The following is a 144,179-nucleotide window of genomic DNA, read 5'->3' on the forward strand; positions in this document are numbered from 1 at the left end:
CCACTGGTTCGTTCAACAAAACCAAACCGGATCCTGGTTCTCTCTGGTTCTTATAAGACAAATTCCTGGTTTTCACTGATTCTTAGCAGATCATGGATCTGGTTTCTGGAGGTCATTGGTTTCTTCTAGAACATTGCACTCTGAATGCTGGTTGTCACCGTTTTTCTATAAGTGCAAGATCCTGACTCATGGTTCTTAGTCAAAAAGTCATGCAAGTCACACAGGATAACCCACATGTTTTTGCTTCCGTAATAACTAAACGTCACACACCACAGGCAAATCGAACAAGCAGCGTGCCCTGATACTACCACTGCAACCAACAAAGCTTACCTGCTTTTTGAGCACCTTTGCCTACAGCGTAGAAGAAAGTACCTGGCAGTTACAACTTCCATACAAGATAACCCACATATTTCTGCTTTTATACCACATAAAAGTCACATAACACAGGCAAGCGAAACGTGATGTCCTAACATCACCACTGCAGCCAATAAAGCCTTATTGTTGGTTGAAAATCATTGCCTTCAGCCTAGAAGTAGATCCCCAACAGTTAAAACTATCACCTGGATGACCTACATATTTCCGCTCTAAAGAGCAGATAAAAGTCACGCCACATGCGTATCAAACAGTCAGCATATCCTGATACAACCACTACCACCAATGAAGCCTCACTGTTAGTTGAAGACCATCGCATAACATTTACAATTGATTACGTACCTAACAGCTGAAACTATGTGCTCACATTGTAGGATAGTGTGGGACATGGGCCTATCGTGAATCGTGCACTAAACAACCGTATTTGGATGTTGCAATAGCCCACTAGATTTCAGGGTAAGAGAAGAAGAATTGCTAGAATTTCAAGTACCCGACATCAAGGTCTCACTAAAATGCTGTCGGATTTCAAAGTTTGTTTAGTGTTCATATCCTTCTCGTTTGGCAAACTTAGAAGTCCTGTTAAAAGGTGCTCTTCTCGTTTACACGGAACACTATGTCTCCATGTGCGCATGCACGCTTGCATTTAAGAGACAGCGTATTCAACCATAGGGTCTCACCAAAATGTTGTCAGATTTCCAAGAGTTTATATTGTGTTCATGTCCTTTTTGCTCGTCAAACTTGCACATTCCTGACCAACTGTGCACTCTTTGTGGATATACAAACATTATGTCTCTATGTCCGCATGTTTGCATGCATTTTAGAGACATATACTTAAGTGCATTAGAAATAAAGGCCGTATCACAGATAGTATGCATGAGATACAGATCAGAAATCAGTCTCTGCCAGAACCAGAGTGGTGTCAAGTTAAAAATAGCATTGAACTACACCTTTTGTCATGTTATATCATCAAATTATATAATTATCCCATACCCCGAGATCTCCTTACAAAAACAGCAAAAGATGTGTTCTTGTCAAAACCCCTGTGATTTTAGATTTCATACACCTACACCTACAGTTTCCAATCATGCTTGGATGTGATAACAGTGATGCCCACACGGCAGGCACGTTCTTCATTTTACTACGAAATTTCCCAACGACGACAGAGATGAACTCGTAGCTCACAGTTTAGTGCCCAGAGAAATGCGATAAAACGGACCCTGGCGCGCGTCATTTTCCAAACATCCCGATGGCTCGTCGACCCCACGTAAATGCCTTCAGAAGTCAGAATCATCGCACTGTCTACACGGAGCAGGTGGAGAATTATGTGATAACTACGAGAAACATATACAAGCGGATGAGAGAATGAACGCATTCGAACAGGCAAGTACAGTGTGGCTATCCTAAGGCCTAGTTTTATTCTCGATTTCCAAAATTTGTCACACGCATCCACAATTTCAGTCTTTAGCCAAGCAGCCCCAGATCAATCCAGAATTGCAGCGTTTTTGGAACAGACGTTTGCTGGCGCTGCTTTAACGATTTATTTTGGTTTCCTATTGCCATGGAACGCATCCGGTAGAGAGAGGTGCCTTATGCATCGACAGCACCATGCTCTGCTAAGACAATGCAACAAAGCTTGATTCTTGAGAAGGCTTACAACGACTGGGTGCTTTAGCTGACACAACGCCCCACTGGGTATCATCAACAGTACTAGCACTTTTCAAAGCGCTCCAATTTCAGTCATTGTCAAGATCTTCAATTCCGGAATCTTTCCGTGCGTCTCTCTCAGTGATCTCCATAAGTTAGCTGAGCGATAGGGTCTGGACAGGGGAAACGCCACGCCATACTCTGCTCCATGCACCGACTTGTATTCTCCGTCTCGCAGCCAGTATCGTGCTCACCAAACCGACACTTAGCTGCAGTGTTTTATATTCTTTCATGGCGGGGAGGGGGGAAAGGCGGGAGGCTGAGCCTGACACAATGAAACTACGTACCACATACTCGCATTCCATGCGTCGATTACTCCTGGTCAAGGTGGTAGTGTGACTTTGAGCCAAGGCTTTTTCCAGTTCCAGCTCACATAGCGACAGCCGGTCTACGTTTCCAGATGATATGCATTTTTCACTTCAAACTGGCAACAGCTCAGCACGTTGCCGGAAATAGGTCGCGGGATAGACCACAGTTTTCCAGGTTGCCAGGCTGCCAATTCCTCAGCGCTGAAAGAGCAAATGTCCCGCTGACGTCACATGAAGTGGATCAAGTCCAAAATGACATTGGTGTTTGAAGATACGTAAGGTCACTCGTCATGAATGCTAAACGCTATCAGGCTGCCACACAGCCTATTTGCCAGTGTGACAGGCGCGGGCAGCTCTGTGACTGGCTATGCCGCGCGGAGCGCCAGCAGAGCTCCTCGCCGCCCATGCCCGGTACCGTATTCGCGCAGAGCGCCAGCAGAGCTCCTCGCCGCCCAAGCCCGGTACCGTATTCGCGCAGAGCGCCAGCAGAGCTCCTCGCCGCCCAAGCCCGGTACCGTATTCGCGCAGAGCGCCAGCAGAGCTCCTCGCCGCCCAAGCCCGGTACCGTATTCGCGCAGAGCGCCAGCAGAGCTCCTCGCCGCCCAAGCCCGGTACCGTATCCGCGCGATCGCATGACGCACACGTTCTAGCTACTGAGTCGCTCCAGTTTACCAAAGAGGAGAACGGACGCCGCATCCCCTGTGTTATCGCAAGTGACCTCTAACCAGGGACCTCTAACCAGTGACCTCTAGCCAGGGACCTTTAACCAGGGACTTCTAACCACACTATTCTGGAGGAGCTGGTTCCTTTCAGCGCGCCCGGGGCGGGACTGATTTCGTGTTGGCCCCACTTCCTGGTTATCCTTGTGCGAATCAATGCGTATCGATACGAAGAGTCACGGCAGGTCAGATGAGATGCACGTTTCGCATGCAGATCGGATGTGCCGATGACAAGTACTTCGCCATCATTGGGTCTTTACGGCGCGCTCAGCTGTTGAGGCTGCGTGACTTCGCCTACCTCTCACCCCGCCAGGAAGGGCGGGCACCACGGGGACATGCACCTCTGTCTAAGGAAGCAACGCCTCTGTTGACCTAAGCTGACTCACGTCCTGTCCCGTCCGGTCCATGAGAGACAAACTGCAACCTAGCATAAGATAAAATGAAATCAAAGCGCCGCCGAACTCGAGTCCGCATAACTAGTACTAAAATAACGAGACGTCCATTCCCATTGCCACGTTGCATGAAAATGGAAATGAGCCTGACCCTACCAATCATTGAATTGGAACTTAGTCATGGTGCAAACAGGCTTGCGGTGCTGTTGGCTAGAAAAATATGTTCTCCCCAGTGGCGTGATGGTCCGCCTGGCATTGGTTTTGTTTTCTTGCGGTGAATTTTGTTTGGGCTCTACGTGGAGGGCCAACTGTTTCCTTGCTATCACAAACACTGTCCAGCTGGCTATGTCGTTATGGGCACAAAGCGATCACCAAGGCAGTGTTAGCTATTTCTGTCACAAACGTTTTCAAGATGCTGTTGATGGCGCGTTCCCAAAAGGAAAAAGTGTGTCCAACAGGCTTAATAATGCCGTGCGGGTACTGACTGCAAGGAAAATCGCGTACAACATTTATACTATAATTGGATTGCCTGATTCCGCCTCTTTTAAGTTATGCTCGGCGAAACGTGGGTACTAGAAATGATGTCCAAACTTGAAGTCGGCACACCCATATCTGGTCACTAATCTTGACTGGCATCGCCCTTGTTCCCACCGATATATGCCACATAAATATCATTTTTGCTCATGTGCATGATATCAGCAGTAAAAAAATTAGTAGACTGTTACCATATCACTCGATCGCTGCGCACAAAGCGAACTTCCATCGCATCTACACGAAACTGCATCCACCATGAACAGCCCGTACTTAGTCCCAGCATGCCTCCGAAAAATGGTCTTTTGTTCGTCTCCATTTGACACAGGAAACTGAAATTTGGCCGCGGTCAGATGGAATTGCTTTTCCGAAAAAGCCGCCAAGGTTCAGAAAAAAGCTTCAGCATTCTGAAGTCGGTGCATGAAAACACTGAAGGGAGTAACAGCACCGCCACGAGAGAGGGCTTTACGCGAACAGAATCTGGCGCGCCCGTCACTCACACAGGGGCACCGCAGCGACCCGGCGCCCGCCAGTCCGTCTTCATTGCATCCCCGCGATGCTCGTCAGTGGTGCCTGAAGCACCGCTCGGCTCGATGCGGCGCCAGATGTGGACCTGTTGAGTCAGCGGCCGCTGGGGAGGAGGGTTCTCGCCGAGCCGTGCGGCCACCATCAGTCAGCTGGCGGCGCCGGTCGTTCTCAATGGTCCCCTAGAGTACACCGGCAGCGCAGCACTTCCATCACCAGCGCGGCTGGGAAGTGCTGAGGAAAGCTGGTGTGGTCAACCGTGCAGCGCAGTCGTCCTTCAATGCGATGCTAGAATTGTGCTGAATGCAATTAAAGTTGGTGTACCCGATGCCGTGCCTACCGCACCGCATCATCCACTCGTGACCAGCAGCCACCGTCCCTTGGAAACGGCGTCCTCCGTGGGAGATGGCAGCGTACTCGGTAGGAAGGAGCACCATCTTCTGCAGGAGACAGAGGTCACCTTTGCAGCGGGTAGCAGCCTCCTCTGCAGGGAAAACGGCCTTCCCTGCACAACGCAGCAATCTCCTCTGAAGGGGAAGCGGTCTCCTCTTCAGATGACGGCATCTTCCCCTGCAGGGAAGCAACAGTCCCTCTGTGAGGAGCAGTGGTGATGCATGGTACCGCCCACGTGCTCGCACGCCGCTAGAGAAACGCCCCCTGGAGGACAGGGTGGCGCTTTGCGTTATTAACGTTGGACAAATGTATGGCTCTTTAAACTACGAGTAGGCTATGCTGCCAGCAGTTACGGCCAGCTTTGATGACGTCAGTGAATATCATGACCATTTGCTGTCACAGTTTGCATAGCGACGGGCCATCTCACGTCGGCGAGATGGTGTGGGCGATGGGTTAACGTTTGCAAACGGCAACGGTTGGTCGCTCCAGCGAACGGCAGTGGCAGGCCACAAGTTGTGATGGTGACGACAGACCGCCACGGTCACTGTCGGTCGGTGGCAGCCGCGGTCGAGTTGCCGCAACGCTGAGCGTGGCGGTTGCCATACCATAAAGCAACGATTGATCCAGGATCATGTCTTTGAGACAATGCTCCTTCTGGGAATGTCTGTCTGGATGGCTCCAGCTAAACAGAAACTTGAAATTTACGGAACTATATGCAGAACTGTACAGCTATATACAACTATATATTCATGCAGCTATAAAGAACCTTTACAACGGCTGGAGGCGCTACAGCATCCTACAAAATCTATTTGGACCAGGCATGTGGCTCGGGCAAAACCAGGAGGGTTATTCACCAGGATTTCAGGGGCATTCTTAGCATTAACATGAAGTCTTTCAGAGGTACTTCAGAACGGCGTGCGTGGACTTTACTATGAGCAGGATTATCACTGCACAGCGCGGTGACGTCACTGGTGCCGAGACTTTAATGCGGTGCAGCTGCTCGTCGAAGACGTAACCCTGCGGGGCAACCGGAATATCAGAAATATTCCTACAAATGACGCACAAAGTGTTGCCGGGACGTGTGTATGACCAGCGAGCCAAACAGCTGATTTCAAGCTGATATGCCGGGAGGTTGAAATGAAATCAGCGTGAAAAGCGAAAACGTGCACGCTTGAACTGTCGGAGGTAAGCATCTTAAACATCGGGCGACTTTCTCGCCAGTGGCGAGCAGGTCATTAATGGTAGGTGCGTGTTGCCAAGAACAGATCAGATATAATTAGATGACAAGCACGATCATTTGCTTCGCGAGATTAACTTCAGAAAAGCCATTAAAATTCAACCGGTGAGGGAAGCGAATGTCTACGCAGGGGCGTGGGTACTGGGGGGAGGGGGGAATGAGCACCCTACTTCCCTAAAATTTGGCACTGGCTTCATGAGAGGTGACTGGAAAGAACTCCGTAAAATGGCTATCCCCAACTCGCGGGAACTCATGTTGCCACTGCGCTTATGGTTGGCCGGCTGGTATTCTACGCAGAGCGCTCAGCGTATTTTTAAGCAGAGACTAAGTAGCAGTGTTTCGGGGAGCTGTATCAAACAAGGGAAGGTCATCTTTTGTTACGAGGCATAAATGTGACGCGGGGTACTGAACGAGTGGCGATAGACGCCAAAACACAACCAGCCATGAAACGGGTTCACATGGGTTCAGGTGAGTTGGCACACATGAGTCTGTGGGAACACATCGTCGCGGCTTTTAAGTGACCGTGGCCAAAACTCTATGCTCAGGGGCGAAGGCACAGTTACTGGAACGCACAGCCACTCACATGAAAGGCACAAATATTCTCCAGTGCGTGCTTATGTACTGATGACGTACAGATGCGGCTATGAAATGTCGGCTATGTTTGGCTAACCCTAAGTCCACCCACTTGCCACTTCGGCATTAATAATAGCAACGCACATAAGCATCTCAAGAGCACAATATATGCGACTTGTCACTAACGGTGGCAAATGCCGATAGGCAGTAACCGAGCCCTGTCGGCCCCGCTCTCAGGTGCAGACTGATCGCGCCGGAATGCCAGCTGGTACGGACCGAGTGGTATGGACCAGGCGGAGTACACCTTCTGATAAATACACCCAGGTCAATTAAAAGCTCATCACATGATGCCACCTTGAGTTTAACAATGTGCGTGCAAACCCAATTGTGATTTCCCTGATTTTGATGGTAGAATTGCTAAGCCATTTTTGCTCTTCACTGAACAGGCGTTATGTTAATATGTTAAACCGTTTTCAGGTGACCTTAACTTCATTGAGGTATATGAAGCGGCACCCTTGATACCCCTCCCCCCCCCCTCTCGAAGGCAAACCCAAGACTACAGCATGGGGTTCACCATCCGGCTGTCCGAAGAATTCATGTCTATGCTTGTTGGAAATAGTCGGCTATCGCGTTTTCACACGCGCTCGAGGGATCAAATGGACCCCGAAGGTTTTTCCTGGAATGGTTTCCGAACGGTGCCGCATAGCCGCGCCGAATTTTGCATAGCTCTAGATAGGGGGTTGTCTGAAATCGAAAATTTAGATGTACCTCGTAAGGTCGCTGACCAATGGCAGGTCACAGTCAAACCATGGTTAAAGTGAAGCCAATTTCTAGGAAACCGTTAAATCTGATCCGACAACGGAGTGTCAGACGAAGCCATGCATCTCTGGGATACTTTTTCAGGCAACACAACGATCAAATGAACAAATTGCATTGACCTAGGGTCAGGTATGGAAGACAGACCAAGGTTCAAACCAATCTGTTTTATTACTTCAGCCGTTGCTGTATAGGGCACTTTCTGGTGTTCATCTCGAATTTGTAACAGGAACCGCATTATACACCTTCTATGGGCTCATGAAAGGTCAGAATAGGGCACTGACCTAAAATGTCCAGGTCAGTCTTGTTTTATTTAAATGAACTCTCTTATCGATTTCAAGCTGTACTCTGCCGGTGTGCAGGGTTCATCTCCTCAAGCATGCCTAGTATTTCGCTATATTTGAGTGCTGTCTATCCGACCGTCTTACATTGCTTTGGAAATGGGGAACGAATGACCTTAAAATGCAAGCTTGCTGAAAGGGAGTGTGTCTAGTCCGGTTTTCAGAAGACACCCCTGCGGCTATTTTGGCCAAGCTATCAATATTGGCGGGAATGGGAAGTCCATTTGAGACTTCTAACGGTGATAATCTAATAACATTTTTTTCTCATCCATTGTATCGATGGGTGCATGCGTTGTACCGGTGCGAACCCAGCGCTTTTAGGGGAAGACCTGTACCAATCAACGGGACGGAAGCAGCCAGCACCTGTGACAATCAATGGCGCATCCAAGACAAACCAAATCCACCAGAAAAATCATGTTTCCATAGCCTGATTAGCATAGGCCGTTGCTTTGGTGTCAATCTTATGCACTTCGCCGGCGGCAAACAACGTCACATAACATCACCGAAAATAAGGGCACGTATTCCCTTATTACAGAAAAGATGCGACTGCGTAAAATTTGTTATGAGCAAGGAAGGTTTTGAGCCCCGTGGTCGGAAGACTCCGAGCACGCTGGAAGTCAAAGTGCGGAAATCTTGAAAGAGTGTCGTTCGACATTACCGTGATCTGGGCAAGTCCTAAACCTATTATCCAATTTGTTTTAACTTGAGCGACTGGATGCCAGTTGAAAGATTAAAACAAGATATGTACCAGTAAGAAGCTAATGACATGGGAATAAGAAGAGATGTATTACTTGTGTAAGAATTGGACGCGTTCGAAATAATGAAATGTTGATGCTCACTACGTCTGTTTTTTACTTATCTCTGCAGGTGAAGAACTATTGGATGTGCAGCCGAGACAGTAAAATGCTGTAAATGTAACACTCCAGGTGTCAAGCTTCAAAGCATCAGTAGATCGCATTGTTGCCAACACATTGTATGCATGAATGTGCCACCATTCTAAGTTGATTGCACTCAATGATGCCTTAAATTAAAACCATGTATTTTTTACTTTAGCCCAGTTGAATGAACCAATACGAAATCAAATGTTGGGCAGTGAATAGTGATCATAGAACTTCTTGCATGCTCTCAGTATGCAAAGTATTTTCCACAAATTGCTTAGCTGCTTCCATATGTAGCATGTCTTTTACTCTTTAAAGCAATATAAATAATCGTCATTCCATTGGGCAAAGTAGTCAATAATCCTATGAATTACGCAGATTCCTCCTGCAAATCTTTGTTATGATGGCGTGATTTGTATAGATTTAGAATGGCATTGTTTCAAATGAAAATTGCACTTTAACCTGAAAATGTGCCTTGATTTGCACTAGAATGTGCATATACTCATACAACAAGCTTGCACTCAGTCCAAGATAGTTTGTGAACTTTCCACATTATGCAATAATGCCTAAGACTGGCAGTAAATGATTACCAGTGAACTTGAACTATATTTGTTTGTCAAATAATTGGACGCAAGATGGACGTATTGGACGTGGGTTAGAAATAATAGTATGCCAACGTTTCCTTGTGCCTGTTTTTATATCTAACTCTGCAGGTGAAGCACTAAGAATGTGCAGCCAAAACAACAAAATACTGTAAAAGCCTTCCAAGTGTGAATCTTCAAAACATCGTACGATCACATTTTTGCCGACACACGATGGACATGCATAAATACGTCAAAGCTGACTAGGTTTAATGCTCCATTGAATTAAACCATCTATTTTTTGGCTTTAGCTCAGTTTATGAACCTTTACAGAATGAAGCATTGGGTACCACCGGCAGTGACTAATGATCAAAGACATAGCGTGGTCTTCCAAGATGCAAAGCGTTGCCTACAAAAATGACTGAGCCTTTTCATATTTAAGATGCCTATTGTCGTGAATGAATATATGTTTGCCATTCCATGGCGAAAAACTTCATTATGCTATGAATTTTCCAGATTGCTGTCACGAATCTTCAGTTAATACCAAGGCTGATATCGATTCCAAATGGTATGGTTTTGAATAAAAGTTGCACATTACCATTAGAATATGCCTTGGTTTCAAGTTGAATATGCACCTACGTATATGACCACCTCTGTTGCACTCAATTCAAGACAGTTTGTGGACCTCCCACGTCATCCAATAACGCCTAAGACTGGCAGTAAATTATTAACAATGAACTTACACTGTATATTACCGTGCAAATTTTGAAAGGACAGGCTTCCATATGACTGACGTCCGTAGATTGCATTGTATTTTGTAAATTGAGATTTAAAATGTGAAGATTATTCCTCGAAGCATGTGGAACAACTGAAATATGCTACAAGCGTGCTGAAAAATATGACTTAAATACAGCCTTGTTATCTTTCAATGTAAAAAGTAAGCCATGTTACACACAGAGGATGTTGTTATCCTGACGACCATTGTTAATGCAGGTTCAGCAGCCTATACACCTTGCCCTTCACTCAGACATTGGCAACAACTGACATTAAACAATTATCAATAAAGCGGTATGCATGATGCAGAGGTCAGCAAGAATGACAGTGCTTTTCGGATGCACTCATTGATATCAATATAATGTTTTTTCCTTAATGTCTGCCTGGTGAAGCATGCTTTACCCCCGCGGGTGAAGAACTATGGACGCACAACTCACAATACAATGAAGCGAAATAGTGCTATAGGTTTGGAATATCAGCATCCAACATATGATTACTATATTTCAGAAAACTGGTAATAACATCAGTCATGGTATAGGAAAACATAACACGCGGTGTTACCATCTCCACATTGAGATTTGCACACAAACAACTCACCCTAGCTCCCATGACATGCAATTTTTCATAGAACATAATGCTCTAGCACTGATAATTGTGGACTATGCAAAATATTGAATATCCTGCAAATAACGAGCCTACGTCAACATTAATGCAGAATCATTTTGGTGCCGAAGCCAAGAAAAAAGCATCATAGCCGTGGATAATGGCGAGATAGACTAGCATCACCAGTAGTAATAAGTGGAATCACTGGCAACAAAGCTAGATTGTCTTAATTGCATTAGAACGTAGGCATTCGGTTTGGCATTCTTGCATGATTGATCTTGTCTGGAAACTCTGAAAAGAATATGGGGGTGAGCTGAGATGAATGCAGCTCCATTGAATTTAAAGTTCTTACGAGGCGTTCAAGTTTTTCTCACTGCCTCTCAAAAACATGAATTTCATTGGTATTACATAGTCAGGATGCCGCCATGCCATAGACATTACACAAGATGATATGGAGTCGTTCCAAGAAGGAGCAAAAAATAATGTTCCCGCTATGGAAGACAGAAAACTATGTTACTGGCAGCATGCCACAAATCAATGCATTTACTGACAAAAGGGAACACTTGGCCTAACTGTGTGATCTATATGATAAATAGACTCCACTCCACATGAATTCAAAAATTTGCCTGGAATATTGCCACCACGTTTTCAGGACAAAATGCGCACATGATTTAAAGGGGCAAGGGTTTTGAGGCACACGACATGAAACGTATTAAAAAATGACCTTCAGTAGCATTAAGCAGCTGGCAGGCAGCTGGCAGACACACAAAAAAGTGGTACTTGATTAAACTTTGAATGCACCAGGCATGGGCAATCCATATTGCTATGGTCATGCTTAGAGAAGTAAACTAAGGCACACTAATAACGAGAAAATAAAAAGTAGACAAAAACTAATGTCATCAAGTATCAAGCAAATCAAATCAAATTGTACTATCAGAATCAAATGTCTGATAGTCATAAGACGGATAAACGCATCCTGAAGGAAGTAGTAGCTGACAACGTCAAGCCAGTTAGCCAGGACGACAAGATAATGCTCACCACCCACTGCAAGAAAAAAGGTCACCCATTTCATGAGAAATAACCTCACCGCCAAATATGACTCCTTGAAAAAAGCTACGTAGTCTACCAGTTCCGTTGTGTCAAAGGAGGTTGCAGACTCCTAAAGCAATCAAACTATGTTGGTGTGACTATCACCACACTTTCAAGGCGGGTGACGATGCATTTGGCTGAAGATGCTCCAAAAGACCATCATCCGAAACGACCTCACTAGAATCACCAGCATCACAATATCATCAAACAGGAGGGAGCTCTATGTTCTGGGGCTATCACCACCAAAACATGGTCACCAGAACTGAACAAACCAAACCCTAAGTCACCCTTCATTTTAGTTAGGGACGATGACTACCACCAGTATAGATGGTATATCTCACGATTCAGCGCGTGTTTTGCCACTTGAATTATTATGCTCCCAAAAATGTCAACTACCTAGTTTAGGCTCTGTACAATTTGATGAAGAAACTTAACTTCGTTATACCTTGCCGATATACCTAACTGGTTACACTTAACTGCGACCTGTGATCATATATTCATCCTCGTATGCTGCATATGTGTGTACCTTTGAAAATGGAATGTGCGATTCCGAAGCGTCAGACCAACCAATAGATGCCAAACATTGGCGAGGTACTTTTTTGGCCTGAATGATAAACAGACAACCGTGAGAAGAAAACTAGAACAAGGGCAGACAAGGTTATAAAATGCACCTGCGTTAAAATCTTCAACAGTGCTTGATATACATATGAATATATAAATACGCATGCATATATATGCATATATACATATATATATTGCGTGCGTGCATAGGTGGTACCGGGCAGACAAACACTGGATTGGCATGACATGACATTCCAACAAGTTCGTGTTCCGGTATTTTCGTTCGTTGGTGCATTTCGAGACAGAATTGCACAGCCTAAAATCGACTGGTATTTTCCGCCATTGATTCCTAGCGGTGCATCCCATCTGCCTTTCTTTGTCAGATACCTGATGTAGTTCAAGTACTAGGGTAAAATTGTTGAATGTGATTGCTTCCGATACGCTAACGCACGATTTATATAGAGAACGGTACTGTAAGGTAACACGGTGTCGTTACCGCGCCACAAAATATTGCCGCCGACTGCCCGCGACACCCGTAACGCCCTATCCCGTAACGGCTTTCTATACCGCCTGCAGGTCGGCCACGTTGTGGCGTTCTGCGCGGCGCTCATCTGAAACCTGAGGCGGAAGAACGAGGGGATCGACGCCGATGGAGGGCGCAAGGGACCCGCGTACGGGAGGATTCTGGTGGTGATGGCAGACATTTGCTGTGCTTTTAAGTTAGGGGTCATCCGGAACACGGTAGGTGAGCAGGAAACCGACTCCCGTCTCAAAAGAGCTGTCTAAGCGTTGCGGGAGCGATGCTTATAGCATATTGCAGGACGAAAAGCGTGCTCGCGGTGGTAACCAGGTGCTGCTGAAAGCGATGTGGAGTGACTTCGAACGTATGCCACCAGTCAAGCCGCGTGTAGACCGGGATATCGGGCTTTTCATTGTCTGCCCCAAAGAGAGCGTGGTGGAATCAATGGGAAGCGTTCTCAAAGAGGCCTTCAGTCCTCACAGGCAAGCGAACCGCGGCAACCCTTCAAGGACTTGGTCGTTCGACGGAACTGACGAAATGCTAACGTAGCGCTCTAACAGGGGCGGTACAAATGAAGAATCAGTTACGCTTTGTGAGGCGCGCAATGAACGCGAAGCAGCCAGTGGTGGGCACCATAGTCCCACACCACAAAAGGAAGCGCTCCCGTCTAACAAGCATGTGCAAATAGGCTGCAAATTACCTGACAACCTCTGTATCTGTCAATGTGCTAAGGCAGCCTTTGTGTGCGTGACACTCACCAGCTTCCGTTTCCAGAAGCTCCGTTCCCCGGCCTGCAGTTCGTGGACGGGGCTTCCGGTGAATGGCGCCGATGCGATGCCCCGCCGCGTGCACAAGGCTTGATGAAAGGCGGCCATGATGGCCAGCTGAGCGGCGAGCGTTGGTTGATTTTGCGGTGCTGTGCTAAATGGCTGATTACGTGGAAAACTCGTAGGCGTCTATGTAGTCCTGTGTGCTTAAAGGGAATATTCCACATCTGAAGATATTGAGATGAGCATCAGATATGAAAGGAAAAGCTTACTTGTAACTATTGGTAAGCTTTCAAGGTTCAAAAACAACCCTAAGTAGCAAAATTTCCAAGGTTGAAAAATGCGCCCCATTACGTCATTGTTTGACGGCGTCATGAAATGGTTTTGTGACGACAGCAATACCTGGCAGCATCTCGTACCTACAGAATACCTCGAAACGCACGAAAGCTGACGCCAACCGGCGATTCTCATTGCGGGCGCTGTATTGGGTGGCTGAGTAGTGAATGGCTTGTTTGTGGAATTTTGTCCGTATTGGTCGTAAGAGAAGCTTTGGTGGGCTGTTTGACATATGTATTGTATTGTCGACTTATCCTTGCCCGCGGTGCTGAAGTCCTGACGTTGATATGTAATGTGCACGGTAGTTACTTAATTATTGGCAGCTGGAAATGCAGTTGCATACAAAAATCAATAAATCTGAAACGCTACTATGAATTTAAAGACAAAGCATTGTTAATGCCATGATAAAGATGGCAAGGTTGAGCTACCAATAATTTTTGTTTTCCTTAGGATTATTTATGCAATTTCTATTTAACCATAATATAGCCATTGTGGTGCAACGGCACTCTCGCTGGTGGTAAAATTTGGCGTTGTTAAATCTTGCTACCAGTCATTCATAAATTATAAGCTTTTATCTCATGGGCTTGACATAGAGTAGTCAACCAATGTGGTATGTTGTATTTTGGCGCCCGTCAGCAGTGCCATCGTGGCACTACCTCAGTGCTGTACTGTGGCATGCCATAATGAATAATTATATGGTATTTGTGTTGTAATACCCGCTGCTTGCATAATAAATTCCATCATGAAAAGGTGGGTCAGCCTTGCATTATTGCATTAACTGCGCAGCTGACATGACTGACCAAAAATACATGATGCAATATGCAAATCACGTTCAGCAAAGTAGACAACCAATAAGTGACACCACTTGCTCAGCCAGTTTTGGGAATCCACAAAAAATAGGTGACAAAGGCGCAAACACGTCTTTTGCTTCCGCAGCCATGCAACATGCTGCAGTCATCAGGCTGCTTCACTTAAAAGTGTTGCTCACACAAGTAATAACACATGTATAAAAAGAAACTATTAAATGTCGTGAAATGGCATCATGAACCTGCTGACTTTGCACAATGCTGGAGACATAACAAGTGCGTGCAGTTATGGTAAGATGGGCGAAATGTAAGGAAGTGATGAAGCCGCCTGTGTACACAAGGCACATGATAACGATATTAAATGCTATCCAAGAAACCAACAGCAATACTTCTCCACCTTTCCCAGCATCCAGCATCTCACACAAGTTGCAGTAGCTATGACAATGATGACTCACAAGCAATGCTTGCTTGCATACAAAATGTGTTGAAGCGGTAGTATGTTTCCATAATACAGCACTATATTTTCAGAATTCTTAAGGGAAAAGATTTTCAAAGCTGTTTCACACAAGCTTATATCAAGCATGTCCATTACTGAGCCATATTGATCTGTCCCTACTGCCTACATAAACTGGCAATATAACGGCGTGCAATGCATTAACTACATGCTAAAATACGTCAATAGCCTCAAAGTAATTGCAAGATCATGATAAAGTGGCAAATTGCCTTGGAACACCCCTTCAGCATGGGCGCTAATGTTTCTTTTAGTTTGACATTAATACCTTGTCATGTTCAAACGCAAACCTAAAGATAGAGGCAGGAATCAAATATAACATTTTAGTGGGAGTCATTAGGCTTAAAGAATACCAAAACAATGTTCTTTCAGAAGTAAAAGCCTTGCACGCACACTCCCCATCACATCAAGATCAATACAAGCCACTGACATGTACCACCAGTGATCACACCCATTTCAACCGCCTGCTTCAAACTCTAATGTTAGCACAACCCGCGAGACTATCAAATTGCAGGTTTTCATGCAATTTCCGCACAGGTTTTCGGTTACAACACCCCACTTCGCCGTGAACTCCCCTCAAAACAAAGCCCAAACAGGGGTTCATGGTAATACAACTCAAGATGTCGTACTTGAAGGACACAATTCTCTTGTTCAAAATTTAAACTTGCATTTCAATATGTGACAAATATTTAGTAAAATGTATATATAAAATGACTGCAATATTTCCCTAATTTTATAATGCCTTGCTAGCTATAAACTCGTGCAAGGCTCTTTGCTCCAGTGCACAAGGCGCTATCGGAGCGGTCTGTGAGAAATACGGCAGTAGAAGAAGAAAAAAAAACGCCAGTAGGAGAAAGGCGGATTTGCCGTCGCGTCCTCTTTTTTGTAACATTCGAGGAGTGTCGTTCTTTTTTCGGTGCTGTACTTTCTTTGCAGACAGTGCCTATCTCTTATTATAACATTGACCTATGGCCTGGAAATAAAGAAAATGCCCCGTTGGCGACGAGTGCCGCACGACCCGAAAGTGCTCACGCTTACGTTCGCGACACGCATTCAGCAGTGTAATCTTACTAACAACCAATCACCTTCCGCGGATTGTATCATACGTGCCGCATCATCGTCCTTGCGGATGTATCAGCGGCCATGCTGTTCTGACCATAAGCAGAAAACAGCTTGCAATATAACGGCAATCGTATAACGTTTTCGACGACATCGATGCCGAGGTGACTTCACCTTTTCGCACTTTTGCGGACGTATAACTCAGGAACCAGAGGGCTTTGGGTCTTAAAAGGGCATGGCCGTGAACTCATCAAAAGGCCCTCAAGATGGCTATTTCAGTTCAAAACCCCATGTAAAGGTGGAACATTCCCTTGAAGTGATTCTGTACAATATGAGCTGCGGCACGCGATATTTTTGTAGATATGAACAATAGTCATATTTATGAATAAAAGACAGTCCACCAGCATAGTGTAGTATACCAGCCAGTCTACCAATATGACTGAAATGCAGAAATACAGTCAGTATAGCTAATCTGCATTTGACTGTCACTGACAGCAAAGGTTGCAGCGACGAAATGCGTAGCGAGAGTTATAATCGACCCCTTCTTGCTGATGTTTAAAAAATTAATGGGATCTTGCAAGTCGATACAGGCAACTTTGGCCTCCGGAACGCGCGATTATGCTCAATGCTTTCAGAGTGGCCATTATTGAGTGGCCAGAGCGATACAGCAACAGTCTGCATCCTCACGCCTGAAGCTCAGACGAGGAGGTTTTAGGGCGTCGAATGCATGCGAATTTACAAATGGATAACGGGACATCTCAGACCGCTTCGCCTCTTTAACTGCAGCGTTGATACTTCAAGGAGACAGATCAGACGAGAGATCTTTTGTGGGTTACGGCAAAGGCCATTATTGACATCTGTTCACAGCCACGCCCGTCGTCAGACTGCAAACCCTCTTGTTTTTTAGCTTGGCGCACGCGAGCATGTACAGGTTTTTTGCGCAGCCTATTAAAAGGTCGCCCAGATATGCATGATGTCACCGAAACGTCACACGAATACCGCCACGTCAATGGCCATATAGTGCGGAAAGTCGACAATAATATAGTTATCGAACTATTCGTATACGGCGTACGTCAGTACGAGTGGTGACATCAACGGACATTAGTTGGCTTCCAGCCAAATTTAAGGAAGTGCTCCACACTTGTATGGGGTTTTGAACAGAAATAACTACCTTGAAGATTATTCCGTGCAATCTACAGTCCTGCACTTCTCAAGACCTAAACTCCTCTAGTTTCTGGGCCACACGACCATGAAGGCGTGCAGACTATTCCGGAGACTATTTGAAGGTCGCTCAGCATCCACGACGCCGTGATGTCCTTCACATCCTACCATTCCAACAGCCATACGGCGATCAAGGCCAGGGAAAATATCCTTGCTGATTCATTCATATCAGGCAGTCGTGGGCGCAATTTCTAGACATCACGACCGTCAATTGGCTCTCAATTAATGCTGTGCAAAGTTGACGACGTAATCAAACCATAGCGTATTGAGGAACACACATTTACTTAAAAGTGAAATTTTGATGCTTAGACCAGCCGCTTACAAAAAGCGGGCCAATAGTTACGAGTGAGCTCATTTCATCATATCTGATGTTTGCCTCAATGGCTTCAAACGTGGAGCATCTCTTCTTTTCGCTTCAGCGCACGCTAGCGGTCAAAATGTTCCGGGCCTACGTCATGACTTTTTCAGCTGCATGTCCCTCTACATTTCCAGAACGCATGGATATTGGCTACTTGGAATGTGCGATGTTGACGAGGAAAAACATCGAACCATCGAACGGACCAGAACATTCAACATGAACGCGCTCCCAGGGTTTTGCGGCGCAAACTCAAAAGGAGAGTTGTAGTTTCCTATTCATTTTGCGGAACTACTTCCCTGCCAAGGTGCGCAAAGGATCCTACGACACGCTACTGCGATACGTTTGGCACTTGCCGGAACTCTGCGAAATGGGCATGATGTCATCAGCAACTTAAGATCAGCAGACGTACATATGAGCAAAGACTTTGCGGGAGTTTCACCACAATATCTGTCAAGATTCAACTTCAGAATTTTGTTCCTTCCCTGAGGTGCCAAACTACGCAAGATCCCCACAGAAGGCACCAATGCTAAACACTCAGATTAGACCAGCGAGATATATACGTCAGGGCCAAAAAACAACATCTCATCGCCCGGTGGCGGCCAGCTGTTTCTGTTTCAGCTGCATCCCAACCGAAAGGACAGGATCATGATAGGTTCATTAGCGGATCTGAAGTGCTGGCACGGGAAGACCATCCAGGATCGCCGTGAGATGGACCGTTTTAGCAGGCGCACGGCTCGATGGACTAACCACAACTAGCAAGGACAACCCGCTGAGTGCGTCACAGTGCGCCTGTCTTGCGCCCGGTATCAGGACCCACCGCATCGCGCGAAGCGAAGTCATCAACGGAAGAAGCTCTGTCTCGCCAATCAGACCCGACGGTGGCTTATGACCTGTCCGCACCGAACACGGCCGGCCGGCCAGATCGTAATGGAAGTTTTTAAACCCTGCGACCGTTGCTAAGCCTTCTCTATTTGGATGGGAATAGCGGTCCTCAATTTCATTCAGCGGCCGCAAGTAGAAGGTCACCGACCGCTTCCCCTGTCTCGTCTGCTGGCTAAGAGCACAGCCCAGCCCGACTGGACTGGCGCCACAAACCAAAATCACTGGCTGTTTTAATCAAATCAAAATCACTTTTGAAAATGAGGCGGGATGAGAGCATTCTTGAGAAGACGTTTTGCGTCCTCATAGGTCTTCCTCTCTCCGGCCGTCCACTGTCCCGACTAATCTGTCCGGAGCAAGACGTCCAGCGACGAAAGCACGTTCTTCAACACGTGCAGAAGTTTGTCGTGATAGTTGATTAGCCCCAATCCTCATTGGAACTCCATGACACCTCACGGCTCGGAAGCACTTGTGATGGCCGCGACCTGACCACGTGAGGTCTTCACACCTGTCCCGCTGACTTTGTGACCCGAGCATGTCACACTTTCCATTTCAAAGAAGCATTTTACTCCGTTCTATTTGAGACCTGCATCGATAAGCGGCACAGAGCGTGATGCAGCACCACACTTTGGCCTTCAGGCGTAGCTGTATCCATATGGATTAGGCTGCGGAAGCCCTATCGATGTCTTCACTGTCAAGTACTCGCGCGTGTTTTCGTCCTAACCCATCTGTTATAGGCAGACTTTAAATCAATCTAAAAGAACACCGCACTACCAGGTAACAAGGACAGCAGCTCTTCGACACGCGGTAGCAGATGCTGCTCAACTTTGGCGACATTATTCGCTGTGACCTTAAAGAAGCCGCACAAACGAACCTTACCCTTGGCTTTTGGGACATCTAAAGCAGCCACCCGCTTAATGTGCTCGACGTGTGTGCCCGACGACGAATGTGCCGAAGCCCCCTCAAGATCTGTTTGTCCAGCTCAGCTTCCACCTGGTCGTGTTAGGCCAATGAGATGTTGTGGGCCTAGAAGAACCCCGTTGCTATGTCTGGGCTCATAGCGATGTTCACTTCTGCTGCCTGGTAACAGCCTTATCGCTGGTGACGGCACCATTGACAAATTCGGAAAACTCGCTCGAGGCTCTCTCGGTCTGACAGTAATTTATCACACCGCCTATGGACAGCTAATCTACCTTCAAATGTGACAGCCAGTTACATCTCAACTGAGACGGATCCTGGCCCTTGATCACAATCAGCGGCAGCTGTGTGCGCTGCTGCCCATAACAGACATCTACCACCATCTGACCGTACAGTGCTCCCCCATACGTTTAAACAATTTTTCACATGGCTATTGTTTGGTTCAAAATTACGCAAGTTGTTAAGTGCATTTGCAAAAAATATTATTCACATAGATAAGACAGTAGTAATAACCTCATTTCTGGGAGAAAAAAAGCAGAAGAACGGAGTTATAGATGCGTTGATATTTAGGCAACGTACCTTTATCGAAACAATGGCAGAAGTGATGCTCACTTCTGCTATTGTGATAAAGTGAACATCACTCCTGCAGAAGTGATGTTCACGACTGCTATTGTTTCGATAAAGGCATATTGCCGAAATATCAACGTATCTATTTCTCCACTCTCCTGGTTTTGTGCAAGGAATAAGGCTTTTACTACTGGCTTATCTGTGTTTTTCATATGGGTCCATATCGGGCTCTTTCACCGCCCATACACACTTCAGCTCCTGCTCAGAGCAAACGGACAGCGCTGTCCCCCTGTCCAACTCCACCTGTATGTACTGACCGTCAAATGCCACGTTAACAATCAAAGGCGGTTTACGATCCCACCCGCTTGGACTGGCGTGGTTTAACGACAGCAAACAGAGGAAACATCAATAAAACACCACAGGAATTGCATTAAAACAACAGGAAATACAACGGAGCGGACAGGTCGCCGAGATGTGCCGCCGACCCCGACAGCGGCCGCAGGCGTCCCGCGGCGGTGGCTCCCGCCGGGGCTCTCGCGCTCACCGGACCGGCGACCCTCGGCGGTCTGGTTCTGCTGCAGATCTCGTCGGCTGCAGTCAATCAGTGCCTGCTGATTGCAGGTCTTCAGTGTCCTCTCCGTCCCGCTCTCTTCACCCGCGTGATTATGTCAGCAGGCCCGGCCCGACCAATGCGCCCAGCGGCGCCGGCGGCTGCTGACTCATGGGCCTGGGCGATTTCCACGGCAATCCCCAGAGTCAACCGCGGCTCGCTCAGCAGCCGCGACTGCAGCCGCTCGTGCTGGATCCCGCTCACCAAGCGGTCACAGGGCATCCCGCCCAGCAAAGTCGGGTCAAACTGCAAGGCTTGACCAGCTTGCTCAATATTGGCAGGTACGGAGTGACGGATTCACCGGCATTGAACAGGAACGAATGAAACCGAGATCTCGACGCAACAGCTGACTGTTGTGGCCCAAAATAGTCGCACAAAATCCTAGCAATATACTCGTGCAGTTTCTCTCGTACCGCTGCAGCACTTTCAGGTCTTCCAGTGACCCGAATGTAGTGGCGCCAACCATGTTCAGAAGCATGGCCCGTCGTCTCGCAATGTTGTCCTCATTAGCGCCATTAGGCTCGACACACTGCTCGAGACGCCTGCCGCATGCACCGAACGAGTCCCACGGATCGCTGAGTCCCACTCCGACACTGCACCCACAGACGCCGCCACGCGCAGCTCACGAACCCGCCGCCGCTCAAGTAAACACACATGCGTCCCGTTCTGAACTGCGTTTGGTCCGGCGGCCAGCCAGACCTCACCTGTTACACTCCGCAGCAGGGACGGCTGGCCGGGGTCGGCTGGGCACGGGCGTTCCAGGCATCGCGCTATTGCACCTAATACAGTTTAGGAAATGTAATTTTGCCGTCAGTGAAGGACTACTGCATACCGTTTTACCAACAGCGTTCTCTTCCACTGTCCGCCTGGCGAGCCGCACAGGAAGCCCCAGCCACCTCAAAGTCGAGCAGACGCCAACCTGGCCTCGAACGGAGGTGATGAACTAGAGAAGGTGATAATGACCGGCAGTTTCAGCGTGATAAGCCTTAACCTAAATTGATGAGCAGTCCAAGGATTGATGGTAGTTCCAGCTTACCGCAGGATGACGGCGGCTCCATCACCACGAGCCCAGTAGACGGCCAAACAATGGGTAATGACTGAGGTAACATGATGCTAAATAATGGTGTTCATAGAGGATCGGCTGTTGCCCGCCGGGTACCATGCGCGCGGAGATATCAGCGTCAGCGACTAACGTGCTGGGTAAGGAGTGGCGGAGTTCTCGTTTACTCATGCAACTGGTCCACCGCGGCTTCGGTTCATTACAGGCAGAGCCTAATGTGGTGAGGCATGACTCAGATTCTTGTCATTGTATGAGTTGGAGATGATGACGACGACAGCGACGACGGCGATGACGACGATGATGATGATGCTGATGCTGATGATAGTGGTGATGATGATAATGATGATAATGATGATGATGTTGGATGATTGGGAAAATGTCAATGCCGAACCTCGGGTAGTTCGCGCCTGCTTAAGCTGGTTGGAGGGTAATGTTTTCTGTCTTTCATGGAGGTTGAGTGAATTGGCCTTCCGTAAGATTATCTCTGTTTTTCTGAGAACGATGAGATGTTTTTGACTGCAGAAGTAGCATTTTTATGACACCAAACGTCAAGCGCCAAAAATACTACCACTTTCACGCTCTGTCTTCCGTTGTTACATTATGAAGTAGCACGTTGCAACATGGGACATGTCGATTTAAAACCCACAATTAACTCAGCGAGATGGGCATTGCTGTATAAAATCCTACCCTCATATCGTGTTATGCACTGAATGGAAGTAGGATACAATTTGCGGTTACAAACTACAAAAACTTTAAAATGAGCTTTACGTTCGCCGCATTTTGATGTAGCAAATGTACGTATCGCCGTGGCAGCATTCATCCGCATTATTATAGCGAGTCGAGCATTTCTTGCCTAGGCTACAGAAGCAGTATCACTGTACATTTTTTCTTTACACTCACAACGGATGCGAACCACGACAAGTTATGATCAGCTGCGGGAGCCCAGTCAAAAGGAATGAAGGCATACAACAGCAATAGCCTAATTTGAGACACCTAATACCGATGTTGTCGGTTTGGTCGCATGCCGTTTCCTTATTCGCATAAACCGCTATTCTTTTAGGACCACGCAAACCACCACCCCGGCACTGCCTGGAGTATTTCGCCACGTGTGACGGCAGGTGGAAGGGGGACAAGTTTCCCTCGAATCGCATTGTAGCGAGTCAGCCACCAGATTAACGACGCACGAAATCATTGGAAATCGGTAGTCTAATTATTCAATTCAGAAATCGTTGAGGTCACATCTTATGTTTGGCCAATGGCGTTAAGCCCTCTAAATTACCTGCAATATCAGAGAAATCTTCGAACGACTTCAAGGCCATCTAGCATACCAATAATCATTGGGGTTTGCGTGCCCTCAAAACCAGTTGAAAAACTTGGACTGTGCGGTCAACGGCCTTGACCGAAACAATCCCACTTTCAACAATAAGCTGATTATATGATTTTGATTGATGCGCCTGTTTATTTATTTCATATAACGACTTTGACAATAGGATGTTACACCATTAATTCAATTTGCAGCCTGAGCAATAGGGAAGTCAACAAAACGTCCACGATTGCAGCGTCCGGTACTCATATCGTCCAGGATTGCAACATCCAGCGTTCATAACGTCAAGCATACGTTCTATTCCGTGCTCATTAGAGGCGTTATATAGTCAAATCGTCCAGCATCCCCGCCACTCAGGCTAGTTCGGATTCCTGCCGCTAGATGACCCGACAGGAGTATTTTTTACTCCTGCCGCTATTTCTCCCTTTTGTCAACAGATGGCCCAATCAACCTGGCATTCCACCGATGATCATGTGATGCGTACAGTAGAGCATGGTTACTATAAATTACCCAGACGCTTGGCGGCCGTATCCGGCCTGGACGCGGCCGCGCGCTGGGTGACACCGGAGGACTGGGTGCAGGCGCGCCGGGCTGAGCCGCGGCCGGGAGCGCGGCGGGCGGCGTGGACCCGGCGGTGACCGCTGCGCCTGCGGGCAGGCGGGCTCTCCCACCCGCCGCTGCCGCCGGGGCCCCATATGCCGGGGTACACTCGTTTGCTCAGAGGTTCTTCATATTGGTATCGGGTTCTTTCCACTTGCTTGGAGGACCCTGTGCTGTTGCTGGGCCCATATAAGGTAACGCACCGAGGCACTCGATGCTCAGAGTCCCTCTTCATTGATCTCTGGCTCTCTCCCTATCGATCTTATTTGCTGAACCCTTCACTTGTCAGAGCCCTCTCTGTATACCTGCCTGGGCACCCTTGGTCGCACATGGGCGTTAATTCATAGACACTGATCTTTGGTTATTCCCTTTGCTCAGAGGATACTGCGCTCTGGTCGGACCCTATATGTCAGCCTACCAGGTGCTCCTGATCACTCAGGGGTCCCACCATATTGGTGGCAGGTTCTTCTCGGCTGTTATGAGGACCCTTCACTATTGAAGCGAGCCTCTTAGTTGGCCTGTTGAGGCCGTTTCGATCGCTCAGGTGTCATCCTTTTTGGTTTCTGGTTTCCCCACATTATAGGAGAACCTAAGCCGCTGACGGGGAACTTGATCTCAACGACTTTGACTGGGGCTTTACGTCTCACCGACTGATGACTGAATTTGCGGCTGTGCCGATTACCCCGACGAATTTGTACTCGTGATTATCGAACACAATTTGACACGCCGCCGACGTCGCGCATATCATTTGCGTTGTTCATATAATTCATAACAGTTATTATGCTTGTATGTTGCGTTTTTATACATTTTGAACGATAGAATGTTTTGTACTCCCTTGCAATACACAAAGCAAAAACACTGCATTAGTTGTCAGCCATCAGTTGATCTCAACTACCCGACTAGCCGTACATAAGCTAAGCATTAAGTTTGCAATTGATACTGATGGTATCTAGCAGACAATTTAAGTGTATGTGGAGAAGTTTTCTCCAAAATACTTAGCCTCAAAATGACAGGATCCACCATGATTTGGAGAAAACGAGCAAACTCCATGTATTTGCATACGAAGCACGCCTAGTTTTCTAGGGCTGCGCACAGTAAGGTAGGTTCCCGTATACAAACTGCGTACATAATAATACTAAAACTCAATGGCCAAAATACGAGAATTTTTGGTGCTTGGAACTCTGAACTCTAGGTAGCTCACAAAGTAAGAGGCCTTCTCCAGTTTTCCAGCATTTTCGCGGTGTAGATGTGCGGAGATATAGTTGCCGTGGAGTTTACTGCTTCCGATCACTCCGATATGGTGTCTTGTCGTTTTTGACCGGTGCTTTTTCTCAAATGGCACAGCGCGCTTAATAATGGTGTATACATACATGGATATATATATATATATATATGTATATATGTGCTTTTTTGACGACAAACAGACGAATCTCGCAGCCCTTGCACGGTATATGACTGGTGACTGATTTCGATATATCTGGCTCTTCATTTCATTTCGGCACGTGTTATCAGAGCATAAAAAACGAGGATGCAAACAATAATGAACTTTTCATTGGACAGCGCTCACTGCCGTTTTGACTTGGCAACAACAGACCAGGGGGCCATCATCACAGCTTGAGAAATTGGTCGGGCGGGCGGCTCCTTAACGTTAGGTGGTGACGTCACAAAGTCGCACTGGCTTGAGCGGTGGCGTTGTATGGCAACGTCGACTGCGCTATGATGTCGCGGTTGGGAGATATTCGAAGTTGTGTGCGAGCGTTGGGCAAGAGTGAGCATCAAAGGCGGTTTTTTGGCAGCAAGATGCCATCCTGTGAGGCGGCATCTTGCAAGAATGTTAAACGGCGCAATGAAGGCACTTAAGTTTTTTACATTTTTAAAAAACGATCCAACTGTCCTGAAAACATGAGTGCACCGCTGCTCTCGAACTATAAATGTGGAGAGTGCGTCAAACTGATCTGATCATTTTCAAGACCATGACTGATCCTGGCCATCTGGTTAAGACCAGTCCCACACCCAATGTTAAACCATGCCTTCGACCAAGTGCAGTTCCTTCTATGCAACTGGACATCGCCGGCACGCCGAGGTGAGTGTGCGTGTGCCTAAAAGGAAAATTACGGTCTGTTTTATGCAGAAATCTTCAACCCGATTCATAGTCCAATGCACGCAAAATCTATGCCGCTCTGTGCAGTTACCCCATGACCGCTAATAGGCACAGTACCTAGCGCATCAAGAGCTTCCAATATTGGTCCGCCCTGGCGCATTAAACAGCTCTTTCAGCTGCGTGCCGTACATGTTTGCCCGCCCCGCCTATATGCGAGTCTTGTTACTAATGAACCACTTTTGGACTTTTCGTGTCACTGTCCATGCTAGTGTCTGAGATTTCAAGCAAAAGCTATTTGCCTGGTCACCAAAGTTCGGGGTTACATACAGTAATATCCTGGTAAAAAAACTGCTGCTGTGCCTAAGCCATAAATATTCAACCTCACTGGTAGAGACGAATGGGGGGGGGGGGGGGGCTCGGAGGGCCGCGCTGTTCTCGGGATTTTTGCGTCGGAAAGCAGTGGTGACGACACGCCCCCCCCCCCCCCCCCACTCCCCTGTGGCAGCCGATGTACTGAAATGGGACCATGAAACGGGACCATCCAGACAAAGCCGTGGTTATGGCCAGGAGCGGTAGATATCAGAATGGTGCACGCAGCGTAGTACTCGTCGGCCATTGACCGTCCCTCTTACCCGCTCGGATGATGTCAAGCTGAACCACAAAAAAATGTGGCTGTGTATAAGAACAAGCATGCGACAACGAAAGAAAGGGCATGTCCTTGTCCTACACGTTTTGCTGTCGCAACGAAAACAAAACTGGTGACTTGTAAAAGGGTTTGATTATTGCGCCTGTTAGGTACATGGAAATGACTGTTTCGTTGTGTCGCAGATCTAAGATCCAGCTGTGGTGGACATGGCAGGGCATGCGGACGACGTGGAGGCCACCTAACAGCAAACAGCCGCGAGGCGTCCAGTGCCCGTCCTGAACGAATCCGGCGAGGACGACGGGGTCAACGAGTCGGGCGAAGACAAGCTGCATGGCGGTGACGGCGAGAGGGCCAAAAATGGCCTCCACCGCGGCGACGAGATGGACGAAGTCAACACCGAGCACAGGGCGCTGACCCTCGTTGCCGGCTTCGTGGCGTCCAAGTGCAAACACCTCGATCTAAGTATGGGGCTGTCGACCCGAGAAGCACCACCCAGCCGTGTGCCAGACAGCGGGATACACGCGATTAGCCAAGGTGGTCTGATGGTACCGTTGCCGGCCTGGACGAGCGTTGTCGAGGCTTTCGAGATCGTGTTCCAGCTAGTGATGGGCCGAGGCATGGACCGAGACATTGGTATCGTCGACCGCCTCACAAAGCTCCTGCTGAGAAAGTTCCGCGCTGGACCAGCGGATCGCTCGGAGGCTGGTGACAACGCGCATCCATCTGCGCCTCGGATGACTTAATCAGGCTGGGGCTGAGCGGGCTGCTGCCAGGCGCGCAGTCAAAGAGGTGCGACATCAGGTGGACAGCGTTAAGTGAACATCGTTGTGCTTATGTGAGCATACGTAAGTGACCTTAAGTGAGCATCCTCATGCCTTCTTTGTCTTCCATGCTTGTGTGTCTATCTGAGGCATAGACGGTTCCTTCGCAGATAAACGTTTGGGTTGTTTCAGACTGGTTATCATGTCACATAACTCTATATTTAAGCTGAAAATATATACTTGTGTTCTCCGCCCCCCCCCCCCTCCCCCCCGTCCTGTTTGCCTTGTGTCCCGCCAAATGTGCACAATGAGCTGTATGCTGGGCGCAAGAATCGTTTTAGAAAAATACGGTGAATTATGAGTCATACGTGGTTCGGTGAACTGGCTGCATGGCGTGACGGATATTTTCTTGATTAACGCCACGCTCCTCGACCTTCGAAGGCTTCGTGTCATAGCTGGTGCAATGTGCAATGTCCACAATGTCCTATGTTCTACTAGGCAGCACGCCACTTCTGTCGTCCCAAACTGCCTCCATCACACACCAGTGCAGCCCGGCGCGTCATGATGTAAAGTATTGAGGTTCAGCGCGACAGTTCGGATGATGATACTGGTGCCAGCCAGTTCCCCCCTTGGCAGTGGCTGGACCTTGGGCAGGCTCGCCAGCCTGCATTTAAGCAGCTGTAGGCTGGCCAAATTCAATACATCGCCATAGACTCAATATTTGGCATCCTCAGCAAGCGGGAGTGCCATGGCACACAGGCTCCCGGTTCCCAGGCATATGTTCGCTGTTATACACCCAGCGTGGCAAAAAAAAATTCCCCTTTCTTATTTCCTCAGAGTACTTCTTGAAGCGCCCTGTGGCAATCAGCAGATGCATTTGTTAGTAGGTGCACCGGTGTAGCGGACGCGAAGATAATGCAGGCGGAGAAGTGATGCCAGGCTACGACCTTGTGACGTCACTGTAATAGTGAAAGGAAGGTGCCGGAAAAATCCCCGGATGATCATACCTTATTACATGGCCTTGCAACAGACCATTATTCAGCCGTGCACGAGACATCATTACCACCACACGCCATAAAAACCCCATAAACACAGCATACCACAACACTGCATGCCAATCACCCAATACCTGCGCCATTCATCAGTATCCTGTTTCTTGTCTAAGTGATTCATTTGTGGTGCTGCTGAAAAGAGACAATTCGATTGGTTGATTCACTTTTTGCTTATAGGTCACTTATGGCTATGAATGAGCGATGCATCCAGAATGTTGAATTTTCTTGTTTCATGTGTAGATGATAGAATTCCAGTTTTTGTTTGCGTAAGCGCTTGGCGCGTGAGAGAAACGTTGTTATCGGGCTGTATGTGATTCCTTGGTGCCCCCTCCGTGAGGTGCTTTGTGAGATGTCGGAACAAAAATGTTATAGTCACACTATTGTAGGATACGGAATCCTGCTGCAATACCTGGCAGCGGTCAACAGACGGGTGGAAATGACCAAACATCGGAAATCGATACTTTCCGACGCTTTATGAAATCATTTGGTTAATGAGTAAAAGCGCGAGTGTCCCGGGCCGGATGTTCCACTAGTGCAATTTTAAGGTTGGTAGTCGGGACGGATTACGGGAGAGCCCAATGGGAAGGCACAGTGGCGTAATTTCTCTTGCTCGTAATGCTGCAAGTGCTAATTCCGTTCAGAGAAGCAACCGGTGAGCCAGCTTAATTGCATTGCTAAAGCTTTCTGGTTTGCAGGTGAAGGGCATTCCGTCCCAGCCTGGGATCCTCAGCGGCTTTTATTTTGGTGATAGTCCCCAGGACCGTATGGAGACCCTAAGAAAGATGCATCACAACCGGTCTCCTCCTCGATGCGGTTGGCCCTCATTTAGCTTTCTCATCAGCTTTCGAGGGAAGAACTAACCTTCATGATGCCTTTGATGTATTTGGACCCATACAGCCAGTTATAAAGCATGGACTTCAAGGCATGAAATGGAACAGGTGCAAAAATTTTATATCTGATCACTCTTGTGAACATTATTTTTTCTTCATCACATAATGTTGCCTTGTGCACTTTTTTACCAAAGGAAGACGATGCGATAGTGACAAATTGATGTGACACGGGGCCCAGTCCCCCAAAAACCGTAATATGTAGTTAAATAAGATTGCAATCCAACCATATCTGTGAATATTCGTAGCACTGCACGGTTTGCTGGCTGTCACTAACGTCATGCTAATATTTCATGCCTCAAAGTGCTTTCAAACAAATAAAATAATATTTTCTTTAAAAAATTGAGGCGTCTTACTGAGTAGTGCCAGAACTGATTGCAGAGATGCATCAGCTTTACGATATAATAGCAATAATATGGTACTTTATGTGCCACTCATGCATATTTTTTTGTAAATGGGGATATAAAAACATAATACACACACACACACGCAAGCATAGTGCAAGACAGCAGGCAAAGCACTTAAAACTCGCTGCAACTAACGGCCTATTGCCACCTTCAGGGGCGGCAAAAGTGTACTTTTTGTCGTCGACCAAATTTCTGGAGGAAAAATTGTCGCCAGTAGCGTAATGCGATGCTATTTGACAATATGGTCATCAAGTCCGTACCCAGTAGCGCTATCAATTATCAGCCTATCATCGAGTCTTTTTCATCACTGCAATTTTCGATGTCATATATCACCGAAACGTTCAATTGTACAGTGCACTCCAACAAATGTTACAGGTTTTACCACCCCTGGTCGCCTTGCACCAGAATTATGAAAGGAGAAAAACCTACGCGTTTAACATTACCAACAGGTTTACATATGGCTACCGTACACACACACAGCATCCTGCACAGCACACGTCTTTAGCTTTCGTGCATAATACACAAAAGCTTTAAACACATCATTATTAAAGCCAACAAGCACAGCCTCAATCCCCCACAAAACATCAGTAAAGTGAACTGAGCAAAAGCAAGCGACACGCAGAGACGGAGTCAAGATTGGTGAAATTATGTTGTCCCTTCCGCGTTCCGCACTTGGCACTTCTCCAAAATGAAGCTACGGCGATACACAGTGATAACAGCGGCTGCCTTAACGTAGCCTTGACTGTGCCGCTGCCCCCATGCAGTTGTTATAGGGACAACAGATACGTCGCGGCGACTGGATAACCCGCACCCAGCTCGGTAAACAACGGCATGGTCTTATATCGCCAAGTGCGGTGATTTACGGGGCACTTACGCAGCCTCATTTCCTTCGGAGGGCCAGTTATGACCCGCTCCTTGCCACGGAGAAGAGATTGCCGTGTGGAAGGGAGCTGAGCGTGGTGGCCGACAAGTGGATGTAATATTTTGCCCTCGGCACCTAGGTCACACATCAGGGGTGCAATTGCGCAACATGAGCTGAGGATAAAATAATGGAAAAAAAAACATTGAAAGTCGTCGGAGTTGTATCCCGATCGTTCGTTTAGATGTCCACACATTGGTAAGAACTCTCCCGAACTTATCAGTACTGATATAGAGGTCAGCTTACAGAAATTGAAGGATGATGTACCACGCGCGCTAAAGACCATAAAGTGGGCAAACTAAATGCCACTACGGATCAGTGGAACTCATAAGAGACACTAGCAAAAAATAATGGTGTGATGGTTAAAGAGCGCGATAAATGGAATGGTTATGTAATCTTAGATATGTGGATGAACTCAGACTATACCCAACGATGGAGGCAGCTAAAAAAAAAACTGAATAGCAACCAGTTCCTCCGGTAGAGACTTAAGCAAAAAGAGCACTAAAGAGCACAGTACGCGGAAAACTTCCTGAAAAACCGTCGAAGATTTACACCTAGACACAAAAAGACGCCTTTGTTTTTGAGCTGCCTAAGGATCACAAACCTGTAGCGCCATTTAGACCCGTCATATCTGTGAGCGGTGGTCCTACCAAAAAACTTCACGTCTTTTAGAGCAAATACTACTAACTCTAAAGTACCAACTCTTGAGATTTGTTCCCACTTATCTGCGGGATACCAGAGGCGTTTTTAAAAAGGCTTTCAATCATTCACGGGCAGAAGGGTTACCAGGGGGCAGTATTTTCTTCAGTGAAGATGCTGCCAATTTATGTCGCAATATGGCAGCAAATGGGGCTATCTCCGCTGTGAAAGCTAAGGTAGACGACATTTTGGTGACACTGTCATCAAAATGTCAATGATTGGAAAAGCATCAATGATTGACACTTTTGGCCTATCAAAACATGATATCTGCGGTCTTGTAGAATAGTGTCTCCAGCATAATGTTTTCGTTCGAAGATGACTACTATTAACCGAAATTGAGCATCTTAGTGGGGAACGGGGGTAGAGGGGCGCATGCGCCCCGCCGCCGGCAACAATATTGTTTTAGACTAATTTGAAACGTAGGCCCAGGCCGCCAGCTCATTAAAGCTAGCTTTCTTGCGTATGATCGCACGGACAGTGTGTTCTCTAATAATTTTTTGTGTTCATGAAGAACCAGCATCCCAAGTTGGTCATTAAGATGGCGGACGCAGGGGATAGAAAGAGGGTCCCATATTTGGATACCCTAGTGATGGATAGAAAGGAGGAACAACCGCACAACGTTACAAACGGAGCTCTTTAAAATGCTCACCAGCTCTGGTATATTTCTGTACTGCAAATCTGCACATCCCACTCCCTCCAAGTACAATATAATTCGCAACATGTTCCATAGGTCTCTCAAAAACCCAACAAGTCGTGAAAAAGAAAGGAAGAGCATAAACAAAATGCGGAATTTGCCGTTGGGCAATGGATATCCTCCACGACCGTTAGATAAAATGTTGGAAGAAGTAAAGGCAAAAAAATAGAACACGTGCTGAGATGGGTGGTTAAAAACGGGAACATGCCCCGTCGGACGACGGAATCCTAACAGTGCCTTACGCAGGTGAGCACTTCCTTTGGAAAATCAAACATATCGTTAGAAAATCAAAACTGCACGTATGCATAGCATGGAAGAGCGACAATAAGCTGAAAGAGCCTAGTGAAATCTTTGTTCCTGAGCCTGAGTGCCCAAGCTATAGGTATTATTTATGCAGGTCTCGGTTTCAAGGGGTTTACTCATAATAAAACATGGTTACGAAATTGAGTGCAAGCGGTGTGAAAAACGTGGCAGGGACATGGTCGGGGCTGGGAACGAAATCGAGTGTAAGCGCTGTAAAAAACGTGGGGGGGGACATCGTCGGGGTGGGGACATGTCAGGAGGTCAGTAGGGCACCATATGTTTGAGATATGATAGACATCAGCGAGACGCTAAAAACAAAGCAAAGAATACCCATTTCCGCGACCATTTTTGATCAAACACACTCAGCCTGAAATCCAGGAGATATGGACCCTTACGTACCCGTTTTAGAACTGAGTCTTCTACAGGGCACGGAATCATGCAGGCGGTAGAATAAGTGAGTCTATTCTTATGAGACGTCGGCGACCCAACCTTAACATACAGAGCCCATCACGGCCGATTATGCGAATGTTATTAGTATCTTAATGTGTGATACGTGCTGGCTTTAACTTGTTTACATGCAGGAGTGATGTCTGACGTGTAATGCGCGATTTGTTTAAAGGGAATGTTCCACATTTGTATGGCGTTTTGAGCTGAACTAGCCATCTTGAGGACCTTTCGATGCAGTTCACGGTCATGTCCTTTTTAAGACCCAAAACGCTCTGGTTCCTGAGTTACACGTCCCCAAAAGTGCGAAAAGGTTTATTTGGAGTCTATTTCAAAGTCCCCTTGGCATTAATGACGTCATAGAAACGTCATGCGATCGCGGTCATACTACAGGCTGTTTTCTGCTCATGGTCAAAACAGCATGGCCGCTGATACATTCGCAAAAGCGATGTTGCGGCACGTATGATACAATGCGCGGAAGATGATCGGCTGTTAGCAAGATTTTGTTGCTGAATGCGTGTCGCGAACGCAAGCGTGAGCACTTACGGGTTGTGCGGCACTCGTGAACGGGTCATTTTTCTTATTTCCAGGCCACAGGTCAGTGTTATAAAAAATAACGTCACTGTTTGCAAAAAGGTACGGCACCAAAAAACGGTCACTCTCCCGAAAGTTATAACACAGAAGACGCAACGGCAATCTGTCTTTTTCCCCCGCTGGCGTTTTTTTTTTCTCGAAGAAATTTCTTGAGCCGCATTATCATAGACCTCTGTTGTGACTTTATTTTCAAACGGAGGTCACGGTGAAATGCGGTGTTATGACTGAAAATCCGTGCGGAAATTGCGAGAAAACGTGCAAATTTATAGTTCGGCGAACTGTGCAAGTGTGAGATCACACTTACTTGACAAGAGTGTGAATCGGGGGCTTCAAATGCGTGTGATCACTGCTGGTGTGTGCCAGTGGCTTGTAATGAACTTGGTTTGATGAGGAGTGTGCGTGCGAGGTTTGTACCTCTGAGAGAGAACATTGTTTTGGTATTCAAGTCTACTGACTCCCAATAAAATGTGAAAGATTGATGCCTGCCTCTATTTCTATGTTTGTGTCTTCTCACTTAAACAATTCTGAAAATATAGTGCTGTATTATTATGGAAACACATGCTACCGCTTCAGAAAATTTTGTATGCAGGCAAGCATTGCTTGTGAGTCATCATTGTCATAGCCACTGCAACTTGTGTGAGATGCTGGATGCCGAGAAAGGTGGAGAAGTATTGGTGTTGATGTTTTGGATAGCACTTCATAATAATTCTATCACGAGCCTTGTGTGCACTGCAGCCTCACCATTTCTTTGCATTCTGCCCATCCAATCATAACTGCATGCATTTGTCATGTCCCCAGCCTTGTGCAAGCTCAGCATGTTTGCGGCGTCATTTCACCACTTGTAAAATTTTCCTGTTATTGTTTAGCAAGGCAGCCTGATAGCTGCAGCATGTTGCATGACTATGGAAGCGGAAGATGCGTTTTCATCTTTCTCACCTGTGTTTTGTGGATTCCCGAAACAGGCTGAGCGAGTAACTTATTGGTTGTCTGTTTTTCTGAACGTGATTTGTATATTGTATCATGTGTTTTCGGCCAGTCATATGTCAGATGGGAAGTCAATACAAGAGTGCACACTTGACCCATCTTTTCATGATGTAATTCATTATGACAACAGCATGGATTACAGTATAAAAAAACATATCGTTGTTTATTATGTCATGCCACAGTACAGCATTGAGGTAGTGTCACAATGATGCTGTTGACCCGTGCCCCTAACCCAAGGTAATTAACTGCCAAATGGCCAATTTATGTCTTATGTTTATGTGGCTGCTTTGATTCCCAGCTAGACAGATGAAAACCAAAATAACTTGTTCTCTGTTACTTGTTGGAAAATCGAGTAAGAGGGAGTGTCCCACCTTCGGGGCATATTCCAAAAACATATCCTTGCGAATCCTCGGAACCAGTTCGTCAAATAATAGCACTACGTAGTGCCACTGCAGCACCGTCCAGACATAGTGATGATATTAATCTTAATTATTTTCGAGTCCAAATAATACTGTCAACGCTTTGTACTAACACCACACTTTTCCCTGTAGTTCCTGCGGCTACCGTCCCCATGACAACCGCCGTGGCACCTTTTCTGGTGCAAATAACAGAATGTTGTGATTGGCTCAGCAGTCAAGGCTGTTACCAAGGAAGTTGGTTGGTTGGAGTTTAAACCAGTGTGCCACATTAATCATATGATACTCCTATTGCCAAAAACCAATGTTGGCCTCCAAAACAGTCACTGTGGAAAACGTCATATAGGGGAGAAATCAAAGCTATGGCATAACGTTTCGTTGAATTCGCAGGGTAACAGCTTCTGTCTACATACAGTTTATGTAAACAGTGTTCCAAGCTTTCGTAGCATTTATTACACAAACATGTTAACAAAATGGTGTGTTGCGAATATTGCAAAACACATAAGTTGGAAAAGCAGGGCAGATGAAAGGTATCACTTTCAGAGTTGTGAGCGGGGAGTCCAGTGAGATTTCCACTATAAGAACGGCTGGTTCAAATAGAACTTCTGAGCCATTCAGAATTATTTTGGAAAAGGCTGATGGCACCGATCAGATCACCCGCCTTTGGTCTACCTATCAGTGAAAAGTGCAGAAAAGGTGTCGTACTCCCTTAAAACAGTGTGTCAAGTCGACTTTTATTTTGTTGTGCAAGTAGGATTGTACAAAATTTCCATCCACATCGATCCATATCCTTTGTAAAAATTCACCTTCATGACGAAGTATTTCGAGTGCCCCGATTTTTACAAGGTACTATTAAGGTGGCATATTCGCATTAAAGGGAATATTACACATTTGACGATATTGAAGCAAGCATCGCATATGATGAAATATGCTCACTTCATTCTGTTAGCATACCTTCAAGGCAAAAGGACTGCTCTAGATAACCTAATCTCTCTGGAATAGTTCCTTTAAAGCGTGCCTCGTCGAATTCTATTTTTATTATGCACATGGAGATGGAGGGGATTTCGAATTTCATCAATTAGTATACTTTGTTGTTACTAAGAATTCGCATCCATGACCAGATATCTCAGGTACCTTACGTGAGATCCCGACGGAACATCTTTTCTATCCCATGCCTAGCTATAAGCATTTGCTTATACATAGCGCACCCAGTTTCTACGTCATCAGCTTATCACTGGCGCATGTCTTGTTCTCATAAGAAATTATCCAAAAATGGCCCAATTACAGCTGCAGTTTAGACAGCAAACACTGACGGAGGTCACACTGTTGACATATAGGCTCACAAATCAAAATAAACAACACCATACATCTTAGCACTTAGTCAGGTCACAGAAATGTCAGATCGTACTCTTTCAAGATCTCTGCACTGATTGAGATCTAGCGTAGGCTGGAACGGCTTGGAAGGTCAGCAGTCTATTATCAAAACACTATTTTTCGTGTGGTTTTAGGCTCTCTTAGATGCGCCATTAGCTGTCACAGGTACTGGCCAATTGCGTCCTGTTCAGTGGTGCCATTCTTCCCCTAAAATACCTGTGTTCACAACCATGTAGCGCTTACAGCCATGGATAGCATCGGTGATACAAATAATTTTATTGATTTATCCCTGTCCGAAGCCTCATATGGTTTCCCCGTTACCGGCGGGCCGGTGCGCTCGCCGCAGGGCGGGACAGGGCCAACAAAAAGCCGAACGGAGCTGATACGCTGGCGGGCTGAGCGTCCCATCGATCGCCCGAAGAGGCCGCGGCGGTACTCGACGCCGTCATCTCCAGCCACCCGCTGATCGCTGCTCTTGCCGGAGCCGTAGCTGGCCGAGCTCTGCAAGGCTCACCACATCGGAGTTATCCACCGATTGAGGCGAGAAAGTTCCACTAAAACGCGGATGAGGACCAGATAAGGTTTTGGAATGCATAGGATCGCAAAATTAACCCGGTCCTAAATTAAGTTCTTGCCGACAAGTCCAGTCGTATGCACATCAGTTTCAATGAAAACTGGTGCCTAAGAAAGATTAGATCTATCGATATGTATGACATTTGCAACAAGGTTTTAAAGGCCTCAAATGCCGAAGCGAAATGCTACGCACCCATGTGGCCAATCTGTTGTTGTGCGAGACCGATCCCGACTGGTTTTTTCCCTTGGAAAAGACGAATTTGCGAGCGGATCGGATCCATTTTAGTAAATTCAATCGACGGGGAGCTTTACTAACTGGCCGTGTTTCTTTTAAAGCTATGTGAACACTAATGCTGGTGAAATGGGAGGCAGGCGGATTTATGTATATTGTTCATTGAGATGAATTCGGGCACGTTGATATAAATCAAAGGAATGAGTTTTTACCACACACCAGGGGTATCCAATTACCGAAGTATATCATCGTTGCCAGCCGCACGAACGAGCTGGCCTTATATATATATATATATATATATATATATATATATATATATATATATATATATATGAATGGGCAACAACAAATGAGGTGATATGTAACATCATCAAAGGTCGGATAGCAACGGAAACGAAGCTTAGGGATTTGAACTATGAGGTCACAATGGTGAACGTTGACAAGCTTCATGCTGACACGTATGGGGCGGGGGGCACTTTCTGAGCAACATCCTGGGAACTACACTGGAGCCAATTTCAGTTTCATGCCATCAATATCAGCATTTTAGCGTTAGGCCACTTTTTTCGTGATTATGAATGTGATTTTGTTTTACCAATAGGTGTTCATCACGCAGGAGACGTAACATTATTGAGACCCTAAAACTACTTTTAATTCTTAGCGTAAAAATGATAGCTGACTTACATCTCCATAAAAGTTGCAAGCAGCCGATTAGTAATCCGCGTTGAGTTATAAGGAAGCAGCCACTTTCTTAATTGCATTCAATACTGGAGGGCAGAACCACACATTTTCAACAACAAAAAAAGACGATTGTGCGGACACCCCAAGCAAGACGAGCATGACAGTGGTATGAGCGAGCTGCGGAGATGCTTGCACTACGCCCAGGATGCTACAATAGCGATGGCATCTGTCTGGTTTGATACATCTACCCTGTGGTGCGTATTAAACATTTGTTATACGTATTTTTGCTAACACAGTCTTTCCTTGACAAACTACATATATGATGTGCCAGTCCATAAAGCAGTATTAATATCCTGCACAACTTATGTTGTGGGAGCTCCCAATGGAACAGAGGCGTTGTACGGCAATATGCTAGGCGTTCGGTAGGCACCGGAGTGTGCTTGAGTCTCAATGATACCAAATCTATCCAGGAAGAAATGCAGTAATTGGATTGAATGGACCTGGTGGATTAAAATGGATTGGATTAAAATGGATGATGGTGATCTATAGCGTTCGAATACAATAGGGCAAATTCAGATGGTGCAAATGCTCGAGTCCTCAAAACGGGGAGCAGAACCGTGATAATTAATATTCGAATCCGGAATGCCATTGTCGAATTCTGAAACCCATGATTTAAGCATGCAAATAAGTGCATTGAAACATGTTAAGCATTTTTCAGTCTTAAAGTCCAAAGTTCCACACCAACGTGGAATGCTTCCTTTAATGCAACATGTGAATTTAACAGGAGCTGCCAGTGAACACTGAGGTCTGGACAATTTACTGATCTTAACATCAACACAGGTAAGACAGTAGTAATAGCTTTATTCCTCGGAGTAAGGCTATAACAGAGAAATGAACGACTGTGGGACACATTTGCATCTTGCTTCCTCATCGGTTCTTCTATGACGTTTTTGCCGTTTCAAGTCTCGTCACAGATTTGACTCCGTCTTCTTACCAGCATTATCTTCCTTTCCAGCCAGTTTGTTAGATCCGAGGAATAAGGTTATTACTACTGTCTTTGCCATGTGAACAATGCTCCTCGCTAATGCACTGAACAACTTACTAAACATCACCAGCTTGATTACTCATCATTACAAACAGGCTTCTACTATATGATTTCGTTATGCGGGTGGACTTTTCCCGAGTGATGCACGAATTATGTTCAGCTGTCTGATCCAACTGATTCAAATTTTAGAGTAAATCCCTTTGCAATGCTAGGCTAGTTTATCGTACTTCGTTGCACGTCATACTGTTTTCATACAGGGCAGGTAGGTAGTGACCCTGTCCGCATCTCACTTTGAGTCTTTGTAGGGTTAAATTGCATTAATACTGAATACAGTATGGCAAGTGATGTGATGATCACACAAATTCTGCCTTAAGTGAATACTATTTGATATTTTTTTTTAAAAGAAACATATTGATCAGGCAACTTTGCTATATCTATTGGTCTTGACGTGCCCCAACCAAGGCTTCTTGTCTGGATGATTGCACCAGTCACCATTTCTTGTTCACAGCTGAGTGATCTAATAGCGGTGCCTTTTCAACTCTTGCATGCCGTTAAGGCATTTCGTACAGCAGCTCTTTAATAATAAAAAAACAATCCTTACGTCAGTATCATAATCCACGATATCAGTGTTTGCACTGATTGCAATGTTCGGCAAAATTCATATTTTCAATCGTTCAGTGACAGAACTAGCTGTGCAATGGTATGCTTATCGTACTGATTATGAGTCTAGGCTCGGATTTGCTCTATTGGGTTCCAAGTTTCTGAACTCGGCGATTTACATTTAACGATAACGGTGCGAAGCACGCCTACTGGCCTGTGTGTCGGACATCGGTCAGTCAGCTGACTGGCGCCCATTTTTCCACGGTAAGTCTTTTCCATCATTGCAATTGTCATAAATCAGTGTTCGCATTTATACAAAAGTAGATTGTATTTGGATACCTTACATTTTGGACAACAACATATTTGTCCCCGAGAACGTGTACTAATATTTTATCTCGCTCTCAGCGCGATGGTTAAGACGCAGGTACCTCTTATGAGGTCAATGACCGATAACAGTAAAAGGTCAATGACCGACATACCAACTCACAACCCTTGAGAGTGAAGTTGTCCGTGGCCATTAGGCTTGGTCCGCTTGAAACCAAGCTGGCTCGCGCAACTTCCGACCACCCCTTGTGAGCATTTTGGCTGGTTCGAATGGTGACTGGTGGCTTAGAGCTTGCTCTTCATCGTTCTTCAAGGGTTCAGTTTCCGTCGCTTCATCCCTGTCTTCACTCCGTTTCGACGTGTCTGAGGATCCGCCGGTTAACGTCGCACTACCGACTTCATGTGCTGTTCGCTTGCTACCCTCTTTGATCCACTACCGCTGGCCGCTCGTGACACTTGTCCGTGTGGATCAGAACCTCTCCGTTCTAGCTGATGGGGATATGCGCCATTGCGTCGCCGACTGTGGCATACATTTGCATCTTGCTTCCTCGTCGGTTCTTCGATGACGTTTTTGCCGTTTTCAGGTCTCGTCACAGACGGATTTGACTCCGTCTTCTTACCAGCCTTTTCTTCTCTTCCAGCTGGTTTGTCAGATTGCCCAAGAGGAAGCAGATGTCCTACATGACGTGGCCATGTCGATCCCTCCGCCGGTACTTGATAGGAAACAAGTTTAGTGCGGCCAATAATGTGACCTTCCCTCCATTTTGCTCCGCCGGCGTAGCTACGCACCAATACTGGATCACGAGCCGTGTACTTCAGAAAAAGTTTGCTGGCATTCTCCAATATTTTGCTGGCGTTCTCCATCGCCTTGGCTTGAGCATTCAGTACATTTTTGGCGGGCCTTGGATTCAGCAGGTCCAGTCTGGTTCTCAGGACTCCCTCCACCATGACTTACGCGAGTGCCGTGGCGCTATGCTGGGTATTTCGATGCGTGAAAAACGATGCCGGCTGTGGCTCGAGTGGACGGTCGTCTCCACTCATCATCCATGCCTTTAGGTTTTGCTCGGCTGTATGAACCATTCGTGCAGCGAGTCCGTTGGACTGAGGACGATATGGCGCAATCCGTATGTGCTTGATCTCGAGCCTAATCACGAACGCTTCGAATTCTTTGGACGTTAGCTGAGGGCCGTTACCTATCATTACTTGCACTGGAATTCCTCATCCTCTGAATATCTTTGACAGCCCACTGATTATCGCTGGTGTGATGTTCTTCATTGTGACGGTTCCTGACCACTTGGAATGACTGTCCACCATTATAAGACAGTAGCAGCCTCTGAAAGGTCCAGCAAAATCCAGACGGATGCACTCCCATGGATTCTGCGTGTGTTTCCAGGGTGTTAAACACTGTCGGTCTCTCTTTCTGTCCGGCCTGGCACCCTGGGCAGCCGCTCACCACATTTTGTATGTCTTCATTAGTCCTTGGCCACCACACATAGCTGTGTGCTAACATCTTCATCTTCTTAATACGCGGGTGACTGTCAAGCAGCTCACTCGGGACAGCTCTCCGCGGGCGCTCTGCTTCCCTACAGCATACAACCACAGCTGACAGGCAACTCGCTTCTCTTTTATTCAAACGGCTGCAGATCTGGCGGTCACCATTCCGGCCAGCAGCTGGGAAGATTCTGAGCGACTGATGATAGCACTTTATCACGGCCGGTGGCTCGTCTCACATCTTCACAGGCCAGCGGTTCCATCCTGTCAAACTGCTCTAGGAGGAAAACTGAAGCATCATCTTGATGCCAGTCACATTCTCCTCCCTCTTAATTGGGAGGCGTGATAGGAAGTCCGCCTTCGAAATTTCCTTTGTCCTCCCGTATCCAACATCATATGTATAGGATGTCAAAGTCAACGTCCATCTCCGCATTCGGGCTGCTGCGAGCGAGGCAACCTGCGTTTTTAGTCCCAATAGAGCAGTGAGTGGCTTGTTATCAGTCACCAGAGTGCATGTCCTGCCCCAGAGGCACTGCTTGAATCGGGTGACGCCGAAGATGACGGCCAGCCCCTCCGTTTCTACTTGAGCTAGTTTTCCTCAGCCTTACAGCTCTAATGAGACTCCTTGAAGCCAATCTCACGGGTCGCTCGTTCCTATTTTGGTCCACTTGTATTAGAACGGCACCCAGACCAAGGCGACTGGCATCAATGACCAATCTTGCTGGCTTTCGTCCGTCATAATGAGCTGACACGGGAGCATGAGCGAGTCTCTCCTTCAGAGTCTTGAAGCTGTTTTCTTTGACTGCCGTCCATTGCCATTTTTGCTCCGTTCTCAGCAATCGATGTAGCAGAGCTGCCACATTGGACATGTCTGCCATAAAGCCGGCATCGAAGGTCACTGCTAGCAGGAGGCTTCTCAGCTAGCTGCTGTTCTGAGGTCTTGGTGCCTTTAGCGTGGTCTCAGTCAGTCCGCCATTCCCTTCCCTGGTTTGCCGTCTTCATCGCTCAGCTCTACTCCCAGATACTGGACCGACGTCATCGTGAACTCGCGCTCCTTCCCGTTCAACATGATCTTCCAATTGTTCAGTCTCTTCAGAGTTTCATTCAGCCGCTGCAGAGTTTTGGAATCCGTTGAGCCTGCTACCAAGACCTCATCTAAGAAACAGGTTACACCAGGGAGGCTTAACAGCACCTTCTCCGTCGTGCTCTGGAATATGACAGGTGACGCTGAGATACCATATGGCAAGCGTGTCCTTTTTAGAAGTCCTCTCGGGACGTTCACGAAGTCCGGGACGAAGACCTCCCGGGACGTCCTCTCGGGACGTACAGTCCCCTGCAGGCTGTTTTCGTCCAGCCTTATCCGCAGATACGCCGTGCTGAGGTCCACTTTGCAAAACTTCTTTACACCGGCCAGTTTTGTCAAAATATCTTCCAAGCCCGGCATGGGATGTTACGAAGCTTCGAGCTCAGAGTCAGCCATGCATTTATAGTCACCGCACAGCTTCATCCCCTCCGCCGGCCTTTGGCACCACCACCAGGGTTGTGCCGCAGTCGGAATATTCGATCCTTTCAGCGATCCTTGAGTCTTCCCATCTTTTCAGCCCTCCGTCGATTTCGTCCTGCAGCGCATATGGCACGGGTCTCGCTCCCCCTGAACGCTGGCTCTGCCATTTCTTTTAACTTCAGGCTGGCCTTGATGTCGGCTAGTTGTCCCGCCTCGTCATCAAAAACTTCCTCGTGCTCGTTCAGGACCCATCCAGCGACAACTAAATGGGCCCCTTTCAGTCACTTGATTGACACGTCCTCCAGTGGTTATCAGATCAAGTAGCTCTGCCGTTATTCCACCGGGGAGCGAGGCTTGGCCGTGAGCTGCTATGAGCTCTTGACTTCTCGATCGTTGGCTGCAGTCGTCGTGGCCAAGAACTGACCGTCCAGCTTCAGCAAGATTTTCGATCCGTACCGCAGTGGCCGCCGGTTCGTCTTTGCCGCTTTGGTTCCAGTCAGTTTTACAAAGTCCTTTCTGGCTATGATGTCAGCTAATGCTCCAGTGTCGACCAGTACCTGCACAATCTGGCCATTCAATTCAGTTGTCGTCAGCCGGCCACTGTTTGCAATACCACTGTCAGACGTGAACGCAAAATAACTGGGTGCGATCTCTTCTCCCGTTGCCTCCACTCGGTTGGTGAGACTGGACTCGTCTACCTGGTGACTTATTCATTTTTTTCGGTGATTTTTGCCACCGCATTTGTTGCATGTTTTCCCTTTTGTGACCAAGCACTCACTTGCTTTATGCGATGATCTACCGTAACGGCAGCAGGGTCCTGACCGTTTTTCTGAGCGCCAAACCTGGGCTGTATTTCCCTCCTCCCTCACACTCTGTTCGCAAAATCTGCTTCCTTTTGCGGTTCCCGTTCTGGGTTCGGGCCGACTTTTTGTCAGGTTCATTTGGTGTAGTTTTCTCGCAGTGGTGAGTGCGGCATCTTTATTTATCATGTCCCAGATGGACTCAGTTTTCTGCTCTCGAGAAAAGTTACACTTCTCTGTCGATCTCTTTAGGTGTCCGACAAAGCACCGAAGGTTTTCCTCTTTATCCGCCATCGACATGTTATGGAAGATGCGTCTTTCTTACAGTGGACGAACTTGTGGCTCGAGAATGTGTCGAAGTTTTATCGAGTTTGATTCTATGTCAGTTACATCCTTCGATTTTTTCTGGATATCTTCCTCAGCAGGTGAAGCAGGAGTGCCCTCTTCCGAGTCACTTCTTCAATGCCAAAGGCAGATAAATACAAGTCGAATCCATCCCACCATATGTCGAAGTCTTCACCTTCACTGAACTTCCCTGCTGTGCTGAGACTGGTCGCCACACTACTGTGGCCCGCATTCCGGGTCCACAGATTCACAAAACACTTACGCTGCTCTAAATATTTAGCGTCAAATATCTGTGGCCTTTACCGGCTCCCTAAGCTCACATATCCCGATTGCAATTGCCTTAATTCAACGACTGAGTGTCATATGACTGAAGCCTGTACTGGGTCCACAAACTCACAAACACTAAAACGTTACGCTAAAATCGTGAGATGCTACTTCCTGTGTTTATCGTGTATCAAATTACTTGAATTGCTGATATTCCATCTTCGTCGTCGTTATGTTAAGAAATAGTGTTCGCAATAATTTAAAGTAGACTGCATTCGAGTAACTTATTTGTTGGACAACATCATATTTCTTTGCTGAGAATGTGTACAAATATTTTACTTCGCTCTCAGCAAGATGGTTAATACACGGGTATCATTTATGAGGTCAATAACCGATAGCACCAACGGGTCAATTACCGACGTAACAACTATCTTGGTGGAAACACTCTCCCTGCTCGCCACTGACATAACTGAATTTCGACGGAAAAAAATCGAGATTGAAGTGCAGGAAGTGGATCTTGAGGGACTTGCGACAGCCAGATTGGTGGCGGGCGTTAAGAAGCTGTTGGATCGTTTCCGCATAATCATCGCTATGATGGGTACCCAGGAAGCTTCTACATGTATTCTTGAACGCGGCCCACGCCCCCAGCCCGTCTGGTTTGAGACATGAACCAATTTGAGTATCATTCATCAGGTGACGAATCTGAGAGCCAACAAAAATCCCTCCTTTACTTTCGCTTCGCTGATTTTGGGAAACGCTTTCTTGAGGTAGGCGAAAACTGCACCGTCCTTGTCCATAGCCTTGGCAATTAGGCCCAGCTTTATATCCAGAGGCGGCAGCAGAACATCGCTTAGGTTAACTAGGGGAACATTGAGGACGTAACTCACACCAGTCCCATTTGAGTCACGGGCTTATCACTCGCACCGAATTTAATGGTGCTGCACATCTCGGCTGTCCCACAGACAGTGAAATAACATCATTTAGTGGAACCACCCTGTGACCCCATCAAGAGGCCTGCCACCTTCAAATCGCAGTACGGCTTCCAACGAAATCCCTCGTGATGGGTCAGGTTTATGATCTTTTGCGTGGATTCATGCGTTTCTTTCAGCTCAGGAGCAAGAACTAAAGGTACGCCTGGTAGGTCACACCCGTTATGGAGTAGAAATGCCGTCAGTGCTATTTTGTAGGCACCAATGAAGAACATTCATTTATTGGCGTCAGGCTCCTCTGCTAGCGCACCAGTACTTCATGTATATAGCAAGTGGTCATCATCTGAAGACAGGAGATCTTAATATGCTGATTGAGCTGGAACAGGTCGGTGCCCGGACCGAGCCATGGACCTAACCGCAGATGAAACATCTGGATACGCTAAGCTTCCTTCGCTTTTGGACATGAACCACGCCACGTTTGTCATGCAGAAGTAATCTGAAATGAGGTCCGTGGGCTCCCTCCACGCCAGTGGGACCGCAAATGACATGCGCACTTTTGTGCCTGCAAACCAGTTGTGAAGTGAGTTCGAGCATGTCGAGCAACATACGTGAGGCGCCCATCGCTTGTCATGATCGCCTACTTGCGCTCTGGAACAGTGAAAAGGTGACGTTTCACCAGCGCCGTGATGTTGTATCTTGCTGTTTTGGAGCGAAACGACCGCACCTATAGCAGAACAGGTCAGAATCGATTATGCAACCGCCCGGTATTGTCCCGACCGTCTCGACACGCGCCCTCCGCCAGTTACACTGATTTCCGGGCCCCGACAATGGAGGCCCACCCACAGCTCATTGCGGAAAGAATTGCTGCCATAAGACGAACGATTCTTTCCTGGACACTGCCTTCAGTTAGAAGCACAATTATCAAATGTGGTCTCGAGTTGAGCGTACCAACGAGCTAGAGTGCATTGGTGCATTATGCAGTGCATACTATGTGGTTCTATGTATATTTTCTTCTATAGATTCTGGCTTCTATTAGAAAATTCCCTTCTGGCTTACAATCTTTTAGGACAAAGGTACCATCGTGGAAAATATGTACACTCACCGCTTAACGTAGGAGTTGCAATACGATGAACGACTAACGATACCGTTCAGCTATTTCCATGCTTTGAATAGGTAGTGGTAGATATTCGGGCACTATAATGCAATTGTAAAAGTTTAAGCATCACCGGATGAGCTTTAACTTCCGTTAAATTTTTAAAATTTGACGGATTAACTTAAATTTTGCTAACTTACCTAGTCTACTCCATTAACGGATTAACTTTAACGGAACTTAAATTTTGAGTTGACTTTGCGAACCACTGTAACGCAGGCACATTTGGATGATATTTCAATAAGGAAGGAGTGTTCAACATTTGTATCGGTTTTTAACTGAAGTGACCATCTTGGAGAGCATTCTGTAAAGTTCGCAGCCCTGTACTTCTTGAGACATACCTACCCCCCCCCCCCCTATTTTCTGAGCTACACACCCACGAAGAAATGCAGACACTTGAGCCAATTGACGGTCGTTACATCTGGAAATCACACTCACGAACACCAGATATGTCAGCCGCCTTCTCCCCGACGACGGACCAAGAGGTCCTTCCAGCACCACCAGCTGGGTACCCGGCCTTGCCTGTCCTGGCGCGATAAGTATGTGCTCAAGGGTGCTGTGGATGCGATGAGAGGGATCTTGAGGTTCCAGGGCCTCTTTGGCAGTCTTTATATACTGTTATTCTCGAGAGTACAGACGATGGATCGGAAGGGGCACCCGTCACAACTGTTTCCGTGAAATATAAAACCGGTCCATTACATGAAAACCAAACAACAAAGAAATGCATGATGAACGCCAACGGAAAGCGACGCCCATCTTCCCGCCCCACGTCCATCCCCACCCTCTCTTTCTAGATTCCTAAAGGTCCCACTACCTCTGCTGAAGAGATGGAAGCTCTCCACTGCTTTCTTTTCGTTTCGGGTGTCCGGTCTTCGGAGATTGTGACATTTCCTGGTGAGGCTCCGCGCCTGGAATGCTGAAGAATCAGCTGTCCAGACGACTCGGCACCAGTACCTGGCTGCTGAACGGGCGAGATTGGAGGCAACGTTCGGCACTGCGGCACATCGATGCCGGCGACGCGGCGACACTGAGAAACTCTCGACACCAACGCCGTTTTTCGTCCGTTGGCTTCATGCCTCTCCGTCGTTATCCGTTGTTTGCAATAGACACGGCCCGTTGTGTCACAAAACATTCGTCCCTTCCTTCCTCCAGAGCAGAACATGCCGAAAATGCTTCGATACCGAGTATTTTTTTTTAATGGTAGTTTTAGGAGTGGTGACGGACGTGATAGCTCGTCGCCATGGTAACCCGCATGACAGTGGGTCGAGGTTTTGTTGAGTATTCGCTGTGCTATTCACAGCCAGTAATGTGGAGCTTCGCACAAGACATTCTAGGTCATTGATCATACTCTGGCCCAGCCCTGAGCCCTGGCCCAGCCCCCATGTTACGAGCGTAACATGCAGACAGTTCTTCCAAATGTTTCAGATAAATCCAAAAAGATTTAGTAAGACACCGGCAAACCCATTGATTTGGTAGTCGCATGAATAGATTTTGCCAAAGAGGCACTGTGCCTGAGCAACGTCCAAAATGACTCCGTTACACAGAGCCCAATGCTGAACATACATCACCTGGCACATGCGTTCGGTCGGAAGAATTGGTCGAAATGCAGCGCAAATTGGAGTCAAAATTCAAGCTGTACAAGTTACCCATTCGCCACGCCCTGAGAGAGATGGACGTGCAGAAGAGCGTGATGCTGCAGCCGTTCAAACAAGATCCCGAGGCCTTCGCAAATTGTGGCTTTTGGACGAAACGTATTTCTGGCTGCGCCATCAGATCAAGAGTCAAAACACCATGCACCGCGGCCGGCAGAGGCTAGACGAGGTTATCCACACTCCTCTCCAGCTGTTTTGAAGATTTATTCCGAGTATTTTAAATGGATGGATTTCTGGGATTCGAGCTCACGCCAAGCAGTGGTTGCTGTGTGAGCCTCGCTCCCCAACGTCTGATCGCGCAATTCCAGGTCAATGGCAGAATTTAGTTGCAAAAGTTTGACGTGCCGCAGTGCTCGGCACGGTCCGTCCTGCCCTCGGACACCCCCACACCTCCAGCGAGGGGGCTGCCACGCGCTGCGGGTCATACCTGTGAAGGCAATGGCTGGCGGGGTATCACCCGATAGCGCGTGCCTGAAGCGCCTCGACCCCACCTCGCCACGGGTGGGTGGATCGGAAGGCTCTAGCCAACTGATCCGCCGGGGCATTTGAGGACTGTCACGGTGCATGATGTCTTGTGGAAGAGGCAGCCTCTGATTCGGCGCCTCTTACTGTCACGGTGCATGATGTCTTGTGGAAGAGGCAGCCTCTGATTGGGCACTTCTTATTTAAGACGATAACTGAAATCCTGTTAATATAATTTTCGGGATGCTTCAATGTCAAGTTTGGAGCGGCTCTTCTGCAGATTCGCCTCACTGATTGAAACGGCTGGTGGCTCAAGCAGGACGAATCGATACCGATTACGGCACTGGCCTCACTGAGCTGGATGGAGGGGCATCGCTCTCGGGGCATACCAGCCTGAATACTGCAAAGCTCTTGGCTCTTGACTCCCCCGACCCGTCGCCCGTGAACTTCATGCAGTACAATTGCCCAAGGACCGCGCTAAGTGGAAGTGGAAGCCAGTGAACCTTCAAGAGGTGGAGGTCGCCATCAGTCTTAAGATGGGACGCTTCACCTTCAACGAGATCGAGCGACCAATCGACCGCCTGCATCGGGTTCGGCCGCCGCGCATCCTGGACCGCCCGGGGCCATCTGTGGAGTCAAGATTTAACGGACCCGAGATTTCTGATGACCACCACTGTTGTTGATCGTGTTTAGCCAGTGAGTTGGCGTTCGAACGCCACCACAGTCTCTGTTGTGCGATAAACACACTCGTCACTTAAAAACGTGGCTTAACTGTTAGCTGGGCCACCATGTACATCACGCAAACGAAGGGGAGATTGGGGCACAACGTTGTTGGCTTGTCCCCATTGTAGTCGGGTCGGCTAAGCACCAGTCCTCGTCTTCTTCGGCCGTTGCAGTGCGCATCCATGCCGCGAAGATCGCCACACAGAAATGTACACGACGCCACACCGTTCTCATCAGAAGGCTGAAAGCAGGTAGGTGCTAGGTGTCAACCTGCTCATTGCTTTTACCAAGGAGTTTGGCTCGCTTTGAAGCCACGCAGCGATAAACGCACGGCCCTTTGCGCCGCGTTGCGACTCAGCCGTTTGTCCCCTCGAGAACAGGCGGGCGGCAGCTGCTTCCGCAACGAAGCGTGCGACTTGCACAGATTACAGCTCACAGTCGGAAGAAGACACTGACTCTGCACTCCACTGGACCTAATGAAATGGAAACAGTTGCTGGTGGCTTACGACCAGATGGCTTAGTTGGGCAAAGAGCGCATGTCCGCGGGTCGATCCAGCCATGGCGGAGCGGGTTCGAATCACTTTGAGCACTCGCTGTTTACGCCTGACTGAGGAGCACTGCAACCCATGGCAGCCTCCACACAGAAAGACCAGCTAACGTCAGAGGCTAGGGTGGATCGTGCCAAGCATCACGGGCCGCTAAATGTTTACCTTGATCTTCCCGTTGATCCAGCATTTCGCGATAGGCTGGTGGAGTCAGGGCTCGCGGAACAAGCATTGCAACAAGCAAGCGTGTTGTTCTGATTTTAAAAATCATCCGTGCAAAAGATTGAGCTCATAAAATATAACAATGTCAGGCCGGCCTAGGCATTGAAACATGCCTGCGACTCAGGACTCCTCAGGCAAAGCTTTTGGCGCTCTACCAGTAATGAAACTTGTGTTTTCACGCACGTGCCAGTCACCCAGCCAGCGCTTTCGGCCCGATTCTAACCGGAACATCCTGCCGTTCCCCAACTGTCTGCTTAGGAAACACTAGGGATTAGCTCCGAATGTGAGACCATTTGGCTGTCATTTCAAACCTGTTTCGTTCTGTGTTCCGGGCCGCTTCCCAACAGTTCCTCAAACGGAGCGTTCGCAGCATCTACCGAGCTGCCAATGCCTATTACGCACTGAAAAAGATTCCCCACACAAATCTTAATTATGACGGTCGGGGAGACTTTGGGAAATCCCAAGCCTCCCCAGACGGTGGCTGATTACAGGGGTTCGACTGAAGCTCGGGAAACCCCAAGCATCTTCCAAAGCCATTAAAGACGCTTGGGGTTTTCCATCCGCCTCCACCCTCCTCCGACAAATTGCTCGCCGGACAGGGCCAAGATTAGTTTTGGAACGATGTCAATCAATTTTAAGTTAGAACACTACCCGGTATGAGCAATTCGTGCGCAAAAGTGGTCACATGTTTTTTAAACCTCAAAACCTCATCTTTTCTCGAACACCCACCTCAACACCACCAGGTATATTATGCAGAGCGCTGAGTGGGTAACAGATGGATATCAAACAGTCGTCAGAATGCCGGTGACGCGCAGAACGGAACCACAGCAGATGAGAACATCGCCAGCGGAGTGGGGCCAGTGTCCGTACGGAGGGGGGGGGGGGTCTAATCCAGCGCCGGCGGATGGCCAGCGAAGCACACCACATCAGTAGCAACACCGCAAAGCTGACTCATGCCCGACGCGCTGCAGCGGCTCGCCAGGCCCCTGGCAGAGAAGCGGCCGTGGGCCGGCGGCAGGCCGACCCTCCCCGCCGCCGTGGAGTACGAAGCGAAGCGCTTCGCAGAGGCGTGGCCTCGACCGTGCTAGGGCCACTGAGCTGGGGCCGCTGCGATAGCAGCAGGGCTCCAAGCCCGACGTGGCGCAACAGGAGGCTCACGGGCGGCACGTGCGAGTCATGGAAACACGGCGTAGAAGCACTCTTCCATTCGCGTTACGTTCCACACCAATATACATTTAGAACGGTACACCCACAGGGTGGCTGCGCCGGCAGCTGGGGAATATGTCACATCTGCTTCGCGGATTACAAATCTACGCTACGATGCCGACAGAAGGTGTGAGCTGCGTGTCACAGCTGTCCTACACAACCCGTTTGAAAGCGGCGCAAACACTTCTTCACTCGCGCAATGCCGACGACATAGGCAGCAGGTCACGACAACGGTGGCCGTCCGAGGCGACCCAGCCGCTGGTGACGTCCGCTCCGGCTACCACAGCTGCTAGCTGCTGGTGGCGTCGACGGCTTCTGGCAGCTCCCACAGCCGTGGAGACCGCCACAAAGGACACGCCGTCGACCGCTGAATAAGAGTACCGGTCTTTCCCCGTGCAACGCATGTTGACGGGGACTGACTGGGCGACCGCCCCAGCCGGTTCAGCCACAATGGCTTAAAAACGCGCCACATTCGACCGACTCTTCACCGGCCACTACCCCATCCCGACACACCCGCGGCAATCGGCCGCCAGAGCACAGCCGGGCCCGACGCCCGGGGCCTCCGCCCGGGGCGGCTGAGGCCGGCTTACGGACGGCTGCCGCCGGCGGGCCGGCCCCCGACCGTGCCGCCTCGCTCGCCGAGGGCGCTGGCGGCAGGGCGACGCGCGGCCGCCAGCTCCACGCCGTCGTCGCGCTGAGCCCGTTTACCTGCAATACGTGCGGCAGTGTCGGTCCCGCGTCGCCCCGTGTGTGGCCGACCGGCCACGTGTGGGCCGCGTATTACTGGCCGGCCACGTGTGAGATACCTATGTGGGTGGCCGGTCACTTGTGAGCCACGTGGGACTGTCCGTCCACGAGCGCTGTGTGCGACGGTCTGTCTACATGTGGGTCATGTGTGTGACTGACCAGTCACGTGTAAATATATGTGTGTATATATATACATTTATGTATATATATATATATATATATATATATATATATATATGTATAAACGTCTGGTTTGGTGTCGACCTTTTAGACCGCTTCAAACTGGGTGGACAAACAGCGTCCGTGAAACCAAGACAGCGGAACTATAAACCCAGTGGACGAAACTGAACTCTGAATCCTCCAATCTATGTCCCTCAGGTGTTCAGCCAAGCGTGTCAAAAGAAAAAAGGACTTGGAATATCACCGCGACCTAGAGCGGATAGCACTTTGTCAGTTTAGCAGCATTAACAACTGGCATATCGTACAATTTTTATGCATTTCAAGCAGCAGCTTGGAGCCGTCGAACTCATTCAATTACTAACTGGAATTATCACACATTACTGCGTCCTGTAAAAGAGCACCACAGTTGTGAACACCGGAGGAGACCGGAGGCTGGGAACCCTTTCGGTTTCAAACATATGTCGTATAAATATATAGTGATAATGGAAACGGGAGAGGCGCGCGGTGATACAGCCGCATTCGGGATACTCACAACATAGGCTTCGAAAGCCTTGCCGGAAAGCCCTTCGGAACTTGGCAGACATGGCATTGTACAGGATCGGATTGATGGCGCTGAAACAGAGAATCTGGACGTTAACTGTAACCCGTGCAAAATGCCTGTACGCGGCTGTCAGACTCACCCGAAAACAGCGGCCTTTGCACTTGGATGAGCACCGCCATTATGCGCATATCCGCACGGAGGCTGGGATGGCTGTGTTGATGGTGTGTGTGTAACTATGTGGAACGGACGTAACATAAATATAACCCGTTCCTCTATTGCACAGAGTTTCGTCATGTTAAGCATATTACAGATGTCGATCTCTTCATTGCAATGTCATCCAAATGTTTTTGCTTTTCAGTAGTTGGCGAGGTGAAGTCAAAGTTTAAGTTCCGCTCACCAACATATATGGGCCGATATGGATATGCATATGACCACCACGAGGTTTCGCGCCTCATTTCACAGCCAAGCACACTTATCTGCCCCTGCGAGGCGCGCAAACTGAAAGCATACAAAGTTGTGATCCGCGCTTCCTGGCACGCTGCTGGGCCACACCAATTTTTCCTGCTGGGGAGAACAACTAAAAAATCAGGCGCTATATCACCAACTGTGACCTCTTCATATCAAGCATACGAGGAGGAAAATGTATCTGCTCAAGCATATGCGAGGCTGAAATGGTCAAGGACAGCACAGCCGGTCGATTAGGGTCACTTCAAATCAGTTCATAAACAACTTCTTGAATTTGAGGTGGAATAACATAACAACCCGGTGCAGCAGCATTGCAACCAATTCCAGCATCTGAGGCCATCTGTTGCCCTGAGATCTTTAGCGACCGATGTAGCACATACAATGACATTGATCATTCTTGAACTGGTGGCGTCCGGTTACGATCTTAGCCTTGAAAACCTGTACCTTGAACATGTGTTGCATCTGCCCGTTCAGGGCAGTGGCGGGCCAAGAGGGCTTGGCTTCAGGATCATGCCCCCCCCCCCCCTGAGCCCACTCCGAAGCGATCTATAACCTGCCAATGGATGCAGGTTTTTTAGCACAAAACGCCAAAAATGAGGCTTTTTTGCACGCGACCACGAAGGGCTCCAGTGTGAATGAAGCAGGCCCAAAAGCAGGCAACATAATTCACGACTTATTGGGAGGGTTGTGGTTGCAAAAGTTTTAGGGCCCCTTACGCTGTCCAGGGGCCCTATGTTGTTGCCGGAGGCTCTATTTGTTTACTTGCCAGGGCACTCTAGATCGCTCAGGCATGTTCCAATTTTTTATTCAGTCTTTCTTGCTTGAGAAAAGACAAGAAGGGCCGGCGCAAGAGCCCTACGCCGTTGTCACGGGATTCTATATGCTTTCCCGTCGAGCACTCCTGACCGCGTTTAGGCCCTCCATAGGTTTATTATTATTATTAATATCGTTTTTGCGAACCTTGGCGAAATCCAGCGAGTGGCTACTCTAACGCCGTGTCAGTGCATACTACATAGATCAACACAGAGCACGCAACACATACAGATGAAATGCAACGCCAGCGATACACATACGATGTTATAAAACATGAGCGACTTGTGATACAATCAGCACCTGCACGTCATGGCCAGCTGGTCAGTTTAGTCAAGTTCTCTGATGAAAGGCATTGCTTTGCCCTTGAACTCATTTAAGTTTTTGCACTGGCGCATGGCAGCAGGGAGGCAACTCTACGCCGCTACGGCTCAAGAGGGAAATACCCTTTTCACGCACTCTAAGCGACGGCGTTTTGCAAGCGCTCGTCTCCAGTACAGACATGCAGTCGCGGTGGGTGACAGTCTCGTCGAAATTGGACCAATTTTGCTGTTTGCGGGATTCATGACGTGATCTCGTCTGCGTTTGCCGGCAACAATTCTGACCGTGAAGTTGATGGCCTTAACCAGGTGCTGGCGCTCAACGGCTGTTGTCGGGACCTACGCAAGTAAACAATATCTAAAGACAAGGAAGACCAGTGACTCAGCTAGGGCCTTTATTACTAGGGCCTTACAGGGCTTACTCAGCTGTGGAGCCGGGAAGCACATGCCTGAGCTTGTTAATAACTATGAGGGAGCCAAAACAGCGCTGAGTAATTTTGCCGTTCGGTGCTGCCAGTTGAGATTTTATCGATGAACACCCCCAGTATTTTGAAGTACTCTGAAGGAGACAGCCCGGCGGCTTTGCGGGTGTTGGTGGGTGTGCCAGCAATAATTAATTCAGTTTTTGATGGGTTGATCCTCATGTCACTGTGACGAAACCATACTGAGACTGCGATCATACCGGACTCAACACCCCAACGCAGCTGTGCGAGACCACAGGCAGATGGTGATGATTCATGCATGAGCTGCATGTCTTCTGCATATGACACCAGTTTGCGCGTAGCTGATACATAACGCTGGATGTCGTTGTTAAAGAGGAGAAACATCAGTGGTCCTACAATGCTGCCCTGAACCACGCCATACGCGACCTCAAGCCTCGGCCCGTTTCCGCCCTTCACAGTCTGCCGGCGGTCGGTGAAATAATCCGAAAACCAGTGTGGCGAAATGCCATAACATTCCAGCTTGGCTGAAAGAGCAGAGCGGTCCACACAATGGAAGGCTTTTGATAAATCACTTGAACTAATGATGGTGACCATACCGACGTCCACGTTCTTGTTTATATGGCTAACTATATCGATGACTGCATGCTCGGTCGAGTGGTGAGGACGATGCGCGTATTGCGAGCCAACAAGAATGTGGTGACTAGTCACAGATCCCAACAAAGTCACATATTTTCTTTCATGTGTTCGGATAGCCCTGCGCTGTTGCCATGGTCGTATGCCCATCTGACAGGGTATTCTCGAGTGCTCACTGGCCAGCCAGACCCGACTCACAGAACAGGGCTACACAAGGGACTGGCGAAGCATACAGAGCGCTGACGGCGGCCAAGGGATGCGGTGGGTGTAGCAGCGCTACGGCCCCCGCTGTCAGGCGACAAGCTCAATTATTTATTGGTTTCTATCGGACCACTTGCGACAGCTAGTCGCTGGTTGTGACGCGGTATCGATGCCTGCTGCCGGTCGTTGCTGCCGGCGGGCTGGCCGTTACGGCTTTTCCGCTCCACCAGTCGACATTGATGGCTATCCTGCATAATTCTCAGCATCCGTGACTTGTCCGCCAGTATGTCAGACGGAATCTGCACTCGTGCATTAAAGATCAGCTTCCAGCTATTGGTGAGGTCACCATGCACGTATTCAACACCTGCCTACCGGATCGGCGGATTAGGAAGACGGCAGGGGCAGAGAAGGTTGAGGGGCTGGGCTGTCGCGACTTTGGACGATATCTAGCGTTTACTTCATGGGGGTGCATAGAGGCCACTTGTGCAAAATCATACTTTCAACTCAGGCCATCTCCAGAGGGGTATTATTGCTACTGCCTATAGAATCCAGCAAACTTGTGGTGATCGACTCAAGTTTTTTAGCGGGATCATGACCGGCTCACAAATCTTGGGATCCCATGTAGATCATGACTCATAGCCGTTTCACATGTTTTGATTCGGTTCAGTTCAGGCACATCGCTTACGTGGAATCATTTGGCGCATGACTCACGTCGATTGAAAAATCAAAGATCCGGTTCAGTTTTGGCTTATTGCCTTATGGCTCAGTGATTTATGTGTAGACCCAACCCTTGCTGTGCAGGTGTCACTCATCTTTTTCGCCAATATTTGGCTTGGGCTTTGAAGGATTGATTTGATCTTAAGATTTCGACGTTTTAGACCAAAGCGGAGCGGAACCGATTTAAGAGATGTTCAAGAAAACTACTCCAGCAGGGCACTCAGCTTTCTAACAGGCACTCCTTAAGCTTTTCCGAGGCTTCTGGAGTAAGAGGCTACGCAGACGTGACGTCACCTTAGTACTAAAATTTAGTATGTCGTAGTATGGCTCTCGATTGATTCTTCAAAAAGGTTGGTTGGTACTAGTAAAGTAGTTCAAAACGGGGGGTTCGCCGATAAACTGGGTGGCAATCGCGTAAATTTTGCATTTCAAACCCTTTCAGGACGAATCAATACCGGGATGTACTTCCAATAATATATCCTACTAAACCACCTTTTCTAGCTCCAGCAGTCGCACCATATTCGTCTGAGTCAACGCGCCTGAATATTGCATCCACCCTGGCATCATTCGCATCCACTTTGCATACATTTGTATTGCATTCACCTATTGCATCCAACCTGGCAGCGCTCCTCCTAAAGCTACAGGATGTACATACTTGTGCATGTACTTGTATGTACTTCTCAAAGCCGATCTCGCGGTACTGGGGGCCCGTCTCACCCGCCGTCTTTCATGCCCACCCCCAGTGGTCTTGGAATGGAAGATAAATATAACGACTGGAGTTTTTCCACCGCCTGCCCCCTCTCCCCATATTTGTCAGGGGAAGTTATTGATGCGTACCCGTTAACCGCCATCCAATAAACACAAGTTGTGAGCGCTTGTGCATGTTATCGTATCTTATGTACTTATGCATGCACGTATGCGTTGCATGTTGTATCCCAAAAACCCAAGTTTGAGATTACTTCTGAATTCTGTATTTATGTAAGAGCAGATGACGCCGTGGCTTGCGAAACAACCGAAGGTTTACCCAGGCGAGACCAACCGACGAAAGGTGAGATTACACCACAATCCTGGCGTCGCACGAAACTCCGTACGGAGACTTCTAACACGATGCATGTAGCAATGGACAATACGATACACGCGATATGTACTCAGTATGAAGCAAAGGGGAGGACATGGGCAGACACCTGGCATAAGCCCGCCAGACCGGCGAGAGCGACCCAGTCTATACAGGCGGGGGGGGGGGGGGGGGCTGAGAAAGTACACGCGGCCAACGTCGAAGTGCCGCGAACCCTTGGTCCATTCCACTACGTCGCATTGCCGCCCAACGCCCGAGCGACCAAGTCCGTGACGATGCCGGCACTGCAAGGGGTGCACGGCAGAGCACTTTAAGGAATGACCAGGACCCGGTCCAGTTCAGTCTGGCTAGCCCAGACCCAGTTCGCCCGCCCATCCACTTTTCCAGACTTCGCAGCGCACTCCAGGTCCGGTCCGCTTTGCCAGAAGAAAATCATGAAATGAATCCGTGCCAGTCGGCTTCGATACTGATGGCTTTTTAAGCATTTAGCAGTACATTTAGTTCCTTTGACTGTTTCAGATTCAAGAAAGTTACTTATTTACATTGGGGTTAAATGTGAGTAAAGTTCCCATAATCCAGATGGTCGTAAGATATGAATACAGCTTGTTGTTTGTTACGAATGTGATTTTGCATGAAGATCAAAACAAGCAAAGCTCACCGCATTTTTAATCACGGCACAATTATTTTGGCCACTAATTCACAGGTACCACCACATCGCAGGTGCCAAAATCGCTTCCGGTTTCAATAACCTACAGACATGAGAACACTATTATTTTCAGACTGTAGGTTAGGTGCAGCATACCTACGCATGACACTAGACAGCTAAAGCGATACCCCGTTCACAAGCTCTGGACGGCGTTCATCTAGCACGCCTTCCAAACAGCTGGATCGACCATCTCAACCCATGTACGATATTTCAGGTGCGTATCCATTCTCGGACACAGCAACAGGTGAAACAATCCCAAATGCGACCACAATTTCATGTTAGATTACCGGTTGTGTTAACGGTAAATCCAACATGCGATTGCCTACTGCCTGCGGTGCCTGCTCTTTCACTCAAGTGGAATGAAACAGTTGCGTCATTTTAAATCCTATTGCTTAAGTGCCACGTGATACCAAGTCTCCTTTTTTGGATCATACTGACAAAAAATACGAAAGCCATTTCTAGTTATAATTGTGCATCGCACATCTGCATGGAGTCACGTTTACGCAGCAAAAATTGTTTCCATGTTTATTGACAATAGTACTTAACTTTGTATGTTTTTTCAACGCATGAAGTAAGTTCGTATGATTACTTTATTACTTGGCGCAGCGTTTAAGTCGAAAGGTGTAATGTCTCTGGTCCACTGTGAGTGCCTTAGACACTAAGATAAAATGTTCCCACATTCAGAAAACGTGGTGCGAGAGGTGCTTGTCTCGCACCATCCGACATCGGCCATGACCGCTGGCGCTTTAACATCCCACATACATACAATCCACTTGCCAAGGGATTGGTGTTTGCACAAGCTTCTCCAAATCTTACTAAATTTTCATGGACGTGTGAATGGACAATTTTGGGTGGTATGTTCACCCAGGGTAGTTTCCTGGCTCTGTGAAAAGTGTATATATATATATATATATATATATATATATTAACATAGTTACGTAGAATAGGTAAACAGGTGATGACATGCGGCTAATCTGGTCTAATTTTTCACATAGGAGGTTGCGTTTCAAAACTCTATGGTGTGCTTTCCACCAACAAAACAAACTCCCGCCCTGCTGCTCTCGAACTCTGAAATGCACTGTCATCTACTGGGGTTAACTGGGGTTGCTGAAAAATTAGGAGGAATGGTAGCTATATTATAAGATAGGGCCCTAGAACACTAATACTTTAGTTACCATAGAAGGAATGGGAGATCTAGTTTTCCACATCACCATATCTGAATGCCATTCATTGATATCAAGTTGTCAATGTGATCTGTTCATCGAAAAACATTAGGGAATTAGTGGTTGAATTATGTTCCATAAGACTGTTTGTACATTCCTTGGAACTGAAAGCGCTGCAATTTGTTGTTTTAAAGGTTCTTGCTGAGGTGATATCTTCATCGAGCATTGGGAGGAGCTTTCAGTGACACTTTACATTTGCATGTTTTTCAATCCATTCAATTCGTGTGGGCTGGGAAGTTTGAAAATCCAGTCCGATCCTAATCCGTGTCGTGGGGTAAATTTCTGACCCGGTCCAGTCCGGCCCAAGGATTGGTCCACAGTCCGTGAAGCGCTCTAGCATACAGCGGTAGGGACGACAGCAGAAACTGCCGGCAGCTGGAGCACAGCCATTTACAAGGGCGGAAAACGCTCACTGTCCGCCAGCGCCACACCTCCCTATGCTTTCGTGCGCGCGCATAGTTGAGTTCGGGGTCATGGGCGGTAGCGGGTGCGATTCCAGGCTATTTCTGTCGTCGTTCGCGTCGGTCGGCAGGCGGCGGACGCGGCAACAAACAAGTCACCAGCAGCCGGCGCTCGAACGTGCGGCGACCCGCAACCGTGGCGTGGGACAGCGGACGTCCAGCAGTCGGTTTGGCCCACGGACAAGACCAACAGCTCGGCGGAGCACTCTGCGTCCAGCTCCATCACGGGCGGTTCCCAGCTATCAGCGTCGGTCGGCGGGCAACGGGACCCAGCAGCTGACGAAACCAGATGAAGTCGCTGATGAGGAGCACTAGACGACGGCGCCGGTGGCCGGGGGTTCGAAACTTCAGGCGAGGCTGACTGTAATAAGACTTAAGACTGAAGAAGGCGCCTGTCAGCGTCCGCGCAGCGCAACCAGCGCAAGCTTCACTTGGTGACGAAAACCGCGGCGCTGCCGTCGTACCGATGGAACCGATTCCGCTGCAGCAGGGGATTCAAGCAAGGGAGCGTTGCCAGAAGAGCGCCCAGCCTCTCAGTTAAGCGTGTCATGAGGGGGGCGCGGGAGCAGACGCAGGCACGTTTGCCAAACGATTATGGTGAATGGTAAACGCACCACGCGTCCCTTCTTGGCGGACGTGGTAATTAGTGGCGCCAATATTTTGCACGACAATGGCGTCAATGCTTTGCACGATACTTGCGCCAATATTCTACACGACGGTTAATGCGTAGAAATGTGTGTGACCTGGCCCTTAGAGCCCACCGCCCGCTCTAGAGGAGCGTGATCACCCACATACAAACTTAGCTCACTTAGCTTTTGGTCATATGCACGCTTATTTGTACTGCGACGGGCGTCCGATCGCCGGAGAGTAGCCTCCTCAAAATGACGAAGTGGCTCACGCAGCCGATCAAAGTAATCAATACTCAACAGCACTGTCTGGCTGGAGTTTGCTGGGGGAAAGTTGGGGCTCTACCTCAGCTGGCAGCCTTGGTTCTCGGAAGAACTTTGAGGAAGACTTTGTACGGTGAAAACTTCGTAACCCTGCTCGCGAGATATGCTAGCATATGCAACGGAATGTGTTCGTCCCAGCAGTCTCGCGGACTGTTATTGGGAAATTTAGCAAACATTGAAATGACCGTCCCAATAGTTAATTCCATAGTTTCATTACCACTGGGGTGAGCGCTGGAAATCGTCAACTTTTCGATACCCAGGCGTTAACACGTGAGCTCTAACGCCTCGCTTGCGAAAAACCCACCCCAGTCTGAGTGCACTATTATTGGGCAGCCAAAGCGAGCTATGAACTGGTCAACAAGGACCTACGCCACGCTGGCAGCCGACACATTCTTTAACACGCGTCCGGGTGGTCAGTTGGATACCCTCACTCTGGTGGGAGTCAATTTGACCCTGATATCTGGGAGACTAAGAAAGCTATAAAACACCAAGTCCACGAGAGAGTTGGCCTGTATGTGAACTCACTTGTCAAATTTGCGGTTTCTAGGTTATGACCTAGGGTCAAATAAAATCAAACAAGATCAAACTCAAGACTGGTGTCCAAATTGCCCCTAGACCTCCCCACGTAACCGCCGTGAGCCTAGATACCTGCTCTAAGCTAAAGGTCAATAGTGTAAATTTTAGGTCATTGGCTTTGTTTAACCATTACAAGGTGGAGGTAACGAAAGAACTGCAGAATTGCTGTTATTTTTCATTCAACCAAGCGTCAGAGATTACGCCAGGCGGTATGTTCCTGAAAATGAAACGTTGGGCTGGATCATTTTTCATCAGTGACCTTACCTGACCTTTAAAAAGCTCACGCCGCATGTCTGTTGCGGCGCCTGTCATTCATAAATTTGAAATGAGCATTTACAACCACCGTATTAAGCAATCTCTCGAGTACAAAGCAGGTTAGTTTTGACCTTGGCCTGGCCCTCATACGTAACCCTAGATCAATGGCATTTGTTGTAGCTGTAAATTCAGTTGGTGTATTGCATACGGAACAATCCAAGGGATGTATGGTTTCGTCTAACACTCCATTGTCGCATCAGATTGAGCAATTCCCTAGCAATGGCCTTCGCTGACAGTGAAGTCCTGACCTTCACCTGCCATAGGTCAGCCAGTTTACGAGGCTCATCTATGTTCTATACCAAAAGATCGGCTATTCATGTGGTTACAGCCATGCAAAGTTTGGAGCGGCTACTCCGCACCATTCGGAAATCAGCCCGGAAGAACCTTCGGGGAGGGGTCAAACTGACCCCGCCTCCGAGCGCATGCTTAGGGACCACGGTCCACTTCGTAAAGAAATCAACAACTAACAAATGTTTACTTCCCGAAGCGGTGACTGGTACATTCGTGAGAATGTCTAGACCCACTTCTTTAAATGGCTGGGACGCATGCAAGCGGTCCATTGCAACTCTAGGGACCGGCACAGGCGTATTCCTACCCTCACAGTGGTGGCACTGTAGACAAAAGCTCCTTACGACGCTCTCTATTAGCCACCAAAAGAAACGGAGACGGCATTCGGCCAGAAGTTCTTCCGCTAGAAGTGTCCACCGCAGGGACCGCTATGCGGCGACTCAAGGATAAACATCGCGATTGACAAAGGCAAGACAACCTGAAGGTCATCTGATTTGGGACGGAGACGATACGGGCGGAACAAACGTCATGCGGCCGGTGAACGCGCGCCCGCTGACGTAGCAACGGCACGCCGAAATGTAGCAGCCAGCTTTGAGACTTGATGCCCCAGATAAGTGCTTCCGTCAGTTCGGAAATGGCTGGGATGGCCTCCTGTTCCGCGCAAATAGAGCTGAGAGACCAATGGGCACTGTCAGTGGGGCGGACCACCTAGGGAGTCGGCTTGGTCTGAGTCGAAGTGTTGGCCGTCTGCACCGCTTTGTGACCCAGGGCGTCGGCCGAACCCATGGCCGATCCACGTTTGTACTGAATTTCGAGACCAAAGACAGACAGCGTCTCTATCCACCGGGCTAGGATGCCCGTAGGACTGCGAAAGTTCTACAGTCACTGAAGGCTAGAATAATCTCGTAGCCAAGCCTTTCTTCCCATGAGGAAATGCTCGAAAAATTAGATGCTGGAAGATGAGCGACATGTACCGGACACTCGCATCATGTTTTGTGAATATGGCAGAATTATATGCCTGCATATGCCTGCACTCAGGCATATCCAACGGGCCGCAAAATAATTTCTCGAACCAAAGCCGCTGTTGCAATGCTGCACGAGACCGAAATTCGAGGGCAAAAATTTCAAGATTCTAGAAAATTATTCCAGCCCCTGTGCAGCCCGAGGGCCTACAACTTAAGGCATAACTTGGTGATACAATGACAGCTTTAGCGCCCGCCAGAAACCGCTAGAGGCCTGGAAACGTTTCCTGTTTCTGAAGAACTCGGAGTTTGTCAATCTGCTTGCCGGGCAGCTCAAGCCCACGCTGTGGGCCACGGCGTGCGGTGGAGCACTTAACAGACTTAATTTTCAGGATCCAGTTCAATCCAGTCCGCCTAGGCCACGTCCAATACGCCGACCAATTCGCTTTTCTCGGATTTTCTCAGTTAAATCCGGTGCGATAGATTGATGCCGGGTCGCCCCATCGCAGCAACGGGGGGAGCAGGCCCGGGCTCCGCTGTCCGGGACGATGTTGAAGTGTTGCGCGATGTTCGCGTCATCGCAGCAACGGGGAGAGCAGGCCCGGGCTCCGCTGTCCGGGACGATGTTGAAGTGTTGCGCGATGTTCGCGTCATCGCAGCAACGGGGAGAGCAGACCCGGGCTCCGCTGTCCGGGACGATGTTGAAGTGTTGCGCGATGTTATGTAGTCTTGGAGGGTCCCAACTAAAAAACGAGAACAGGGGTTCTAGCCAGTGGGGAAAATCTGTAACTGTTGCCAAATTATGCAGGAAAAACCCTTTATGTAAATCATGCTACCTAAACCTGCGCTGTTTACAGCTTCGAAAAGAGAGCGAGCAAGTCAGGATAAGAGTCGCCGAGAAGTGAATTAAGGTTGGGTGGAAGCCGATTAGCGTTGGTGTAATTGATGAGCGGCTCTCTTGATCGTTGATATACCGGGCACACCAGGAGGAAGTGATTTATTGTTAATGGGATGCTGCGACGATGACATAGCGGCGGAGTGCGCTCGAGGAGCTGGCAGTGGTGATTTTGGTGTGACTGATGTAAAGCCTGGCAAGCAGCACTTCCTCGAGGCGACTTTCTGGATAATTGGACTTTGTTTCGCTTGCCCGTCAGCGATGTGTTTTCATGAATACTTGATGTCCACGCATCTAAAGAAATATTACTTGACTGTTGAGGAGGGGAAGAGAGCGTTCGAAGCATACTGTCTGTAATTACTGTATTTGGTATTACTGGCATACTATTTGGCATACTGCAATTGGATGAGATAAATTATGTAGTGTTGAGAGCTTACAGCAGGCCAGGTGGGTCCGTGCATATCACTGTCCCTTGCATGTCACCTTGTTGGATGTGGAGCAGGGCTGCCAGGATTGCTGTTAGTTTAGCCGTATACACAGTGCTGTAATTTGCTGGCCGCTGTGATTTTCTGCTATTGAGATGTGTGAACGCAGCCCCTGTGCAAACATCGCGTCGGGAGCCGTCAGTGTATTTTCAGGTGCGCTTGTCATACTCCTTAAGCTCAGCAAAGAAAGCATGCACCTCGGTTTCTGATACGTTTTTCTCGACAGAAGAACTACGCCGGTTTAGGGGTCGCCCAGAAATGGTCGCGGACTGGGCGTTAGGCAATGTGCGGGAGATTTTGCGCCTGTTGCGCTCGAATGACGCGGGTGCTGACGGATGGGTACTGAAGTTTCACGTTGGACAAGTATGCAGCTGGGGCGGAGGTGTGCGGTATTACCAACGTGTATTGTGTATTACCAAGGGTATTGTATGTGGTATTACCAACGTGCGCCGTGGCGCTTGCGCAAAATCTGAGAAGTTGCATTTTTTGCCGGTGTGATAGGGAGGGACGACAGGGGATTCGTGTCCGTGGGCAGATTTGGGACCGGGGAGGTGCGAAGTGCACCAGTCCCTGTGCGGAAGGCAGGATTCTGTATGGTCTCCAAGGTTTCAATTTGTTGGAAGAAAAATCGAAAATAAAGCCTTTGTGGTCCAAGACCGGGGGCATCAGGGAGGTATAGAGGCGGAGGAGAGCGCATCTGTCGGCGCCCCACTCTCGCTCTGCTCTGGATTTTATTATATTAAGTCGTCTGGCGCAACGTTGCTTCAGGTCGGCAAAATGAGCATTGAAAGTTAGACGACGATCTAATGTTATGCCACAGCACTGAAAACTGTAAACAAGGGAGATGACCTCGCCGCGAAGGCTTAGGGGATGGCAGGCTGCACATCGGTTTGCCTAGGAAAAGATGATTGCCGCTGGCTCCGCTGGGGAAATTTGCGGTCACCACTGTGTACAACAAAGGTGGATATCATTTGCAGCTGGTTGGATACAATGCATTGCCTGATCGCCATCAGCATGCGTCTGCCACACGGCTAGGTCGTCCGCATACAGATAATAATGAAAATGTAAAGAAATATACTATTATTGAAAACGTCATTTCTTATTGCGAGAAAGAGGGCATGGAGATACGACACTGCCCTGAGGAAGACCGTGATTTCGCATCGTCGGGAAAAAGTAACTATTTCCGCAACGCACAGACAATATCCCATCGGTCAGAGAATGTTTCCACCTTCACTGAAGGGCAAGCTCCACTTGATAAGGTGTGATAGCCCAAGTTGGGTTTCAGCAGTGTGGCATTGAGTGTGTTGGTGATTGTTGTGAAGATTGTTCGGATGATGGTACACGGGCGAAGTGTGCGGCGAATTTCGTGGCGACTTCGAAAAGAACGTTGTAACGTTGATTTCTGAATACAAGGTGCGGCGTTTTATAATGTGGTGTGTGTTTATTTTTCAAACACGGAATAAGTGATCATATTTCAGATAGGGGGGGGGGGGGAAGGGTTGAGCTTGAGCGTATTTGAAGATTGCTCGCCGTCTTCCTGCAACTCGTGTTTATGATTACATCGGCCTGATGTTTAGCTCTACGAACCTCCTCTTCGTGGGCTGTGTGAACGCAACTACGAAGGGCACGCATAGCCCGGCGCCGCAGGCCTACTGCGTGCTGATACTCGTTGTTCCACCAGGGCGCATTTTTGTGCCCCGGTCGGCGATGAGTGTGTGGAGCAAATCGGCGAGCTGAGACTAAAATATTATTCAGAAATGTAGGGAGGTCGGGAGTTCAGCCTGAAGGGTGTGCCTCATATATGCAATTTTGGAAGGATGCCCGTACGCTCTGCAAACATTCCATCGGGAGGAAAATTAGGGTATATTTGCTCTGAGGGGACATCTAAATTTATACGAATTGGGTTATGGTCACTAAAAAGCGGGTCCGGTTGAACGTCATGCCTGAAGAGAGGTACTATGCGCAGTGTTGTCGAGACCAGGTCTATAAAAAAGTATGTCACTATATCTCTGTGGTGATGTGCATATGCAGGGCTCAGTACGCTGACGCATACGAGGTCGTGTGTATCAATGAGTGAGTTAAACTCGCCACCTTGCTTACCAACCCACGCGCGATGATGGGCGTTCATATTATCAATTAGGAGACAAAGCGGGAGAATTTGCGCGAGCAAGGCGGAGAGAACAGCTGAGGAGGCAGGGTTAGTGGGCTAAGGTGCACAGAAAGAGAACCAATATCTGACCATGCGCATTTTACGTTGATTGCAACTTAATTGAAATGAGTGTGAAAATGAGCTTGACGATGCAGAAGGCTATTTGAGGCAGGCTTAGCCGAACCGCCTCGGCGCGGGGTTTCGTTTACATTATTGGTTTTGAGGCAGAAACCGTTGATATCAAAATCATGATTAAAAGAATCTGAGTCGTTAAACATGGTCTCTCGAACGACGGCTATCAATGGTCTGTTTTTTATCACATATTTTTTGTATCCTGCACCATGGGATACCAGAGATCTCGTCTCCCATTGGAGCAAAAGTTCATCGAGCCGTGGATTCATTTAGGGAGGGGGGGAGACCATTACGCGCAGCGGGTGTGGGAGAGAGATCAAGGGGAGCGACGACGGGAGCGCGTAACGCGTCGGGCTCGACGATCGAGCGAGGGACTTGCCCGGGACGCTGGTGCCGGGGTCCCGGTGGCCGCAGCATCAGCCGGGGCTTCCTGGGACGCCGGTGCGGTTGGGGAAGGAGGGGGGGGGCAGCACCGACACGCTGGGATGAGAGAGAGAAATAGAGAGAGAGAGAGAGGAGAGAGAGAGAGAGAGAGAGAGAGAGAGAGAGTAGAGGGAGAGAGAGAGAGGAAAAGATAGAGAAGAGAGATGAGAGAGAAGAGAGAGATATAGAGAGAGATAGGAGAGATAGAGAGAGAGAGAGAGAGAGAGAGAGAGAGAGAGAGAGAGAGAGAGAGAGAGAGGCTCTTTGAGTGTGGTGGGGCAGGTCCCTCCTCAGGGAGGTCCGCAGCCACAGAGCGGGTAGATCACTTGGCAGGAGAGCTGAGGTCGATCGGCAGTCCTCTCGGGACCAGCCCCGGAACCCACTGGTCGTGGGCATGACATGCTAGGGAGGAGCTGTGTGCTGAGGGGAAGCGCTGCGCTGTGGCATGGCGCTGGCTCAGCGTCTCGGGCTCCTCAAGAGGACGCGGGGGAAGGAGGGGCACCGTCGCGGAGCTGGTGCCAGAGAGAGAGGGGGGGGGGGGGCGGGGGCACGCCTCCTGCGGCATGGGCCACTCTTCAGAATAGAACTATCGTTGAGCGGGCACGAGGGCCGCTGCCGCTGCCTGCTGCTGGCGCTCTTTCAGCGCTTCGCGCTGCATGTGACAACCAGGACAGCCGCGGCAGTCCCAAGCTGTGTGCGGGCCTCTGCACGTGGGCAGCAAGGGGTTTTCGCGTCACACTCACACAAGTGTGGTGAGAATTGGCCGCAGGGGCTGCCGGTCGCAGCCCGGCAGGTCCGGTCGGTGTGGTCGAACCGTTCCCACGTGTGGCAAGATCGGAACAAGCCGGTTGAGTGCTTTAGTTCTCATCAACTTGCAAGGAAAGAAAGTTTGGTCTTTGCGACACCTTTTATAAACTTGGATTTAATTGGACTAAAATATCGTAACTTAAATACTTGGACAATAATTGAATATCAAGGCACATCATGGAGCAGCTGCAAGAAACCAACATTCGATGACTTACATGAAACCATTTTTCCTCCCTGGCATGGCACTAATGTGCATATGTACACCAAAGTAAGATGCTGTACTGGTGGCAAAACAACTATGGCATAGAATTAAAATGGATTGCCACCCAAACCTGTTCATAAATAGTTACAGCATTGCATCACCTGCGCCAGCGTTGTAAGAGTTGTTGTCACTTATGTGAAGTTGAGATTTCATTAAACTGATTTTTTCATAGTTATTTTGTACTTTATGGGACCAAATACAACACAAATCAAACACAAATTTGACAGCGTTTCATCCTAAACACGTGGGTTGATAGGCGCCAGTGGCAGTAATATTACCTTAAGGCTTCTTCATAAATAACTATCATCCCTCTCTGCTTTTGACTTAATCCCCTCAGTGCTCTTCCGACCCCTCCTCCATGCACATGAGCAAAAAGGGATAACTGGGCCAATGAAATATGCCAGGTGTCTGAACTGCAGGTCTTCTTATTACCTTTTCATTCCCATCATATATCATAATTGTCACGGCCGCATCAGCTCCAAATAGGATGACATTCTCAACATCAAAACGATGATGGAACCGACCTATTTTTCAATTCAAATTTAAATATAGGAAAAGCAAATCATCGTGGCCTTGACATCGCAGCTTGTTACCAAAATCCAGTGATTCCAGGCAGAGCATTTTATCCTGTGCTTTGATACTTCTAAAAAAGCATCCGTGTCATCTTAAATATCTGTCTAACCTACTCAGAAGCAAAACATGGAAACCACAGCTAGGAAGCAGCTTGCGGCCGCAACATTTGTCAACCATGCTGCCGAGACGAGAGGGGACCAAGGTAGGAACACCTAGGAAGCTGCTTTTTGGAAAAATGCGGGATATGAATCTATGCATTATCGGGATTAAAAGGAAGTAACTGCTTGTTTGCAACTAATATCCCGATGCGACTTTACACCATAATAACAAGAAAAATGAAAACCCGATTTTTTCCACAACTTACAGGCTTGCATATCACTACCGCACACACAAAGTGTATGGTGTATAACAAACTTCAATTATACAGCTTTAAACACATCATATACAAATCCAACACGCCCAACACCAATCTGCGACAGCACATCATTAAAGCGAACTGAGCAATAGCAAACTATTTACAAGAACCATGGAACGAACGAGCACCGACGCGAGCCAAGGTTATAGAGATAAATAATGTCCGTAATAATTTCTGAAACCACTGATTCTCTTCCGCGCCACGTGAATGGCATTTAAAAAATGGAACTATGACGACACACAGGATGACAGGGGGTTTGTGTGGCCAAAGAAGTAGAAAGACTGGTAACGCTTAAAATACAGTGAAAAAGTGCAGTGTGACATATTTTTCAAACAAGAGACATCAGAAAAGAAGACCACGAGGAGACAATAAAAAGTTTATTCAGTCCAGCCCAAGGCCCTATAACAAGGTCCAGCCGTAGTACGGAGCCGCTTTATACGGCCGTCGTCTTTATTAACATAGAACTTTTTCGGAAATGCGATATTCTACCACAAATGTCATCTACCACAAAATGCTCATCTGAGTGGTTGCAAAGTAAGATGCATTTAATCCATCACCTGCAGTGCAGCACAGTTTCTACAAATTCAAGTTGCATTTTTGTCCGAGCAACTGAGCTTGTATGTTGCTAAGCAAAGCATGTCTTCCGCCGGCCAAAACTGCTTTCTCAGATCAAAAACTACTGATGCGAAATGCAGTACCACGTGTACAAGCTAATGTAAAAATATATCCAAACATGTGGAGAGTAGCATTACCATAGATCAAAATAAGAAAACACATTTAGACATGGAGTGCGGTAATTGGCTAGAGTGCGGTTGTCTTGGGATTAGCACATCGCAGCCCGGTTGTTCATGGCAACCTTATCATGACGATTTCTCCGCCAGCTATTCATGAAGAACAACATATAAATACTGCATTTACCAAGAAATGCAGAAACGCATCAAAGACGGGGAAACCTGAAAACCCATTCTCTACTTCAACCTCTCACTTTCGCTGTCAAATGGCTCCATGCAGATGTCAAAACATGATTTTGATGGGACGTCTTTTAATTAGCCAAGCCACTTCCTTTCAACACAAAAAGAGAAAAATGTTCCATTGTACGCCATGGTAAACCCTGTCTCGATCTATTCGAAGTTATCAAACTCGCTGCGCTCGTGCAACAGCTTCAAAAATATCTTGACCACAAATATTTACTTCCCAGCATCTTTCGATAATTTCTTACACTTTTCTAATCGAACACTCTTCTTTCCTTCAACCATTCGACGACGCGGAACCGGGTCGTCTAGCAACCCGGATAAGTCAAAGTGGGAAACCATAAAACTTTTTAGTGTGCGCAACTAGTGTGCAGCTGTTTTGCGTCAATACCACAATTCTTATAAAAGTGAAATATAAAAGATGACAAGAAAAAGGCATTTGAAGGTTTAGCAGGGCAGATACTGGACATCTGTGATGGCTGGAGGCGAACAATGTAGGAAAGGCGATAATTTGATATCATGTTGGGTGGTTCGTACTTAGCTAGTCGATGTCACGGCAAAGTAGCACACTCAGGCAGCTGACACAAAACTGCTGAAAGAACAGTACCAGATGCCCGAACCGTTACGAGGACTTGCTGAAAAACGGGTTTATGAGGTGGAACATCATATTGCCATTCCACTGCGAGTGAGATGTGAAGAAGAATAATATGTGGTGGTGGCTAATTGCAGTACCTATATGCCTGTTTTGAGCAACCACCAGCTACCTTTGGCGCATGTGTCGTTATTCTGCGCACCCAGCTGCTTTTGGGTGCAAATAAATTTGTCATGCTGCCTTAATCATGCTTTCTTTAAGTCTTACATACTGCTATTTCAAAAGCCAAGGACAGCCCATAACTCGGCGTTTTAATGCCACGTACCTATTTATGTAGACACAAGTTTTGGCGAACATGAGGAACCACAGGTCCATATACTTGTCGGCGGGCGTCTGGGCGAACGAGTTGTAGACGAGCATGCTTCTGTACGGCAGCCAGAGCAGTGCAAACAGGGAGACGACGGTGAGCAGCATCTTGATGACCTGTCGACGGGGTCACTGGTCAGACGACAGTAAGGATTATTTTGATGACCTATAGACGGGATTCCTGACCAGACGACGGTGAGGAACATTTTGAAATTTGAGGACGACGTCAACGACGGCGTGGACGGTGTCCACGGAATTCCTGGTCAGACGACGATGGGGAGCGGTCTGAGATGATCTTTGCACGGGGTCTCAGGTCAGATGATGGTGGGAAGCTGTCAAAGATGGCTTGTGGACGGGGTCTCCGGTCAGACGATGGTAAGGATTATTTTGCTGACCTGTGGGTGGGGTTTTGTGTCAGACGCTGCCTGGGTGGGTGGACAGCGCTGCCCTTCTTAAGACTTAAAACTCTGTAACTTCTGAGCTAGACACTTGCAAAGTTTGCAGCCTTTTTCGTGCAGACCAGTTCAAGGTCACTCAGGCAAGCGTGACGCCATACAGACATCAGTCAAATGCTGTCACCCGGTTAGCCATAGCCATTAGCCATTAGCCATGACCGTCAAATTATTCGTGTCTACGAAAGTGACCACCATTTTGGACCCAAAGGGTTTCAAGTAGCTTTCGACCAATGTAATGGATTCAGTGCAAGTTTCAAACAGGAATCCCGTCTGGTGCTGCGTAACGCAGGACGTTGAACGGTGCCACTGGTTAACACAGAATTAAGAGTTGCAATCGAATAACTTATAATGCCGCCATGACTCAGCATTTGAATACAAGTAAGTAATATAAAATCACGGATAAAAGGATAAAAACATCACGACAAAGGGCCAAAGCACATGCACATATTTTGGTTCTGGGAGCACCGTACCCATTGCTACGACATTTCCCGAGAAGCTTAAGTAATACAGATGAGTTAGCCCGTCCACCTGAGTGGCAATTTCGCCCGGCCAGTTTGGCACAGCATCTGACGTCAAAAAAGTTCAACGACGCGATAAAATGATGACGTGTCGAAATACATGTTTACAAAAACACGAAATGTTGTTGGCTAGAGCAATATTGCGCTTAAAGGTAGCCGATTGTTATAAATGAGCTTATTTCATCATCAATGCTGCGTGCCTCAATATCTTCAAATGTGGAACATTCCCTTTAAGCTTTCCTAGACGTGGCAAAACAATTTGTGGTTGGCATTCCCTGACGCCACACTAACTGACAGAAGTTAACGAGACGGCGCACAGCACCATGAGTTCAGAATAGACTTACGAATCCAAAGCCAGTCCATGAGCTTGCAGTAAGCCCGCAGACCAAGGATGCTCAGGACGGCAGGAAAGACCCAAAAAGCGTTCGGAGCCAGCGCTGAGTTTGCGCCTGAGAACGGTGTGTTCTGAATGGAAATGCTTGTTTGTGATCTCACAACTACAATGAATGAAAAAAATCGCCCGTCTCTCCTGTCTGTTATAAGCTCCCGTCTCAAGACCCGGCCAGCCTACTGAGATGAGCTTCCGTCTCGTCTGACATGGTATTTCAAAGCGCAAGGCAACGGCAACCTTTACAGAGCATCAATATGCTGCTTCCATCGAAGTCCGTTTGAATTCGAAAGCCTTCCCATGTAAGATCCGTGAACCAAAGCTGTCAGCAGTGAGGCGTTCAGAGAGCATGAACTCAGTAAAACTTTCACGGCTTTGTATTCCAAGAAATGAAAGCCGAACAATTACTTTGAAGCTGCACACATCAGAGCTCTGAGCGAGTTATTAGAGACGGGACTTCGATTGGCTATAAATATTTACACGTTGCATAATACTCACGTTTTATGCAGGACTCCGGTCGGCAATTTATGTGTTTTCACGTTGCATCGTTTGCTTTGTGTGGGCCTCTGTTTGGTTGGACAACCGGGTTTAACTGCCTAGAATATCAATACCCCTCCACTGCTCTTACATTGCACAACAACATGCGGTAACTGCAAAAATGGAAGAATCATTCTGAGTCGGAAATCCACCTCAAGGGAGCCTTTTTTGTGGCGAACTAAGATCTGAACTTCCATCTGATGTGCAGAGATACAGGATGGTATACGGATAAACCGTGAATATTTCCAAATTTTTCCACATGGTCACATAATATGCAATGTATAAATATGCATATATATATATATATATATATATATATATATATATATATATATGTGTGTGTGTGTGTGTGTGTGTGTGTGTGTGTGTGTCTGTGTGCATCTGTGTATATTTGTCACATATCTGTGTATGAACGTTTGGAAAGTTGGCGGGGCAGTTTTCTTTCTTGCACGACTTCCTAGACGTTCAAAGAGAGCGAAGGATATTTCGGTTTTTACTAAAATTATGGAATAATAGTATTGCAAAATATGACAGGGCAGTTACACACCTCAATGTGTTCCCGGCGTTGCGAACCATTTGGGCCATGCATATCCTGAGAATGACAAATTTCGAAGTTTATTCACATTCTACGACACTAAATAGAGCGTCCTGTAGGCGTGAGGTGTGCGCTCGCTGACACCGTTATACACCGGCTATAGCAGTGGCATGGTGTCTATCATTGTGGTCATCATGATCATTACGATTATCATCATCAGCAATAGGATCCTCGTTCAAATAATGCGGTTCACACAAGGAATGTCAAACGGAGAGCAAACCTTTTGTCGAAATATTGAAGGGAATATAGATTTGAAGATTTTGAGATAACCATGAGAATCTGGTGCTTGCCATATTACCACATCTTGCATGGCGAATTAAAGTCGCTTTGAATTATTGGCATACTTTTATGTGGAAAAACTGCCGTAGACAGCACAATTGCTCCGTTTAGTAAGAATGCTTCTCAATACGTCATTGTTTGATTACGTCATCATACCTTGCACAGCATTGATTGAGAGCCAATTGACGGCTGTTATGTCGAGAAATCGTGCTGACGAACGCGAGATATGAACGGCTCAACAGTTATATTTTCTTGGCCTTGATCCCTGCATGGCTTATGGAATGGCAGAATTTGAATGACGTTATTTCGACTCCATGGATGCCTCGCTTACTCTGAAATCGTCTCCCTGAAATAATCTACACGTCTCCGCGGGCGTGTAGATTAGAAACCAAAAAAGTTTAGGTCTTCAGAAGGTCATGATTGCGAACTGTGCCGAAGGATCTTCAAGATGGCTACTTCAGTTCTAAACCCCATACAAATGTGGAGCACTTCCTCTGACCAAAAATTAACCGATTATTTCGGTCGGACACCCAAACTTGTGACCATTTGGTGGACGCACAATCCTTTTTAAGGTTGCTTAAAAGTCTTGCTAAAACGTCAACCTTGGCAGTTATTGATTTCGTCGCCGAACACCGCCGAGCTTGTCAGGAACATACCCAGCCCAGGTACTGTTATTTGCGATTTACCATGCGCATGCTGCATCTGCGGACCTCCATCACATAAATCTTCACGAAAATGCAATCGATGGTTTTAAACTTCGCGGCTTTCTTACTCACTTATCAAAACATTATTATCGGTTGCCAAAGGTGCCTGGCCTTCAGTTTTGTTTTTGGCATTGACCACACAACAACAAATGCCCACTGTCAGTTGGATGCTATTTTGTTGCTCGTCTCAAGCCAACGCTATACATCATGATTTAGGAAAGATACGAAATTAAAATGAAATGGTCACCTAATTTTGTTCAGTAATGTCTTGAACTTTGGGCTTCGCCTCGAAATAGGCAAGTTACTCGTTTTCTGGCGAACTGATGGGCACCTGTAGAAGTGACAATCATGGCACCGAGAACGGTAAATAACCCGCTCCCAGGGTCTACTTCACCACGGTTCATGCATACTTCTACCGCTTGCTTTAAATGAAGTGCTCCACATTTATGCGGGGTTTTGAACTGCAATGGCTATCTTGAAGACTTGTCGGCGCTGTTCACAGTTCTGCCCGTCTTAAGGCCTAAGTCCCTCTAGCTTCTGAGCTAAACGCCCACGAAAATGAGGAAAGATTTATCGGGAAGAGTATTTCAAAGTCGCCTCCGGCTCATGATGCCATAGTTACGTCATTAAAATCCTGTCATTCTATAAGCCATGCGGCGATTACGGCCAAGAGAAAAATAATTTTCGAGGCGTTCATATCTGGCGTTCGTGGGCGCGATTTCCATATATAAGGGCCGTCAATTGTCTCTCAATCAATGTTGCGCAACGCACGATGACGAAATCAAAACATGAGGCATTAAGGAGCATGCTTACCAAAAGAAGAGTTGTGCTGTCCAGAGCAGTCCTTTCCCCTTACAAATATACCAGTAGTTACACCTGAGCTTGTTTCGTCATACCTGATTCTTGCTTCAACATCTTCAAATGTGAAACATTCCGTTTAGCATGGATATTATTTTAAAAATAATCATACTAATTTTGCTTCTGCTTAAGGCTCTGTTCAGCTCACATCGATGAGCTTTCACAGCGATAAAAAATCCCAACTTCGACATCCAGGGCCGAATGGAGACTAGAGCCACACCTCAACATTTGGAACGTGAGCGGAAACGTACAGTTCAGCTTAACCCTGGTTAATTTTCAGATCGTGTGAGCTGAATGAGACCGCCACGCCGAAGCTCAACTGGGCGCTCTGAGGTACAGCGTGACCTACGTGACAGACCACCCCGTCCAGGCTCACGTGGGCTTCCAGTGGTGCCTCACCTGGGCACGTCCGCTGTTGCCGCTAGACGGCTCCGCACCGCCCGACGAAGCCGAGGAGCCCATCTGCTTCAGGATCTGCGGAGGCCGAAATACGACGACGGCGATCATGGTGTAGAGCACGCTGGATAGGACCAGCGGCACTACGTAGAACAGCACCATGTCGGCGAAGAAGTACCCCAGATAGGCCTGCCGTGACAGCTTGAACGTGCATTCCTGCACGTCGCTGATGCCGATGTAGTGCACGGGCACCACCGTTGTGAGGAATACCCAGGGGATGCAGTAGCAAAAGGCGAACGCCCAGACTGCGAAGATGATGCGCTTGGCGCGCTGCACCGTGCAGATGGTGCGCGCCTTGAGTGGCCGGCAGATGGCAATGTAGCGCTCCACGGTGAACGCTGTTACGCTCAGAGCCGACGCGTTGATGCCCATGTTCTGCAGGAAGATGAGAATGGCGCAGCCAGCGTTGCCCCAGATCCAGGCCTGCGCCACCAGGAAGTACATGAAGATCTCGTTGGGCACGGCGGCAATCAGCACGATGATGTCAGCCACTGCCAGGCTGACCAGGTAGCAGTTGGTGGGCGTGTGCATGCTGCGAGACCGCCGCACCACCACCACCACCATCACGTTCCCGAGGAAGCCGACCACGAACACGGCGCCCTGGAACAGCGCGCCAACGCTGCGATACGGGTACGAGTAGTAAAGCGGGAAGCTGAAGTTCATCTCCATGAACTCGCCGTACAGCTTCGTGCAGTTGTACACGCGCATCATGGTCTCCCGACTGCGCATCATCTGGCCGGTAAGGTTACCCTCGAGGCGCACGCCACTGTCGTCCAGGCACGAGCAGAAGAACGCCTCGCCGATCGCGGACGTGTTCTCGGTGCACTGCGCCGGCAGCAAGGACGCGATGTCCTCGCCGCGGACAGTCGGCAGCAGCAGCGGCGGCAGCAGCAGCAGTAGCAGCAGCAAAAGCGGCTTTGGCAGCGGCCGGGCCACGACGGGTCGCTCCATGGGTCGTCACGAGCTGGACGCCCCGCGCGGTCGCCTGAAACAGCGTCGGTCGTTAATGTAACGCTGGTCGTTCACGGTCATCTCACCACAACTGTGCCGATGCGCCCAGCTGCAGCCGCACCGTTCGGGTTGGTCGCCAAGGCACGGGCGACAGTCGCTGTCACCAGATCGCGCCCGTCGCACAGGCTGCTCCGCGACGCGTGTTCTGCTGCAGTGTCCCGCGGCGCGAGGTTCGCTGTGGTGTCCCGCGGCGCGTGTTCCGCTGTGGTGTCCCGCAGCGCGCAGTCCGCTATGGTGCCCGCGGCACGTGTTCCGCTGCAGCGTTCCGCGGAAAGTATTCTCCTGAAGTGTCCCGCGGCCCGTGGTCCGCTTGGTTCCTGCTCAGGCTCGGATGGGACTGGCGGACGGGAACGCGTACACGTGCCAGCATGCGCGCCGGCTGGACAGACATGTCGAAGCGATGTTAGCCGCACCAACGAAACGATACCGCGGAGGGGCCGGGGTCGCCTTTAATCCATGAATCACGTGCAACGCACCCATCCACCCACGCACGTCGTGTGCCTAACTGAGGTACAGAACGCTAGGGAACGATGGCGCACCCGCTTCCCCACGCTCGGATAATTCACTATAAAGCAATCGATTGACTCATCATCACAAAACCTTTCTGGCTTATAACGTTGATATGAGCCGAACCGTTATTGCCAATGAAGTTCCGATTCCCCGGAGTATCCGCCCTTTCTGCCGGGGTGAGAGGCAGACGACACCACTTGGCCTCAGCAGCTGAGTGCGTCACCAAGACCCAGTGCAATAAAACGCGAGCGACCGTGATATCAGCTTGCATTTCAGGAAATAAATAGTACTAAATGCATAGTATAGTGTAACGGAAAATACAATATATTACTGCAATAGCGGAAGTTGATATGCTGGGGATCCTGGAGGAGGGAGGAATATCCCCCATTAAATTCAAAAGAAGCTGAAAATGCACCCAAACATGGTCACGAGCATTAAACGGCTGGATGGCGGAATGGAATGAAAAGAAAAGTCAACGTAACATGGGTGAAAATCTATGTCAAAATGATAAAACTACAACGGGGGTCACGCGAACAATATGGGATGGTACGAGATCGACCCGGCATGCTATTCCGTAGCTATGAGGACGGCCGGAGGCAGCTGGTAAGAGACGGTATGGCAACTGTGCCGGTCCGCCTCGGGGCGCCATAGGCATATTTCGCCGTGCCGGTCGTCTTCAGCCTGTCCACGAATAACGTTCGCTGTCACTTATTGGGCTGTCGAGCGATGGCGTGCGCTGATAACACCCAGCTGCTCGATCACTCGCTGTCCGACCTTCACTGTCACCTGCTGGGCTGTCGAGTGATAGCGCGCGCTGACGACACCCAACTGCTTGATCATTCGCGGCCTAGCCTTCAAAATCTAGGATCACTCAAAGTCGTGTTCAAAACTATTTGGGCTCATTACAACGCTGGCTCAGGTCAAATTCATCAAACAGGAACCCAGCGGAAACACCTTTCCTTTTAATCGGAGCCCGTAAAACCGTCAGCAAAACCCTTAAACCCTTAACCTAAATAAAGCTCGGTCGGTTGGCCCGACTCTCTTCACCTACACGACCGCTGGGTTTGACCATCGATTCATGGATGTCCGGGCACATTCCTGAGACACCGGCCATATCGTCCAAAAGAAGGACGCCCTTCTGGTATCCCTTTATCGGTTCCGCCACCACCACTTAAACCATAAAACGTTAAAGTTGCTGATCAAGCGCACGAATTGTCCCACATTTGACCAGGTTTCAATGTGGGGAGGAACAACAAAGATCAACTAACTCTGATAAAAAAATTATAAACTTCGGAGCACGGGTCGTGACTGGCGTGCAGCGTCGGGGGGGGGGGGGGGGCGGTCCGGCGTTGGCATCCCTGGGTGGTGCCAAGGTGGAGCAGCTGGTGCGAGAGAGGGACCCTCTATAAGTTTACAAAGCCCTTCACAACCACCTCAGCCCGTTTCCGACCGCCGCATGTTAACCCCCCGATCAGCGGTGTCTCCCCGGGCCGCCCACTCATCCTATTCCGGAACTCTTCAGCTACCGAGATGCAAACTCTTGGCCACTCAGAGGGGGTTTCGGTATCGACCTGTGGCCTGGTGGAACCAGCTGCATCTGGCCGTCACTGAGCGTCCGGCACTGTCCGCGTTCCGTGCGTCGCTGATGGCGCTGAAGACCTGAGAGCCACTCGTATTGTGCTGTTTGGATCGACTACGCAAGAATGCTAAACTGGCTTACGGCTTTTTCATGCATTTGGTGTATGCAGCTATTTGTTGTTCCTACGACTTTCGTCGCTATCTTATCCCGGTGCATGTCTGCACTGCTTTGTGACTTTTTATTTCTTTCCTTGTACACGACGCCAATAAAAAATCGTGTATTGCATACATGTAATATAGTTTCAGTACAACATAATACGTGTACCTCTGATCCCTAAATACGCCCCTGGAGTGTGGTTTACAGTACTGACGCCTGGGCTCGCGGGTGACGTCTTGCGCCGGCATAACTCGGGCCTCAGCCGGATGCTGATCTTGGCCTCATCGAACGTTTAACTCGGGCCCCAACGGACGCTGATCTTAGGCCTCACCGGACACTAATCTAAGGCCCCACCGCACGCTGAGTTCGGGCCCCACCGCACGCTGATCTCGGGTCCCACCGGGCGCTGATCTCGGGACCCAGCGGTAACTGATCTCGGGACCCAGCGGTAGCTGATCTACGGCCCCAGCGGACGCTGATCTTGGGTCCACCGGACGCCTAACTCGGACACCACTGGATGCTCAACCCGGGCCCACCGGACACTCAACTCGGGCCCCACCGGACTCTGAAGCGTGCTGTCGATGTTCGGCGGTACAGCCTACCACGACGGACAAAACTGCACTCGCGACCACCGTCGTTATGATAACCACCGTCCGTACCTCCGTAGGTATGAATAAAAGAACGTTTGTGATTGTCCCACCGGGCAAGGACCCGGTGAAGAGAACCTCACCGGTTGATGTCTGAACCAGTGCATCACATGGATCATGAGATTATTTGTTCTCAAACGCCAAGAGAGAAGTCAAAGCCAAAGCATAATGTTTCGTTGGAGCCATAACAGCTTCACGCTCGCACATATTTTTGGCTAGATTGTTTCAAGTTTTCGCAACATTATTACACAAACATTTTGACACACTAGTGGGTTGCAAACATTACAGAACACAAACATTGGAAAAAGCAAGGCAAATGAAATGCATCACCGTCATACCGCTGAGCAGGGTGTCACACGAGATTTCTCCCGCAGGATCGGCTTCTTCAAATCAAAATTCTGCGGTATTCAGAATAATTTCTATAAAAATGATATTGCTTATCAAATTGTACGCGTCTGAAGTTACAATAAGAGGGAAGTACAAAAAGGTGAGATGCCCCATTTCGCGCAGGCATGCTCTACGTCAGACCCTACCATAGATATACAGGATGATATTGGCCCACATCTGTCCGCCAGTATGTCAAAGCCGCCCCCCCCCCCCCCATCTTAAGATAATCATCGAGATGTCAGTGCAGGTTGCCTGGGTTGATTGGAGTGGGTGAATATTTGATTTTGGTGGCAAATGCTTCGTTTTTGGGGGCCATTGTTGCTGATACTGCGAGGAAGCATGGTCTCTGCAAGCCAAATATACACCCAAATCGGTCTTGGATGCGCGCTTTGTCGTGTTATTGCAGTGGTGATTGTGGTGGCATTACCCTGTAAAGCTCCATATCGGTCCGCATGGCTCCCTTTAATGGAAACATTTGTCATAGTTGGGGTCAGGACTCCCCGTTTTCTTTCACTATTTTTGGTGAGCTCCTTTAACTTCTCAACTGAGCTGTCTGGCTTATTGCACTTGGCTTCACCAGCTGACAGGCTTTTCATTGGTGGGCATCAGAGATGAGGATTTCGACTTGGACAAAGGGGATTTATGCCTGGGATCAAGGGTATCGCACCTGTTGATTCTTCGGCAATCTCTCCGAAATGAGACGGAGTTTCAGATCCTGAAATAAATATAACTCAGCTGTTTCACTCAGTGTTAGTTTACAAAAAAAGGTGTAGGTATACATGTTCGCACACTGGGAAATTCTTGTGATGATCCTTATTTTATGATTACGCGCAGCATCTGTAAATGAAATTGACATAAGCCCTCCTGACGAAAGCCATGACAAAAGCATATAAAATAAGTGATGAGCAGGCTTTCAGGTTTCTTACAGCTTCTCGTTTCCGCATTAATACATTTCCGCATCAATAACAATATTTCCGCAATAATTCTACAAAACGGGCCGCAAGCACATTAGTTGTGATTTGTTCATTACTTAACTAACCACCAGCTGGACATGGTAGAGGAAACGCCTGCGAACACAACTGGACCTCAGTGGAAGCTCTAGCAAGAAAACATACTACGTCAAACATTTCTACGAGACGGGTTCGTTCAAGAAAACCCGATACTTTCATGCATCGGCTCGAATGTGAGAACGCCGTTTCCAAGAGCAAAATTCAGACCTGGGTGGGACACTTACAGAAATGTGGGACGGTGGAGAACCTCAATGCAGCCGGTGAAAACCATCCAAGCCACTCAGGACACCGCAGGAATCGTGCAGCCGAGTTAGTGATGAGCGTGATGGAGTCAGTTTAGCGGAGTCCGAGACGCTCTGCGCGCAAGCAAGGTCACTCCTTCGGCAGCCCCCAGATTTTTTCCTTTGGCGCCATCTAGAAGATTTACGCAGGAAGCCTCAGGACCATCACGGAACTCAGGAGATCAGGATGCGTAAAAGCCATTCTTCGGTCGGTTTGTAAGAAAGTCATGAACAACTTAGTGATGCGCCTCAAGATATGCACGGAGCTAAGTGGAAGTCATCTCGAACACATGCCCTAGAATGACGAAGAAAAGACCAAAGACTCTCATTTTTAGCTCTGATGTTTTAAATAAAACAAACTAGTAATTACCGAAGTTTTATTTAGTTATGACAGAAAACTGAGTAATGAAGCGCATCGAAAGTTAAGGCACAGTTTTGGGTCACCCAGTAATATTATTAAGTTGGGTATGTGTACCTGAAATTAAAAATGAGGTTGGCGGGCCCATGCAGACTTTGTGGGGACACTTCCTCGCCAGGCGGGTGCGGGTTTTCCAATTTGAGGCGGGGCGGGTGCCGGTATTCCAAATCCAAAAAAGTGGCAGCTTTAGTGCCTCCCGTGCGCTCAATACATATGGGCACAGGAATCCTTGCATTCTTCCCCTCTCCGTGCAGACCGTCGAACTGGCGAAGGCAGTGAAGCATGGCATCACGCCCCGCGCGATGTAAACTCGGCGGTGACTCGTGCGCCAGCACCACATACGCGGCCGCCGGCCCGCCGACACCGGCATTATCACCGCGACACCAGGTGTGCCGACGTCCACCCCACAGATGACTTGACGAGTATCAGATACCGCGCCTTAGACGCCCACCACGGAATCCGACACCATGGCGACCGGACTCCGCGGGTCTCGTTCCACGAGCGCCAGGTAAATCGGGAGTCCCGCCGATGCTTCGGCGCCGGAAATCGTTCACTTTACGTGCGGGCGCCACCCGTGCGACATCGGATACGACTGCAGCCGAGCCCTGCAGGGTTCGCTCTAGGCCGCCAGGTAGGCAGGAAGATAATGGCCCAACCATCGCTCGGTGTGAGCACGGCTGCCGGCCTGCGCAGGCAGCGGTCGGGAGCGCAGCGGCGGGGATTTATCGATCCAGGTAACTTTTTGAACAGTGGAATACATGACGTCAATGTTTCAGGATCGTTGGCCAAAGGTCTAATCTCGTTAAACCATTTCCAAAATTAGCTATTTCTTTTACTTTTTCCTCTGCGATCTTCCACAGAAACCCTCGCCCCGTGCGTTGCATTGGGTCTCTCGAAGCGAGTCTATGGTTCTTGACGAATACTCCGGTATAGAGGCCGGCTTTACGTACTAGCAGGCGGACCACTCCATTCAGCTGTCCGACAAGAGACGCCACTTTCTCCAAAATTTCAGCCCGCAGCCCAGCCGCCCCGCCCAGCTGGTGTTCCGGTCGCAAAAGCCCGCTGTGCTACAACGCTGATCAGCCATTAACTCGCAAGTACCGAGTTATCGCAAAATGCATTTTGTCCTTTTGCCTTAATTTTAGACGTACACATTAAAGTGTGCATAAAATTGCATTTCAGTGTTATCTGGTGCGTAACGCCATTTGGCCACCACCCGTGGTGTTGCACGGAGAGTGGCAATCAGGGAAGCTACACAATGTAATTTATATTGTACTGAAGTAGACCTTAAACCCTGCGATGACAAGTTTCGACCACAAATAAGGAGGAAGAAGGTGGAAATTAAATTTGTCTTTCACCAAGATACACCAGAGACATCACCTTTCTACCTCATCTCACTAGCCCACAGGTCATTGCTTCTAAAATTGCATGCACTAACTTATAGCTTTTCTCTGACAGTAAAAAATGGCGGGTGCTTCAAGTCATGGAACAAAATAAGCTCATTACATTGTGCATGGGCTCAAACATCATTCCACTGCGTCGCAATAGTCACAATTTTATCATTATTATTGAAAAACCAGAGCCAGACTCCGATATGGCGTTTGCTGTCTTTAAGTGGTTACGTCATGCAACAGCACCAAATAAAATCACATAGCAGCTTTGAAATGATCCACATTTCCCTCTTACCACTATCCATGTTCCAGATTATAACGATCGCCGCGCATTCTGTTTGATGCTGCGTGAAAGCAAGAACATCAACGATGTTTTATCCACGAATATCTGCCGCTTCAGTGATATCTTTGACACCAATTTCACCCACCGTGGCGTATGGTTGCATAATGCAGAAAAAAACTTCAATGAAAACAAACTAAAATTGAAACAACTAATTTCCGGGAATCATTTCTATTCCTGACATGGCTTGGAGACTGCAGCTTTCGATCTTTATCGAATGCTTCATTGACGTCATATGTGGGTATCACTGACGTCATATGTGATTCACCTCATTGGTCATGGATATTGATTGTGACTTGTGAGGCATGGTTTTTGTGAAAACCAAGAATTATTGAAAGCACCACATTTCCACAATGACTGCCAAGTCAGTTATGAAGTGTCAAGTGCCAGGTAGCTGTATTTATATTAAGGACTCACCTGATTGCTGTTCAATGAAATCAGGCCATAACTCTGAAAAATTTGGTTGTTTTCAATTTTTCAGTAAGATGTTTGCTTAACCCGCGACCGGGTTGTTGGTTAAATACCCTTCGCTGGAATGGGCGTCAATTTGACTTATTGAGATATCAGAACCTAAAAAGCTAGGGCACCAATGTCACTGAGTGTGTTGACCTGTGCGTGAACTCACTCGTGTCAAAACTTTAGATTTCTTGGTCATGACATTCGGGTCAAATAAGGTTAAGCAATGTCAAACTCCAGGCTGCTGTCCAAAGTGCTCCCCTCCGTACCTAAATACCCGTTTTAAACAAGAGGTCACTGGTGCTCACTTAAAGTAATTGACCTTGTTTGATTTTTCGAGGGTCATGATGACCAAAATAATACAAGATTGCTTTGAGTTTTGCATGTGAATAGGCGTCAAGGATTACGCTAGGCAGAGTGTTCCTAACACCAAATATTAATCGCGGTAATTTTAGGTCAGTGTCCTATTCTGCGCTTCAAAAAGTCTATGGAAAATGAAGAATGTGTTTCCTGTTATCAATAAATTAGAAATAACCACCAGAAACTACCCCATCCAGCAATCTTCAGAGTAATAAAACAGGTCACTTTGACCTTGGTCTGACCTTCATGCCTGGTCCTAGCTCAATGACATTTGTTACTTTAATTGTTGTGTTACCTAAGCAACTATTTCAGAGGTGTATGGCTTCGTCTAGCACTCTGCTGCTGCTTCAGATTGGACAATTCCCAGGAAATTATATTTGCTCAATCCATGGACAAATTTTGACCTTCTGTAGGTAAGCGACTTTACAAGGAACATCTAAATTGTTGTTACTAAATCATCCGCTATTCAATTGTCCACAGCTATGCATAGTTTGGTGCGACTACGCCGCACCGCTCGGAAACCATTCGAGAAAATATTTGAGGGGTCCAATTGACCCCGCCCACCCGAGCACGTGTTAAAGCTGTTCAGTTTGTGTGACCTGGTTTAGTGGTGACGTGTCTGCGATTGGTTTTCTGTTACTGGTGTTCCTGTCGTAAAATAAAAATATGTTTGTTTCATGAGTGTGCTACGTCTTGCAGCACAGAAGTGTTTAAGACTGTTTTTAAAATCATTTAACATTTTCACACATCTTCAGGAAGAGCAAAACAAAATGCACAATCTTGTTTTTCTAGGCTTTAATTCACAAGAGCCCGCCAAGTCTGACCGATAACCCAGTCAAAAGCTCGCGGATTCTTGCGGGTCAGAAATTGGCGGGCTGGCGTTGAGTTCCGAAAAGTTGCGTCTCTTATATTGACTGTAACACAGGATCAAATTTAGCACAGGAAACATCGTTGATAGTTTGTATGGGTTCACGAAAAATAAGGAAGTCGGGCGACTAGTACCAAATGCAAGCCTTGTCAGTTTTATTCATTTTTCTGACATCCGCTCATTTTCTTTACACACTTCATATAGCGTTGAGCCCAGAAACAGGTCTTGGAAAATGCATGCCCCTCCGTGACAGGAGCACAAGATGTAGAAACAGCATGCATCTCAGGGTGCTCGTGTTTTCAGTTACGCAGTAAACGCTCAAACCTGTGGTTGTGAATATGCCTATGCTGTGCATGCCATTGATTCGATGCATCCCACGATTAAACACAATGCATGCATTCCAAGATTAAACGCATTGGGCGCAAATGACAAGCCAGCGGGCTACCTGGTACTGAAAACCTTACTGCGCTAAAGATTCCGGTATTTGTCAAGAGCGTTGGATACACGACCCTAACTTTGAGAGAAATCTCTCTCACTGATTCAAGATGTGTAAAACTGCCCAGAAAATCCTCAACAATGTACGATATTTACGTTTACGTTACGATATACGTTTGATAAGTATCCCAGGGTTATACCCTTCTTTAGTTTTCTGCGTGAGAGTCAGGGCTTAAAGCGCTTGTGTGCCTTACGCATAAAGGTGGTAATTTGAGGAATCCTGGCCGCTGTATAAAACACCTTGACACTTCGGAAACATGACACACCTACCTAGGTTTAAATCTTATGACATGATTCAACAGACGAACACAATTAGCATCAGTGGTACACATAACCTAGCAGGGTGTGCGCAGGATTTCACGATGACGGTACAGCTTAAAAAGCTACATTGAAAAAACAAATTTAGCGCGCCGCAAGCGGGCGCAATTTCTTGCGTGTCGTAAAACAACAATACATATTCTTGACGTCTTTATTTTGACGTGTCCACCAAGGTTCTTGAACCGTAAACATGTAGCCACGTGAATGTTACTAGATGCCATAAATTTGGTAAGGAGCCGGGAGGGAGGGGGGCGCATGCCCCTGAGGGCAATGTGCGTACCCCTGTGATTCGGCTTTGTGTGCGGGAAAGGTTCTGTAATCTTATACTAGCTCTTATATAAGCCTACACTATCGATAAAATAAATGAGTGAGTTATCTCTAGAAGATAACAAATCAAGAAATTTACATAAAACATGCCACCTGTCGCGACACACCTTGGAATAGGAATCAGCACCAAACAGTACGCAGAGGATTTCTTTTATGCATCCCAGTATCATCACCATTTATCATGACAGCAGTTCGTGTGAGACTTACGAATGGCTGGCGTCCACGTGGGACACATTCTGCTCGTGTGGAGATTACGCGGAAACGAAAGTTCAGGACCCGGCTGAACTTTGCAGCCCGTCTCTTCCGCACCATGCAGTCGCGTAGAAGACAGCAAGTGATTACGAGGGATGCACTGATGTGGGCAGCACGCCTGTATCATGCCACATTTTGCTATCCTTTTCCTAGACCTTGTATGCAATCATTACTCTGCTCATCGGCCATACTACGGGTAGTCGTGGGTGACAATGCTGTATGGAAAATAAAGAATATATTCATGCCACGCAGCTCGGAGCCATTTCACAAGCAAAGTTACGCAGTACCAACTTAAAACAGCGACTTCTCTTACAATAAGTCATGCCAAATTTTGACCAATCATGACTTTTGCATGACCCATGACTTTCTCCTAAGGCATCAGGCAACATTTTTACAGATTGTAGCTGGTCGTTAGCCGTGCCACACAACAACTGTAGGAAGTGATTTAGTTAGCAATTGCAAATCATATCACAGCATTAAAAATGAAAATACTTCAGTAGCAGTTACGGCCAGTCCACACAAACGTACTGTCATGCCGAAAAATATGCCACCAGCAACATCAGTTACAGTGAGCTCATGCTTTGACAGAGCTTTGTTTGGCCAAGATAGGCTTGAACAGCGCAGTTGTTAGCGTTGCAGCGCGTTACCAAACCTTGCAGTATACAAATGTCAGGTCAAGGGGCAAGGAATTACACTGAGTGGCGGCTCGGCAGCGCAAGTCTAGTTTCCATCTAGAATAGTGTACTAGGAACGAGGAAATCTCCATCCTGCCGCGGGCGACGGCAGGCTGGAGCTTTATAGCTCCCCTTGAGCTCACAAGCTCCACTCACACTAATGTTGCAATTATCAGCGAAAAAGAGTATATTGCGAGTGTCTAAACTGCTGAAAAACTCCTAACGAGTGGCAAACGGATGGGCACGTACGACTAATTATGAGTGAATAGTGGTTGAGCATGGGCACAGCCAATGGCTATTGAGTGGATTTGGAAAAAAATTACGGTGAAGGCCTCAAATGAAAATAAATTAACAAAAAGCGCACGTTTCGACATCAAACGTGGTACGGCACAAGTCCGTTGCAAATCCTATCACAGCATTTAAAAATGATAATACAGACAGCAGTATCATAAATCTGACTTAGCCTAACCTGGCATAGAAACAGCTGATTTAAGTTTATCATAGCCATTTACGTTTTCTTTAATCAAGTTTTTGGATCTGGTAGCTCAGTTGGTAAGAGCGCCTTCCTTCCGATTCACCCTCCCGTGGGCACGGTGGATTCGGGCCGTCTTAAAAGCTTCCTGTCTATCCCTGACGGCGATAGCGGCCGGCGGCTGTGGCTCAGGACTAACTATTTAACGTGTTTGAATGTTTGTCAAGGTGCTACGAGCTATCGCCTTTTAAATCGCTAAAATCAGTGGGTGAAAACCTTCATAGCAGGTATTACGTATGCATATTCATTGTTATTTATACCAACTAGATGCTACTGACTTTCTGCTTTGAACAGAAATGGGTATAATTTATTTAAAGGATTGGGCCTGCCCTAATTTTTGTCAATTTCTTGTTTTTAGAACAAGGCAAAAGTTACCACTTTAAAAGGCGTCTGTTCCCAGGTGCAAGGCAACCGGAATAAGGTCAGTTTTGCACAGCTTTCTTTGGCTGTTCCCGACGTGATGCTACGGACGAAGACGCTGCCATATTTAACAGCTTAACGCAAAAGACGAAAGGCTGCATATACAGCCATTAGAGGCGTCTATCGGCTAACAGCACTTGGCGGTGAGGTGGCACGTTCAGCCCTCAGAGGCCAGCCACTGGCCGCCCATCCGGGCCGCTAGCGGCGATGTCCGAAGGCGATGCGCCATCAGCCGTCCGAGGACGCCCAGGGCACAGGCGCGGTCCCAGAATACACGGCTCCGTCAGCGACGTGTCGCGTGGCGACGTCTGCCGCGACGCAGCTGGAGCGCCGACGCCGACCGGCGCGCGGCGACAATCCCCGCCGAGCCGGGCCGCAGCTGGGGCGCCGACCCCCGCCTCGTCGCCGTCGTTTGTAACCGTCAGCGCCGTTCGTTGCCTGTCGACTTTTTGCCCGGTGTCGACAACTGCGCCGACATGGTTCAGGCGGAAAATCTTCCATGTCGCACACGGAAGACATCGGTGGGGTCCGCGAGCCAACGACAGCAAAGGGGAGCTGCCAAACTGGGCGGGGCAGCTGACTTTATGTATTGCTGCCATGTGATGACCAGATGTTTTCGAGCATGATCATTTAATTTTTACATGATCATTTAATTTTAATTTTATTACATTTAATAATACGGAGCTGATGTGTCTATTTAATCGGTAAACAATGCGGAGCTGATATGCCCATTTAATTACTAAACAATGCGGAGCTGCTCTGCCAAAGCTCACGATTAGCCTCCCCCCCCCCCCCCACGCTATTGTGGTTACGATCATGATGAGTATTGCTTTCTCTTCCTGATTTACTTTTTGTTTTCCCCACCATACTCCATACACTAGCCTAAAAATTAACATTTGCACGTGTTTCCCCGAAATGAAATGTTCTGCATGCATGCCTGTCGCACGCGTCCATACATAATGATCATGATGCGGTAGAAAAAAAGCTTGGTAGCAATGCTTCTGATTAAAAAAAAAACATTAACCATTAAAAAACGACGTACAAAGGCGATCGAAAAAGTGGCCTAAGGGATTGGGCATATTGAAGCATGCTGTTGAGTGCAATCACTCAAAACTTACTGTATGCCCACAGGCGCGCACTCGGCGCTTTCGTAACGAATGAAGTCCAGACCTTCGAAAGGCGCCTTGGCTGTATGTTTTATGAACACCATTCGAATTCCAGGTTTTGCGTATTGGAGAGGGGGGGGGGGGGGCAGTAACACGCCAAGCGCCAAGCTCTGCCCGTCATAAAATCCAGTGTCATCCACTGGCATGGGAGTAACCACTAAGAGGCGAGGCTACCGGTGATATGTTCACCATTTTGTACAGACTTAGATACAGACCGTAAATACAGACGTACAGACCTCCCGGCTCAGGAGTCCGGCCGACCAGCCCAGGAATCCGGTCGCCCGGCCCGGGAGTCCAGCCGCCCAGCCCAGGAGTACGGCCGCCCAGCCCAAGAGTCCGGCCACCCGGCCCAGGACTCCAGCAAGCCAGCCTAGGAGTCCAACCGCCCAGCCCAGGAGTACGGCCGTCCAGCCCGGGAGTACGGCCGCCCGGCTCAGGAGTCCAGCAAGCCAGCCTAGGAGTCCAGCCGCCCAGCTCAGGAGTGCGGCCGCCCAGCCCAGGAGTACGGCCGCCCGGCCCAGGAGTGCGGCCACCCTGCCCAGGTGTCCGGCCGCTCGGCCCAGGAGTGACCTACGCCTCCCCTGCTGACGACCGGTCCCCGCCGGAGCGACAGGCAGCCCAGCACGGCGCCGCCCCGCCCCCGCTCCCGCCGGGCGGGTTATCTCCTGTCACCGCCGTTCGTGCGATAGACGGCACCACTTATCGCGCCCCGCGGCCCGCCGGGGGCGGGCAGAGCCCCATCACTCCGGGCTCCCTGGCCCCTGCCACGGCTCATTGAGCTCAATGCTCATCTCTGAGGTGATGCATTGATAGTCAGCTCTGGACCAATTCGGCCCGAGCGGAACCCATGGCCAGCGGGGAACCTGCAGAAAGAGTACGGCAGATGACCCGCAGCGGATTAATACCCAGCAGTGAGCTGATCGTCTGCAGGAGATGACAACCGTGAGAACTGTGCCCAACAGTCGGCATCAGGTAAGAAGACGTCAGAGAACCGCTAGCCGTCTGTTAACCCGAAGTCAACAGTGGAAAAACAGGCGTAAATGGCCGGTAGTCTCCGCTGGATCGATAGTCAGCAGAAACTGACGGTTCGCATGGGATCGGTAGTTATTTCTCTACCGATAGTAAACGGTGAGTGAGTGGTCGACAGTAGACCGATGACCAGCAGCGGACGAAGGTTCGCGTTGGACCGACACCCAGCAGAAGACCGACAACAGTGGACCGGCAGTCAGCAGAGGATCGAAAGTCAGCATGTTGGGCCGGCAGTTGGCAGCAAACAGACCTCAGCAGTAAACAAAGTGTCAGCAATAGACCGGTGGTCACCAGTAGACCGATAGCCAACAGTAAACCAATGATCAGCAGTAGACCGGTGGCGAGCAGAAGACCAATGATCAGCAGTAAACCGATGGTCAGCAGAAGACCGGTGGTCAGCAATAGACCGATGGTTGGCAGTATACCGATGGTCTGCAGTAGACCGATAGGTAGCAATAGACGATGGTCAGCAATAGACCGAAAGTCAGCAGAAGACCGATGGTCAGCAGTAGACTGAAAGACAGCAGAAGACCGATGGTCAGCAGTGGACCGATGATCAGCAGTAAACCACTGGTCAGAAGTACACCGATGGTGGGCAGAAGATCAACGGCGAATAGTGGAAAAGCACGCAGCAGAAGACTGTCGCCCAGCAAGAGACCTATGGTTGGAAGCAGACCGATGATCAGCAATAAACCAATTGTCAGCAGTAGACCAGCGGTAAGCAGTAGACCGCTGGTCAGCAGTGGACTCGACTAGCCGGTAGTTACCGACGGACGGGCTGTTAGTGTTAGTCCGGTAATTATCACCAAACTGATAGCTATCATTACAGCAAGAACGGATATCCAGAAGTGAACCGAAAGACCAGCAGTGAGCTGGGGTAGGCAGTGAGCAGTGTACTGATGGTCATCGGTTCACCTATGCTGGGCAGTAAACCGATGGCCAGTGATGGACCAGTACTCAGCAGTGGAACAGCAGTCAACAGCGAAGAGGCAGACGGCGCGGTATCAAAATTCACCAATGAATGGACTTATCAATGAACCGATAGCTGCCAGCCGATCGATGGTCATCACTGAAATGACGGCCAGCCATGGACCGGCAGTATGCACTGGAGCGATGTTTATCATTGGATATGAGCCAACAGTCGTGTCAGCCAGTCAGTCATATCAGTGGTTTGTCCGACAAGGGAGAAAAAAGGTGCACGGCCTTGGCACATAAGCTGGGATGAGCTGCATTACAATGCCTACGTAGCGTACTTCATTGGGTTCCGGTAGGAAATGCCCCGTACTTGAACTGAAATGTAAGTTCTTAATATTTTTCAACAGCTCTTAGTTATCCCGATACACTTTTGGCGCTGATGTGACACCTCGCGCCTGGCTTAACATGTGGGGGAAAGAAAAGGAACTTTGCGCACCGTGAATGGAAGTTTCCTGCACGAAGAAGTTGCCATTCTTCCAATTAACACTTATTACTGGAGTTCAGAGTATGCGGATCCCGGAGGGATACGCGTGCAACTTTGACTACGGCGGCGTATTTCATGTAAGTGGCGTTCCAGACCAGGGGCGTAGTTTAGCAAACAGTAAACAATTATTTTGTTCCAGCTTTCCCACAGTATATCACACCATAACTGTGCGGCTTGGAAATGTAGTTACACAATTTGCACTTGCAAAAAACCGCACCCAAACTTGGGTGAATACCACACAGTTGAAGGTATGACTCGACGCCGTGTGATTATCATGATATCATCATTATCATAACTAATACCGACTTGCACCCGCACGTCCGCTTTACCATGGGACATAACATGTAACGTATTGCCGTGTACATGTCATGAGATGATGACATTAGTTCCAACCGGCGGCAAGGCGGCACTTTCGGCAATATGAGACGTTTCTCACATTGTTGTCAAATGTTGGTGGTTTGCAGCACAGATGTTGGCCATCCCCTCGCATTCAACACAGATTGGGCACCATCGAGCTATATTCGTATTTATTTGAGAAAATCGTCTCTTCAACCCTTTTACCACCGTGAGGCGCCACTGTTGCTACTGAGGAAATGGGCGCGGCGGCCGCGTAACGACGTCGATAGTTATGGTACCCGCACAATTCCCATTAGGTGCTATTGCTTGCGCCTCGTTTGGTGGTGGGCATAAAACCCTAATCATCATCATCATCAGCATCGTCTGGTAGCGGCCACTTTCTCCTCGTGCTATAACAGCTACGGAAGAAATCGCAGCTGCAGGAGGTTAGGTACTTCCAGGTACTTGGAGGTTAGGTACTTGCATCGCCGCAACGAGTGTCGTAGCAGCGTTCCTCCCACGTCAACGATATTTGTGTACATTGCAGTAAGGTTGTTGACAACTAAAACCCAGCAATCAACCAGTGTTGAACAAAATCAAAACAAAATATCAAAATAAAAATAAAAACAAAATAGAGTGAATACAAAGACAAACGGCTCATTTTGTACAGGAAGTATCCTATGCATACTCGTATTACACGGAAGTCGGCATTTCTTGTATTATGCTCTCTCTCTCTCTCTCTCTCTCTCTCTCTCTCTCTCTCTCTCTCTCTCGCTCTCTCCTCTCCTCTCTCTCCTCTCTCTCCTCTCTCTCTTCTCCTCTCTCTCTCTCTCTCTCTCTCTCTCTCTCTCTCTCTCTCTCTCTCTCTCTTCTCTCTCTCTATCTCTCCTCTCTCTCTCTCTTCTCTCTCTCTCTCTCTCTCTCTCTCTCTCTCCTCTCTCTCTCTCTCTTCTCTCTCTTCTCTCTCTCTCTCTCTCTCTCCTCTCTCTCTCTCCTCTTCTCTCTCTCTTCTCCTCTCTCTCTCTCCTCTCTCTCTCTCTCTCTCTCTCTCTCTCTCTCTCTCTCTCTCTCTCTCTCTCTCTCTCTCTCCTCTCTCTCTCTCTCTCTCTCTCTCTCTCTCTCTCTCTCTCTATCTCTCTCTCTCTCTCTCTCTCTCTCTCTCTTATCTCTCTCTCTCTCTCTCTCTCTCTCTCTCTCTTCTCTTCTCTCTCTCTCCTCTCTCTCTCTGGGCCGGCCAGACTGAGCACGCTGTTCGGTGCGCACAAGCCTCACGGCTACGCAGTGTTACTCGTAATGTAAAAACCGTAACCTGGATCTAGCGACAAGATTTGAATCACGCCCAAGACATCTGAAAGTGGTATGCTGATACCGCGGTTCGGCTCATCTCTCGGTATATATTTCTTCCTTCGACTCTTGCAAAGATGCATCTTCCCGCAAAGAATCATCTTTTGCTTATTTCATGGTTCCACCAAAGAACAAACACCAACCAGCCAGTGCACTGAACACCACAGGATAAAAAGAAGGAAACTCACAGACATTCATAGATCACTTCATCTGCCCGCAAACAAATATCACATGAACTGTGCACGTCAGTATCCAATTCGAGGGACATTAGCATATTAAGTGAACAACTGCTATAAGTGTCCAGCCGATCTCAATGCACTAGTGTTCTAAGTGGGTCCAACCCCGCAGCTGCGGGTCTTGTCCTCGCCCGGCCGCCGCCGCCCTGCTCCCAGCCCTCCGCTATCGCGCGCCGCCAGCGCGCCGCACGTTAGCCCGGGGCGGCGGCCGACGTGGCTGCCGCCGCCGGCGACCCGGCCGGGCGGGGTTGGTGGGGCGGCCACCCACGGCAGCCGGCCGTGATGTCATTGGGGCTTTGCGACGCACTCGGCTGCTGAGGATTCATGGCGTCGCCTGTCTCTCACCCTGGCAGGATGGGCGGGCACCGCGGGGAATCAAAACCCGTACCTCTGGTTTCCCAGACGCGCCGTGGTTAACGCAGACGCCTTAACCACGCCTTAACGCAGACGCCTTAACCACTACACTACCGCCCCCCCCCCCCCCCCCCCCCCCCCCCCCAGCCAGCCGACCTGCGTGGGTCGACGCGCCGCGACTCGTCGCGCTCGCGCCACCGCCCGCCGCCCGCCGGTCGCCGCCGCGTTCAGCTGATGAATAGCCGACCGATTGGCTGCTAAACGAGGTCGTCACAATGTCCGGCGCTGATTGGCGGCCAGTGTGAAGCGACAGGCAGATGACGGGTGGCCTCGCGGTGCTCTGAAACCCTGTCTCTGATGCTGCGCTGGAAAGGCCGACTAGCATTGACGTTGTTCGTTCTGAAATACACAGGCACAGGTGGCTCCAGCTAGTGTTAGTGATAGACAAGGATACATTCTTTCTGCAAATGGCTTAATTATGATCCCAGGATTTTTCAAGACACTTGAAGGGGGTATCCTATCGTTGTGACATATTTCAAAGAACATGCTTAAGTGAGACTTCAGGACTTGTTACGTCTAGTAATAGCACTGGGTAATGCAATTACAGCACCGTCAAGACATAGCAAGTAAATCAATTTTGATTATTTTGGAGTCCAAATCACGCTGGGAAAGCTTTTTAACACCGCTAAGCTTCTTCCCCACAGTCGCGATCACTGTTGTCATGACAACGACCGTGCGCGCCTTTACTGGTGCGAATAAAAGAACGTTTGTGATTGGCCCAACGAGCAAGAACATGTTACAGAGAAGTTGGTTGATTAACGTTACATGTCCGTCCATCGATCATGTCAGTCAAACGCGTCTGGAAAAGAGCCGCTGAGGATAATTGTGGCGAAGGGGATAATTCGAAGCACTAGGATAACGTTTCGAGGAATTCGCCGGATAATAGCTTCATGCTTGTATATTGTTTTGCCTGAACAGTGTTTCAAGCTTTCGTGGCTTGTATTGCACAAGCGTTTCGAAACCTTAGTGTGTCGCAAATATTACAGTACAAACACGTTTGAAAAAGCAAGGTAAATAAAATCCATTACCTTCGAAGTGGTGGGCAGGAAGTCAAGTGAGATCTCTCCAGCTTGGTCGACTACTTGAAACTAAGATTCTGAGGCATTCAGAAGGATTTCGAGAACACTAGTATTATTAATCAAATCGCAAGCGTATGATGTAACGATAAATGAAAAGTATAAAAAGGGGAGATACTTCCTTCAAGTAAAACTTTGCTACGATTTTTTTTAGAACAATATTGCTAAAAACAAATCGCACTTTGAACTCAACGCGGCACTTATTTCCATTATGAAATGTGTTCAAAGCCTGAGTACATGATCGAGTCGTGAAAACATATTCTATGATGTCGAAATTTCGTTTATGCCTCCGGACAGACATTTAATACTACTTAATAAGCAACACCCAAGTTTAATTGTTGACGAATGACACGTAATAGCTAGCGGGCCGACAATTGTAAAGCGGCATGGACTGGCGGCGCAACTACTGTGAGCGGAGGGCATAAGTGGACAGCATTTACGGGCCACTGCCACTTGCCTTGCTGGGAATGCACTCCATCTTGAACTCACGGATAACTATGCAAGAGCACCGTGATGCAGGGGCGAAGCACGAGCGCCTTACGATATTTCGTTCAGCACACATCCAGCACCGCTCTGGGCCACCTCTCAGGAGATCGGAGAACTGCAAGTGAGTGCTGACACACAAACGTTCCATGACACGATCAACTAATGGCGTATTGACGAGAAAATTTGCTAAATAGAGACATTGTGCTGCTTCCATATCTTCAAATGTGGAACATTCCGTTTAGCGGTACATGCAGGGACACGGTCTGGGTCTTGGTAAGGGGGATGGAGCAGTGCTGGCAAATAGCCCCCGCTGTTGACAAGGATTTCCAAACAATCCAATGATATAGGTCATTTGATATCGAGGGGTACAATTTCGCTCGTTTTACCTATTTGCTTGTGCCTTTTTAATTGAAGCGGAACCCCAAAAAACACCAGAAGACGTAATTTTGCCTGTATTTTGAGGCCAATAAACCACGGAAATGAAATGTTCTACGATTACTTTGAACAAAGCGCCGGAGACCGTCACATTTACAATCGTTTAATGAGTTCCCATAGGCGGATCCGGGGGGGGGGGGGGCACGGGGCCATGGGCCCCCCAAAACCTCTGAGAGTATGTTTTGCCCCCTCCCCCAAAAAAACATTCTCAGAACTTCATAAAAGTTTCGCCTACTTACTGTCTATGTTAGCTTAAACTGTTCTGTTTTGCTTTAACTTCTGTTCAAGATTCAAAAGCATTTCGGTGTTTTTTTTATTTTGAATGATGTCCCTGCTAGGTACTCGCGAGAGGCACCATGCACTGGACCTCGGATCCCACACCACCCAGCTGGCGACGAACGGCTGCCCCCACCCCCCCAAAAAACAACACCAGGCTAGATCTGTCCCTGTGAGTTCCTCTAAACCTTTAGCGCTGAGTGTCTCTGTCAGACTTTTCTGGTTCTACGGATACATTGAGGACCCCGTTAATGTTGATTGTAGGTCGAAATGTGGCAAAAATTTCAACTTCTTGACCAACCCATGTTCATCCGGCTATTTTGAGCCTTCTTTCACAATCGCATCGCGAAAAAATTGCCTACGTTTTGAGCACGCGTGTTCGAAACCTTTTGAAAAACATCTCGGACGCCTGGCGTCGTGATCTGCCTTGGCCGCGCGGCGTCGGTCCCGCGGCTGACACTGGGCGGCGGCCAGCAGGAGACGAAGACGGTGACGCATCTGAAAGAAATATCTTTGAACGCTTGATGTATCAATTCGTCCGGTTAAGAGGTTCTCCGGCCGGAAATTTTCCTGCTACGATTTTAGGTTGGTAATACGAACGGTCGCATTTACAGCATCGCGGTACTGATGACTGGTGGTGGAACTGGAAGAGTGAGGGTAGAATCTCTACTAGTTAACAGGTGGCCGCAACTGTTGATCTGTTCAGAAGACGACCTCAAAATTATACATGTGGGCTCTGCGCGCCAGTCTAATATTTGAACGGTACGAATGGATTTTGAAAGACCCGCGTCATGTGCTCAATGCCAGGCAGGCCGGCCACGCTGGGTGCGGCGGTTTTCGACGGCCAGGAGCACGGCGGCGGACGCCCCCCCCCCCCCCCCTATTAGGGGTGGCTCGGTCACATGACCGGTCTTCGTACCCTGTCGGCGATAGATGGACTGATGTCGTGCTGGGGCTGGCGGAAACACTGAATGGTGGCCACCGCTGCAGATAGCCTATTGTGACGTGGCGTTTGTGACGGACGGACGTGCGCCATGTGCATGGTTAACCTTGTAGCGCGAATAACCTAAGCACGGTGGTGCGGGCCTGCATCTATGTAGGGATCACAGCATAGCGCGGTCGGTATCAAGGCTCATTCTCGCACGCCCGGCACCTGGCGCCTGGTGTCACCAGCAACAGCGGTGTCAGCGGATAGCGCAGCTCGTTTTGACGGAAACCGCAACCCCGGCTATAGCTGTTTTTGCTCCCGAGACTGCGAGCGTGCAGTCTCAAAACTTTGTGATATAATTTGTTCCACAAGCCGATTTGGGAACAGGACAGACATACTGAAGCAAACATGGGTTGGCTTTTTCCATCCTTTGCATTACTTTGATCCATCCTAATAGACACTTGCGAGGCCCCTTATTTTCGTGCGTGCAAAAGGCCTATGAGTAGAGCACTAAGTGGCACACTGTATTTCCCAGTCACTGCTGAAGAGCTATTCCATCCCAGCGTGGGGAGCCTACCAGTGGCTATTCTGAGGACATAGGGCTGAGGTCTCCTGGTCAATTCAGAGGCTATTAGAGGGATGCGTCACACCTTAGTTTCATCGCTAATGCAGCAGGCCCTCTGACCACGGCAAATGGCCCCGAATCGACACGGGGCCTTCATTGATGCAAGAAGATCCTTTATCGCCTCAGGAGCCTAATAATTGGCGCAAGACTGTAGCCAGGCTTAACGGGCACCTGGTTGAAATGGGATGCCTCCCGTTCGGTACCGGATTCCCTTATTGACACAGGGCTCTTTCACTGTCTCACTATAAACTCTCACCATGAGTTCTCATAGTTTTACGGAAGTGCTGAGATGAAGTATTAGTATCACGGATGAAATTGTTGTTCAGACTATTGTCCTCGTATTGTGTGTTACCACTTACAATAACTATATGTACATACTAACACACCAGACGAGAATGATGTGGGCTCGTTGCGAAATGCAACAGTTCTGGTAGAGAACATGCTTTAGTTTTCATGTAGATAACCTGTTCAATACTTGGAAAGGAAAACCAGCGGCGTAAAAGCCGGCACGCATGGGCTAAAATTGGCGATTGACTGGTTTCCAGCCCGGGCATATGAAATTGGGCCTTGTACAAACGAGACTGATAAAGACTACTGCAATGAGAACCTAGTCCCTCTCCATTCAACCAGTCGTGCCCCGGATGGGACGCATAGTAAATAATTTTGAAAATCGCACGATGTTAATAAGCTAAAAGCTTCTAGAATTGTCAGCTGTTAATCGCTTCGTGCTCCTAGGAGAACATTCTCCCTGCTCGTGGATGGCTACTAAGGCTGAACAGTGTAGCGTATTTAAGAAAACCTCTCGCCTACTCACGCCGACGATTCAAGGCTCGGTCAGCTGCGGGCTCTCCGCACGAGCGGCCGAAGTACACTAGCTTGGGTGATAAAAGTCTATCTCTTTCAGATGGTCTGCTTTTAAAACCAAGACACTCACTTAACAGGCTATCTTGTTTTAACGGGCCTGTTCCACATTGGTATGGGGTTTTGGACTGAGATGTCCATTTTCAAGATAGTTCCCTGAAGTTCACAGTAATGCCCCGTTTAAGAATTCAAATCCTCTTGGTTCTGACGTGGGCCTGGGGTACCCCTGCCGTGGTCTGGAGTACATTCACACTCTCACCCTCACCTCCCTTCCCCCCCCCCCCCGCCCCTCATCGCAACGATTCTCATTTTGTTTAAGCTCTCGGCGTGCTATTTTAGCTTGGTTCCACAGAAAGCAAGTTTGACTCCACGTATAATTTTCCAATCCCTCCGAAGTGAAGTCCGGACTTCGCACATGAGTCCGTGTCCGAGTCCATGCCGTCTGATCTTGAGCTTAACTCGAGTTCAACGGTTCCAGAGCACATGAACCCGTGTCTCACACTCTCACGTTCATCACCTGTCTTCCTAATTCGCTCAAGTTCATCTGTTCCGTGCATAATGCCAAAGTACAAAATTGCCCTGGGCAAGGGAACTCAGGGAATTGACTATCGAAGGTGTTATGACCTTATTTTTACTTTATATTTGTGGTTCTAGAGCGCGTCAGCTACATTGACTATCTATCGCAGGGCCCTAACGCACCTGGCCATAGCCCTGCAATATAGCTTTTTTGACCATTTGTTTTCGCCCCAATGGTTCGGTCCTAATACATTTAACTTTAACCTACCAGCTCGGTAATCCATATTTGTCCGGCCATTCCGGCTAGCCCGGGTCAAAGTCGGAGCATCAGGCTTAAGTAACAGGGCATTAAGTGTTCTGTGGTATTAATGAGCTCGCGAGAATTTTTTCATAAAAACTGATGTATGTCCAGAAAGAGGCCGATCACGGTGATGAAATCCAATGGTATCACAACATTTCGAGACTCTTATCCACAAATCATGACGTGGTCTGAAGCGGTGAACTTGAAAACATTCATACATAGAGATGTAACCGACATTGCGCACAGTGTGTCGAAATCCAAATACAATTTCTCACATAATCTCTGGTTTTCGTTGTGCGGAATTATTACCGCACATTCCCCTCAGTCGTTGCTTCTGATGGTGAAGAATGTAACATATCATATACGCGGGCTCACATCAGCCGTCATTGGTCCTCGATTCACTGACTGCGTGCGCGTTGAATTATAATAAGCCACGAAGCAGACATTGGGAATTAGTTTGAGAACACCCGATATTTCTAGCAGTGCTCACCGTCACAAGTGGTCTAACCACTGCTTCCATTCAGCGTCACAAGTGGTCCAACCATCGTTTCATGCATTTCTATAACCAACATTTCCTACCATATTGCGGATCGGTTATTCCGGGCATAAAAACGTTTAATAACGTTTTCATGCGTCAATTTGCTCTAGTATGGATCGCTATTAGCGACTCAGTGCCATTATATTTCTATGTTTTCACGTTTCTTAAAGCGTTTCGCACGTTGGTGTACCTTCCTGGCAAATGGTCTGCCTTTAAAGCTGAGGCACTAATTTTCCTTAACAAGATGCACCAAATTTTAGGCATGCCGCGTCAAGCCAGGCAAATGCCAAGCAGGCCAATTAGCAAAACAGTGGCGATACATGAAAAGTCATGGATATGTTAAATGAGTTATACAACAGTGTATAACTCATTTAACATATCCCATCATCGACATCCCACCTCAACTATTCCCGTTGGAATAACGTGTTCGTGGGACTGCTCGTGGGACCTGTTCCGTCATAAACTGACATGCTGAACGTGGCTTTCAACATGAAAAAGGGACCCGTTTGGCGGCAAATGGTCATCCTGCACCATAATTCCTTGTGAAGAAATGATGTGAGGTAAGAGACCATCGGCTGACCTATCGTGACCTTGAGCCTAGATAACATCGTGTTCACCATATTCATCAAGATGACGCACATTTGTTTCAGTTACAGACCTTTGAAGCTCTAACTCCCGTCACTACCACTCGACGCCCGCCGGACATGTCACCAGCATCAAGAGGGAAGGGACGACATGGCGCCTTTGATGTCACGCACGCATCTGACGGCTAACCATGCGTCTGACATCGTGTGTCCGCGCAGTTCATCATGTTACTCACGCCCGCGCGCGCATTCCTATGTGCAGTGGGATTCCGCGCGAACGTGCACACGAACCGACTGCACGCTTGCCGGCTTCAAATTGGTGCCGCCGACACCACTTTCATTAAAATGACTAAAGTCGTGAACAGGTGCGACTGTGTAAAGTGCAGTATGCGGCTCACATGGGAGTACCACGACAGCAAAGCGGCGGACACGCTCAGAATGTTTCTCACGTCAGACGCTCAGAATGTTTCTCACCTAAGACGCTCAGAATGTTTCTCACCTCAGAAGCTGCGCTGGCGCGGGGAGCGTCCGGGCGGTCCCTCAGCTGCCGATACTCGGCCTCGATCCGGGAGCGATCCGACCCGCCTCTGCTCTGCGCAGGCAGACCGCCCGCTGGCCTGCTTGTGCACGGTCGGATGCCCCGGATCTGTCGGTCCCCAGCCAGTGGGGTCCACAGAGCCTCTGCCGTCCACAGATGAGCCGGTCGGTCTGTCCACAGCGGAGTCGATCCACCTCTGTCCGTCCACAGCGGAGCCGATTCACCTCTGTCCGTCCACAGCGGAGCCGATCCACCTCTATTCGTCCTCAGATGAGCCGATCCGCCTCTGTCCGTCCACAGGCGAGCCGATCCACCTCTGTCCGTCCACAGAGGAGCCGACCACCTCTGTCCGTCCACAGACGAGCCGATCCGCCTCTGTTCGTCCCCGCTCTCGGCCCGACACCCGCAGCTCGATGCGCGCCGCTGAGCCGCCTCGAGCGGCCGACTCGACACGCCGGACAGCCCCGGGACGCGCTCCGACGCCGGCGGCCGAGGCGCCAACTGAGACCCCAGGGTGGGCGCAGACGAGGGGGGGGGGGGACGACGACCGACGGGATAACGCAGGCGCCGACAGACGTGGCGGCGGCGGCGTCATCATGAACGCAATCACGGGCGAGACTTGCGCCGGTGGTGGAAGGAAAGGAGGACACATTCCACCTCGTCGCAGGTCTTCCGGTCTGTTTTCAGAACATTGGCGGTGTGCGTGTGCGGCCCTATTATGGTGATCTGATGCGATGCGATCTCTCGTCGCAGCAAGTGACTTGGTTTGCTTTCCTGCACGCAAGCGCAACATTTCCTGTCCTTGTCGGATATCAGCCTCTCAGGTAATGATAATGATATGGGCAGGTAATGATAAAGTAGCCTCGAAGATAGTTGACAATTTGATCATCTGAGGACCAGATAAGGTCACTCACCTGGAAAGTTCATGAGTGATATTTTGATTCCAAACGGTATCTAGGTTGAAGCGGTGTGAATGAGGAGATTTGAGGGTACTTCGAACACTTATCTCGAGTATGGCCTTGGCTGACGTTTAACCGAACAGACACAACACAGATAACTCAAAAGTTGACACAAGTGATACACAACTGGTCCTACCTACCGTGTTTCGTGCTTTGAGCTTTCTGCCTACATTAATAGACGAGTAGCTGCCTCGTAACCATTCCGTGACGAGCCCAGGTGATGAGTATACTTACTCCTGAAGCTCATCGATATCATTGTTTTTAACTATGATAGACCAGAGGTAAGCAGTGGAAGATCATTTATGCGTAAAATGAGACTAATTGGGCAAAGATGCACCCTTCGGGCACCCTCATAACAACTTTTGATAAGGTGATGTGGTAGGTCGTGTTTTCGTGTATAATTTTCGATCAAATGAATATGATCAGATGATGCGAGTTTTTAAAAGCAAATCAATCTGAATAGTGTCGGGAGCCTTTTGCAGGTCAAAGCGTACTCCTAGAACGTATTCACCTTCCTCAAATACTTCGGCACATGTTCGTGCAAAAGCAAAACTGGTCAAATTTCACGGACTGGATCACTCCACGGATGGCGGATCAACCCACGGGCGGATTGGACAAGATCCGTTGGATTCTTCACAACGAATGCGACTTTTCAGAAAACGGCTAACCATCGGCGTGGCGTAAATAGGCTGAGTGAGATTCCGCGTGTGCGGGGGCCTGGTGTGTCTCACAGCTCATCCGCTAGCCAACAGGGATTCCCTTGTTCCCTTTTGTTGCGCCTTGGTTCTCCAGTTTCTCACACATGCGTCCCTGTCCCGAAGGGCTGGGCAGTCGTGATAAGAACGGTCAATGAGTGGCCCGGACACTCTCACTGTGGCCGATCAGTGAGGCGCCGGTCCCACAAGTCCGCTGTGGCCGGGACCCCTTTCTGTGGCCGATCAGTGAGGCCCGGTTCCATGGGTCTCTTCACAGCCCGGCCTTAAGGGTCTCTCTCTACTGGACGACCCTCGTTATGAACGTGAACTACGTAGCTACGTAAATTCGTCCCGGACCAAGGAGCCCCGGAGTCCTCCTATTCCTCATTTGGGGCCAGTTTGAGCTTTGGCCTTAGGAACACTTTTGTGCCAAGAATTACGCATATAAGAAGTCCATGTTTTTCAGGGCAGCCCTTTTGTAATGGACCTCTTGCGGACAGAAAAGCCCCCTAAATGTGACCGACCGCCCCCGAAAATCCGAAATGCTCAGCCTCCTTAATAAAACCCCCTGTTTACTCGTCGTTTAGGATCCCCTGATCATTACATGACAATGCATGCATTATTTCAGCATTAGAGCCCTTTAGACGTAATCTGAGTCTGGAGACTCTTTTGTATTCCTTCCTGGCAGGCTCCCAGATCCCTGTAAAGACAAATTATTATGTGGGAAAGGGTCACTCCAGGCCCTCCTTGGGCACTCTTTTTGTCATCCTCCCACATCCGGTGTGCCGCGATGGGCTCCTTTGAGCCCGACCTGAGGGGGACTATGGGTCCCCTCTCGCCGCGCTTCTGGGCCACGACACCAGCTATGAACTTGCGTGCGGGGGATCGAGCGCAGTGTATCGGAGCCAGGGGAGCGAGGAGCCGCTGAAGAGTTGACCTATTAGCAGGGTGTGGTTATTCAAAAATCCATCTGATTCCCGGAAAATGGAATAGTGACCTAGCCAGTATTTTGCCTACGAGGAAACCAAATCGGGTCATAGAGGCCATTTCAGTCAGTGAGTCCGTTTTAGGGCTGGGTGTTTGATATATATTGATTGATATTGATACATCTATATTGATACATCGTGACGGTTTTCATGTTTTAGAAACCCCACGGTGGTCTCATGCTGCCAAAAAGTATCGGACCTCCGGCCCGAGGGAACCCTCGCCACCTCCAGGAAAGGGGGGGGGGAGGGGAGTGCCATCACCTCAAAATCCCTCTCTTGGCTACGCCACTGCGTGCAAACATGTTCTTGATGTGGGCGGAAATGAGAAACTCATCACTCTGATTTGTATTTTGCCTTCTCATCTTTCCTGGGAGATATTTATGTCTACCAGGGAGGCACAAGAAACTAATGATTGTAGCTGAGCACAAATCAAGCGTAGCAAGATCAGCTTACTTCCATTTGCGTGGACGGATTAGGAGACAGCAGGATGTTGGAATTCTCGAGTGCGCCGTTCGATATCGGTCGGAGCTGTGATTCACTTACTGTTGATATGCCGGGCGAGACATTTGGTTTAGCTTTATCTTGATGCGGTGCAACGAAATGTCAATGAAGTTTCGAGATCAAGACTGCGGCACTAAAATAAAGAGTGCTGATTACGCGAGCTTCTTTTCTCGTACCGTCATCGCCCTCAAGTCCCGTGCCCTGACTACACATTTCAACTGGTGGCTAACCAGGCTGCCACCAGGACGCCTGTTCAAAAAATGCTCAGCACGCGCCAGGGGGCCATCATCGCAGCTCGAGAAATTGGTCGGGCTGGTGCCTGGTTAACGTTAGGCGGTGACGTCACAAAGTCGCAATGGCTCGCGTTGCGGCGTTGCATGGCAACGTCGACTGCGTCGCGTGGAAAGCGGTCGTCACGCAGAAATGCTGTGGTTGGTCTTGTCTATTATCGTCAAGGCCGTGTAATACCAATGTAATGTATCAAATGTGATATCATGATTATCGTGCAGTATGGCTTCCAGTTTGTATTGTTGTGTGGCCTCAGTGCGTGCTATTATGTCGCGAATGAGAGAATTTTGAAGCGATGTGTGAGCGTGGGACAAAAGTAAGCATTAAAGGCAGTTCTTTTGGCGGCGAGATGCCATCCTGTGAAGTGGTCGCTTGCAATAATGTGAAACGGCACAACAAAAACATTTTTGTTACTTTTCCAAAAAAACGATCCAACTGTCCTGAAAACATGACTGCACCGTTGCTCTTGGACTAACACTATGCATGCGGAGAACGCGATACTCTGATCTGATCATTTTCAAGATTATGGACTGATCCTGGACATCTGGTCAAAGCCAGTCTCATATCCAATGTTAAACCGTGCCTTCGACCAAGTGCAGTACCTTCTATGCGACTGGACATCGCCGGCGCGCTGAAATGGGTATGCGTGTGCTTCAAAGAAAAATTCCCGCCTGTTTTATGCAGACATTTTTTATCCTGAACCAGTCACTAGTGCATGCATAATCCATGCCGCTCTGTGCAGTTTGTAGACTACAATACGAGATTCAAGCGAGATTTTCCGGCCATAATCTCGTTTACAAAGTGGGGCCTGACTACCACACAAGTGGCACAGTCATCCATGCTACACGGGCGAAGGGGGGGGGGGGGGGTGAGGGTCGGGACGCAGCCAGGGTTTGCGGCGGGGGGAGGGTAAGCTTACACGAGCGAGTCCCAGCCCCATTGACAGTACGTCTACGCACTGTGAACTGACCAACAAACCCCACTACCGTTGATAGGTACAGCGCCTAGCGCATCAATGAACTTCTAATATTGGTTTACCCTGGTGCCTTAAGCAGTTCTTTCACCTGCATACCGTACATGTTCACTCGGCTTTTTGCGAGTCTTGTTACTTATGAACCACTTCGAAAACCACTTCTTCGAACCACAGCTGTGCGGGAAGCGGCAACGCATACGGACGACGTGGATGCCGCCTACCAGCAAGCAGCCGCGATGTCTCCAATGCCCGTCCTGAACAAAGCGGACGAGAACGGCGGGCTCAGTGAGTCGGACAAAGGCAAGCTCCATGGCGGTGACGGCGAGAGGACCGAAAATGGCCCCCGCTGTGGCGACGAGATGGACAAGAACACGCACATCGAGCACGAGGCGCTGGCCTTCGTTGTGGGCTTCGTGGCGGCCAAGTGAAAACACCCCGATCCAGGTATGGGACTGTCGACCCGAGAGGCACCACCCAGCTGTGTGCCAGACAGCTGGATACACACGATTAGACGGGGTGGTCTGATGGTGCTTTTGCCGGCCTGGACGAGCGTTCCGAGGCTTTCGAGATCGTGCTCCAACTAGTGATGGACCGAGGCATGGACCAAGACATTGGCATCATGGACCGCCCACAATGCTCCTGGTGAGAAAGTTCTGCGCTGGACAAGCGGATTGCTCGGAAGCTGGTGAGGATGCGCATCCATCTGCACCTCAGATGGCTTAATCAGGCTGGGACTGAGCGAGCTGCTGCCAGGCGCGCAGCTTAACAGGTGCGGCATCAGATGGACAGCGCGAAGTGAATATGGTTGTGCTTTTGTGAGCATAAGAAAGTGAGCTTAAATAAGCATCGCTATGCCTTTTTTGTATTGCATGCTTGTGTGTCGGTCTGAGGCATAGACGGTTCCTTCGCATATAAACATTTGGGTTGCTTCAGACTGGTTATCATGTCGCATAACTCCGGACTTATGCTGTGTTGTCTATAGCTGTGTTCTCCGTTTTCCCTGTTTTTTTTTTGTTTTTTTTTGGGGGGGGGGTCCTCGCCAAGTGTGCACAACGAAGTGTATGCTGGGTGCAAGAATCGCTTTAGTAAAATACGGCGAATTTTGGTTCATACGCCTGTTCGATAAGTTGGCTGCATGGCGTGACGGATATCATCTTGATTAACGCCATGCGCCACGACCTTCAGAGGCTTCTTGGCATAGTTGACGCAATGTGCAATATCCACAATTTCATATGTTCTACTAGGCAGCATACTACTTCCGTCGTCTCAAACTGCCTCAATCGCACACTGGTGCAACCCAGCGCGCTATTATGCATAGTGCTGAGGTTCAACGCGACAGGTCGGATGATGATCCTGGTGCCGCTCAGTTCTCGCTTTGGCAGTGGCTGGACCTTGGGCAGGTTCACTAACCTGCATTTAAGCAGCTGTAGGCTGGCCGACTTCAATGCATCGCCATAGACTCAATGTTTGGCATCCTCAGCAAATGGGAGTGCCATGGCACATTGGTTCGTAGTTCCTAGGCCTATGTTCGCTGTTTTACAACAGGCGTGACAAAAATAACCTTTTAGATTTCCTCATAGTATTTCTTGAAGTGCCCTGTGGCGATCACCAGATGCATTTGTTAGTAGGTGCACCGGTGTAGCAGACGCGAAGGTTATGCAGCGGCGCGGTGATGCCAGGCTGCGACTTTGTGACGTCACTGTAATGGTGAAGGAAAAGTGCCGGAAAAATCCCCGGATGATCATACCTTATTACATGGCCTTGGCACGCGCAGAAAAGATTTCTCATCCTCACCACGTATTTTAAATCCGTCTTCACTATGCACGTGGCTGTTGTGCCAAAGCTGACGTTGATATAAAGAGTGCGAACCCCGTAGAGCGTTTTTCCGTAAATTGCATTTGTTTCCGAAGAGGAGGGCATCTGCAGGAGCCAGAATCAAGCCTGGCGTCACAAAGTATTCGAGCAAAACGACTTATGTAGAGCCGTGTTGTCGACGTGTGCACGACAGCCCAAGGCCGTACAACTGATGACAAGACTTGGATGGCACCGCTTGTCGACAGCCTAAATGGCTGTGATTTCAATGCCACCATGAGGGGCCGAGACGTGCGTAATCGTAGTCTTCCGACATCCGCAGTCAGACGCAAAGTCAGCCGAAATGTTAACATGCCTTACCGTTAATGTTGTACTTATCACGAAGGATGCGGCTGTCCGGGCTTTGCCCAGTGTCATCTACCCGAATATTTTGTGACTTCGGCGGCCAATCTCAACAAGTGCGGTTATCCGCCTAACTAATAATCATCCACCATGTGGGGTTTAACAACGGAATACACCGGTTTTTACAACTGAGTAACCATTCGTCATGCTGTTTGCACGTTATATCCATTTCATCATTTGTCTGACCAATGCTGAAGGAGTACAGATTATACCCCGGAAGCTCCAGTCGAATATAAGCACGCTGCGTTCACTCCTTTTATCACGAATAGTTTTCCTGTAACGCTGCACAATCACGAAAGCTGAGCCGCATGATTGGAGCAATAGAGCACAGCGTGTGAAAAGACTTGCGCGACACGGATTCCGGACCGCGCCCAGATTCCGGGGATACAGCATCGCAGCAATGCGAGACTGATAGCGTCGCACGGAGAAATGACGGATAATGGTGTCTGCGAAGTCGTGGCGTCATATCGTGCTGCCAATCACACTCTCTCGCGCGAAAACGATACATCATCAGGCCTTGGAACGTAGCCAGCACTGACATCAGCCACTGGAGCATGTCCCGGACTGACGCCAGCCATTGGCAAGCAGGTCAGATGAAGACATGAGCCCGGCTGCAAATAGAGGCCAATGCGCTGTAATCTCGTCATCTGGTAATATCAGCCCTGACCTGCGCCCAGCCGCGCCAGTGGGTGGCCGGAATACTGACGACACAGCGGGCTTCGACAGCCCACACACTCAGCTCGCAGCCTAGCCGATCGCGATCAGGACGAATGACGGAGGTTAAGGCGAACCCACTCTCTCTAACATCAATAAAACAAAACTGTTTTTCGGGAACACGTCGACCGTAATCAAAAACCTCAACAGTCAAAGTGGATATGCTTGCGCGTGCAGAAACAACGGCCATCCAGAGTAATTGCGAAGTACTTCCGAAGTCGTGCCATTCGTGGATAAGCCCGTGATTCCACCAGCACCCTTCCGTGCCAAAACGCACATGAAAGACAGACATTCCAGTGCACTTACAAGGACCATTTGTATGAGTTTCCAAAGGCGCATAGTTTTGTTCAGCTAACTTTCAGCTGACCGAGTCGGCTTTCACCCGGCCCAGCCAGCGTACAACCGACTGAAAACCGGCCAGTTTAAACGAAAAAGCTAGAAAATCAAACTTTAACGGGACGGCTGGAAGTTGGCCCTGAAACCCATCGCCAAAAGCCTTCTACACAAAAAAAAACATCACTCCTGTCATCGGTTTCGTTCACGCCTCACGTGGAGTGTTGCCAGTTGGCATCAGTTTTATGACCTAACTTTGACAATATCGAAGCTACCCAGTGCAACCATCCATAACTGTTCAACGTCTCTGAATATGTCAAACGAGGGGAGGCATCAGCATGCCTCAACGATCACAGGCACGTCGCGCCGTTAACAAAGCACCGAGCACACCCGCAGCGGCATGCGACCGATCCGCGGCGACATGAGCACCGATGACATCGCACCAGCCTTAGGGTCGCTTCGGCACACCGTACCAGCTGTGGCCGGGGGCGCACTCGCTGTGAGCGCGGCCGGTCCGGCCGGGTGGCCGGTCTGGCGGATGCACTGCGCGGCGGCGATGGTGCCCGAGTCGGCGTCCATGATCTGGCGGCGGCCGTCGGGCAGGTCGACCTCGTACGAGCCCCGCGTCTGCTCGTCGCGGTGCGTCTCCTACGCCCGCTCGTGCACGCCACCCTGGCGGTCGGAGGTCGAGTAGCCCAAGGCACAGTTGGGAGAGGCGAAGGCGGCGCTGCGCCGCCCACCGAACAACGGGGCGCTGCCGCCGCGAGAGGGGGCACCTCGCGATGAAATGCACGCCGCGTGGGCGGCAGCCAGGGAGGCGGGGGGGGGGGGGGGGGGGGGAGCAAGTTTGCCGCCGTGGTGCCTCGCGCTGGGATGCACACCGGAGCGATGGCCAACGCCTACTCTGTGGCTGCCGGGGCGGTGGTCAGCACGCCGACCCTCACCCGACTGCTGCCTGCTGGCTCCGCCGCTGCCACTGTGGCCATGAAGCCTGCTGCCTCCCGAGGCACCGGGTGGACGATAGCCTCTCCCCTCGCGTTGACTGCCAGCAGCAGACGATGTGTTGCTGTTGGGATGGATAGCGCTAATTGCGTTCTTTTCATAGCTGCCTCCAACTGCATGGTGGCTCAGGTGACCATCGGTCTGTCTAGAACTGCTCCCAACTGCATGGTCACTTCCTGCATGATGACCATCACTCTTTCTAAAACTGCTCCCAACTGCATGGTCACTTCCTGCATGATGACCATCACTCTTTCTCAAACTGCTCCCAACTGCACGGTCACTTCCTGCATGATGACCATCACTCTTTCTAAAACTGCTCCCAACTGCATGGTCACTTCCTGCATGATGACCATCACTCTTTCTAAAACTGCTCCCAACTGCATGGTCACTTCCTGCATGATGACCATCACTCTTTCTAAAACTGCTCCCAACTGCATGGTCACTTCCTGCATGATGACCATCACTCTTTCTAAAACTGCTCCCAACTGCATGGTCACTTCCTGCATGATGACCATCACTCTTTCTAAAACCGCCCTCAGCTGCATGGTGACTTCCTGCATGATGACCATCACTCTTTCTAAAACGCCCTCACTGCATGGGTGACTTCCTGCATGATGGACGCATAACTAGTTTCGAACCGCCCTAGCCCCCCTGAATGGTCGTTCTTCGATACCGCCCCCAAATTCATGGTGATCCCCTGCATGATGACCATCACTCTTTCCAAAATTTCTCCCAAGTGCATGTTGACGTTTTGCATGATAACCTCACCGTATCCCAAACCAGCCACAACTACGTGGTGACTTCCTGAATGATAACCATTACTGCTTCCAAAATCGCTCCCAACTGCGTGGTGGCTTTGGGCATGATAACCATCACTCTTTCCAAAACCGCCCCCAGTTTTGTGGCGACTTACGGCATGATAAGTATCACTCCTTCTAAAACCATCATATCTGCGTGGTAACCTGTATAATTGCCATCGCTATTCTAATGTCCCTCTCTTACTAAGTGGTGACCGCCGGCATGGTAATCACCACCTATTCCAAGCCCACTAGAAACTACATGCTTACCCTCGGCATGATGATCATCACTCTTTCAGTAACTCTTCCCATCTGCATGATCATGGCTGCCTTGTTCCTCAAGTCTATTGCGTCTGCCAAAGATGACACCAATTCCTACGGCTTTCTCCTCTGTGAGCCACCCCGCGGTCCACATAGCAGCTATCATTTGGATAGCCACCTCTACCATGGAATCCGTCATCTCTCCTATGCCGACCAGTAACGACGAGGCTCGCTCCACCGCCGCTGCAAGGCTCATCCCAGGACCACCGCGTGGCCCGGGCCAACGTCCTGGCTCAGGACCAAACCGAGACAGACCCCGTCTCCAGGTCCGTCTCCAGGTCCGTCTCCAGGCCGGCCGGGAGCAGACCTCCCGGTCCGGACGGCAGACCGAGTGACCCCGGTTGCGGGGTTTCATCATACCGGCGGATCCGGAGCCCGGTCCTGGTCCCGGGCCCACCAGAGCGTGGCCGAAGTCGGGCCCGACAGCCTGCGCGTCGTGGGCTCCGCCGCGGGGCAGCTGGAGGCTCGGGCCGAAGTCGGGCCCAACAGTCTGCGCGCCGTGGGCTCCGCCGCGGGGCAGCTGGAGGCTCGGGCCGAAGTCGGGCCCAACAGCCTGCGGCGCCGTGGGCTCCGCCGCGGGGCAGCTGGAGGCCCGGGGCTGCGGCGCGAGCCCCGTCTCACGGACACCACAGACGTGGGGCTCTGGCCGACCAGCAGGATGACCGGCAGGGCCGTGAACAGTGCCACCTATGGAGCGCAGAGCACAGGGAGGCCAGGCCAGATGATGCAGAGGGGTCGGGCCAAATGGAGTTGGTTATTTGGGCGGTTGAACTTAAGGAGCGAGGTCAGCTGGCACAAAGAGGTATTGCTAACTAAAAGAGAGAGAGAGAGAGAGAGAGAGAGAGAGAGAGAGAGAGAGAGAGAGAGAGAGAGAGAGGAAGAGAGAGAGAGAGATAGATAGAGAGAGAGCGAGAGAGAGAGAGAGAGAGAGAGAGAGAGAGAGAGAGAGATCAGGACTGTTCGGAGAGCCGCTTTAAGTACGGAGGTCAGGTCAGGTGAAGTTAAAAGGTCTGGTCAGCTGAAGCAGAGACCTGGTGAGGCCAGGCCAGCAGGAGTTAAAAGGTCTGGTCACCTAGAGCACAGGGGCCAGTTCAACTGAGACAGTGGCGAGGTCATCTGAAGCTAGGGTTAGGTCAGCTGGAGCAGGTCATGCCGGCCTGAGTAACGCCATCGGATCGCCTGGAGTGCCAGATTAGCTGGAGTAATGGGAACACACGGGCTTGTTTCGGTATGAGATGATGCTATCATACTTACGGAATGCTCATGGAATATAACGAAGGCTTGTAATATGTATATATCTACATACACACACACACACATACGTATATATATATATATATATATATATATATATATAATATATATATTGGTATAGGCAGGCAGAAAACCTATAAATATTGGAGCAAACAGTTGAGATCGTTGAGAGAAGAAGAGCGGAGATGGTTGGCGCAGATACGGGCTTATAAAATAATCGTTGGGTTGCTGGCTGGACCGCAATGGATTCAAGTGCTCAACGCTACCTGCGACTTGTATGACAGACTGTTAACTTAACCACGGCCAACATCTGACGGCTAGTGGCTGCTTTCTCCAGTGAACAATCTGAGGCTTCGACTTCGCCTGTCCAGAAACTACCGTTGTTTTGGGTCTGAGCTCTCTTGGTGGTGCTCACGGACAGCAGGAACAACGGGACGGCCGGAACCTGCACGACCTTAGGCCAGATCAACGAGCTTACCCCGCCTGAATGGAAACATTGGGACTAGTTTTGCTGTTACGTTTTTCAGACTTCGATCAATGTCCGACCTCCATCATGGTAAGCCCTATTCTTGTCACAATGAAGGCTTCGGATCAGGGGTCAATGGAGGAGGTCGTTATTTGCCGTCCCATTATTACCGGCCTTTTGGAAGGTGATGTCGATGGATGTGACGTTTTATGCTTACGATTCAACTTAAATGCGATCGAACAAAGTCTTCCAATGAAATACTAGCAACGTAGAGCACGTGTGCCCTGGTGGCGAACAACTCTTCCTGGTGTCCGGCACCAGGGAAAGGAGCAGCGCTCGACACCACTAGAGCGACCCGACCCCGCGGCAGGATCTGCCGGAGAAGGAGCAGCTCTCGGCACTACCAAAGCGGCCCGGCCCCGCAACAGGATCCGCCGGGGAAGGAGCAGTGCTCGGCACCACCAGAGCGGCCCGGCCCCGCGGCAGGATCTGCCGGAGAAGGAGCAGTGCTCGGCACCACCAGAGCGGCCCGGCCCCGCGGCAGGATCTGCCGCAGAAGGAGCAGCGCTCGGCATCACTAGAGCGGCCCGACCCAGGACTGCCGGAGAAGGAGCAGCCGTTCCCTCAGGGCCCCCCCGGCAGAATCGCACGAAAGGAGCAGCGCTCGGCACCACCAGAGCGACCCGGCCCCGCGGCAGGATCCGCCGGAGAAGGAGCAGCGCTCGGCACCACCAAGGCGGCCCGGCCCCGCGGCAGGATCTGCCGGAGAAGGAGCAGCGCTCGGCACCGCCAGAGCGGCCCGGCCCCGCGGCAGGATCTGCCGGAGAAGGAGCAGCGCTCGGCACCATCAGAGCGGCCCGGCTCCGCGGCTGATGGTCGTCGCCTCAGGCGCCACCGATGGTAGGCTTGGCCACCTTTGGTCTCGTGCCCGGCTGCTCACGGTCATGTGAGTCCGCGTAGTCCAGCTGGTGACGGTCATATGAGTCCGCGCAGTCCAGCTGGTGACGGTCACATGAGTCCGCGCAGTCCAGCTGGTGACGGCCGGGCCCAGCTACACAGCTCTCACCAAGGCGCAGGATGACTCGCTTTGGGCATACGGGTTCATCCCTTACAACCTGGAATTATACTTGGAGGCTCAACATTCGTCGGAAGACTCGCCTAAAGCTAAGCCTCTTCGGTCTGTTTTGGTCCTGGATATTCAGTACGTGCCGCGACAACTGTCATTATAGTCTTGAAAATCCTCGAATTAGCATAAACTCCGGGGCTTCTCAGGATTTTATCAACTCACCACATCCAATCTTGACACCCATGCAAACACATTAGACCGGCTGTGAGTGAACATTCCGTTCATTTTATCTGGACACGTCGAATGAAAGTGTGCCAGCGTGGTGGAACTCTCAGCCTCTACTCTTAGGTGTCCTCGTCCGAACAATTTTCTGAAATGCTGTGGTTGGGCACAGTACGCAAGTCAGGTTAAAGGGACAGGCCACAATTTTGGTGTTGCATGAAGAAGCAGCCACAAACTCGTATCTAACACCTGTAGAAAAGCTGTAACCGCCACAGGCTAAGGTTGTTTCCACTAAATGCAGAAAACATTAGAAGCTGGCAGCATGTAAGTAAGGCGCCTCGCCTGTGCTGCCGCAGCAGATGACGACGGCAGCAGGGAGCTGGCCTTCACCGTCGGCGTCATCACGATGGAGTCGGTCTTTGCGTCATCATGACGATCACGCTGCGCCACTGTCTGCAGCACGCGCCGGGCTCGAGTATGGCGCCCAGGCCCGTGCTGGCGAACGTTTGCTGAGCTGAGGACGAGGTGGAGACCGCCAAGATGCGCGACCTCCGACCCCTTCACACGGGCCAGATCATGAGGGCAGCCCGCGCGGTAGGGATGGACTTACGCCTGAGGTGCGGCGCTGCTGCTGTTCGTCTTTCACCAAACAGCCAGTTCGCACGCAGCTTACTGGAAGCGGGATATTATTCGTTGTTTGTCGGTGTTGCGTCTCCGCCCACATCGCCAGCTGTCGCTCCTGGTTCCCAGGGCGCGACGCTCCTGGTGGCTCCCAAGGTGCGAGAAAGCGTCTCAGTGTCGATGCGAAGTTCCTAGGCCGACCGCCAGTCTGCCTCTGTTGCAGACGCCGTGCGTAAGAACGCCACGGAGCCCGGGCATCAGCCTGATGAAGTTCCTGCTGCCGTCGACAGAGGAGCAGCTGATCAGACTGTTGCGTCGCTGGGCCACCGTGGATGAATAGGAATCTTTAAGCCACGTTCAAGCTGCCGTCAGCACGTTTGTCAGCACCAATCGTGGCCCAATGTTCTCCCTTCGTCACGTCACGCGACCGCAAAGTTACGTGGTCTGTGGCGCCACGCGCCGACTGACTATGATGCCAGGATTTTTTTTTGTGTCAGCCCATCAGCATGTAGAGAAAACGCCGCTAGATTGAGAAAATCCCTCTGTCAAAGAAGCGGGAGTTTGATCTGGTAGCTTTTGCGTTGTCGAGTACGTTGGGTGGGATGGGGACACTTGTCTCCAATTTTGGGGAACTGTGACAATGATAGACAAGATGGGGATCGGACTGCCCAGAGTAGCCACGAAAAGGTGAGTTATAATGATTGGTGTGATATGTGATGGCGTTCCCAGTAAATTAATGGCGTTATAAGTGAACACTTGAAATGAGAACGGAAGAAACTGAAATGACTTAGGCACGGGAGGAAGCACTTAACCGACGAATGGGATAGATGATAGTAATACCGGAGCGGGAGCCACACTAATGAACACTACTTAATAGGCAATGTGTCATGGTTGGCGGAAAGCTAGAGTTAGTGTGCGTTCTAAAGTAGTTAAAAGATCAAGGAAAAAGGGGAAGCAAAGCTACAAAACTTTCCCATCAGCCCACACATGGAACGCTGCGCCAGCACGTGTGACGTCACGCCTTCCAGTTGACAGTAGTACTGACGACAGATCGAACGCGGCATCAACCTGCTGGCATGATGCCGAAGCTTACAAATGAAGAGGTTAAAGCAAGCATCAGATATGATGGAAAAGCATCCTTGTGGCTATGCTTTATGCTATGCTTTTCATGCTTTTGCTTTTTAGTGCAACATGCTGCTCTTAAGTATAAATTATTACCAATTAGCAAACATGGTACTGATTATGCCATTGTTTGATCGCGTCATGGAACGTTTCTATGACGTCAGAGTGGCTGCCAGAGATCCCAAGCCAGGTTCAGCTGTGGCGGGCAGCGTTACTCACTTAAGATACTTTTTGCCTTGTCTTAGAGTGCTTTTGTAGCCTTGTCTGGTCTTGCATCACCGCAAACACGGGTGCTTAATTGGCCGTACTATTCTTGACCATGAGCTCAACACGGCAAGCGAGGTAGGCTGCTCGTGTGACGGTTGCATGCCTTCGTGCATGTCTGGGTGACTTTCTCATGGACGGTGTGTCATAGGCTGCACAAGTCAGGCGCATCTAGTTCATAAACAAAATGATTTAAAGTATTGAAAAGCGCATTGCTGTGAACTGCAGGGATTGGTCAGGTAAATGGCTTCCTCAACCCCATGCAAATAAGCAACATTTCCTTTGAGGAGGCATAGAGAAAGACCAAGGAAAATACCTGTGTTGCATGCCCTCGATCCTGCTCATGCGTGTTTCACCGGTAGCATTCCGGACAACGCCGCATATCTCAAAAATGGATGGCACATCTGTACAAGTGCATATCATAGTTCTTCTACCACAGTCATGGAGAAATCTGGCACGTCTCCAGTTTGTGACGACTTGATCAGAAGCTCTAATTTTCCGTTGGCTTCACGCGCCGTCGCGTCACATGGTCCCCGAAAAGGAGCACCTCGTCTAGAAAAAGCCAAGTCACGCACCTCGTTTACTCTGTCCATTTCTACTCCTAGAGTATATGCACCGATGGTCAGACGCATTGCAGCCCTGAAGTCAGGGCCTTACGTTCCACGGGTTTCAAAATAAGGTCCCTCACTACGGATCAGCGGCACAGGTGATCAAGGTGATGTTGTTAATACTGAACATAGGTGTTTCCGTTCTCTCTGTGTGACAGCTTGACGTCATCAGCAAACGTGAGACAGTCTGTCTGCAAACACCAGGCAGTCTGTCTGCAAACGCCAGACAGTCTGACTGCAAACGCCAGACAGTCTGTCCGCAAACGCCAGACAGTCTGCCGGCAAGCGTCAGGCAGTCTGTCGGCGAACGTCAAACGGTCTGTATGCAAACGCCAAGCAGTCCGTCCGTAAGCGCCAGACAGTCTGTCTGCAAACACCTGACAGTCTGTCTGCAAACGCCAGACAGTCTGTCCGCAAACGCCAGACAGTCTGCCGGCAAGCGTCAGGCAGCCTGTCGGCAAACGTCAAACAGTCTGTATGCGAACGCCATACAGTCTGTCCGCAAACGCCGGTCTGTTTGCAAGCATTCTGGCAAGTCGTTGATGGAACGGGCGAAGAGTAATGGTGATAAAGGACCGCACCCGGCGTCCCTGATGGCACATCTGTCTTTAACATTCGCCCTTCACAGCAAGCCACTGCTTCCTCCTAGACAGATATGACACACACCAGGCGAACGTTTTGTCCGAAGTGTGACAGGCGCGTATTAGCCTGAGTAACAGCAATTTATGCTCAACATTTTGGAAGGCCGAACTGTGGCGAGTATAAACAACATCTGCCAGAGGCCCAGTGGGTACGTTGGCTCATGCCGTGCGCAGTACGGCGTGGTTCTTCGTATATAGGCTATCACGCATATGTTGGATGAACACTAACGATCCGGAGTGAGCGATGCTGGCTCACTGACAAAGACGGCTGTGATGTTACAAAAAAATCCAATATATTGCTAGCAATGGGCAACAGTGCTACAGAGTGATAATTGATGGCACGAACGTCTCGTAGCTTTCTTGTGGATCGTTGCGACATTGGCAGCATTTCTACAGCTGCAGGAAAACGCCCTGCACCAGGGACGGCTTGAGAAGCCATGTGAAAGGCGCGGTCTTTTTTTCCAGCGCAGCCGCGATGATGTCACTGATACCCGGAGCGTGTGCCTTATCCCGGTTAACAATGTTGAGTGTGATGATTTCCTCTGACGCATGGGGCGGGCGCAGCGCGCCCAGCGGATTGGCAGGAAACGGCGGCACATCTGCCACGCCCCGGTGCGTAAATCGGCTGGCGAACGCATTGGAACGGTAAACCTAGCGTAACCTAACAAGCAAACCTAACGAACCTAGCATGCTCCATGGTGTGGTGGGATGATTCTCAAAACCGTGCGCAAGTCTGCCCAGCCGGCGCGCTCGTAGCCATGTGCTGAACAAAGCACTCCTGCTCTGTGAAACAGGGTCTGCATTCTCCTAAACGGAAGCTGTCACTCCCCAAGTGACAAAATAATTGTGCCTTCCACCATCCCAACTACACTTTGGGGTAAACAGTGCTCGACCCATTTACAGCTAACTGCCAGGTCATCAGCAAGCAGTGACTTAAAATGGATGTGCTAAAATACGGAGCGTTTTGCAAACACCGTGGCACGCCCACCCTTGACCTCGGAGTCGCTCACAGTCCCGCTCTCATATCTTAAGCTCTTTTGCTGGGCAATAGCCTTTGCCACAGCATTGCCTGACTAGGGGTCGGCTGCTGGCTAGATCCCAATACACTCGCAGCCAGCCGACTCTTCCCTTTTATCAAATATGATGAAACTTCAGAGGCCCACGAAGGTTCAAGGTGAGTGCGCAGAAGTAGCTGACAGTTTAACCCGGTGTTTGTTATTTAGCACTGCTACGAGGAGGCTGAGCAAAGAAGTTTTGTCGGGTTCTGAATCAGTCGAGCCTCGGCCGAAGTCCTTCTGAATAGCGGCGGGAGTCGACGGGACCCACTTGAATCGGCGTGCTTGGCACCATTGTGCCAGCGACAGTGCGCCGTCGAGGTTCAAAGTCCCGAGGCGGGCGCCGCAAGACTTTTTCAAAGACGGGTGACAGTGACATGAAGGGTCGGCAGTCGTCACCGAGGTGGGCCGGGCGTCGGGTGCCGACCTCGAGTGAGTCTCGCCGAGCCGCGCTGCCGTCAAAAGAACGCCGACCCCTCCGTGACCTGACGAGACCCTCACCGGCATGCAACCGGGTTGTACTGATCGATGTGCCAAAATCTCCTCCAAGCCGCGAGTAAGTTGTTAACTGTAAGTTGAATAAGCGGTGTTCAGATTATCCAGACTCGCAGCGTTCAAATTCATCGTTGCAATGTTAATAACATTCAGCGATCAAAACGTCCACAGCGCAAACAAATAAGGTTTGATTTCTGCCGCTAGATAATACAAAACGTAATTTGTTCATTTCTGCCGATAGATGGCAAAACAGCACCATGTTGTTTCATTCCTGCCGCTCGATAGCACCACCGCATCATATTTCTCTCGTTCTCCGACAGATGGCATAGCCAACCCTGGCGTCCGACCCATGATCAAGTGAAAGGTACAGTGGAACATGGTTACCACCAATCGCCTAGAGTGTCTGGCGGCTCGGGCGGTCCTACATTCCGTCCCAGTATAGGCTCCGTACCAAAGGTTAGCGTGCATCCCATCATCAATTTACTCAAATGCAAAATATGGATTTCATTATATGAATGAATGAATGAATGATGAAATGTTACTGATATACCTCATTATAGAAAAAGGCTATATAGACATATATATATATATATATATATATATATATATATATATATATATATATATATAACCTCTGCCACAGCATTGCTCGGCAGGGGTCGGCTGCTGGCTAGGTCCCAATACACTGACAGCCAGCCCCAACATTATACTTTATTAGGGTTATTCTAATATTCAGCATATATAAATATATATATATATATATATATATATATGCATGCATATATGCATGTATGTTCTGTTACAAATCAGAACAAAGTCAGCACCCTAGATCTGTTTTTAATTTTTCTCTCAATGAATTTTCGACAAATTTACGTCCGTCGATGCTCACACCAAATGACACCGAAGCTCACAATAAAAAAGTTGTACTTAACCATACTGCATGATCTGATATTAATTATAATCCTTAACGTTTTTCTTTGCGTCGGACATTTTCTAGAGCAACACGGTTTTGGACAGAGCCGATATAACCGCGTCTTTGTGAAATTCAATCTATTACGCGATGGTTCTGATACGGATCTCAACGCCTAATAACCTCAATTTTGTAACACAGGCATATCAATAACATACTGTAAGCATATCACAATACAAACGTATATACTTGTTTCTACATATGCTCATCTTTGTCAGGCAACACCTTTTATCATCGACACGCAACACGTATGTTCCGGTGTTCTCCGCCCTAATTAATGGCAGTCCGCCGTACAGAGGCTTCCGCGTGCGTGTTGGAGCTTCCACGCGCATACGCTTGATTACTGATGAGAGGGTCCCATTCGGGGATGCACATCGCTTCTAGAGCGATGAGTCTTCGTTCCTGTATAGAGCGTGCGGTGACTTGCGCTGTTGAGCATTTGTTGAGTCAAATGTGTGCGTATGCGTGTGTGTGTGTGTGTGTGTGTGTGTGTGTGTGTGTGTGTGTGTGTGTGTGTGTGTGTGTGTGTGTGTGTGTGTGTGTGTGTGTGTGTGTGTGTGTGTGTGTGTGGTGCGTGCGTGCGTGCGTGCGTGCGTGCGTGCGTGCGTGCGTGCGTGCGTGCGTGCGTGCGTGCGTGCGTGTGTGTGTGTGTGTGTGTGTGTGTGTGTGTGTGTGTGTGTGTGTGTGTGTGTGTGTGTGTGTGTGTGTGTGTGTGTGTGTGTGTGTGTGTGTGTGTGTATGTGTATGTGCGTGGACTGCCTTTTTGTATGTGCACGGTCAGACGTCTGCAGCGTGTCGTTGTTGTGTGGCTGATATGTGTACTATCAGGTAGTGGCGCACGATGTCCTATATTGCATTTATAGTGGTAATCCGTGTCGTTTCCTTTGAGTGGAACTTGATCATATCATAAGTATTGTTGCATGATCAGAGAGGATGTAGATGGGCTCTGGTAATATATATTGAGCTTGATGCGGTCATTGGGATTTCCTGTTAGTCGTGATGGACAAAGCGTCCACGGGGGAGTGCAATAGTTGGCGTGGCTATTTCAATCCAAAACCCCATACAAATGTGGAGCACTGCTTTTAAGGAGAGTTTAGCAATTAGCTCTCAATTAGTATTGCACAAGGTTCGATGATGTAGTCCAGCAATGACAATGACGTCCTACCTTTAAAGAAAGTGTTCCATATTTGTGTAGGGTTTTTAGTTGAAAAGGTCATCTTGAAGATTATTCGATGCGGTTTACAGCCCTGCCCTTCTTACGAAACTCTACACAACGTTTTTTTTCTGAATTGCAAGCCCGCAAAAATGTGCAGATTATTCCGTGTGAGCTATTTCAAGATCACCCAGGCATCCATGACGTCATAATAACGTACTTGAAATCCTGCCATTTCATTCACCATGCAGCGGTCAACATCAATAAAAATACAACTGGCAAGTCATTAATATCTGGCATTTGTCAGCACGATTTCCAGATAAAACGACCGCCAATTGGTTCTCAATCAATGTTGTGCAAGGTACGATGACGTAATCAAACCAAGACGTATTGAGGAGCATGCTTTTTCATTTAAAGTTTTCATTAAAAAAAGAGCTTTTTCCATTAAAAAATATACCAATAGTTATAAGTGAGCATATTTCATCATATCTGGTGCTTACTTTAATATTTTCAAACGTGGAACATTCCCTTTAAATGATCACCTGACGGGCACAGCAAATCTCAGGCCTACTTCAAGTTCAAAATTACAGCGAAAGATCAAAAGAGACAAGCGCTGGTTAACCACAACCTCAACGCTCTCACGGGTCGACCGCGCAACTGACTAGGTATGTTGCAACATATTATATTTGCAGGAACACATTCTGATCCAGGCTGGGGCATCCTAAACTGATCGGGTAATCTCGTTTCAAGCCGCCTCAAATGATACATTAAAGCTTTACCCGGTGACGAGAAAAACCTGCTTAGTTCATAAATCACGATCGCCAGGGGTTCAAGAAACACGCCGGTGGAGCTACTCGGCAGACCAATGCAATTTGAATGGCAAGCAATAATTCCTCATTAGTCCACCCAAGAACGTTCAAGTTGACACATCCTTTGACACTGTCACTTGAATAGCCACGCCACCGGTCTTGCAAAAAGGCCCAAAATTCAACACCATGAGGCAGGAGTGCACAACCTTCTTGGGTCCTCGGTGTCGGTCTTAAAGATTTGGCAGGGCCCGACGACAGTGCGCGTTCTCGGGTTCTAGAAACATGTCATGATGATGACATTAGCAAACAAGGGCAGGTGGTTGGGTGTTACCAGTTTAAGATCAAGTTTCTTCATTGCATATCCTTCGCCCTCTCCGCCGTTTTGCTCGGCCTCGTGCACATGTGTTGGGCACGTGTCGGTTGTGTCAACTTATTTGTTGCAAATTGGTGTCACAAATAATATTTCTGCCCACCTAGGAGGAGGGGGGAAATCGGGCCGCATGGGTCGTTTTAGCCAAGGGGCCATTCTTCGTCTCTATTTGGGTCATTTTTCGTGCATTCGGGGACTTTGCTAGGGTCCGTGTTCCATTCCAATGCCTTGGGTGTCCTCTCTCATGCTTGGAAGATGTTTGGGTGTTTTGACTGTCAAAAACATATCGGTCCCTCGATCCCAGCAAACTTTCTCCACCTTCGAAGGAAGGAGGGGAAAAGGCCCAAAAATATCAGCGTTGGCTATGCCACTGAATCAGGCTGAGGCCAGCCAACCAAATGTTTCCCAAATTATAATTTCGAACTTGGAATTTGTGACATCTGAATGTTTCAATACGCGATGTCGATGCCGATATTCCTGTAGATGTTCGATATCGATGCCGATGTCTCTGTCGATGTTCAATGGAGTGTGGGTAGTTGTTTAGGTCAATTTTCGACGCGTGAGTTTCAGTTTGAAAGACTCATCGTCTGCGCATTATTCTCAATGGAACTGTACTTTTATACCAGTTGTTTAGAAGGCAATAAGGCATGCGATATGTTTTCTCAAGACAAGCAAAATTACCAGCCATTCCAAAATACTTAAAGTTGTGAGCTACATAGTCACAGGGACTGCAACATTCAGTTGTTCTGACATTGAGATGATGACCTTCTGGGCACGGCCATTACGGACTGTCGTCCGCAGGGTGGAAATGCAGACAGTGCGGTCTTCCCACACAACACGCAGGCTTTTTCACGAAGCAAATGGGTAGATTTATTAGGCTGGGCTCGTGCACGCTCCTCATCTACACTTCAAACCCGAGAAAGATGTTCAAAATCCTGTTCGCGTTCACAAGCGCAGTGCTCAAATTGAGCCGGACATTGCGGTGGCGGCAACTGACACCACCAAGTGCTGAGAGTGCCAGTGATGAACCTACAGATGACAGCTGCAAACGGCAACGAACAGTCAGCAGTCATGACTGATGCGAGGGATGATGTTGATGCATAGCTGATCAGCTCGTCAACACACCTTGTATGCTTACCGCAACCGTGTTACATCCATGGACAGAATCTTCGTCCCAGAAAACCATGACGTAAATGTCTCAGCGGCACCGACGGTAAGCTGTTATCAGGTCGTTGGGGTAATTTGTTCATCTGTTTTTGCCTGGTAGCAGACACGGAGCCCATGTCAACAGCGCTATTGTTTGCATAGCTCGCTGCCAAATACTGTTTTAGTCAACAGCACTGATTGCTGTCGCATTACTGTTTTTCACACCAGTAAACACAATTCAGCTACACGGCGTGCACGTATAACCAGCTTAATCAACAATAGCACAGCTCATACGCTGATTACCTTGGTTTTCTTTACTCTTAAAATTACCGAGTGGACCGTTTTCACCGAACCTTGTCATTCAAACTTCGCTTGGGGTAAAGTATAATTGTGCTGTCTTCCGAAATTGGCTACCTTTTAATGAGCATCAGTAGGTTTTGAACCCAAACAACTTGGCTCAAAATGTTCTCGGGCATTGCACGAACTGACAAGTGAGTATTCAGGCACTCGAAATACAATCTCGGGTAGCCTTCCGTGAATGACGATGTGACCATTATGACTGCGGTTAAAGGAATTCGATTTATCAAGGAGTTTTTTGTTTTATTTGTCCGGAAACGAGCGTAGAACTATTACGCCAATAAGTCATTGTTTTCCTTTAAAACAAGTACGTCATCGCTATTTCAATCAGCGATCTATGTAACAACTCCCTTAAAGCATTGCCACCGTTGCGGTCTCTCTTCTACGGCAAGCCCAACTTCAACGCTGTTATGACGTAACCATCGGCACGCATTTGCCTTTCATATAGGCCTTGTTAAAGCCATCATCTCTCAGATCTATCATGGCACCAAAAATTCGTGACAAAAATGTAAAGTTGAAAGGAACTAGGATGATACACCGCAGACCTTTGCAAATTTTACATCAGTGATGGCTTTTGGCCGGCCAAACATTTAAGGGAACTTATCCGTGGCTACTCAGAAACAAACACATCCAGCAGTTAGGGAATTTGCAACAAGCTAGCACCTTAAAGGACCACCGCCAGGCTGGCTGACACCAGAACAACGGGCAAGAGGGGAAATGCTTGCTTATGCAACTGCACCGTAAATCAAGATGGCTTGCCCGGTGACGTCGAGGTACCGTCACTCGTTAGTGTAGTGGTTAGACTGCACGTCTGGGATCTGGTCGGGGTTCGATTCCCCGCGGTATCTGTGCTTCCTGCCAGGGTGAGAGGCCGGGAAAGGCCATAAAGTCTCCGTACCAGAGTGTATCGTGAAGTCCAATGACGACAAACTGCCGTCGGCCGCAGCGGAAGTACATACAACGGCGAGAGGCACCTGGACTGCGACTCCTGCCGACGGTGAACTACCGGGAGCGGTGGGGATGACCTGGGCCGGCGAGCGACGTCCGGCTCGCTGACCGGAGCCGCCAGCCGCCCGGCGCCGCTCCGGCCGGCGCCAGGCCGACGCCGGCCGGTGACGAGTGGTGTTACTCGGCGCCGCCAGACGAAGGAGCGCCGACCGTCGACAAATGACGGCGATGACGTCGGCCCGGTAAAAACGAGGTCGTCGGACTGCGGCCCGGCCGGGCTGCCAGCGTGGCCTGGGGCGATGTCGCCCGGGCGCACGCACACGGGTGCGTCAGAGGACCTGCCGCATCAGGAGGGGGACCGGTGTATCGTGCATCCCTCTGAGGGAGTCCGGAGCGATGTATGACATATCCGTATAGGTGTATGATATATGCCTGTGACCTCCGAGGGTGCCCGGAGAGACCAGGTGACACCGGCCCCCGCGTTGCCAGAATGGTAGCTACTAGGAACCCTGGGCTTGAACGGGAATGACCTTCAGCCCCAGACCGGGAATGTGCGGTTCTCAGGTTGATTGTTTTGAACGGATAAGCAGCTGTTTTGAACGGGTTAGCAGTTATTTTGAACGGATTAGCGGCTGTTTTAAACGGATTAGCAGTTGTTCTGAACATACTAGCAGTTAATTTGAATGGATTATCAGTTGTTTTGAACGGGTTAGCAGTTGTTTTGATCGGCTTATCAGATGTTTTGAACGGATTTGCAGTTGTTTTGAACGGATTAACAGTTGTTTTGAACGGATTAGCAGTGACAGAAGCACGAACAGGAGAAATGCGCGCAAAGTGTCAGGAGCTCACGATGCTGTACTTGCTAATCCGGTATGGGCTGGATATACCAATGCAAGTGTTTGTCTCGGTTTTGATCCACGCTAGTGTTCAACTCATGGACCCCTGAATATCTTTGGAAAACCCGGGAAAGTCCGGCAACGCCTCTGACTGTTATCGGTTCAGGAGGGCCGAATGCACAATTGTAAAGCGAATAGCGCCCGCGGTTTATCTAAGGAAGCTATGTAATCATTGTCAATTTATTTTATTAACGTTCACATTTATACAAAATTGCATCTTCTGGTAGCTTCTGGCCTCGTTTTAAGTTAAAGAAGCTGAAAACCCATAACAATTTTCCCTCCAAATAGAATGCGCCGAATACAGCGGAAAGCTTTTTTAAAACGGGGGGGGGGGAGGGGTATTGGATTCGATGGTGCCTCTCCACCAGCAGGGCCCTTCGGTCCTGGCTGCTCATCCTCTTGAGAATGCTCATCTTCTTGAGAAATCCTGGAGATCGGTCCAGGTCAGCGCAACCAATGATGAGGGGGCCATTGCCTTAGGCCTACATTCACATATTACCTACATACTACCTTAGGCCCGCATTTTCACTGTTTCACCATAGATGAGTCTTGACAGAAAGTTAAAATCAACACACACCTTAGAGTGGACAATGCAGGAAGTCCACCGTCATTGAGAAGACATGTGTGTTAATCAATAATAGTAGCGAGTGAATACGTATGTTTATAATGGAACCAGCAAAGAGGAGAGGGGCGGCACTGAAGTTTGGGTAGCGCGGATCGGGGGGTGGGGGGGGGGGGGGGGGAAGGGGGAACGGGACCATCCGTCCTTCCCCTTTAGGCCACCCTGCTCCGAAAGGTTTCATAACTGGCTAAAAGAATGCAGCTTTTCAACACAAAATAACCGAAATTGGGCGTCCAGACGATCAACAGTCTCAAGCGAATGTGGAACGCGCATGGGCAGACAAAAATAATAGTTTGCTGATGGAGAGGGTAGAGAGAGGGTAGCGATCGAGGATATTTTAAGGCTCATTACGCTGTCCATAGGCCCCCGCTGTTGCCGGTGCCCTATATGTCCACTTGTCAGGTCATTCTGATCGCTAGGGAGCTTTCCATGTTGCCTTTGCTCTCTTTGCATTTGTTTGGAGGGGCTTACGCTGTTGTTGGGCTCCTTTTTGCTAACATTCCGGGCACTCTTAATCGATCATGGGCCCTGCGCAAATTTTTCCCACTCGCCGGAAAGATGATGTGGCCAAAACTTTCGAGGCAAGTATAGATTGTTTTAATGCAAATTCGGCCTCATCCAAAAGTTCCTGAATTCTGAATAGAAAAGAGGACAGGGCTGAAAGGGTCATAAGTCATGGATGTTAGAGAAAAGGTACATGAGTTGACCCTGAGCAGACGACATGGAAACTCAACGTGTATCTCTAACTCGAGCCTCACCAGCGACACGGTGGTCCCCCGAAGAAATGCTTATTTAACCCGTTAGAATGGCCGCAGGCACAACTCTCTTTGTGAACCCCTTGCACTCAGTGATTGGGCTGATGTTTTAAAACATGGTGGCATGATCCTGCCCTCACTTTTTTAAAATATTTTACATCTCATGTTTGATTTGCATGCCTCTAGGCGTCTTACACTTATCTTAAGGTTTTCGTGTATCTCGTTTGACCTTACTTCATTTCGGGTCAAATAAGGTCAAACTCGAGATCAGTGTCTCAAATCTCCCTAAGCTTCCTCAAGCAGCCAGCTTTAACCTATACATTTTACAGCAAAATGTTACTCAGGTTTCTTCCAGGTTAGCAGCCCTAGGTGTCAATTGACAAAGCAAAGTCTGAGATCATTTTTAAGATCTATAGTCAAAATCAGCGTCGAAAAGTGCCCTAGACGACGAGTTCTCCGAATCAAAAGAGCGCTCAAGATCTTTTTAGGTCAGAGAATTCCCTTGGCATTTTATCAAGCCAACAAACTACATATATTAGCATCTGTGTGGTCATGGAATAAAAAAAGCGTCCAACACAACCACCATGTCCTTTTCCAATAAAAACTATGTGGTTTTGACCTTGCTTTGACATTAATGCCTGGCCCAACGTTCATGTAATGAGCTGTAATACTAATCAATCGTATAACTGTCTAATAATTTATCTAAAAGTGGCATGTCTTCGTCTATAGCTCTGTCGCTTCTTCAGCTGCAAACAAATTAAAAGTTGCCCTCGCTGACAGCCCACTAGCCGGACTTTGACTCACTACAGGTCGGTGACCTTGAAAGGTGCGTCTTATTCGTGTACCGAAAGATCGGCTCTTCAGTTGTCTTCATAGGGACCCACACAGTCCCAAAGGCTCAGGGCTGTTACGCCGCGCCGTTCGAAGCTTGTTCTGGAATTTTTACCGAGTGTGAAACTGGCCCCCCCATTCGAGCGCGTGATATCATCAAGGGGCGGAGTCTTTTCAGAGGACGGCCCTCAAAGGAACAAAGAGACCAGGGGTACATTTTGCTATTCAGTTGAGAGGGACGAATCCAGCCCCTCCCCCCCCCCCCCCGCTCCCATCTTGGAGTCTAGCCATATAACTTTGCTGAATCCCCACGGAAACCTTTTTGCGTATTTGGAGATTAGGTTTCATAATTTTTTACTGCCCAGCCTCCCACCACCCACTAGCCCCTTACCCCATCAACTCAATTTATGAAACTACACCTCTGAAAGAGACCCATGTTGGCAGGTCCTTGACCCTTTTTAATATTATGGCTGATCTCCACCCACCAAAGTCTGCAAATATCCTCTCTTAGATAACTCTCTTTTATCGTGAACTGTTCATGATATATCGCTTGGTCTCATTGATTTCCCATAGCCTAAGACGGAAATAGTCCCTTGGTTCCAATGCAAATGATAACAAATGGCCTGGCTGTAAAATACGTAGTCTGTCCTGGACACTGGCCGTCGAGGAGGCTGGGCCCGCCATGATTTTCTGGAGAGCAGGGGAAGAGTTCACTGAGAATATTTCGCGCTGATTTTATTGACTCGAGCCGTCTGTCCTGAATAACGGAAATGTGAGCCTGAGGGGCAGGCGGGTTCCAGGAATCATGGCGGGTCAGGCGGGTCAATGCACCTTTAAATGCATCTGTAAGGCTCTCTTTTTAGAACGTATCAAGAATAAACTTGGGGAAGAATTTAACTAATTTTCCAATCAAAAGAATAACGCACGTTCCCGATTTCAATGGATCACTTCGTAACTACTCCACTACAAAATGGCAATGTGACGACGCGAATAACTAACCGCCCATGTTGGGTCAGAGTTCAGACCTGCGCGGGATGGCTACGCCACGAGAAGAATGGAGGCGGGCGATGGAGCCGCGGCTCTGGGCAACACGTGGAGACTGTGCGGCAGTGCCAGCCAGGACAGCCCCGCTCTGTCGGTGGCGGAGTACCGACTGACGGCAGTCACCGGCCGGCCCCGGCCCTTCTGCCGCTCCGCACGCCCGACCGGCTCTGGCCCTTCTGCCTCTCCGCACGCCCGGCCGGCTCCGGCCTTTCCGCCGTCCCGCAAGCCGGGCCGGCTCCGGCCCTTCTGCCGCTCCGTGCGCCCGACCGGCTCCGGCCATTCCGCCGTTCCGCACGCCGGGCCCACCGAACGGCGGCGGGCCGGGCGCGGTGGCCGTGAGCGGCCCGTGACCAGCACATACATGTAATGGCGTCACCGTGGCCACTGCACTGTCCCCAGCCGGATACTTCAATGTACAATCACCTCTGCCATGTGCTCGGCGCGGACTACCTGGGTTCGATGGCCCAGGACAGTTACAGGCAGTGCTTGCGGGCGGCGATACGCACTATACGGGGGCGGCCCTATCGTGATCTTTCTTTTACTCGCCGCCAACCTTTCATGGCCCATCACGGTGACGCCGGACCGTGAGTAAGGAGAGGCGCTGAAGCGCAGAATGTTCCTGGTTTGACGAGTTAAAGTACGACGTTGCCTCCCCTCTTTCTCTTCCTTTCCTCATCTTCTCCTACCGTGACGAGTTAGAGGACTTGGGGCACAGCGATACCCTCTTCTGTCTTGCGGGATAACACGCGCTTGGGTAGCTAAGTGAAGAAGGGTTCAATGCCCCCCCCCCCCCAATCTTTTTTCTAGAATAACTTCCGAACAGTGCAGCGTACCAGTACCAAATCCTGTTTAGCTGTAGGCGATCGTACGGCTTTTGGTAGAAAAAAGATACACCTTGTAACGTTGCTGGCAAAACAGATCAAGGGCAGACCATTGCTGCCAGCGAGAGCGATTCTCGGGGACTTGTTCTGTCTGGCACGGCAGCAGAGTGATGGGCGAAGTCATGCAACTTTGGGAAGCCTAGACGGTTGAGATTTGGTTTAGGAATGCCTCCAATGACTAAGGTCAGGTAAGAACGCCGGATCAACGTCAAAATCAAACCGCTTTGTTGCTGGAAATCTTACTTCATGAGGTAGTTTTTGGCGCTCGTTTCGAATTCCTGGATCACAAGAACCCTTAAAAGTTTCTCTTTCTTACTTCACGAAGGTCAGGGGAGGTCCATCTATGGTCGAAAATCTCCTAGACCATCATTCTGCCTTAATTTGCACGTCACTCTAAGTAGCGATAGTCTTGACCGTCGCATGTTTGTTGAGCATGTCACGTGAGTCCCGACTGTAAATTCAAATAACAAAAGCATTTTACTAGGCGTTTGCACTCGTTTACCTTCGAATCGCCAAATGAGATCACTATGGCATTGATTTGATGGGAACACCAGATACCGTTTGCTTATAAGAGGCATCTTTGCTAAAGCTGGTTGCGTGAAGAAATCTGAGGGCGCTTCACTGCCCAATTTCATAACACGAAAATGCGAACCTACGCACTCTGATCTGAGCCGCATAAGCCTATAGGCTAAAAATAACCTAGTGCAACTAGCATGCACTTGTTATCAGCGCACTAAGAACCGCAATATCAAGCAAAGTCGAGACTGTTCTGGTTCGTATTTCGTTCTGGCTGGTTTAGACAACACGCAATTTAGAAGTGCTTAGATTCGTATTCTTATTTATAAGAACAAACTCCAGCTTGACAAGTTAGAAAGAAGCTGCCGCGTAGACGCTCTTTCTTAACTTGAAGAGTTCAAGAGGTGACGAGAAGGAAGGTTCCTTCTTCTGACTGGACGACTTAGGAGTTACAGCACGATGGTGCCTTCTACTGGCTTGAACTAGGAATTGAATCACGACGTTACCCTCTCCTGGCTTGACGAGCCAGACCGGATTTGAAGCACAGCAGTGTCCTCTCTTGGCTTTCTGAGTTGAAATGGAGCTAGAACGAGGCGATGCGCTCCCCTGGCTGGGCTAATCAGTGCTGTGTGCGCTGTCGCATACGATTCGAGCTCGTTGGGAGGAGCGGCAGCGATACAGTAGCGGTGCCGCTCGTTTGACGATCCGGGCAGCCGCCAGCCGGACCCCGCGCAGACGGACAGCATGCCGGGTTCCCATGGCTCATGGGAGCCCGGTACACCTCCCATGGCTCCGGCACCGAGCCATGGGAGGCGAGCCATCTGGCTCGCCGGGGCCGGGCGCCACAACTTGGTGGCGCGAGTTCAGCTCCGTCCCGGCGGCCCCGCGGTGCGGGCCCGGCTCCGTCCCAGCGGCTGCACGGCATGAGCCCGACTCGAGCAGAGCGACAATGGCGGCGGTCCGCGGCTGTGCCCGACTCTGAGCCAGCCTGCCCCTGCTGTGAGCCAAAGGAGCGCTCGGCCGCCGCCCGAGCTGGTGTCGGCCATCACCGGGGCAGGGGCCGGACCCTGATGGCCGGACGCCTCCGACCATCGGGGTGCGGGACAGCGTCACCTTACTGCCGGTGGGGCTGCCAGCAGGGGGCATCGATCACCCACCGCCACTGTCTGCCCGGCGCCGGAGATTGGTGGCCGTCTCATCGCACCATTTACCGGCAATGGCGGCCGTTTCAGGCTGATAGCAGGGGACTTGATTACGGCCGCCATCGGCGCTAATGCAGCTTCACGTTGTCGCGAACACAATTCTTTCCGCGCATGACCTTTTCTTTCCGTCTTCCTTTCCTTCATTTGTCATAACCTCCGTCCATCTCTACATTCGCTGGAACTGAGATCATGTGGTCGATGCAGTCCAAGTTGTTATCCGGCTCGTAAGCGTAGTGAGCGCGACGGGCGATCCGCAGCGATACGCGAGGCACCACGCCATAGAGGCGAGAACAAGGGGGGGGGGGGGGGGCGGAGAGGCACTTGTCTCTCCCCCTCCTACCTCACCTTACTCTTACCGAGCGTGATACCGGATGGCTATACGCGGCCAGTAGGTACACTTACAGCAACAATTAAGTCCCATCACGGTTCCGTGTGACTCATTTCTCGGAGGTAAATTTTGGAACCTTAGACTGTACTGCAGCACCTAGCTGTTGCGCCGAACAGTCCTGATCCCGGCGCATGCCCTCGGCAGCAGACAGGTCAGAGGGGTGGAGTGATTGATGGTCGGTGCATTCTTTCGACAGTGTGTATGCGGCCGGCTCTATTTGCATATCAGGCGCGTATGCGGTAGGCATACATCGCCATTTAACGTTGATTCGGCAAGATATACCAAACACAGCGAAGGAATCGATTGCGGCGTCTCAATAAAAATTAGTCCTTACCTTATGATTGAATACATTTTTCGGGTCAGCGTCCAGGCTAAGTGCCGTTTGTCACGTGAACCCTGACAAGCCAATCCGACCGTGAAACTCCGGGCGAACGGAAGAATTATATGGCGGAAGCTTAACGTACCACGACGCTTGGAGCTGCACGAGAGCGAATGGGACATGTCCACAATATTCTCCGGCTTAAATCCACAATGAGTACGTACAGATCAACGAAGTGAGCATCCTCGCACCCGCAAGCCCCTCCGAAGTATGACGCGACCAATTTGATGACGTATATGTGTTATTGAGAGTGGCTACATGCGCGATACTTGGTTTGCGTAGTCACGCACCACAGCACAACGTTGCAGAACATTTGACTCTGGCTTGGCCCATGCCAGCCAGAGCTAAATACGGGAGCATAACGCGAGTCGAATTCTCCCCGCCACAAGTAGCTAAATCGGAAAGCGGTGATTTAGCCAACTCAGCTATTGGGATTGACTACGGATGGGAAAGAAAATTGATCTGTAATTTGTGCGGACGAGCTTCAGTATTTGAGGAAAAAGATTGCCGTCGCTGGAGTAACAAAACGTCATAGCTAAGCTGAACGAGAAAAAGGAAACAACATATTACGCTTTTGATATTGATAATTATGTCCGACTTCTTTATAGGAAGGGTGATTAGATCGCCAGATGAAGATTTTGGCCTATATTGGGCCAACTTTGGTGAGTAGCGTTGCTTCAGACAGAACCATTTGGCCTAAATTGTCAGAGAAAAACATTGCTGACATACTCAGCAGTCTACGACGTGAGATGCATTTATATATTTAGTTTCAGCCAACTAGTGCATGGCCGTGCCGGTGTAAGATTCAATGCTACAGATCTGTTCATGAAAACGATGCTTTCAAATATCTCATTTTTATGGCCTTGTCACCATTCCCACATATCGGCCCTGCTCACGCCATTATTAACAGCCTTGGCAGGGTCGACAAAGTTGGGCGTGAGCGGGAGAGAGAGAGAGAGAGAGAGAGAGAGAGAGAGAGAGAGAGAGAAGAGAGAGAGAGAGAGAGAGAGAGAGAGAGAGAGAGAGAGAGAGAGAGAGAGAGAGAGAGAGGAGAGAGAGAGAGGAGAGAGAGAGAGAGAGAGAGAGAGAGAGAGAGAGAGGAGAGAGAGAGAGAGAGAGAGAGAGAGGAGAGAGAGAGAGAGAGAGAGAGAGAGAGAGAGAGAGAGAGAGAGAGAGAGAGAGAGAGAGAGAGAGAGAGAGAGAGAGAGAGAGAGAGAGAGAGAGAGAGAGAGAGAGAGAGAGAGAGAGAGAGAGAGAGAGAGAGAGAGAGAGAGAGAGAGAGAGGAGAGAGAGAGAGAGAGAGAGAGAGAGAGAGAGAGAGAGAGAGAGAGAAGAGAGAGAGAGAGAGAGAGAGAGAGAGAGAGAGAGAGAGGAGAGAGAGAGAGAGAGAGAGAGAGAGAGAGAGAGAGAGAGAGAGAGAGAGAGAGAGAGAGAGAGAGAGAGAGAGAGAGAGAGAGAGAGAGAGAGAGAGAGAGAGAGAGAGAGAGAGACATATATATATATATATATATATATATATATATATATATATATATATATACATGTGTGCATGCAGGCACATTGTTATGTGTATGAGTGTATGTGTAAAAATGCACCATAGCTCCTAAACCTTGATTCGCTCTTTCTTAAATTAAAACAGCTGAACTCCGGACTAGGACAACGCCACACTGCTACTTTCAGCGAACTGAAAATGTGTATTATTTTGACCCTCCACCTATCGGTTTGTGCTGTAACGCCCCGGCTGTTCTTCAGCACAGAGATGAACAAGCTGACGCACGTGGGAAGTCGACCGGGGTTCGACACCAAATACTTATTTCTGGCACTTGATTTCATTAAGGATCCGCTGTAAGAGCAGTCAGAGAGCCGCCGGTAAGGCACAATGTGACCTACGCAGTCGGCGCGCCCAAAAGCTATAATTAACAGTAGAGAGGCGTCGGTAAAGCCTACGGCCCGATCAGCGTTAACAACAGCCTGAGGACGTACCGTGGAAAAGGTTTTGATTATGATTGGAAGACGCATTGACCGGAATTCTTCACGCCATCGCTGACCTTCCATTTCCTTTTTCTAACCTAACGAATTTGACCTTTGGCCTCGCGACGCCACCATGAGGTGGTACAAAGCTGGCACGGAAGCGCACATAAGGTGGCGCGGAGCTGGCACGGAGGGGCATTCAGACAGGCGGGCGGACAACCGATCGCAGCACTGGACTCACCCAACTGAACGAGCAAAGCAAGCTGTTCTATAACACCACCCTGGTCGCGCAGCTGGTTAGTGCACGTGCCAGTTTAGGCGGGAGGTTCGTGGCCTCCCTACAATAGGCTTTTCCTTGAGCGGCTCCGATCCCGCAGACGGCAGTAAGAAGAGAGCGATCGCCGCATCGCGGCGGTAATGCCGCGCCGGCCAGCGCAGCGGCGGTGGGTTCGTGGGCACGGCCTGCCTTTTGAGACCCTCCGGTCTGGTGGCACTTCCAGAGGGCACGGGCTCAATTCATGCCACCGGAAGAGCCCCCCCCCCCCCCCCTCCCCGGAAGTGGAACAGCCACCACGTGTGGACAAGTACCACCTGGGGGGGGGGGGGGGGGGGCGACGGTGTCCATTTAGTAAAGACTAAGTCAGGTAAGCCATGATGTGTGTGTGTGTCGCTCACGGTCTGATCTCGTTCACCCAGTACGCAATCTGGCAATGATCAAAATGGCTGCTGGAACACAATAAATGTATTGCTCTCAACTGCGGAAAAATATACCAGACTGCGCAATATAAAGACCATCTAGATGGGATCATGTGCATTGCAACCACTGATAAAGAGCAAATGAATAAGCAGTCATAGATACTTAGCGATGCACTCTCATAGCATGCATTACAAAACCATAAACCCAACAATGGCATAATGCATGCATGAAATGCATAAATATGACGGTAATAAAATACCACCAACTGCATGACGTTCATCTACAAGTAACGGCTATCCCCTCCACTGGAATATCAATGCTTGTACATCGTATACGGCCCGATAACAAATCCCCAGGCAGTGTCACTCAAACGCAAGCCCTGAGCAGCAAATAAGCTCGATCGCATGTGGAACGCCAGACGGTACGAGAAGCCGTCTCCACCTCCCGCACGCGCTGGCCCCCCCCCCCCCGCCCCTCGCCGACCCCCTTTCGGTACAGATCGCTTGCTTTCCCAGATACCAGTTGGCACGTGTGCGGGGATAGCGCGGCAAGCACGAGAGGCCGGCGCCATACTGATCCCTGGGGGACCGCCCGGGCCACTGGAGGCGACGCCGGGCTGCCCCCGCAGCAGCGGCCGGAGGCCTACTGAGGCAGGTGAGCCGTGAACGCCTCGTCCAGAACAGCGACGGCGAAATCCACGTCCTCGTCCGTGATGCACATGGGCGGCTTGATCCTCAGCACCTGCCGGCCCGGCCGAGCGGGTCACGTGCACGGGCAGGCGGCGGTCACCAGTCGCCGGGCGACGTCACATCGCAACAGGCGTCCGAGAGCACCGGCGGACAGCCGACATCCCACACACCGCCGACAGCACAGGCGTCAGACAGCCGACATCACACACCGCCGACACCACAGCCGCATCACACACCACCGACATCACAGGCGACATCACACGCCACCGACACCACAGCCGACATCACACGCCACCGACACCACAGGCGTCCGACGGCACCGGCGGACAGCCGACATCACACACCGCCGACACCACATCCGACATCACGTACCGCCGACACCACAGGCGTGGACTCAATGTTGACTGTGATGTAAGCGAATCAAATATGCGTCCATGAGGGTACCTAAACAGCAACCCTGATAGCACGCATTTGTTCTTCAGCCCTTTAGCCAAAACAGTCGTTAACGATGCGAAATATTTCCAGCACCAATGCTGGTCTGATGTATAGTTTAACGTATGTGTATATCCATGCACCAGCAATAGCACATGAAACAACACGCAAGAAGAAAACGACGCATCACACCATCACAAACACGTTTATCTCCAAACTTAAACATGCCACCAAAGTCAGGACGTAAAAAACGGGCGCAGCGGACTGGTAGTCCACCCACACACAAGCTACGCCTGCCAGCCGACTTGTGCTCCCCGGCCACGTGATGTCCCCTGGCGTTCCCCACCGCGTCGCCCGCGCGTTCGGCCCAGCCGGAGGCACATTCCCTCCACACCGCCGTCGGCGGCGGCGGCGCGGCCGCGTGCCGCTGCTCACGTTTCCGAAGTGTCCGCCCCTGCCGACGAGCAGGCCGCGGTCCTTGGCGTGCTCCCAGACGTCGCCGACGGCGTCGGTGCCGAGCGGCTGCCGGCCGCGCGGCTCCGCCACCAGCTCGATGCCGATCATCAGACCCTTGCCGCGCACGTCGCCCACGGCCGGGTGGCGGTCGCGCAGCTGGGCCAGCGCGTGCAGCAGCCGCGTGCCCAGCCGGCCGGCGCGCTCCTGGCAGCCGTCCTCGGCCAGCGCCTGGCCAGCGCCGGCGGGGGCGTGAGACGTGCACACGGCGTCGGCGCCGCTCATCAACGACGCTCCGTACAGAAGACACAATGACAAAGCGAGGTGATGTACCTTGCCGCAAACGCCTCTTAAACCACCGGGGCCAGGGACCATGGCGCAAACGGGCTTCGAGCCCGAACTCCTGACGCGGCCACCACCAGACCATTGCCGCGGCTCAGGGGACATGGCAGCGAGGCAGACTGTGATCCTGACGTTCCACCCAAATCCCCCCGCTCCACCCACCCGCGACGCCGACGGGGCACCTCTGACTGCCCAGGTTGGTGCGCCGAGATGGAAAGTGGCCCCGCTTGTACCCAGACTGGCGACATGGTGCTCAGCACAACAACCGGGCACCGAAGCCACGCCCAGCTGCACACGCGCCGCCCTCGCCCCTCGCCGCCGCGACCGCACCAAACAGTCGGCGACGCGACCCAGCACCCTTCAGCGGCGCGGACCCGACAGGAAACGTCCCTCCCGCCCCCGCCCGTGTACGGGGCGTGTGTGGCCGCTGGCCAACGCCGCCGGGACGGCCTCCCGGGCGTCTCACACTCACATCAAGTACAGCGATGCCAACGGCCGACGAGACGGGCCCGCCGCCGTACGTGTTGAAGTGCAGCGCCTCTGACATCTTGGCCGCCACCTGCAGGCACCAACAGACGAAGGCGTCAGACGACAGGTGTCAGACGACAGGTGTCAGAGGTGTCAGGCGTCAGACGACAGATGTCAGGCGACAGGTGTTAGGTGTCAGGTGCCACCGGATCAGGTCCGTACACGCCTCCCGCACGGGGGCAGGCACCACAAACAGACAGCTGAACAGGTAGTCGCCACCATCGCGTAAAAAAACGTTTTTGTCAGCACACACCAAAATAGACCGATTTATCATGAGCCACACAACACTCTGAGCCCCAACAGAGCAGCCTGTTTCCTGCTGCGCAAGCAGTTCTTATTAGGCAAATTCATATCTGACAACTCTCCCATGCGGAGTTGAAACGGGACTCCAGTACGGTCTCACAGTGCTACAGCACCCAACACCCGGTCGGCCAACTCAGGTCGGTTGCCGTTTCAGCAAAGCTTCTCAGGTAACTCGAGCCAAACAACGCGCACATTTTGAGACTTGAGACTATAAGACGTGCTGTATGTCTAGAAAGCCATTTCACCGGCGGCTATCCGCCTCGCGCGCACAATGACGGGTCAGGTGGAGGCCCCGCAATGCCCGGTGAGCTCTCTACACACAACTGTGTGACCTCAGAGCAACACAAGACAATAAGGACACGTGCCACGTTTTGTTTGGTCGTTTTAATGCGTCAGGGACATGCTGGAGCTTTTACAGACACCAGATGGAGTTGAGGCGATGGTCAGCTTTGCGAAGGAACGTAACCTCTCCCTCCTCGCGGGGCCCCAGCAGGTCCCACCCAGGGCAGGCCCGTGGCCGCTCCCTTGAAGCCGTCACTACAATCAAGGAGAGCAGTCTAATGTTAAAGCATCCATATCTTCGTGTTTCAGTCCCAGATATTTCAGATTATTTATGAGGCCTTGGTTACATAAACCGTCTATCAAAAGCCGCCCACTCGCTGGTCCAGATCAGGCATATTCCAACTGGCGAGAATTAATTGGTGCTGGCAGGCAGCCAAGCAACATCAATTCCGGCCAATTGTCCCATCGTAAGTAAACGAAGCCGGCCTTTGTCGGAAAATTGTGACAGAGCGACGCATAGGAAGCGCTGAGCGAGTATACGAAGCCATCACGCGACGCCTGGCGGCTAGCCCGACCCGCCTGTAGGGGGCCGGTCACGTGGCATCGCCGCCTCACCTCCTTGGTGGTGACCACGGCCGCCAGGGGGAAGCCGTTTCCGATGCCCTTGGCCATGGTGACGATGTCAGGCCGCACGCCGTGACCCTCGAACGCCCAGAAGTGCTCCCCGGTGCGACCGAAGCCCGTCTGGACCTGCCGGCAGGCCGGCTGACGTCGGCGACAGGCCGCCGGGCGGGGGCCGCGGACGGCGCGCGTCGCCCGGACAGGTCGGCAGTGCGCCGGGCACGAGCGGCTCGTGATGGCGCACGCGGGGAGGCCGCCGGAGCTGCCGAGACGAACAGCTCCACAGAGCATTCACCGCTGACATTTGGCACTCTTGCCCAGCCAGACCGCTAAAGCATGCAGTCAAAAAGCAGATGGTTTGCATTAACAACACGCCACGGATCACAGCACAGTGGAACGAACTAGCCGATGACGTGTTTCATGGCGTTTGTCATCCGGCTTTTGGCCATCAGCCTTGGAGCCTAATGGTGGCAGCCATGCCTCACATCCAAGTCTTGCGCACTGTTCAATGACAAACGACAACGCAGTCAATAATGATAATGAAATGCACACCCGCCACACGATACAAACACGCTCCCCCTCGACCTTCCAACGCCCTGCGACCGAATCCGGCCGCCTGGCCCGTGACGCGGCCGTGCCGGCCGTACCTCGTCCATAACCAGCAGACCACCGTGGTCGCGGACCAGGGCCTCCGCCTTCTGCAGGTAGCCGATGGGGAACTGGACGGTGCCGCCGACACCCTGCCGGCGGGGCCTCCTGTCAGTGGCACAGCGTGACAGCACGCTGACGAGGACGCGCCAGCCGAGTGGGGGCATCCCCCGCCCCCTCCCAAGACACGCACGCCGTAATACCTACGGGGGCACGCTCAGCTGAGCGTAGTCACACCCCAGACAAGCACGCCGTAGTACCGACGGGGGCACGCCCCGCTGAGCGGAGGCGGCCCTAGTCACACCCAGAGACACGCACGCCGAATACCGACGGGGACGGGCCCAGCCGAGGGAGCGCCGATGCAGAGAATATCACATCGCTACACATACGAAGGATCAAACCACTTCGTACTTTACTGGCCAAACTTTGTCGAACTCTGCACTTCACTCCCTCAGAAAGTGACTGACATCGCGCCTGAATTTACCGTCCCCTCTGATGCCACAAAGTTGGACGATTTTCTCACGGGTCAATCTCTCACGAAAACCCGGAGTCCCGCGTGGTCGCCTCCGTCCGGGCGCACGTGACCCGAGCGGGAGGGCTTCGGCCTGGAGCGAGCAGGACCGAGCGGGGCGGTGTCGCCCCCTAGTGGGTACCTAGCCGCCACCCGAGCTATTCATCTGGGCCCCGAGGTGTCCCAGAGAGCGTACGGTGCTGTTCTTCGTGCGGACTGCTGAGGGGTTAGCGCGGTGCCGTCTTTCACTACACAGTCCCCAGACGAGGCCGGTCTTTGCGTCTATTTGGACTCAGCTGCCAGGCTGCGCGTACAGGCATACACAGCTACAGTCACTACGATTCCATCTCCAACGCAGCCAAGCACGCGTTTAGCCTGTACGCGTCACCTCAGCACGCCGTCAACCTCTACGTATCCGTCCCCTCCCCCGCCCCCGCCCCCCCCCCCCCCGACCCCCCACTCTGAGCAGCGGACCTGTTCACCTGTATGCTCTCGGCGAAGAAGGCGGCCACGCGTCCCTTGGGGCAGGAGTAGCGGAGCGTCTCGGCCAGCTGGTCGGCGTACAGCTGGCTGGCCTGGCAGTGGCCGGCGGCGCAGTCACAGTGACGGTCCGTCTGCACCGGCGAGTCGCGGCACCGGGCGCCGCCCCACGGGCCGCGGTACGGGTCGGCGTTCATCGCCTGTCAGGTCAGGTCAGGTCAGGTCAGGTCAGGTCAGCGGAACATTGCCGCCCCACGGGCAACTATACATGCTCGGATCACAGCCTTGACCTAGGTCACCAGTTGGCTTAGAACGGTAGATCTGGACGCTGATGGCTCCCCGTCATCACAAGCAACTCGTAGCGGCTCATTGCGAGGCTCTAGCTCAGACGGTCGAACATCAGAAGAGGGTGTATCATCCCTTGCTTAGTTTGCTTCTTCTAGCATTTCCCAGGTTCCTTGGAATCTCTAAGCCCAAGTAAGCCCAGGATTAGACTCTGCGAATAAAAAACAACCAAAGAAGACACAGGATTGTCCCATTCGGCCGCCCCGTCGACAAACTGCTGGTTTCGAACCGGCAAACCTGGTCCATTGTACGCCGGTCAATCACGGATGGCTCCAGCCCCACACACCCCATAGTCGGCACTGCAGTCCGCCCCTCTCACCCGCCCCAGTCACCAACAGCCCCCCTCCCCTGCCCCGGTCACCGACAGCCGCCCTCCCTCCCCCCCCCCACACTCATGGTCCAGGCCGTCCGTCCCTCCCACCCGCCCCAGTCACCGACAGTCCCTCCTCCCCCCCCCCCCCCCCCGGCAGCCGCCGCTCCCGCCGCCCCAGTCACTCACGTGGTGTACGCCGAACATGTGCGCCACGTTGTACTTCCAGGTGCTGTGTGCTGTGAGCGCCATGCCGTGCGGCCCCATGCCGTGGTAGGCGTTGCGCAGCGAGATGACGTCAAAGTGGCCGGTGGAGAGCCGCGCCAGCAGCACCGCCAGGTCGTTGGCCTCGGAGCCGCTGTTAACCAGGTGCACCACCTACGCCGGAAGAGGAGCGTGACTGGTCACAACGGAGTGGTCCCCGTCGGTAGGAGCGGTCACCAACGTGTGAGGGCACGGATTGTTTGCCGTTCCGGGAAGTGGGGGGGGGGGGGAGGGTAGTCGCGGCACGGCCGTACAAACGGGTCGCTTCCCGGGTTCAGACGATTCTTGTGAAACGGCTTCAAAAGGCCAGTACAGATGAGCGACCACGAGCTCGGGAACAGATGATGCGCTAGAGACGGCCGACGAGTGCAAGAACAGACAGCGGGTCCCAAGGCCGCTAACAGGTAGTCTGAATCGAGTTGTTCAGCCGTCGCATGCCGTCCCAAGTAACACAAAGTATGCAAGTCAAACCATAGGAGCCCTCAGAATACGGCCAAGGATCTTCGGGGCGATGGGCAAAGCTCTCATCTCATTCAAGAATTCCAGAAATTCATTCAGCAAAGCTCTCATTCATCCAAGAATTCCAGGAACTTTCTGAGGGCCCGAGGCAATCGTGAATTCCAAGGTCATCACCGGATCCCTGCGACTGTCGCACCACCGTTGCCCAGTCCCGCGGCCTCGACCCACCTGCAAGTGGGACGGCATGGTGGCCAGCAGTCGCTCCGTGTACTCGTGGATCTTGGGGTGCAGGTAGATGTTGGTGGTGTGCCAGAGCCGATCCATCTGCTCCCTAGCGGCCGCCGTCACCTTCCTGCAGCCAAGACAGCCAGCCACTGCACGCCATCGGCGGCACACCAGGGTCGGATCACCACAGGAGACCCCGGCACGGAAACGCCTGACGTTGAGTTCCAAGGCGCAGCCTACATATCAGGTTATTCAGCGTCGTTATCTCTACGCAAGCACGACTCTGTTGTAAGCAGGACGCAGCTCTGAGCCGGCAGCGAGGTTCAAATCCATGCCTTTTCACATACGGTCGACAACGAGTGCTTTACCAACTGAACTAAGCTACCCACTATGGAGAGCTTGACACTCATGCATGAGAGGGTCAGCTTAAAAGTTCTAGCCCGATGGCAATTCGCACGATAAATTTCATACCTACTGTCATCCAGATCTCGATGTAGATGTAGCAGCTCATGATAGCCTGCAGCTCGACCGCGCTTGCGACCGGCGAGTCCACACAGATGCGGCCCAGGACGGCACGCTAAGAGTGCTATGCCCGAATCCCCGACGTCCCCCGACGGGACCGGGCCACAGCGCGGTCCACAGTCCACTAGCGGGTGGCAGCGTCCCACGCTGCGGGTGCTATTCCCGAATCCCTGACGACCCCCGACAGGACCGGGCCGCGGCGCGGTCGACAGTCCACTCACGGGTGGCAGTGCCCCACGCTGCGGGTACTATCCCGAATCCCTGACGACCCCCGACAGGACCGGGCCGCGGCGCGGTCGACAGTCCACTAGCGGGTGGTAGTGTCCCACGCTGCGGGTGCTATCCCGAATCCCTGACGACCCCCGACGGGACCGGGCCGCGGCGCGGTCCACAGTCCACTCACGGGTGGCAGTGTCCCACGCTGCGGGTACTATCCCGAATCCCTGACGACCCCCGACGGGACCGGGCCGCGGCGCGGTCCACAGTCCACTCACGGGTGGCAGTGTCCCACGCTGCGGGTACTATCCCGAATCCCTGACGACCCCCGACGGGACCGGGCCGCAGCGCGGTCCACAGTCCACTCACGGGTGGCAGTGTCCCACGCTGCGGGTACTATCCCGAATCCCTGACGACCCCCGACAGGACCGGGCCGCGGCGCAGTCCACAGTCCACTCACGGGTGGCAGTGTCCCACGCTGCGGGTACTATCCCGAATCCCTGACGACCCCCGACAGGACCGGGCCGCAGCGCAGTCCACAGTCCACTCACGGGTGGCAGTGTCCCACGCTGACTGTCACGATGCCGCCGAACAGGTCCAGGTAGCGTCGGCCGGTGTGGTCGAACAGGTACTGCATGTGGCCCTGGTGGATGATCACCGGCCGCCGGAAGGAGGCCAGCAGCGCCGGGCTCAGGTGGTCGCGGCGCACGCGGCTCACCCGCTCGGGGTCGGGCCCCTGCCGGCCGGTCGGGCGCGCCGGTTAGCGCCGGCTCACTGGGCGGCCTCCACAGCGGACCCGGCCGCTGGCTCAGCACACGGGCCGCGGCGGCCCAACAGGGGTCCGTCCGAGTCAGTCACACGCCTCGCTGAGCCGCGCCGGCGGGCGGGTTAGCAGCACCGCGTCAACGGGTCATGAACACGTCCGCACAGCGGCGCGGGCGGCAGGTCGGGTCACCGCCTCAGCGACAGGCAGCCAGCGTGTGAGAAGGGTCTATCCGCAAAGGTCACAGACCGGTCACACCGCTTAGCAGCGGGTCACAAGGGCAATAGCACGCCATGGGCAATAGCACGAGGGGTTAACGACTGCGGCCGACTGATACCATAGACCTGCCGGACAGACGAATGTCAGACAGGCATGAAGACGGGCCAGAGAGGACAACACGCCGACCAGCGGCTTCAGACTGGACCAGTCAGTGACAGCGCTGTCATCCATGCTGGGTTGGAATGTGACGGCTCACATCGGCGCCCGTCGTCCTACACCAGCCATGAAGGACGGCTGGTCCAGCCCGCCGTCCAACACCGGCCATGGAGGACGGCTGGTCCAGCCTGTCGTCCTACGCCAGCCATGGAGGACGGCTGGTCCAGCCTGCCGTCCTACACCAGCCATGGAGGACGGCTGGTCCAGCCTGCCGTCCTACACCGGCCATGGAGCAGCTCAGCCAACGTCCCAGCTATCGGTGTGGGAAAATTGTCTCAAGCGAGAGTACGAGCTAGACAAAACCGGTGCATTCTGCATAGCCCGCGGCCTTCACTGACTACAAAAGGATGTAACCAGCGGTTCGATGAGGAGCACTGACGCGGCTTGGTGGAACGGGGTCGTGCTAGCCGAGGCCAACACTGCGGAGGGGGCGTATGCACTGGGTCGTTCGTTTAGAGTTCTGGATCGGAGAGTATAAATTTTGAACACAACATGGCGTAAAAATGGCATATTCTGAAAATCACTAAAGCACGTCCAATTTCACGTACGAAATTCTAGCGACGTTGTATTTCACACGCAGCCCAGTGTCATCCTGAGTAACATAGCAAGTCCCATATAAGCAGTTCCCATCAGCCTAATGCAGCCAGTTGCATCGCGAAAAGTGCACACAACTTTCAGAAAAGGAACGGAGTGTCGTTTTTATATGTAAAAGCTGAGCAGCAGCAACCCTTGTCCAGCCCTGGCCCCGTGCCCCGAGCGCTCCAGGGCAGCCAGGACCCGCCGCATGCCCCGCCCTCACACAGCGGC

At 49.9% G+C, this 144,179-nt stretch overlaps 2 protein-coding genes and 1 long non-coding RNA gene across 5 annotated transcripts in view; all 3 read right to left on the minus strand.

Moving 5' to 3' along the window:
- Window positions 1-48,349: 48,349 nt before the first annotated feature.
- On the minus strand, window positions 48,350-49,874 carry LOC119099201 (uncharacterized). The gene is made up of 2 exons (XR_005094328.1): window positions 49,697-49,874; window positions 48,350-49,227 (listed from the first exon to the last, which is right to left on the minus strand). It is a non-coding gene; the product is annotated as an uncharacterized LOC119099201 (long non-coding RNA).
- A 765-nt stretch (window positions 49,875-50,639) lies between these two features.
- On the minus strand, window positions 50,640-101,284 carry LOC119098218 (thyrotropin-releasing hormone receptor). The gene is made up of 6 exons (XM_037221146.1): window positions 100,974-101,284; window positions 75,376-76,417; window positions 70,602-70,759; window positions 52,419-52,498; window positions 51,592-51,667; window positions 50,640-50,739 (listed from the first exon to the last, which is right to left on the minus strand). Exons 2-6 carry the CDS (start codon window positions 76,381-76,383, stop codon window positions 50,640-50,642), a joined length of 1,422 nt encoding a protein of 473 aa, XP_037077041.1. The 5' UTR covers window positions 76,384-76,417; window positions 100,974-101,284.
- Window positions 101,285-135,022: 33,738 nt separating this feature from the next.
- LOC119099417 (alanine--glyoxylate aminotransferase 2, mitochondrial) overlaps window positions 135,023-144,179 on the minus strand; it is an 18,268-nt gene continuing 9,111 nt past the window's right edge. For all 3 annotated transcript variants that reach the window (XM_037222561.1, XM_037222562.1, XM_037222563.1), the window contains 9 exons: window positions 142,726-142,910; window positions 141,440-141,563; window positions 140,678-140,866; window positions 139,836-140,033; window positions 138,842-138,934; window positions 138,189-138,323; window positions 136,933-137,019; window positions 136,101-136,349; window positions 135,023-135,285 (listed from right to left, as the gene is read on the minus strand). In XM_037222561.1, the coding sequence (XP_037078456.1) occupies window positions 135,187-135,285; window positions 136,101-136,349; window positions 136,933-137,019; window positions 138,189-138,323; window positions 138,842-138,934; window positions 139,836-140,033; window positions 140,678-140,866; window positions 141,440-141,563; window positions 142,726-142,910 (1,359 nt within the window). In that variant the 3' untranslated portion in view covers window positions 135,023-135,186. The remainder of the gene's footprint in view (window positions 135,286-136,100; window positions 136,350-136,932; window positions 137,020-138,188; window positions 138,324-138,841; window positions 138,935-139,835; window positions 140,034-140,677; window positions 140,867-141,439; window positions 141,564-142,725; window positions 142,911-144,179) is intronic.

The sequence above is a fragment of the Pollicipes pollicipes genome, unplaced genomic scaffold (genome assembly GCF_011947565.3).
Source record: "Pollicipes pollicipes isolate AB1234 unplaced genomic scaffold, Ppol_2.1 Scaffold_4740;HRSCAF=5597_pilon_pilon_pilon, whole genome shotgun sequence".
Taxonomy (NCBI): Eukaryota; Metazoa; Arthropoda; class Thecostraca; order Pollicipedomorpha; family Pollicipedidae; genus Pollicipes; species Pollicipes pollicipes.

Bases quoted from the DNA above. Each gene is read 5' to 3' on its own strand.
- LOC119098218 (XM_037221146.1), bottom strand. From the start codon at position 76,383: ATGGAGCGACCCGTCGTGGCCCGGCCGCTGCCAAAGCCGCTTTTGCTG. The intron at 70,760-75,375 runs GTGAGGCACCAC...CCCCGTCGACAG, and splicing joins GCAACAGCGGACGTGCCCAG to GTCATCAAGATGCTGCTCAC. The intron at 52,499-70,601 runs GTACGTGGCATT...TCTCTGTTTCAG, and splicing joins ACTTGTGTCTACATAAATAG to CGCCATCAATCCGATCCTGT.